We start from the raw sequence: 111,707 nt of genomic DNA on the forward strand, positions 1-111,707 counted from the left end.
GCGTGATTTCAGATGAATGAAAAGTAGGAGCAGCTCCTCCAAGGGCCCGTCTTCCGCAGCTGTTTCCTCCCAGCCCTGGAAGAAAGAAGATGCCCGGGGCTTGCAGGCTTCCCAGAGGGGAAGTGGCTCCTGTCCGTTCAGAGGTTGAAAACTCCTGGAGAAGCCCTCAGTTCCACTTCGCTCCCTTCCTTTCCGGCTGCTTGTCCTCAGTCTGAAGTTGCAGGCACCTGGATCCCAGAGCAGAGGAGCTGGATTCTCCCAGGGGATCGGAAGGAAAGTCCTTGGATCTTGTTTCACTCAACAGATAGCGCTGGGACAACCCAGAGCCCCCAAATCCCAGCCCAGGCTCTCTTGTTCAGCTGCCATGACTGGACCACAGGAGGTCCAATCCGGCAAGAGAGAGGACAATCTGGGCAGCCTTCAGTTTAATGAGCTGTGGAACACACACACACACACACACACACACAGGTGTTATTTGGGGGAAACTCCCAGCTCAGGGGCAGCAAAGTGGAAGGCTTCTCCCCGGTTCCTTCTAGCTACACTCACCCAGCCGAGGGGGGTGATCTACTCTCAGGGAGGGGGGAATGTCTTCCTGCTGCCAGCATAAACTTGTAGCAAATTGATCAAAAGTAATGAAAACACAGCCAACAGAAAGAAGTATGAAGTATCTAGAAGGATTGTAGGGAAAACAGTAACAGAGTTGGAAGGGACCTTGGAGGTCATCTAGTCCAACCCCCTGCTCACACAGGAGTCCTGTACTAGCGATTTGAACCGCCAAACTGCCGACTTTCCTGATCGACAAGCTCAGTGTCTTAGACACTGAGCCACCTCAACAGGCCAATTCAATAGCAAAAGGAATGTTAATACAATAGCAGAGTTGGAGGGAACCTTGGGGGTCTTCTAGTCCAACCCCCTGCCTAGGCAGAAAACCCCCGTGTGCCCCCCTGCTTTTGGCACACGGTCCAAAAAAGGTTAGCCATCACTGTCCTAAAGGCTCTCGTTCAATTCTAGGATTCTGTTAACTCTGTTCATTGCTAGATGCTCCCAGGACCTTGAGCTGACCAGTTTTGGACGCCTCCTGGCACGTTCCGCTGGGAGTGAGCCAGTCCTGTGGGTGGCCTGAGCATGGCATTCATCAAGGACTCCCCTGCCCCCCTCCCCCACAGGAGGATCAGCTTCTGCTCCTGCTGCTGGGGAGGCTGCCAGAAATAGCAGCCAATCACTGGCAGCCTGAAAGAGATCACAGAAGACCTGCGAGGAAGCTGTGCAAAATTATTCCAGCAGCCTTTGAACTGCTAAACTACTTTTTGGGAGTGTCGGCACTTGGACTGACAAGGTGATAATTTATGCCAAGGAGGCTGTTCTGCCTGCTCTGTTCCAAGTGAATAACTGAGTTACGACCACAACTGAGCCCAAGCTTTCTATGGCAAAGTCAACCATGCCTCACTTTGTGTCCTTTTTGCCATGGTTGTTAAGTGAGTTATGTGGTTGTTAAGCGAATCCAGCTTTCCTCATTGACTTGCTTGTTGGAAGCCAGCTGGGAAGGTCCCAACTGGTGATCACATGACCCTGGGAGGCTGCAGCCGTCATACATACATGCCAGTTGCCAAGCATCCAAATGTGGAGCACATAAGTGTGAAAAACAGTCCTAAGTCACTTTTTTCAATACCGTTGTAAGTTCAAACGGTCACTAAACAAATATTGTAAATCAAAGACCACCTGTATAAATTGTGGAGCTGGAAGGGCCAAGAGCATCTAGACCAATATTCTGATTGTACAAAAAACACATTAAACTATCTTCAAGCACTGCCTATCCAACCTCTTCTTAGAAATCTCCAGCGCATGACCTCCGGAGGTCAAGAGCTCCATGGTTCTCACCGTTGGGAAGTTTTTCTTGATGTTCAATTGATATTAAGGGAGCGGCAATTTTTCCTCACAGGACCTGCCTCAAGTCCCTATCATTGTCTTTGCACCCTTCTCCAAACTCTCTCCAACGTGTCAGTCACCTTCTGGAAATGGGGCACCCAGAATTACACAGGTGTATATTCTCACCAGCGTGGCGTAAAAGGATAGCCAGGAGTTCGCCCACCTTGCATACGCCATCAGAAGGTGGACAGAGTCCACTCTGCCTTTGGCTTTCAGAGAAACGAGACCCAATTCCACCCAGCCCCCCATGAAAAAGAGGTTCGTATGACTCGCCCCATCCTCTGCTCCATTGGAAGGCAGCAGCGATTGAAAAATCCTCCTTGTGCCAGGCTTGGCTTTTTCGCCTTTGCCTTCCTGATTTCTTTCCTGCATTTCTAGGCTGAAATTTGTATTTTTTTAAAAAAATATATATTTTTAATAGTAATTTAATAGTGTAACAATTACAATGAGAACAACAACAAAGACCCATTGGTGGTTATAGAGTGAGAGAAGAGTATACATAGTGTGGTGGTGCTGCTTATTAAAATTGACCAAAAATAATGAAAACAAAAGGGGAAAACTAGTTAACAAAAAGAAAATGTTCCTTATTCTCTTTGTGTCGTAGCAATGTAGAATTAATTCTTTTTAATAAGCTTTTTATTCAATCCGGACCATATGGAAGCTTTTATTGCTTCCCCTTCTCGTTTTTAGAATAGAAAGATGTTTTGTAACAGACTCGGCTGCTCCTGATTGCCTCTGTTTCCCTTCTGGCGCCTTCCCTGACTGCTCCGCTCACCGCAGCTCTTTCACTGGGCCTGAGTTTTCTTCCTGGGTGGAAACTCTATAACGTTTTCAAGGAGGCCCAGCCGATTCGAGGTCTTTGCTATTTCTTTTAGCTATTTAAAATTGGCCTTTCACTTTATGAAGATATTTGATTGATCTTGCTTGTTTTTAATCAAGAGTTTTGTTAAAATTATAAGAATTTATGTTCTCTTGCACCAAAGTTTTCACTTTTTTAATATGGATGGACCTTGACAGACTTGAACCCTGGGACCTTTCTAACAAAATGAAATTCTATGTAGAGAAAAGTAAAGTTCTGCACTTACTTAGACAAGAAAAACCAAAAGGACACATATATAGACTGGGTGAAACCAGGCTTCATAGCAGTGACTGAGAGAGGGATCTTGGAGTCTTAGTGGACAACCAGCTAAATATGATCTAGCAGTGTGTGGCGGCAGCCAAAAAAGCCAACATTGCCTTTAAAAAGCCAACATTGCATTAAGAGAGGGATACAATCAAGATCAAGTGTGATAATAATACCATTCTTTAAAGCCTTAGTAAGACCACTCCTAGAGTTCTGCATCCAGTTTTGGTCACCACACTCTAAGGAAGATGTTGAGACTCTAGAAAGAGTGCAGAGAAGAGGAACAAATATGATGAGGGGAGTGGAGACTAAAACAAACAATGAACGGTTGCAGGAACGGGGCCTGGCTAGTCTAGGGAAGAGAAGGACCAGGGGAGACATGATAGCAGGGGTCCAATATTTGAGGGGCTGCCCCAGAGAGAAGGGGCTCAAGCTCTATTCCAAGGCACCTGAAGGCCAGACAAGGAATAATGGATGGAGACTGATCAAGGAGAGATTCAACCTGGAAATAAGGAGGAATTTTCTGACAGAGCAATAAACCTATGGAACAGAAGTTGCCTTCGGAAGTTGTGGGAGCTTCATCACTGGAGGCTTTCAAGAAGAAATTGGACTGCCAATTGTCAGAAATGGTGTAGGGTCTCCTGCTTGGGTGGTGGGTTGGATTAGATGACCTACAAGGTCCCTTCCAACTCTGTTAATTTGTAATCTAATATCTGGAATTAGTTTTCCCATTTAGTAAGGACCAGATTCAAAGTTGCAGATCCTGTGATGCCCCTATCAACCTTTTGAAAGAAACTCATAACCAGAAGTAGGTCATGCAAAAAAATTTCCACTTTCAATTTCCAAACATTAGGGGTGCTCAAACGTTGTGACATGCCTTGGGGATTGTAAAGATACTTTGGTTATTTTAATATAACTTAGATGTGCTTGGTAAGTAACTACATAAATATCATAACTTTTAAACATTTTGTTTGTTTCATACGTAGCAATTTGATATTTGGCAGGAAATATCTTTCAAGAGATGTCTGGAGGATTAAAGTCTCCCATCCTGACGACTTCGTGTTTTTGGAGACTTTGTGAATGTAACCTGCCTCTCTGGTGGTCTGTAGCCGATTCCCCAGCAATGTATCTTTGGCATTGGCTTGCCCACTTGGACTTAGATTTCCACACACCTGTTATTGTCAATCCAGGGGATCTCTGTACAGGTATCCCCATTCTTGGCATTCAACACTGCGCCACTTCTCTCCTGTATAGCCTGTTTCCCTGAAACCCATTATCCCCACTGCTGGAAGCTCCACTGCTTCTGTAGTCCCTTTTATATTACACCTGCATTTCTGCTTCCTGCCATCCACCTGCCCAGCTTTTTTTAAAAAAACAATTTTATTGGTTTTTTAAAACATTTATGGGGAAAGGGTGCAAAGGTGCATAACAAATTTTGGCAACCCCCGTGCTAGTGGTGGAAATCCGTCCAAATCTCACATTTTTTTCAATTTTGAAAACAACATTTAAAAGATAAGCATATACAGAATTCTTACATTATATCAATCATGTGTTCAATCATCTCATTCTTTGTCACTTTCTAGTATCTCAACAATTACAATAATATTTCAAATACATTTATTTTTGTGATCTGAGCCTTTTTGATATTGCTCCCTCCTCCCTGTCCCCAGATGGAGCCATGCCCCCCTCCCCCATATCTTGTACATTGCTGCATTTTTCCCCACCTCCCTTATTTTCATCCTCTAGGAGAGAAAAATGTTTTTAGTGAAGGCTTCAGCCTCTTCCACTGTGTTAATTCTAATTGTTTCCCTCCCAGAAAATCAGCATTCCCTCTGGCAATAACCATCTAAACCAAACTCCTTTATTGTATAGTTTCTTTGCTAAGGAGGAATACTTCCTCCTTCTTTCTCTAATTTTTTTCGGAATTTGCTTAAGAATGGTAATTTTTTTATCTTGATATTTTAATGGTCCCTCCCTTTGGGCCCCTAGCACCTCATCCCTTGTGGTCCTCCTAAGAAATTTCACATGTACCTCCCTTGGAACGTTATGGGTTCTAGCATATGCTGAATTAATCCTAGAGACCAGATCCATGTCCCACCACAACTGTTCTTTATTTGTCTTGATATATTCTGCTAAAAGTGTACTCATAATATCCTTAAGATTTTCATTCTCTGTTTCTGGTAGGTTCTGGAATCTGAGAAAAAAGGACATTCTTTCAAATTCTATTTTTGCCATAAGGTTATCCAGGTCTAAATTTCCCTTCCGGACTGCCTTAATCTCCTTTTCCAGCCCAGACGTCCCCTCCTCCAACACCACAATTCTCTGTTTATTTTCTGTAATATGATGTTGTACCCCTCTGAGTTCGTCTCTGAGATCTGCCACCTCCTTCTTCAGCTCGTTTTGACTCCTCATAATTTCCTGAAACATTTGGTTGACAGATAATTCTTTTGGGCTCTCTCCAGCCCCTTCTTTTTGTAACAATGAAGTAATTTTGGTCTGCTGCATGGTTGGACTGGAGATTGCAAAGACAGGGGTTGAAAATGACTTGCTCGTTGGTGGCTTTTTAGGCCCCATTTGTCTGAATTCAGAGATGATAAGTCTTTTACAAAGAAAATGGCATCAGCGGAGTGCACAGCCGATCCGATCCAAGGTGGCAGGCAAAACCGAAAGTGAGAAGTTAGTTCTCCTTCACTGTTCCAAGGCACGGAGATACCCCCAAAAGGGGAAAGTCAAATAATCAAAGTCCAGGAAGACCACGCAATAGGAGAAGCCTAGAGCGCCTTCAGGGGAGGTTTTAAGACAATACCAGAGACTTCCCCCCCCCCGAAGGTGTTTTCAAAAGGCAGACTTCATTTATAAGTATAAAAACAAAGACGGGGGGGGGAGTGTTCTGTCCTGGCAGCCAGCAACAGCCAAGCCGGCAACAGCCAAGCCGCGCCTGATTGGCTAAGACGCGGCTTGGCTGAGCGCGGGCTGTCAAGGACAGCTGATTGGTTTGCCAATAAATAGCTGTCAGGCAGGAGAAAGCGATCCCTTGCTGTACATAGTTGGTTGTTACGTTAATAAAGCTGTTCAGTTCTCCTCAGAACGCGTCCTGCCTCCTTCTTCGTCCTGACTCACAACACTGGCGACAAAGGTGGGATCCTGAGGCCACGCTGACATCGCTGACATCGCTAACAACCAGCGCTAGCTCTACCGGACGAAATTCCGCCGTTCCCTCCTCAGACCGGTGATTTTCTCCTGACGGCCATGGCGTCCATGCCGCCTTTCACTCCCTACGGGACAGCCGGCGAATCGTGGGCCGGCTTCCTCGAGCGTTTTGAGTGTTTTCTCATCGTGAATGGCAATCACAATTTGCCAATGGATGAGAAATCACTCAAAACGCTCGAGGAAGCCAGCCCACAATTCGCCGGCTGTCCCGTAGGGAGCGAAAGGCAGCATGGATGCCATGGCCATCAGGAGAAAATCGCCGGTCTGAGGCGTGGCTTGGCTGTTGCCGGCTTGGCTGTTGCTGGCTGCCAGGACAGAACAGGGAGAAGCCATCTTGACTCCTCCTTTCGCAGGGAGAAGAGGAAAAGTTTCCATTCTTTAAGAAAACAGCTCAGCAATCCCCTCTTGCAACTGTGATTTCGATCTTTCTCCCATTGTTAATTCAAATGGCAAGTCAGCCTTTGTTCTCTTTCCATTCCAATGTAGAGAGAGATAGTTTAAATGCCGCTTTGTCCGAGGGGGGGGGGAACACCCCCCTCTAATCTTCGGTTTCAAATAAGTTGAACACGAACTTACAGTTGTCTGCTGCTTATCCTTTAAGGGCTATTAAAGAGATCGGGATGGGTCCCCCTCCACCAGCATTCAGCCGCTCCTAGATTAACTCCTTCCTCCCGGGAATCCATTCGGCGAAAGAGCGGACAGCCCGAAGCTGTACCATGCCCCCCCTCTGCTCCTTGGCTCCTAGGTGAGGCTAAAAACACCCCCGTTGGCTGCTGCCGAGTCCGGGGGGGTTCAGCAAGCCACCCTTTGGCAGGAAGACCCCACCAAGGCCCCTTGTGCTCCCTACGGAGCCAACCGAGGAGACGAGCGGCGGACAACACGTCCATCCCCAGCAGGAACCGGAAGTGATCTCCACCTGCCCAGCTTATTGTCTGACCACCGACATTGATGTGCATCAGCATTGAAGATAATGGAAGGAACTCTCTGGGTTCACATCACCCTTTCCCATTATTTCATTTCTTTCTTGTTCAATAATGATTTCCATATGTGTACTTTTTCTTCTGAGAGATGAATTCCATCTCCACCAAGCACATCTTTTCCTTTCCCTTGCTCAGTGTTTGCTTCTATTGCTAAGACCTTCCGGGGGCCCAAGCCCTTCAGGCTCTTCCCCAAAGCCATAAAATACTTCTTGACATACTGAGGACACCAAGGCAATGTGAACATGGACAAAGAGAATGGATTCAGGAACTGGGGTACAGCATAGAGCCTGAGATGAATGACCTGGGCAACAAATGTGAGTTTCTGTGATCCTCAGGAGGGAGTTGCCTACAATCACAACCTTCCTTTTCTTCTTCTTAGTGATTTGGGATGTATCACTTCCACTTGGATCAATGAGAGAGCTACAAGTCTGAAGTCTTCTGTAGTTGACCCTTGTTGGTAGCATCTTCCTCAAAAGCTAGAATTGGTTGGGGGGGTGGTTTGTTTTGTGATGATTTTGTTGCTGATGGCAAGGTGTTGCCATCATCTTTATTCTCATTCTCTGGAGAAATTGTAAGGTTCACATTGCTCTGATGCCTACAGAGAATAACAGCATCCAAACTACTGTTCAAGAAGACTTCATATTAACTAATGAGATGTAGTTATGATGCTCTGGCCTCTAGTTTATCAACCTTTGACTTAAGAACTCCTCACTAAATAATAGTTTGCACAGATGTCCACTTTTTTTCTGGAAAAAGCTGATCTACAACTATGATATGTATTACAGTTGCACTTGATACCTGGGAGGCAAACCAAGCTGAGGTTAGACATTGGGAGGCAAGATATGTGAATACATCCAGCAAAAACAACCATCTAGGTGCTCAGCTCTCCCCACTGGGCCACAGACGCAAGAAGACAAGCCCTGCAGTTGAGGGAGAAAGGAAAAGAGACGTCCCCTGGGAAGACAAACTCTTGCGTGCCTGGCTTCTCTTCCCACAGTTGTCCAGTGGCAACAATACATGCCAATACATGTGGCATGTATTGTGCAGGACTGGCAATGGAACCACAGTGTAGCAAACCTCAAGGTCAGATGAGACTGAGAGGAAACATCTATCAGCAGAAGCCATTTGACAGTTTGGCAGAAGGATGGAAAGAGGGAAGACCAATCATCAGCAACCTTGCAAACGCAGATCATGCATTCAGCCAGGGGTGGAGTAATTTGATGCCCCGGGCCAGTCTATTCAGAAGTCCAAAGTAGCACCTCTCATAATCTGAAGGCAGGGACATTTCCTTCACCTGCTCCAACATTGTACTAGCAATCTGCCATCCCCTTTCTGGTCTCTCAATTTTGACCCAGAAAAGAATCATGGGCAGGAAGCTTCTGGGTGTGACACAACAGGAAGTCTCTTATTAGGGAGAAATGGAGCCTCTTCGTGCCAAGACACCTTTATGGTGCAGTCTAATGGCCTCCATAAATATGGTCTGTGCAAGGATAGAATAAGGATCTGGCTTCTACTTTGTTTGTGATTTGCATAACAGAATAGGTAACAATGGACTTCATCATCCTGACCGTTAGCCATACTTGTCAAGGAGAGACCTCTTACCTGCCCTCATTCCTAGCAAGGCTCCTTTTGAAGTATCAATGTGAGGAATGTACAGACACTATTTCCATCTCTGAATAGAAGTAATCTTCATGTTTTAGTATATAAAACAGGTCCATCAACTTGTCTTAACTGGAAAAGCTACAGAATACACAGGAACTGCACACAGGAAGTTGGTATTAGCAGCAAATCATATTGGGAGAATATTTATAGCAGTTTTGCATATGCAAGAGAAAGTCAAGCTACTCTCCTCCCAAAATCACATTATCTTGGTAAGTTTAAATATAACATCTCTAGTACAGAGCCTGCTATGCAGCACTTTTGAAAGGAAGAGCAATGAAGGAAAGGAGGCGAGAGGAAACCGCCCCTCTTTCCTATGTTGAAGTGTGCAGCAAACACATTCAAAGGATAATTAGACCGAAAGAAATGACAGCTGGAATCAAAATTGGAGCCCAGATCATTAACAATTTGCCATATGGAGACAACCCTACTTTGTTAGCAGAAATTAAAGGAGACCTGGAATCACTCATTGGAAAATGGAAAGTGGACTATTAAATACTAAAAGGCAAAGATGTTAACTGTCCTGGCCCCTGAATATACTGAGGTGGGAGGAGAAGTAAGAAGACTGGTCTTAAAGAGGAAGGCAATGACAGGCTCGATCCTGAAGAAGGTTTCAACCAGAACAATGATTAGAATAGCTTAAACCATGGTCCATCCAGTGAAAACGATGGCTCTGAAAAGTGGAGGCTGAGAGGAAAATGGTAGAAAGAAGACAGAATTATGAGCTTTGCAGAAGGTTATCCTGAGTGCAGCACAACCCAATACTGTAAATCATTCCTGGACCAAACTGAGGTTGATCAGTGCTTCCTTGATTAACAAGCAGAAGATCAACTGCTTTAGGCATGTGATGGAAGAGAAGGACAGTGATGTTTGGCAAGAGTGCAGAGAGTTCAATAGAAGGGGAAGACAACAAGTATCTGAATGGACATATCAGGGATTATGGTCCTTGGCCAATTGAGACGGTTTTTGGCCGTATAATCACCATCCAGGAGCCAAGCCCAATTTGTTAACATTAATTAACTAACTAAACACAAAGACAAAAGTCACACAATGGAGAAACCTCTGGCACAGCCACATTTTCCAGTCAGAAAAATGTTCAACTTCTGGAAATCCTTTCTATGCTATGTTCAGGCAACTCCGTATAAAGCAGATTGGCAGCAGTACCAGACCTTTCTGATCTCATGATATGAGCAAGATTCAGGAGCTGTCAGCTTATTTCTGGTCCCATGATTTGAAACTGGGGCAATGCCTGTATGGGAACTCTGGCCTCATGGCCACGATGAGACAAATGTGGCTCCTAAAACAAGATTGCTAGTGCTGCAATTCATTTTACTTTGCCTCTGTACAAATTGGAAATGCGAAAATTGCCTTGGATCTGCAGTAGCTGGGGGTTGGACACTGATTGGATGACATTTTCTAGCACTCCTATTGGTCAACTGGAGGGGAGAATTGATTGGCTCATGGTGTTCCTGGGCATCCTCCTTGTTTCTAAGTCTGTAGAAGTGAAGATGATTACAAATCAGAATAACGAATAACAGAGTTGGAAGGGGCATTGGGGGTCTTCTACTGAAGTCCAATGCCCTGCACAAGCAGGAAACCTGCACCATTCCAGACAAATAGTTGTCCATCTCTGCTTAAAGCCCACCAGTGATGGAGCATCCACAAATTCTGAAGGCAAGCCATTCCCATTTCTCCCTACAGCCTTGCGAACGGGGTCAGGCAAGGTCCTGCTTCGGTCTTCATGCGTTCCAAAGCCCCCCTTTCCCTCTGAATCCTCCTCTTGGGAATCGTCCTGAGTTGGCCTTCCAAGTCTGCCGAGAAACGAATATGCCATCAAGGGAGTGCGGCTTTTGGAGAGAGAAAAAATGTTCCAGAGACTTTGGTGCTTAAACTGGCAAATAGGGTAGCCTGAGACCTCGCACACCAAGCTCTTTCTGATGGTTTTTGCTTTAAGGCAACCTTTGCTTGATTGTAATCCAGATTGCTCAAAACACTGAAGAAAATTCCCATTTTTGTTTTGATCACATAAGTGGCTGCAAAAGTCTCACTTAAGTATTCGATCTTGTGGGAAGCAGATAACCTTCCTCCAAAACTTGAATATAGTGATTCAGATTGTAATCAGTTTTTATAATTAATATAGTTCTTCTATATAGATAGCTACACGGGGGAAGCTCCTGGGTGCCTGAACTGAGCTTCTCAAAGAATTTGACTCAGTCAGTCATAAGCCTGGGAGGTCTCAGCTGGCCCGGAAGCAACATTTGGGAGGCAACCCCATGGCTCCTTGAGCTGCTCTGGATGCCGGTGGGATTCAAGGGGCTCCTTATCTCCCCTAAAGCCAGCCAGGCTGTTGCAGGACTGCCGCTCCCGTCACTTTTGCTCTCCCCCCCCCCAGAGCTGGTGGGAGGGCATACTGGGGTCCCTTCCAGCAAACAATTTGTTGCCGTGCTTTCCCTCTGCCTGTGCCTGCCCCGTCTGTGTGGTCCTGATGCTGGCATTCTCCCGTAAGGCACCAAAGGCCTGGCTGTTCCCCTATTCAAGGCCTCAGGGGAAGCTTGCTGGCTAAATGTTGCTTTCCCAGTTTGGGACTACTGTTTTAACCTGGGATTTTGGGGGTTGGAGTATGAAATTGTTGGTTCTTCAATCCGCCCAGAGTTGCTGGTGTGGGACTGGCTGCCATAGAACAATGTTTGTGCAGTGCAGTGGCGCATGGCTGCAGAGGCAAAAGAAGCTCCTCTAATGCACAGACATTGCCTGAACACGACAATATTCTTTGGGGTTAGTGGTCTGGAGTACACCTCATTTGCTCCCCTGGCTGCCTGTTTCACATAGTTATTTCTAGGAGAGAAGGACAAGGGAGAGGGTTCTAGTCAGGTTTTTGGATTTATTCATGATATATGTACTCAAACTTTTTCTGTTTCAAGTCTTATTTATTTTTGTTTAATGAAGTAGAAAACATTAGTGATTAGCTGCTCTGACAGATATATTAAAGATTTGTTCTGTAATCATTAGCTGACATTTTTATCATATTGTTTATTCATTTGCTAATCCTATTGTTCATTCATATTTATCACTGTATACTATATACAATGCTTATTTATGTATTTTCAGGAATTTCATTTATTTATTTATGTAGCATTTTTCCAGAGTTCAATATTTTTTTACTGTTTTCTGTATCATGGTTTACTAAATATTCAATTTTAGAAAGATTATCAGGAGTTCTTCACTGTTTAACGATGAGAATTAGGAGGAAATAAATTATTTTTTAAAAAAATGTTATTTCATACTGTAGGCCTGGAATAGCAGAGTGAGAAAACCTGAAAGCATCTGATCAGTTCTGGTTCTTTTCCCTACAAGGGTGTTTGAGAGATCTGTTGGGCCCAGAGAAGTCCTTTCTTTTCCAGTCCTCCTGCTAACATGCTTCCAGTCCCAGCACCCTTCCTGGTTTCTAGACAATTCCTGGATGTTACCATGGTGATTCATGACCTAATTTAAAGTCACTGGAGTGGTACCCACATTTTCCCATCAAATTCACATCATCTCTCCAACATTCTTCCAGTCTATTTAAAGAAGTCACAATCTGGGTCAGTGGTAAGAAATGGGAGGCATTTACTACCATCGGCCTGCACACACACACACACACACACACACACACACACACATCAAATAGACCAAGGGCTAAGAGGTCACAACTTAGTTTGATATTCAGTTATCTTGCTTAGATAGTTTGCTATCAAGACATCAATATAAAGTGGAATTCCATCCCCATTTTCGATCTTGCTGCCTTACCATCCCTAAGAGTGCCCTCATGACCTCTGGGAGCTCTTTTGAGGTAATTCCTCACTGCACAGTTCCACAGTACCAAGATGCCTAAAACAGGGGTACATTGTTTGTGTAGTCTTGTTAAAACCATGTTTCATGCCTCCATGAAATCTAAACATTATATTCAATGATGCATAAGAGCTTTCTAGTCCTTGGACATTATTCTCCATGCAGAATAGAAATAAAGGATTGTGTTGGGCGTAGGATAATGTACCATAGAGATGAGCGGATCTGGCAATTTTGTTAAGATGTTTAATTTAATACCTGGAACAGTAAAGTGGATAATGGGCCAGAACAGAGACTGGCAGTTGATCGTTTGGAGAGCGCAGACTCCTGCATGACACAATCTAAGTTCTGATTGGATGCTGGGTGTAAAGGGGGAGTTTCCCTTTTTTTCCCGCCTTTTTCTTCTTCTGTGTGTGCTCTGAATGCTGTTCTGTGATTTACTTCATGATTTACCTCATGATGTAGCCATGTGCCTGACTATCTTGTCTAATGTAAATAGAAAGGTTAAATATATTTATTTATGTCAAACTAAAAGTTTGTGTTAGTGTCTCTGACTTCATCTGGGCACCTGCTGTGAAAATTTCCCTGACAAATTTTCATGTAGTCCTGCTGAGCTGATGTGCCTCTTCCATGGTGCCTAGCAGGAAAGGCTGCCTCAAGAGATGAGGGACTCTTTTTTGCTGGAGGTGTTTCAAATGAATCTAATGGCCCTTTCTCGGGGTTAACAATATTGTGGATTACTGCACTGCGTAGAGAGGTAGGACTAGATGGTCTCCAAGGTCCCATCCGATACTTACATTCTGTGTTTTATTTTCAAAAATCACCTAATCCCAGCTCTTGGATGGTCAGAAAGCATCCGTGGTGAATCCTTTTGCAATTTCATTCAACAAGTTAAATCTGTTTTCCACAGTAAAGCCCCCATTAAGAAACAAACTGCAATTGAAGCCCCCTCTGCATTAATGTTTAGGAATTGGCCAAAACATACCAGCCTTTTAATGTGTTCATGGTTTAATGGTCGATGTGCAGGTGCTAAGATTGCATATAATTTTAAAATTATGTTCTCACGATAATTGTATTTTTATAATCCAGGCAACCTATTAATGGGGTGGGAATACACCGTTCTCCTGGGGTTCTCCAGAGCAGCTGCTGTGATTATTTTCATGGTCTTTATGATGTCTGAAGAGGTTCTCACCATCTACCCAACTTGACTCTTGAATTAATCCTTCTGAAGTCTGGGACAATGCACATAAACTGGCCAGGATGAATTTCTCCAACTCCCGTAACTCCCTTTTCCCATTTGCACCCAATTTTGCCAGCATCACACAAACCAAGTTGAGCACATTGTCCAAAGTAACCACCTGGGTCTTGAAGAGATCTAGGGAAGCTGATCCTGTTGGGGGAATCTGGCTAGTGTTCTGGGTAGAGAATTTACTGCTTTCACCTCCTCTTGCCCAACTGGGCATCCCATCCGACTCAGATCCCCTTGCTGCAAGAAGGGCCAAAAGCGAAGGCAGAAGTCTTTATGATCGGAGGCGGAAGAAAGGAGTCGATTGGGGAAAGAGGCGCCTCTCTCGGGCAGGACATTCAGCGTTTCCCAGGCTCTGCCATTGGGTCCCTCCTGAGGCTGCCTGCCTTCTGCTTTGTCAATGGCGACGCTAGAAAGTGGCATGGAAACTAAAGGGGCTGCCTAAGAGGGCATGGAAACTTTCTAAAAGAGGTTGGAGGGAGCCTGCACAGTGGAGGCAGATGGGAGTCTGGGAATTTGGCTGACTAAAATGGGAGTCGGGAATGGAGTTTAGGAATGTAACTTCCTCAGAAGTGGCCTTGATGCCGGCGGGAAGGAAAGGAAAGGATGCCGCTTCTCCCGTCCTGGGAGGCTGGACTGGAATGAGCTTAGCGGCTGTTCCTGCGGATCTTGTGGTTTGACCCTTGGATAAGAGATCCGGACTCTTAGCCGCCCCGGCCCGGCTGTGGACGGCGCTTTACTCCCCGGACCCTTCCTTTGCACACCGGCTTGACGCACGGGGCGCCCGCTGGGCTGGGACGGCCCGCCGGCCACGAGATGACCCAGGGCTTCGGGGGACCCAGGCGAGGATGGCGAACTTCCCCTGCTGGGGACACCGGCATTCCCGGCAGCCGCGGCTGATCGAAAAGTCCCGCCCCGCAAAAGGCGCGGGGAAGGGCAGGGTCCTCCCGACCGGCTCCTTGGCGTTGGGAGGCGCCAGAGGGAAGCTAAAAATAAACCTCGGCTCAGGCGCGCCGCCGCGGTTGCCAGGACGGGCTTCGTGCGCCGGCCCCGGTGGGGAGAGCGCCGGTCTGCTGGGCTGCCACCGCCCCGCCCGGCCCGGGACCCCCGAGCCCCTCTGGCGGCGGCGCAGGCCGGGAGTCAGGAGGGCAGCGGCGGCGCTCCTTCTCCCTCGGGCTGGCCGGCGGGGCGCGCGCAGCCTCCCAGCGCCGCCAGGCTGCCGCAGTTTGCCGCTGTCCGCGGTGCTGAGAGCTGGTCGGAGCGCGGCGGCGGCGCTGTCCGCAGTGCTGGCCGTCCAACCTGCCGCTCAGGTGCCCGCGCTGAGCCAGGCGGCGGCGGGAATGCGAGAGGCGGGCCGACGGCGCGAGGGGCTCCGGCCTGCTGGGGCTCCGCTGAGCCGAACGACGTTGCGGTTGCTGCGGCTGTGAGCTCCCCTGTGCCCACACTATGCAGAAGGCACTGCGCCTGAACGACGGGCACGCCGTCTACCTGGGGCTGCTGGCCAAGAAGGAAGGGGCCCGACGGGGCTACCTCAGCAAGAGGAGCTCTGACAACACCAAATGGCACCCCAAGTGGTTCGCCCTCCTCCAGAACATGCTTTTCTACTTCGAGAACGACTCCAGTTCGCGGCCGGCTGGCCTCTACCTGTTGGAAGGGTGCCTGTGCGACAGAGCACCTTCACCCAAGCCCAAGGATGCACTGGAGAAGCAGGTGGGACGGGAGCATCTTGGGGGGGAGGGGGAGGGGGCACACGGATGGAGAAGCAGAGAGAGGCTGGGGAACTCTGAGCCCAGCCAGCCGCTTTGGGGTCTCCTCTGCATAGGGGAGATTATGTTGGAGAGTCTCTCAGCAGCTGCCAGGTGCATTTGCCCCTCCCCCACCCCCCTCTGCCTAATAAGCAGCATCAGAAGCTGGTCCTCCCCCCTTCAGCACCGCAGACTCAAAGGGCGAGAGCTTCCCCTTCCATCCAGAAAATAAGTTACTGTGAATGGAACTGCATGTTCCTTTATAAAATTAAGTATTAACCTATCCAGTTAATTAGTCAGCATACTAAAATACAAGGCTCCAAGTGGAGGGTGTTGCAGGAGGAGAGCTCAGTTAGTCTTTGTGACATAAAAATTAATGAAAGAAAGAGTCTAGTAACATCTTTTCAGATTAAAAGCATCAATAAAAGCTTATGACTTTTAATAAAATTGGTTTACTGGAAAAAGTGCCACCAAACTCCTCTTGATTTTCTGGACGGAGGAAAGGGGGAAACTGTGCTCATCTGCAGCCATTCACACTCCCCTTCCTTCACATCGTTTCTGGCCCAAGTGGCCAGCTGCCAGAACACGGGGCAGGAGACGTCTAGGCCAGTGAGGTCCTCAAGAAAGCTCACTGCTTTCTTGGCACCTTCTTCCTCAGGGGTGCTTTGAGCAAACCAACTCAACTGTGAAGTCCTAGATCATCCTTTGCTGCAGATGATTACAATGGACTATCTGTTACTCGGGATTTCTATGGACACAATAGTGTTCCACATCTTGGTTATTTAAAGCACTTTTCCTGTCTCAGTTCAACACCAAAACAACTGCATTAAATTACAATTAAAGGGCTGCCTGCAACTGATTTACGGCTACAGGATTATTCCAATCAGCCTTATTTCTGTTCCATGTATATGCACATGTTTCTGGGGGACCATTTCTGAGTTTTCATGATGGGTCGTCATCTCAGTTCTGCTTAAGTGTAAGTCATGAGTAGGAAAGCATTGCTTTTTAAAAAAGAATGGACGTTTTAAAGAAAATATTGGACAACCCTTTTTCTGAAATGGTATAGGGTCTCCTGGCTTGAGAGGTAGGTTGGACTAGAAGACCTCTGAGGTCCCTTCCAACTCTGTTATTCTGTTAAAAGTCAAAGAGCTCCCGCTAGCTGAATAGGCAGGAAGGACTCAGCAACCTCTGGCCCTCCGTTTTCTTGCTGCAGAGGTGAACCAGATGCAGAGAGAAACACACCAGGTGACTTCTAATTTCCTGAAAATGCGTTACAGTTTCTTCCTATCTCTTATTCTTCAAAAAGCCTCCCTCTCACCTCATTTTGGCCCTTCTGATGTGGGTACCCTATCCATACAGGCAGCCAAGCATTTGTGTTCGTGTCTCTGCCAATCCATTAGGCGGTAGCACCAGAGGGAGGGGCTGGGGGGCTGGGAGGGAGCTCTGCTCAATTGCCAAACACCCTGAGCTGTCTAGTCGTGCACCAAGAAGAAGGTTGGGAAGTTTGAAATGGCCTCATGGCTTGTCCAGTCTACATGATGGACTCATGAGGCATTCCTGGAGTCGGAGCTTTGTTTTCCACTGTTTTCATTCCAGAAGCAGGAACACATTTAGATAGTTCATTGTATTTATTTTGTACAATACAATAAAGGCTATATATAGCACACATTTTGCCTCACAGTAGCCACCAACCAAATGGGGTTTTTCTGCAGCACCACAAATTCAATCATTTCATTTCCACTCCCAGTTTGAAAGCAAAACCTCCAAACAGAAAAAGGGGCTTTGCTTTCTCTTGGTGGGAAGAATTGCAGGCTTTCAAAGGATCAGCAACACCAGGCAATCCACCGGCTGCTCAGAGCAGGGATTCCGCCTGAAGCCTCCTGGATGATGGGTCATGCCTGCCACTTTCAAATGTCTTCGAGGGGATTGTGGCTAACATCTCTTGGGATTTGCTTTAAATCCCAGACCCTGGAACAGGAGTGGGTAGGCTTTGGGCTACCTGACCTCCTCAGGTGCTTCTGGCCCTGTGGCTCCACTTAGTTTCCAGCTCCATTCCACTTTGCTGCCCTCCCCTTTCTCTGCCTGCCAGCTATTTGCCCCTCTCCTCCTCCTCGGAGGGGGCCCCTCTGAAATCCATCCAATCAAGTGGGGGGGTGTTCACCTGTCTATAGTGGTCTTTTTATTTGCAGAAGATTGGAAATTATATTTTTGTTGATGCAGATTAACATTTTATTTTTGCCAGCCATGTCACTGTGATCAGTATAATTACATCTTTTTTACGTGAACAATATTTGTCTATCCTATTCCTGCACCTTTGATCTCTGTCTTCATCCATCAAGCTATTTGCAAATTTCCCAGTAGACATTCTACAGGTAGTCTACAACTTATAATCATTCATTTGTTGACCATTTAAAATTACAACATCAATGAAAAAATGACTTCCCATTTTTTTACATTTATGACTGTTGCAGCATCCGCACGATCATATGATCAAAAGTTGGATGCTTGGCAACTTGTATGTATTCTCTAAAATTCTGGATCTTTCTGCTGTACTTGTGATTGTTTCTCCACAACATGTCCTCTTCTATTCTGCTCCTTTGGCTGCCTTCCCTTTGTTCTCATCTGGAGAGTCTGTGCTCTTAGCATCTCCTTTTTAAATGATTTCTGTCCACCTTGTGCTCATCTTCTCATTTACATCTCATTGTTCCATGTGGATTAAAACCCACTTTCTGGTAGATATACTTTCAAGATGAGTTTGATTTCCTTGGTTCCACACCCCACTATTACTGCTGCATCCATTGGGCTTAGTAGGATTTCCTGATTGATCCATTAAACAAGGGAAGTTGAAGTTCTTCTACCTTCTGAAAGAGAAAAGTGCCAGAAAAATAGTAAGTTGGTGATTTCCTCAAAGGGCCATACTTGGCAGAGTTTGCCTGCTAACATACAGCATGTCAGGGCAGTTAAAGCCTCCCATCATTACCACTACATGTCTGGAAAGATCTTTGCTTTTTGTAATCACTTTCATACTTTTTTCCATAGTTGAATTACATAGCAAGATATAACATTTATAAGCACTGATTTTATTCACCATTCTGCATACTTTAAACAATGTACTCTCAACAGCACCAGCAAGTGCTTTTCCTTGAATTGTGCTGTAGATTTTATAGCTCAACTCCTCCTCCTCTCTTTCTTTTTTTTTTTATTAAAAGAGTTTTGTACAAACAGATTTTCCCCCTTTTCACCCCCCCGCCATACAATGTAAATCTCATACAAATGCTATACCCCCCCAACCCCCCCGCAAAAATTCACATTCAAATATTATACCAAATACTTTGCCCCCTCCCCTCCCCCCGTCTTAAAGTAAATTACTCGTAACCCCTCTCCTCCCAACAAACACAATATAAATTTCTCTTAGATTAATAATAACACGTTGATCCCATTTTCTAAGCTAATTTAACATCTATAACTCTTAATATAAATTTCTCCTAGAATAACAATGTTTCGTTAATCCCATCTTCTAATTTATTCATACATATATATTGCCCCGCCCTCCACCCTAACCCTCCCCCACCTCCCACACAAACCCACCCCCCTGACTTCCGCTGTATACCACTCTAACAATTCCAAACATCCCATATATTATATCTCCTCTCTTTCTAAAACTTCTTTTGGAGTTTCATTTCTTCCTTCTCAGTCATGAGAGCCATCCTACCAGCTCTCCAAATATGATCTCATTTGATCATATTTCCCATATTGTGTTGGATAATGCCATGAGTTGAGCGAATATTCTTGATTTTCATTGTGTAATACGAAGATATAGTTATATAATTATTCTGTCTCCTTTATTTCTGCAGGATACAAATCCTTATTTCAAATTCTTCTAGAGTTTTATCTCCAATCTTAATAGGACGACCTTGGAAGTTTTGGATACTCCATCACTGGAAGTTTTCAAAAAGAGGTCGGACAGCCATTTGTCCAGAATGACATATAGGGTCTCCTGCTTGAGTAGGGGGTTGTTCTAGGAGATGCCCAAGGTCCCTCCCAGACGTATGTTCTAGGATTCAGTATAAAAGCTTCTCTATTGCCATGCTTCGGTGGAAAAGCTTCTTTGCTCCCTTACCTCCCTGCTCATCCTTTCTCCCCAGCCCTCCACTCCTCCTCTTCTTCCTCCTCCTCTTTCTACAGCCCATAAGTATTTATCCAAGGTTTTTAGTTGGAGTTGTCAATTTCATCTTGAAAGTTATCCTGATTAGGATAATCATACTTCACCACACATTTTTAACTACTCTTTGTGCCACGCAGGCTCCTGAAAACCAACCTCTCCCAGTCCATAGCATTTGTCTAAGTGGTCGGTTTAACTGGCAGTTTCCCTTGTCCTTTCCAGGCCTTGATGAATGGATGAGAAACCACCTGAAACTCCAGAATATTGATTTCCTTCCAGAATCCACCATGGATTCTGCACAATGATGCAGTTATAGCTCTTATTGCAGTATCATCTGTCCCCATACAGAATAGCAGAAAGAGAAAATTGACAGTTTGATCAATCTTGGAAATTGTTCTGTCACAATGCTAATCTGGGCTCCTGAGAGACAAACTTGTTTCATGAGATGTTGGATTTATTGTCATCTCTCATTTTTATTCCACATTGAAGGGAATCAGCGACTTCCAAGTCTGACTTTTTGCAGGATGAAGCTGGACTCCCTCTGCCCTTCAGAGGCCCACCCACCTGACTCCCTTTCTGGGGTCTCTGAAGACTGAGAGCCTCTTTTTTTTGTGAGAGTTGGAATTTGATTCTGAATTCCAAGGTACAAAATACTTTCTCCCTTTCTCATTTCTGGCTGTCCTTCTTGTCTCTTTTTTACAGGCACTCACACACACACACATCCCAGACACAGAGACACAGACAAACAGGAATATCAGTTCCTGTTATTATACCTCTTTTCGTTCATCCAGCATGCCTTTGCTCTCTATTATGACCTGACAGATGGTCACTCACTGTTCCCAGCTGTCTTCTCCTTCAGACATCAGAGCCTGCATTTGCTGCAAAGGTCTCCTTAGTTGTGCTTAGCAGTTGGATATGCACACCCTCAGTCTTGCATGGAGAGTGTCCTCCCTCTATTTTCTCTTGGGCTGAAGAAATAAAGGTTTTCTCAAGGCATAGGCTATTCCTTCTCTAGGAATGCAAGAGGAACACCATTTCCTCCCTCTGGCTCTAGCTCATGCTTCCCACAGCCCCCTCCCCAAAGAATCTATGCAGTATCCTGCATAAGCTATAAGCTAACCCTAATGTATCCTCCAGTACAGGCATGACTGCTGGTCTGAAGTTTTACCAAGTAGGTTAAGGTGCTAGTCCTGTGGATCCTTGCTTGGGAAGTGGTCCCCTATGCAAGCATGGAGATATTTGGAAGTGAGCAGAAACATGCAGTCCTTTGTTCACATTCCATCATTTTGGAAATCAGTTCTGATTTAAGATCAGAAAGAACGGCAGATCTTTTGCAGGATAAGGCCCTGTACACATTGGCATAGATGCATGCTGTGATTTGCTTCCCTTCACATACTCAGCAGTACCAGGGAGAAGAGCTATATTTAGATGAGAAAACCCTCATTTGCTTGGCCTCATCCGCAATGTTTCCAGGGTGCTGCTGAAACTGTATCCAGCAGGATGCCCTTGAAGAAGGCAAGACAGGTTGCAGGGGGGGGGGGATAGAGGGGATTAGAGACTCCCCAGTGCAAAAGCCTGGCCAGAATCAGGCTGGCTGATCAGCATCATGAGAGCCATTGCCATGACTTGGCACACTTTCAGATAGCTCTGCCATCCTTTGGCATAGCTCTACCCCTTGGTTACCCCCAAACTGCTCAGTGCTGTGTGTCTGATAGCAGGCGGGGTCAGTGAGAACAGGCCACCTAAAGCTCTGGCCTCCCTTGGGTTGATCTAGGCAGCACTTCTAGGCTCAGCAAAGGGAGCCCCGACCTGCTCTTCCCTTTCTCTCGTGCACCTCCTTCCTCAGCACAGAACACAAAGACCTGGGAGGGAAAAGCAGAGACATATCAGGACCTGTAGGGGATCCAAGCATTATGGAAAAGGAAAGTGGCCCCAAGCCATTAATCAGGCAGAGCAAAGCCCAGGTACATTGGGTGGAAATCCCGCTCTGGGACCCCTCTGTGATGTCGGCAAGGCAAGAGCTGTGGGCTGTGCTCAGTTAGAACCATCATCCTTCCAAGCAGCCTCTTGACCTCTTTTGGCAAAGACGCCAAACCCCTATTCTGCGTATTTAAGAGCTCAGGAACATGGAGTGAGCAGTGCCAGGTGAGCATTTGCCCAGAGCAGCCACAGCATGGCAAGAGAGGCCCTTGTGCTCAACACCCAGCAGCCCTGACCACCATGGGAGTCCGGGGTCAATCTCTGCCTGTCAAGATCTCTTCCAAGGTTGCATTTTGGGGTCTCCTCTGATTAGAGCAGTGGGAGCAGAAGGGGGCAGCTAAGTGCTTCCTTACTTACTTGTTTCCCCACTTAATCGATTGGATCTGTGGCCATGCAGAATATTCCGTTTCCTAGGAGACTGCAGAAAGGAGAACAAATGAACTGCAAGAACTCTTTTGCTGGGCTAGAAGCTTCCCTGATGAAAATTAACACAACAAGAATAAATGCCAAAGAAAGCTAAAAATAGCCTGTCCTGAGTCTGCTCAGCTCTTCAACACGGCAGCCTGAAACAAACCGGGGCCTCCCCCTCCGTTTGGCTGAGACCGAACACTGGGGCTTATTCAACAGGCTGACACGTCCATGAAGTCTAGAATTAAAACAGTAATTAATATCCAATCAAAGCTATTTATTCAAAACTATCAAAGGCTCAGAGCATGCAGTGGAGTCGTGGGATCATTTGGTATTCAGTGGCAGGACAGGGCAATAGCTCTTCGACTAATGCATCTTAATGGCACTGGGCATTACCCAGTCATACACGGAAGGCTAAAAGGCATCCCGGAGATCCAAAGCAGCCACCACTAAGTTCCCTTCCAGACCTTCCATTCTGTGTTCCCTGATGCCCAGGCAGGAGCCCTCCCTGCGCCGCAGAGACTCCACACCTCTCAGGGCAGCCTCTTCTGTGGCGCAAAAGCTCTTTAGGATATTCTGGCTCTGGGCCACCATAATCGCTTTCCTTATATTTTCTGGTCCTCCCACTGGGAACAGCCTTGTGCTCCATCTGGGGTCCTTTGCATGAGACCCCTTCAGGTATGTCTCTGCCCGAAGTCCTCCACCCTGCAGGCGAGCCCTTCAACCATTCCGCATAGGTCGCGCCTTCCAAGTCCCTGCTCATCTTGGTTGCTTTAATTCAACCTGTGTCAATTTTTCAGTGACAATTCTCCATGACCAATGTAGCCTGTGGAGAAAAATCATGGCTTTCTCCGGATTGGCTTGCCCTGCTTTTGTTGATGCAGCTCAGGATTGCTTTTGGCGGTTGGTTGAGCGGTTTACCCAACTACATCAAACTGTTAGCTCATATTCAGCTTAGGATTCAGCAAAGCACGAGATCTTTTCTTTATATATTGTCGCCTCCTGTGGTTTCCCCTAACCTATCCCCAGAGCCCCACTTTTTTTCCCATTTCCTGATGAGGGCTCTGAGCTAAAGGTGGGGATACGATTAGGAAGGCCTAGAAAACCACAAAAGCCGCCTGGCACCTCAGGGGTGAGCCAGAGGCTGAAAGCCTTCTGGATCCAAGGGATGGTATTGGAGGCTGCTTTGGGTTCAGGATGCCTGACAGAGTGGCAAACGCTCCCAGCGCCCTCCTCGGGCGCCCCTCTCTGCCTCAGAGCCAGGCAAAGGGCCTGTTGCTGCTGGAAGAAACCCAGTCAGACTTTCTACCCTTTAGACTTCCAGGTGTTCCCTGCCAGGCCTGGGCCCCAAAATGAGATCCAATGAAGCCTGATCCTTTCTTCGCTTACACCTAATGGACAGATCCTTCCACATCATCAAAGCTATAACCCTCTGTCCTGGTGGAAATATCCTGAGAGATTCCAAGGGATGGTTCCCTGAGCCTCCTTCTCCTCCCTACCCCATCTAGCTCGGGACTGTGGAGTCTCTTTCTTTGGGCCGTCTGGGAAGCTGCAACCTCTCTTTTCCCAGGGGCAGATGGCATCGCCTTCAGTGGTGATTGTTTTCTCCCCTCAAAGGGCCACCCGACTCCTCCTCAAGAGGAAAAGCTATTTGGTAGAAGCCATCCTAATTTCAGAAGAGGCCTGGCTTCCTTTACCCCCAGAGCCAGGACAGGGCCTGGCTAGTCTAGGGAAGAGAAGGACCAGGGGAGGCAGGATAGCAGGGTTCCTAGATTTGAGGGGCTGCTGCAGAGAGGAGGGGCTCAAGCTATTCTCCAAAGCTCCCAAAGGTGTTTTTCCAGCTTTATCCATTAATCTTAAAATAAAAAAAATCTAGCCTCAATTGAATTTTTATTTTTAAAATCCTCTGTATCAAAATATGTATTTGAATTCAAATCTTTTTAGCTTTTCTACATGACATGATAAAATGTCCCTTCATGTTTGCATTCCCAACCTACATTTGAAGCACCTTTATACATTCTACATCATTTCCTTGGCATCATGTACTTACGATACACTATTCTATTAAAAAATAAATTTAAATCCTTTTATTACATATTTTCCTATTGATCCGGCTGTATCTTTCAGATAATAATAAATGGGGATATCACTGCCCACAGCTCCCTTGGCAGACCAGAGGTGACCTCGGGATGCCTGGGGGCTCCAGTTGAGGGAGCTGGTGGGCCTGAGGCTCAAGGCTCTCCTTGTTGTGCCAGTCTTGTATATTCCCGTGAAACATTTTGAGTGTGTTGATTTTAATGTTATGTTCTATACGTTTTATTAGTTTAAGCCACCTTGAGTTTTTATGAAGAAAAAGATGGGGCAGTATAAATAATAGAGCTGCAGTGGCGCAGTGGTTAGGATGCAGTACGGGAGGCTACCTCTGCTGACTGATGGCTGCCAGTGGTTTGGCAGCTCAATTCTCACCAGCTCAAGCTTGACTCAGCCTTTCGTATTTCTGAGGTCGGTAAAATGAGGACCCAGATTGTTGGGTGCAATATGCTGACTCTGTATACTGCCTAGAGAGGGCTGTAAAAAGCACTGTGAAGTGGTATATAAGCCTAAGTGCTATTGCTATTGCTAATAAATAAATAAGAATAAGGCCGTTTCTCTTTATTTTTATAGCATTATTTTACGGTTAACTTCAATCATGAGAACCAGAAAACTCTGGAGCTGAGAACCGAGGATGCCAAGGATTGTGACGAATGGGTAGCTGCTATCAGTCATGCCAGGTAAGGACCTCTGTAAGAAATGCCCCCCCCCCCCAGGACGGCTCCTGGCAGGTTGAGCCGGAGGGAGGGAGGGAGGGAGAGTATCTGGAGGGAAGGGCTGCCTTGCTGTTTGCCGTTATCTGAGGGCTCCTGAATGGTCAGCAGCTCAGTACCAGGCCTCGGCCCGGGTTTGGGTACCCCTGAGTGTCTTTCTTGAGTTTTGGAGAAGGCCAGGCAGGCTTCCCTTGGGAAGGGGAAGCAGGAGCTACAATTGCCTTCTTCAGGTACTGGAGTGACCCAGGCACCATTGGGAGCTCTCCTCCAACTTCTCAAAGGGCAGACCTCTGAATGGTGGGCAGCTTATTGGCAAGGAGAAGCTGAATACAAATGCTTTAATCTTTTGTCAGGACGAGGCGGTTGCTCTGGGATCCTGTGGGGAGCCTCTGCCTGCCCATTGTGCCTGTGCGCTTCCACTTCAAAAATGCCCAACAAAAGTGCAGAAGGTTATTTTCAGAGACTTCCAGCATTTGTTCCTGTTTTCAAAAGTCATATTGATGGCTATAAATGCAATTTTTAAATTTTCTTCCTCCATTGCTTCTTTGTATTCCCTTTCAGCTGATGAAGAATTGGGAAACTTAAAAGCTTTGTGGCATGTATCTCACTTGATGTAAATGAGAGTCCTGGAAGTTGAAAAGAGACAGTCAAAACAATTTAGAAACAATTTGAAGAATTCAGGAAGGAAAATTCCATTTCTATACAAAGATTTCCCCCTTAACCATCAGAAATAAAAACAACAACATAAAAACATTGGTGCATTTTTCTTTGTCACAGGGGCTGTTGGCTGCCTGGAATTGGTGCAGGATGTGGAGCAATGGTGGGAGTCAGCCAGTTCTCACCACTTCGGCAGAACTGGTTGTTAACTTTCTGAGCAGTTTGGTGAACTGGTTGTTGGGAGAATCATTAGGGCAGAGAAGCGGTTGTTAAATTATTTGAATCCCACCAATGATGTGGAGTTATTTTTTGTAACTAATTCCCAGAAGTTTAAAAAAAAATGGGGGGGGGGGTTGGACTGCTGTTTGTTCCTGATTGGAACGGATGTTTCCCCTCTGACCTTGTATTGTGACCTTGGGCAGCTGTGAGTTGCTGCAATCAAAGATAAAATCTCATCTTTGACATTTGCGTATTGATTTTATTGTCTTCCCTTAAATATGCTGTTTGTTTTCCTAGACTTTTAATTAACAATTAAAATAAAGAGAGAATAGTACCACTTCTGTCTTACAAAGAAAGCTTGATGCTGTGGAATCTTTGACTATTACAATGAACAACTTGTCTCCTTCGACAAATATCCTGAAAATTCCTTTGACCTCAGATTAAAGCTGATCCCGCCCATGAAAAGTATATTCTGTCTTAATCTCTTCTAAAATGTAAGAAAAAATAATGTTCCTCCTAAAGTTCACCTTTTCCTGGAAAATTGTAATTATAAAAAGCAGCATCAAGGAGCAGGACTGAAGCCTGATAAAAATATTGTCTGGGAATAACTATTTACTTTAAATTTGGGGGCCAGTTAAATAGCTCCCCAGAGTGCAGCTGAAGGAGCCATCTGACGGTTTGGCTGAACACGTTTTCTTTGAAAAATCCTGGAGAGCTGAGGAGGAGCCAGGCAAGTGAAGGAGGCTTCGAAAGGGGGAAACAAGAGGAACCAGGGAGTACAAATTGGGAAGGCTGCCCAGCTCACCATTTATGGATCTGAACAGCATAGAGCAATAAAAAGCAAAAACATTCCAAATCAAGGAAAAATAATAAGGCAATATTTGGCCTCCTCAGGCAGTCCAGGCTATTAATAGTCCCTATTTTGGCCATAGATTACCTCTGGCACCAGATGGTGTGTAAATGCCATGCTCCCACCGGAAACTGGCTGTCCAGGGGGGGAGCAGAGTGAGGCGGCACCTGGATGGACCAGCCGTCAGATCAACCCTCGAGGTTCAGTTTCTTAGTTCGCTGTAATGCAGCTTTAATCACTTCACTTAGTAGTGAGCTTGTGGATTGTGCTATGCTGTGGTTTCCTTGGTTATGGTTAACTGAATAAGCCACATCCTGGCTGAATGCACACAACCACACTAAGTCAAGCTTAGTGTTCCATCTGCCTGGGACCTTGGCCTTGGCTTGACCTGTACTGGCTTTCCGTGATGCATAAACAGCCTTATTTGTGTCATATTAGCTGAGACAATCACCTCTGGGGCACATGCCTACTACCCCACAACAGTCATGTGCTTTGCTGAATTCTCAGTGGCAGGAATTCAGTGCCAAAATATCAAATAAAATTAATGTGACTGAATATTTAAATCAGTAACAAGCATAATTAACATCCAGTTTGAAAATGCTGAACTACGGGTACACCAAAGGGGGAATCTCTAGGCCAGAATCTCTTCTGCCTCCCCTTCTGTGGTGCCACTGCACAGTAGCCACGGAGGCTGAAGAAAAGAAGAAGAAGGCATCACGCAATGCAGCTCTGCCTGCAGGAGGGCCAAGGTCCCAGGCAGATGGAACCAAAGCGAAAAGTCTGATCAAGTAGATCAACCTCGGTGAAAGAAGAACTTGCCTTTGCCTTCTGGACCTCCTCCCAGTCTTTGTTTCTTGAGGTTTCACAGAACTTCCTGTTTGTTTTGTTCACCAGAAGGTTGAGCCTTGACATCAAAACCGCCAAAGAAGAGAGAAAATGGGAGAGAACCACAGCAAGATCCCCTGCAAGGCAACTAACCAGTTCCTCCATCTTGAAGCCAGATCAATGATTTATTTCAATCATACTAGACCTGGGAAAGCCCTTGGAGGGCCTCTAGTCCAACCCCCTGCTCATGCAGGAGACCTTACCACTTCAGATAGGTGGCTGTCCAGTCTTTTCTTAAAAACCTCCAGTGATGAAACATCTACAATTTCTGCTGTTCCACTGGTTAATTGTCCTCACTGTTAGGAAGTTTCTCCTTAATTCCAGGTGGCTTCTCTCTTTGGTTAATTTCCATCCATTGCTTATTGTCTTGCCTTCTGATGCTCTGGAAAATAAATTGCTCCCCTCTTCTTTGTGGCAGCCCCTCAGATACCCTGGAATACTGCTATCATGTCACCCCTCATCATTCTTCTCTCTAGACTGGCCGTACCCAATTCTTTTTTTTTTTTTTGTAATAAAATTTTATTGGTTTTTCAAGATTTATAGGGAAAAGGGTAAATGGACAGGTATACAAATTTTGGCAGTTGCAAAATGTGAGAGGTGCCCCTCCCTCCATACCCATAGTATACATTTATATATAATGCATTAGTATATAATTGATTACAATCAGCATATTAGTTCTATTATTAAATTCAATCAAATTAAACAATTCAATATAAAATCCAAATATAATTCCATTTTCACTTTCGGTCAATTTATAATAATGTGATTTTCTTGTTTATTTTTGTGATCTGAGTCTTCTTGCTATTGCCCCATCTCCCTCCACTGGCAGAGCTCTGGCCCCTCCCGTGTCCTGCGTGTCCGTTGTGGTGTCTGGTGTTTTCTCTAGGAGTGTTTTATTTTTTTCCATAAAGGCCTGCGCCTCTATGGGTGAATTGATTCTGATTCTTGTCTCCTCCCAGAATATCAGCATACCTTCAGGCATCAACCATCTAAACCACACCCCCTTCTGGTATAATTTATTTGCTAATTGCGAATAATTTTTCCTTTTTTCCCTAATTTTCTTAGGGATCTGCTTCAGAATGGTTATCTCCATATCATGATATGTCAATGCTTGCCCCCTTTGTACACCCAGAATCTCATCTCTTGTGCTTTTTCTAAGGAATTTAATGTGAACCTCCCTGGGTACATTGTGTGTTCTAGCGTAAGCTGAGTTCACTCTATAAACCAGGTCTATATCCCACCCCATCTGTTGTTTTTCTTTGTGTGTGTAGTCAGCCAGAATGTTTGTCATGATGTCCCTTATATTTTCCCCATCTTCTTCTATAACATTTTGAAATCTAAGATAATAGGACATTCTCTCAAATTCTAATTTCATCTGTTGGATGTCAAGATCTTTGTTCCCTTTCTGCACAGCTTCCACCCCCCCCTCACCTCCTCCACCCCCCCTTCCACAAGATCCAGTCTCTGTGAGTTCTTATAAATTTGGGCTTGATTTTCTTTAATTTCATCTTTCATTTCCCTTAGCTGTTTCTTGATTTCCTCCTGGCCCTGTAAAATTTGTTGAAGCATTTGTTGAAAGTCCATCTCTATAGTCTTAGGTTGCATCAGTTCTGTTATCTTTGACTGTGTGGCTGGACTGGATGTTACAGATGTTGGAGCAGACGTGGCAAAGCCAGGTTTCCCAGGAGGTGGTCTTTTGGATGCCATCCTTTATAACATTAGAAGTTCAGTCCATATATAAGATAAACAGTTAGAAAAGAAGGGTAGCCAGGTGAGGTCCGGGAGCAGAAGAACCAGGCAGAAGAGAATCTCTCTAATAAGTCTGGCAATAGATGAAAGGTTTCCCCTAGAAAGTTCAAAAAATACCAATCCACAAGAGTTTCCTCTGGGAGACACGGAGACAAAGACCGGAAGCCTGAATTTTAAAGGTGGAGTCAGGTTTCACAATTCATAAAGACAACGGAAGTGTGCCATCTTGCCCTGCCAGTTTTGGGCACAGAGGCATAACAAAGTTTTTAAAAAAGTTCCAAAAGTCCACAAATCACAGTAGTAAGTAAAATTAAGTTGAAAAGAAAATCATCTCAGCCTGGGTGAGGCTTCATTCGTTGGCTCTCCCCCCTCCTCCTTCCCCGGGGGCTGAGAGCAAAATTATTCCTAGCCGCTTGTCCAAGGGGGGGGGAAGACCCCCCTCCCTCCAGCCGCGCCTCCAGAATACTCCGAAAGTTATTTTAAAGTTATTTTATAACTAATTCTTCGTACAAAATAGGGCATGAAGAGAGAAGCAACCTCACCGCACCGCAGCTGCTTCCTTCAATTGCTTCATTCTCCAGACGGCTTTAGCGAGGCGCGAGGCGCAGAAACGCGAGGCGCCCTCCGAGCTAGCTCCCCGGTGCCTTGGGCGCGCGAGAGACCTCCCGCCGGCCGCCGCCGCTGCAGGAGCTCCCCGCGATGCCGCCCCTCCGGCAGGACCCCTCTGTGGGGTGTCCTGTGCCCCCCAAGGAGTGGGGAAGCCCACCGGAGAGCCGGAGCGGGCAAAGAGATGCCCGTCGCCGCTGCCGCCGGAACCGGAACTGCCGTACCCAATTCTTACAACTGTTCTTCATATGCTTTTGTCTCTTCATTATTTTAGTTGCTCTTCTTTGCACTTTTCCCAAAGTCTCAACATCTTTTTTGTAAAGTGGTGATGAAATCTGGATGCAGTATTCCAGGTATGGTCTTATTAAGGCTTTATAAAGCGGTACTTGTTCTGACCGAGGCTTCCTAAGAGCATGAAGCAAATTCCTGGTCCCGGCAAAAAACCCTTTTATTAATTGACTGTGAATTCTGCTCATTCACATACAGCAAAGTCTTTCAAGGGAGGATTTACAGTCACAGACCTTATCTGGCGTAGAGAGCTGCCAGGCCGATAACTGCAAAACTAGGCAAGGATTCTTGCAGAGTCATAGGCCAATTGTCTCCTGCAAACTCCCCTCCCCTGTCGCTCCTCTTTTATTTCCTCTGGGAGGGGCCATTCATAATCCACCTCTGGCCTTACTCCCAAGTCGAGCCCTGTTCTTTAGCTCTTCCCTTTGTTTGGCAAATCTGCGCATGCGCACCCTGGGAACAGGCTCCAGCTGTTCATCTGCCTCACTGACGTCTGACTCTCAAAGCAGCTGATAACTGTCTTTCTGCCTCCGACACAGAGCCTTCATCAGAGCCTTTCCCAGACTCCAGGACTGGCCCATCTTCCTCCCCAAACTCCTCACTGTCCGAATCTGCTGCCAGCTCTACTGGCTGCTGACAGCCACAAGAATACTAATGCTTCACATGCTTTTGATTCTATGCCTCTATTTATACAAGCCAGGATTGTATGAGCTTTTTGGGCTGGCAACTCATGTTTAAGTGATCATCCACCGGAACTCAAAGGTCCCTTTCACAGTGACAGTTTTTGAGCCAGGTTTCGCCTAATCTGTACTTGAACCTTTGGTTTTTCTGCCCAGGTGTAAAACCTTGACTTTCTCCACATTAAATTTCATGTTGTTGGATAGGGCCCATTGTTTAAGTCTGTCAAGACTTTTTTGGATCGTGAGCTTGTCTTCTGGGGTGTTGGCTATTCCTGCCATTTGATGAGTTCCCCTTCTAGTCCCTCATCCAAATGATTTATGAAGAGTACTGGGCCTAAGACAGAACCTGGTGGTACCCTACTGCTTACTTCCCCCCATGTAGTTGTAGTACCATTAAGGATACTCATTGAGTACGGTGTGTCAGCCAACTACAAATCCATCTGGTGGTAATGCTGTCTATCCCACATTTTTCTAGCTTACCAAGAAGTAGGTTATGGTCTACTTTGTCGAATGCTTTGTGCAAGTCTAAGTATACTATGTCCACAGCATTTTGTTAAGTCACTGTCAAAAAATGAAATAAGATTGGTTTGGCATGATCTGTTTTTAACAAACCTATGCTGGCTATTAGTTATAACTTTATTTGTTTCTAGATGTTTATAGATCTGTTTTTTTAATGGGTTTTTCCAGTATCTTCCCAGGTATTGATGTCAGACTGATTTGTCTGTAGTTTCCTGGGTCCGTTCCCCCCCCCCTTTTTTTTTTTTTTTGAAGATGGGAATCACATCAGCTCTTTTCCAATGCTCTGGTAGTCCCCACTACTGCAGGATTTTTGAAAGATTTGGTACAGTGGTTCTGGGATAACATTTGCTAGCTCCTTCAAAACTCTGGAATGTCCCAGTGTCCCAGTGATTTATATTCATCAAGATCAGACAGGCATTCTCTTACCATTCTCTTGCTGATTTTAATTTTTATTTCTAGTTATTTGGTATGTTGGGCTATAATTTCTTTTTGCCTAAAGACTGATGCGAAAAATGAGTTAAGCCGCTCTTCTTTCTCTCTTCTGCCTGTTACCTACCTTGCCATCCTTTCTCTTTAGTGGACTTACTGTTTCCTTGACTTTTTTTCTTGTTATTTACATGCTAAAATAAACATTATTATTATTTTTGACTTTTGTTGTAAGTCTTTCTTCATTCAGAGCCTTTGCTTTCCTGACTTCATCTTTGCAGATTCAAGCTATCTGTTGATATTCTGCCTTAGTTACGTGCCCCTCTTTCCATTTTTTGTACTTATCCTTTCTGTCTTTGAGTTTATCAGAGAGATGTTTGTGCATGGAACCATGCTTCTTTCTTCTTGGGTTTCTTGTTTTCATTTTTAAGTGGTATTGTGCTGGGCTGGGCTTTTATTATCATATTATTCAGATTTTCCCATGCTACTAGAGTTCTTTTCTCTTTTGGGATTTTTATCCTAAATGTTGGTCTCAGAGAATCACAAAAATGCAGGAGCTGCAAAGGGCCACTGAGCCCAAGCAATCCCTGGCCAACCTCTGCTTGAATAATCCAATGGAGTGCTGTCCATCACTGGGTGGGTGGGGGGGCACATTCTGCTGAACTGTGCCTCTCATCTACCCTTCGTCCCATGCAGAGTTGTTAGGATCCCTGCATTTCCTTCTTCCCTGAAGTTGTGCAGCCAAATACAGCTCCCACTTTTCCCTGGAAAGGAATGTGAAAATAGATTCATTTTCCTGGAAAGGGAGGATCTTTGTTTTCTATTTGCATGTAGTACAAAGCGGGTTTATTCCTCTGCATGTCCATGACTGTACATCTATATGGGGGAGGTGTGTGTGTGTGCGTGCGCATGCGCATGCGCAGTGCAGGCTGCACAAACTACACTTTATGGTGTCTCTGCAAACGCTTGGAAGTTGCCTTGAGTCAGACTGTGAATATAACCTGGTGAGGGTTAGAGTGAGGCATGCTGAATTCTACAGCTTAAAGGTTCTTTGAAGCATGAAGTTTAAGCCCCTGTTAAGTAGTAGGATCCAAATTAAGCAGAAAATGGTCCAGTTTCTTTTTAGATAACTTCAGGAAAAGATGAGCCCACCTCTTCTTGGCTCATTGATTCCACTAAGTTAAGAGATTGTTGGAAACATCCCATTGGAAGCCACTCTATGCAATATAAATACATTTTTCTGTGTTGAAGAGTCTGAGTCAATGAAGAACTGGAGTTAACCTTCTGACCAGGGACATCTTTTGGATATTGGAGAGTATTATCATAAGCCCATTTGGGCTTTTATATGGACCCAGCTCCTTCAGGTTTTCTTCTGAAGATTTCATTTTTATAGCCCTGATTATCACCATTGCCTTTCATGGAAGAAATTTCGGTGAATCCTTCTCAAAGTGTGGCGCCCTAATTGGGGTTTGTCCCAAAAAAAAATGATTTAGAAACTGCACCTCCTCTGGCAATGTACATTTGCCTTTTTAGCGGTCTCATCCCATTGCTGCTTCCTTCTCTTTTCCAACCACTATGATTCAAGAGTGTTTTTCACAAGAGCTGCTATTAAGCCACGGCTGCTTCTTATCCTTCTTCATCTGAGTTTTGCTTCACAGATGAAGAATTTTGAACTTGTCTCTGTTACATTTCATTTTGTTGTTTCCATCCAATTCTCCAACTCCTCAAGGTCAGTTTGAATTTTATTTGTTTTCCAAAATATTTGCACCCAATTTTCTGTTACCTTCACGACTTCATCCCAGTGCTTAATAAAAATACTTGATACCTCTTCTGTTTAATGAAGAAATGTTAATCATATTTCCATAAATTATAAGTTTATCCAGACCCATTTAATAATTTGTTGATCAAAATATTGTGGATTAGCAGTAGACATAATAACATATGATAGTCTACTAATTAATCCTTTGACATTCTGTTCTCAGATGTCGGATCTAGTTCTCCAGGAGTCCTTTTTGAAGTTATGGCTGGCGTTTGTTCACTTCCAGTTGTCTGGCACCTCAACCATTTCCCAGAATTTCTCAAAGATTCAGTCAAACACTAATTCCCAGGAATTTCTTAGGAAGAAATTTATTTCCTCCTCCTAAACAAATATATTACATTCAAAAGAAGTAGTATTTCCACCAACTTGTTATCAGTCTCATGCTTCATCTTGCTTTTCACAGTTACAGTTTACAGACAAATCCTTTCCTGTTAGGAAGTTTACATCAAAATAGCAGTTCAGGAAAAGATAAAGGTTTCCCCATTTCAGACTCTATGGGGTGGTGCTCATTTCTGTTTCTTAGCCAGGGGAGCCAGCATTGTCTGAAGACCCTTCTGTGGTCATGTGGCTAGCATGTGGTTGGGACCCACAGAATGCTGTTACCATCCCACAGAAGTGGTACCTATTTATCTACTTGCATTTGCATGCTTTTGAACTGCTAGGTGGGCAGGAGTTGGGACAAAGAACAGGAGCTCACATCATCTCACAGTACTCGGGTCTCGAACCCTGGCTGTCAGTTAACAAGCTCAGCTTCGTTAATCGCTGAGCCATCACACCTTGGATAGGAGTAAAGTATTTATCCTTTTCCCCTTACCTGCTATCATTTTTCTATCATATAGTTCTTTATTCTGATTATATCTTAAAAAGATCTTTTCCCATCATTTCATTCTGAGCTTTCACGATCTCTCCCGTTTTCGACTGTCTGCATTTTCTGTTCCTTGGCAATTTCTGGAAAGCCTGATATGCTAATAGATTTGGTCTGCATCTGTTTGTCTCTATTCCAAGTTGTAGCAATGGCTCAGCAAGCATCAGGCTCTTGTCTCCTGGCAGGGCAAAGCTGCTTCCCTTCTGTCCTTCAGGGATCCATTCTTTGCTCTCTTGCTTAGCAGTTCAATGCCTATTTCCTCCATTCTTTCACCTGATAAATCTTCTGCTCTGAGCTTAAGGATGGTCGCCCATTGCTCCAATCTCCCATTTTTCTTCAACTGCTGCCATCAGCAAGGCTCACAAATCAGATGCCTCAAAGGAGCAGAGCTTGTGGCCAATAGCACAACAGTGTGCACAATGGTACAACAATTTTTGTCAGCCTGGCCAGAATGATAAGTTATTGTACACACTATCGATACTGCTACAATTTTATACATGCTTCAAAATATGCCAGAATATGCCTAGATTAGCCAAGAATATATTGTCACTTGAAAGTGGTGGATCAGGGGTCTATCCTGGAAACCTGCCAGTTAATTGCATGGGTCCCTCAGTTTTCCTCGGTTTCTGCTTGCTGCATTATCGTGGTTTGCAGCGGCATCTGCTTATTTACTGGGCCATTCTGCTCTTAGGACACATTTTGCAAACAGCAGCTACTTTGGAATGACTTGTTCACCTCATCTAGCTGAGCAATGGCTCAAAATATTCAGCTTTTCTGGTTGTTCCTCTCTTCCTCCTCCTGTTGCTCTCCCCATCAGAGCTTTCTGACTGTAAGACCATCTGTAAGCAGCCCACAGGCAGATTGTCTTGGACAACTGGAATGTAGCTGGACCACAGCCTGGGCTCCCCCTCTAGGTGTTATGAAAGTGGCATTTGCAGGAGAAATGGAGTAGAGCACAAAGGGCCACCTGCACCTTCAGATCCCTGTGGGGCTTCAATAATGACTGCAATTCTTTTTATTATTATTATTAAAGGTTTTAACAAATTTTACAAATATTACCCCTTCCCCTTCCCACCCTCCGACCCTCTCTCCCCTCAACTTCCCAGAGCAAAATACAGGGTATAAACATTTAACAATCATACGCTAGCATAATCTAACTGATTTTAACATCCTACCTCCTCTTTTGCTTTAATTCCCCTTTTGTTAAGCTAACTTTAGGTAAATTGTAGCATTCCTTGTGCTTTCACTCATAAGCTAATTGAAATTTTTTAGTCCGATATTTATTTTGAATATAGTCAATCCATCTTCTCCATTCCAGCTTATATTTCTCATCCGAATGGTCCTTCAAATATGCTGTAATTTTAGCCATCTCTGCTAGATTTACTACTTTTAGCATCCATTCTTGAATAGCAGGCAACTCTTCCCTCTTCCAGTACTGCGCCACCAACAATCTTGCTGGCGTCGTTAAGTTCAAAATCAAATTAGTCTCTATAACTGTACAGTCTGTAATTATATCTAACAAAAACAACTGGGGGGTGAACTTTATCCTCTTTTTAAGTATATTTTGAATAACCCACCATATTTTTATCCAAAATGCTTTGACTTTTTTGCAAGTCCACTATGTATGATAATACGTAGCATCAGCACAATCACATCTCCAACACTTAGGTTGTAAATTCGGATACATACAAGATAACTTTTTGGGATCTAAATGCCATCTATACAACATCTTATAAAAATTATCTCTCAAATTCTGAGCTTGCGTAAATTTTACATTTCTTACCCAAATCTTTTCCCATGTTTCCATCATTATTGGCTCTTCGAAATTTTGTGCCCATTTTATCATACAGTCTTTAACTAACTCTGTTTTAGAATCTATTTCTATCAGTATATTATACAACCTTTTTATATGCATTTGACTCTGGTCCCTAATTTGTTTTACCAAACTATCCTCATTTTGCGTGATACCAATTGTCTGATCTTTTTTCCATCTAGCTTGTAACTGTCCATACTGGAACCAGGTTTGAATTTCCCTTTCCTCTCTTAATACGTTCAAAGGCTTTAACTATAGTACACTTCTCTCTATATTAAGAAGTTCTCTATATGTAATTACATCCTGTTTTTGTTCTATACTTATATTCTCTATCACGTGTCTGGGTACTACCCACATAGGTATCTTATCATTTAACCTATATTGGTATTTTTTCCAGACACGCAACAGGGCATTCCTTAATATATGGCTTTTAAAAATCTTATCCACCTTGTTATCATATATTAAATAAGCATGCCAACCATATACCAAATCATATCCCTCAATATTCAGTATTCTATCCTCTGTTAGATTAATCCATCACTAATTGTTGATAAAACTACTGCTTCATAATATAATTTTAAATTGGGCATTTTCAAACCTCCTCTTTCCCGTATATCTTGCATTATTTTAAGTTTTACTCTTGGTTTCTTCCCCGCCGAGAGAAAGTTATTAATACCTTTCTGCCATTCTTCCAAATTTGCATCTTTTTAAAGTATTGGTATCATTTGAAAGAGAAAGAGAAACTTAGACAAAACATTCATTTTTACTGCTGCTATCCTTCCCAACAATGACAATTGTAGTTTTTTTCATTTATTCATCTCTAACTGTATTTTATGCCATAATGGTTCATAATTATTCTTATATAATTTCCCATTTGAGGTTGTAATGTAAACTCCTAAATATTTAACCTTTTCTACTATCTCGCATCCTGTTACTCTTTCTAGTTCTTCTTTTTGATTTGTGGTCATATTTTTAACTATCATCTTTGTTTTTCCTAGATTTATTTTGAACCCAGATACTTGACCATATTGATTAATTATTTTCATTAAACCGATAGCTAATTTCCCCGGTTGGGTTAAAGTTACAACCAAGTCATCCGCAAATGCTCGTACTCTATATTCATAATGCCTAATCTTAATTCCCTGTAGGTCATCTGACCCACGTATTCTATTCAACAATAACGCCAAGGTTAAGATAAACAATAATGGAGACAGGGGACACCCCTGTCTTGTTCCTTTTTCAATTTTGAAGGATTCTGTTAAACTACCATTAACTATAATTTGTGTTGTCTGTTTCTGGTATATTGCCTTGATAGATTGTGTGAAATTCTCTCCAAAATGCATCTTTTGTATTATTTTTATTAGAAATTGCCAATTCACTCGGTCAAATGCTTTCTTCGCGTCTAAGAATAAAAGTGCTGCGGGGACTTGGTTGTTCTTCCCCAGATATTCCAATATATTAACAATTTGTCTTACATTACTTTTCATTTGTCTCCCCTGTATAAAACCGGATTGATCATTATGAATCGTTTGTTGTATAATTGACATCAACTTATTTGCTAATATTTTAGCAAAAAATTATAATCTGTATTAAGTAATGAAATAGGTCTATAGTTTTTTGGCTGGGTGTGGTCCTGATCTTTTGGAATCAGGGAAATAAAGGCTGTTCTCCAAGATGGCGGTACTCTTCCTTCCATTTGAATTTTATTAAATAATTCCTTAAGAGGACCTACCATTTCTGATTGTAACTTTTTATAATAAACCGTTGTCAATCCATCTGTACCTGGGGCCTTCCCAATTTTTAATTGCTTAATTACCAGGAGAATTTCCTCTGTGGTTACAAGTTGATTCAATCTTTCCCTTTGCTCATCTGTAACTATAGATATTTTCTCTTTCTCCAAATATCTATCTATATCTAAACCTTGTATCTTATCACCACCGTACAATCTAGTATAGTATTCTGAGAAAGCCTTTTTAATCATATCCTGTTGATAAACTTCTTTACCTTTGTATTCTACTTTCTCTTAGTATGAGACTTTTGTTTTTTCCTTAACATGTAAGCTAGCCATCTACCTGGTTTATTTGCATTACAAAAAGTATTATGTTTAGCATATATCAGATTTGTAGCTACTTGGTCTGACATCAACATATTGAACTGCCCTCGCAGTAAAATAATTGCTTCTCTTGTCTTCTTATTGTCTGGATTAGATATTAACGCCTGCTCTTTCTTTTTTATTTCTTCTTCTAATTCCCTTCGTTTTTCCCCCTGTTTACGCCTATATAAATTATTCAAATTTATTAAGACACCTCTCATGTAAGCTTTGCTTGCATCCCAAACCATTTCCATCGATGTCCCCTTATGCATATTAAAAGCAAAATATTCTTTCAATAATTTTTTACATTCTGTAACATTTCTCTCATGTCTAAATAAATTTTCATTTAACCTCCAAGATCTCCTAGATCCCTCTCTATATTCCAATTCCATCCAAACCGGGTTATGATCTGTTAGAGTTCTCGGGCATATCTTCGTCTTCTTCACCCTAGAAAGTAAATCATTTGGTATAATTTATTCGCCAATTGCGAATAATTTTTCCTTTTCTCCCTAATTTTTGGGGGGATCTGCTTCAAGATGGTTATCTCCCTGTCGTGATATGTCAATGCTTGCCCCCTTTGTACACCCAGAATTTCGTCTCTTGTGTTTTTCCTAAGAAATTTAATATGGACCTCCCTGGGTACATTGTATGTTCTGGCATATGCTGAATTCACTCTATAGACCAGATCTATCTCCCATTCCATCTGTTGTTTATCTTTATGTATGTATTCAGCTAAAATATTAGTCATAATGTCCCTTATATTTTCCCCATCCGCTTCTATAACATTTTGAAATCTAAGATAAAAGGACATTCTCTCAAACTCTGTTTTCATTTGTTGGATATCAAGTTCTTTGTTTCCCTTCTGCAATGCTTCTACCCCCCCCCCTCGCCTCTGCCACCCCACCTTCCACAAGGTCCAGTCTCTGTGAATTCTTATAAATTTGGACTTGATTCTCTTTAATTTCTTCCTTCATTTCCTTTAATTGTTTCTTAATTTCTTCCTGGCCCTGTATAAGTTGCTGGAGCATTTGTTGCAAATCCATCTCTGTACTCTTAGGTTGCATCAGTTCTGTAATCTTTGAGTGTGTGGCAGGACTGGATGTTGCAGATGTCGGTGCAGAAGTAGCAAAGCCAGGTTTTCCAGGGGGTGGTCTTTTTGGAGACATAGTTTATAAAGTAGAGAAGTCAGTCAGTATAGAGAATGGACAGCTGGAGAAGTAGAGCAGACAGATGAGTCCAGGAGGCAGAAGATCCAAGCAGATGGGAGTTCCTTTAGTCAGTCTAGCAATAGAGAGGGATTTTCCCCCCAGGAAGTTCAAGAAATAACAGTCCACAAGAGAGTCTTTTGGGTGACACGGAGACAAAGACCGGAAGCCTGAATTTTAAAGATGGAGTCAGGTTTCACAGTTCATAAAGACAACGGAAGTGTGCCATCTTGCCCTGCCAGCTTTGGGCTCAGAGGCATAGTAAAGTTTTAAAATTATACCAGAAGGGGGTGTGGTTTAGATGGTTGATGCCTGAAGGTATGCTGATATTCTGGGAGGAGACAAGAATTAGAATCAACACACCCATAGAGGCACAGGCCTTTATGGAAAAAAACAAAGCGAACCTAGAAAAAACAGAAGACTCTACAACGGTCACGCAGGACACGGGAGGGGCCGGAGCTCTGCCAGCGGGGGGAGAAGGGGCAATACCAAGAAAGCTCAGATCACAAAAATGAATAAGAAAAACACATTGGTATAAACAGACCGAAAGTAATAATGACTATTTTGCAGTAGTCTCTTCTTGTCTTTGATGGTGTCCAGTACTCCGTTCCAGTCACCCAATAGTATACACGATCTATAATCCCATTGTCTTAATTTAGTATGAAGAGACTTGTAAAAAATTTCTTGTCGTTAGTTGGGAGCATGTACTCCTGTTAAGAGTATTTTCTTTCCTTCTATTAATAATTCAATTGCAATATATCTTCCTTGAGGATCTGCTTCGATTAATTCAGCCTTTAAATCTTTTCTTAAGTATATGACTATACCATTTTTCTTCTCTGGAGCAGATGCCACAAAGTATGATCCCAATCTTGCGTTCATCAAGTATTTCTGATCCTGTATTCTAATATGTGTTTTTTGCAAACAAATTACATCATTTTAAAATTGTTTCAAATAGTGAATTCCCCCCCCCCTTTTTTTTTGTGGTGAATTTAAACCATTAACATTCCAGGTTAGAAATTTAATTGTCATCTTCAGCTCCCTGAAGCTTTCTAAGAGCTGCCTGGAAATCTTGCTGGGATTTCACCTTCGGTCTTGCTCCCTCCACAGCTTCTGTGTTCGTATTTGTAATTTCTTGGATTATTGTCTGGGCTTGCTGTATCTTTAATTCTTGCTCTTTGCGTTTAGTGGCCGCTTGAGTTTGTCTTTGTTCCATAATTTCTTCGGTCTCCTCAGGTAAGTCCAGAGCTTGAGCAGCTCCTGCTTGTACCTGAATATCTTGCTGTCTGCTCTCACCTGTTTCTTTTCTTCCTCTAACTCCTGGGGATGGGGGGGTATCCAGCCTTTAATACATTGCTGTAGAAATCTCTTGCTTTCCAAACTGAGTTAAGACGATATCTTTCACCTTGATAATTCACCACCAATCCGGCTGGGGCCTCCCATCTAAATTGAATCTGGTGACTTTTAAGTTCATGCATTAAAAATGCATAATCCTTTCTGGATCTCAACATTTTTGAGTGGATTTCCTTCAATACTACCACATCTTGTCCTGCCACTTGTAACTTATTTTTGTAAATTGCTTGCACTATTTCATTCCTGGTTTACCTGGTGACAAAATAAATTACAATATCTCTTGGTCTCTGTCTGGCAATCCATGAATTGACACGGTAAATTTTATCGATCTGCCAGGCACACTCTACCTTTGGTTCGCCAGTTAATTGAGCGAAAGCTTCAGCAAAAAATATCTCTCAGATCTTCTTGGTTATGTTCTTTCAAACCTCTTATTCTTAAGGCAAATTCCATTGTTCTGTATTGTATCATTGTAACTTCTGATTTATCGATTTTGCTTTGTGCTTCTTCAACTTTATTCTCCAACTTGATATTAGACAGATTAATTTCTTCCACCTTCTCATCCAGAGATGTTACATAACCAAGTAGACCTTTAAATGCATCTACAATGTCCTCCCTAATCTGTTGATTACGGGTTTGGATTAAATCCTTAATTCCAGACATTTCCTCACACACGTCTTTAAAAGCATTTGAAATCTTTTCCTCCAAAACAACGGCTTGGTCTTTTAATGCATTTTGGAGAGCCTCAAGTGTCAGAGTTTGTGTTTCTACTGGGGGTAATAAAGATTGCAATTTCTGTGTCTGGGCTGGGGAACTTCCAGCACTCTTGGAAACGCTTAGTTTTGTTTGTTTTGAAGCCATTTCCAGATATTCAAACAAACTTTTCAACAGCCAGTTTATTGAGTCCAAAAAGTCCACCTATTCCCCCGGTTTTGTTAATAGTGACTGCAATTCTTGAATGCTAATTAACATACAAAGCTGCCTTATACTGAGGCTCACCACTATCTTCCCCCCTCCCTCTCTTTCCCTGATCTCTGAGATCCTTTTAACAAGGCTTTTCCCTTTCTTGTGATGAAGTTGAAAAAAATAGTTGTGGGGCATATTGGATGAGAAATTCCAGAGGAACACTGGCTGGTGGCAGCAAGTTCTCGGCCACAGCAGGAGCCCCTCCTGATGTGTACCCCAGGTGGTCCAGACCAGCTGGGCTCCCTTAGCCCAATGGCCTTTGAAATGAAACACCAGAAATGTCATTATTCCAGACCAGCCCTTCTCTTCTGAGCCCTTCTAGACAGACTTGCAGGAGAAAAATGGGACCCCAGCAGGGGACTTTCACGCTGGGGGTGGTTGATGGATCAGTAGTGGACTCCATACAAATGTATTGCTTTGACGCTTGTAAGATGCCCCGACTAACTTTCTGGTGAGATGGGCAGCAATGAAATGTAATAAATTAATATACATAAATAAACAAATAAATAAATGAATTATGTTCCTGCTTGATAGTTACCTCTAAGAATCACATATCAAAGACTGTGCCAAAGAACGGCTAAAGAGCCATTCAGCAGAGTTACTTTTATTTGGATTCCTGCAGAAAACAGGGGGCTGCATCCGATGGTCTCAAAAGCTGCTTTCAATCCAATTGTCCCAACATTCTATGATTCCATAAAACTTCTTAGCAGCAGCAGTTCATCAGTAAAGATGCTGGAAGTGAACTAGCACATTGAAAATAATTTGCTTTACAGGAACAAGCTGACCCCGGGAGCCCACTGTTGCTGTGCAGTGAGGCTGGGGGCATCACGAATGCCAGGCCTGAAGAGGTTTCAGAGCTGGCAGGAAGGAGAGCAACTTTTAACAGTTCCTCTATCTCTGCTGTCTCTGTCACAGTTATGGGACTCTCGCCACAGAGCACGAAGGCTTAATGCAGAAGTACCTCCATTTACTTCAGATTGTGGAGACCGAAAAAACAGTTGCCAAGCAACTCAGGCAACAAATTGAAGATGGAGAAATAGAGACAGAGCGCCTGAAATCAGAGGTATGGAGCCCAGCCTCAAAATGTGCTGCCAGCTGCTTGAAGTGCCAGGGAATTGGGTACTTTGCTATTTTGGGCGCCATTCCGTCATCCCTCCTGCTTCACGTGCAGGGGCCTTGGCCAAACTCCTGCCATCACGTGGGTTCCTGTTGCAGATGATGTAAATGGAGAGCAGATTCTGAACAGGCGCCTCGGGAGGCATTTAGAGGATCACTAGACTCCATGACGTGGGCACGCAGGTCAGGGGACTTCCTGGGTTTAAAGTCATTGTGACCCAATTGGCTTTGATTAAAAAGACCCTCTCGCTGGAGCTCCTGAGTGGTACTGTGGATAGTAAAAACACTGCAGTATTTGTCTAGAAGAGGTTAAACTCTGGCAGAAGGACAAAAAATGTGCATCAAGGGATTTTGGAAAAATCTGGCTCCATAATATCTGGAAATGTCCTGTGCCTTTATTCTGACAGCTTTGATTGTAAAGCCACTTTAAACCCAGAAGTCCATAGTAGGAGACTCTAGGAAAGTGTGACAGTTATTTAAAAAGGCCAAGCAATGATTATGGAGCTTCTGCATTCAAATGTTTGTTGAGCTTCCCTTTGTGCTCTTTGAAGAACAGATCAAATGGCCCTTTGTATGCATATGCAAATACCGATGATTGCATTGATTGCATAAGGAGTTGGGCTGTTTTGTTCCCAAGACGATTTGTTAAGACAGCTCTAAATAGACTGCCCTGTGTGCTCCCTAAAAGGCCCCTCTTGCTCTTTCCTGAGGCTGAGCAGAAGACCAGGGGAGGGGGCATTCCAGGGGCCAAGCTGGGAAGCTCTGGGCAAGGTTGGCCTGGGCAGTCTGTCTCATCCCTGGGATGGCGGCATTGCGGGCAATCAGAGGCACCCAAGACAAAATGGAGGCGACTTCTGCAGGTTTAGCTGTTTAACCTCTCTGTCTCTGTCTCCCTCTCTATCTCTGTGTCTGTGTCTCTGTCTCTGTGTGTGTGTGTGTGTGTGTGTGTGTGTGTGTGTGTGTGTGTAAACAAGGGAGTGAGCCCATATCCCAACTGGAACACCAGGCCATGGAGAGGTTTATGGAAGCTATTCTGTGCACTTGGGCTTCTCCTTCTTCAGCAGCAGATCTGAGCATTTGCTGCTGAGCAGAAGAAGCAGGGAAGTCAAAGCGCAGAATTGCCTCAGTGTCACAAGCAGCTCCTGAGGGTCGGTGGCAGCGCTAGATCAACTTCCTTACCCCATTACTTCCTGCTACTGATTTTATTCAGTTTGTTTGAGTGCTGTGCTGCTTTCACGTTTTCAGATTTTATGTCTAGGTTTACTTTTTACATTTAACTTTCTGAGTAGCCTTCCAGGAGAACCAGAACTGTTAACAATAAATAAATTATTTGCGGATGCTCTCTTTCCTTTCCCTGCCCAGTCCAGGCTACAAGAGCAATAAGGAGCCTCTTCCCGTCATGAAAGTCCCTTAGCTCAACTTGTGCAACTTCATGCTGCACCCTAGGCGAAGCCACGGTTTCTTGCAACCTTCCCCGGGCTGGTTTTTCGGTCTGGCCACTGACTGCCCAGTGAAGACCGGGATTGGGAATCTAAAGTGGTTGGGATGCAGTAAAGCAGGCTAATTCTGCTGACTGGCAGGAGATTGAATCTCACCTGCTCAAGGTTGACTCAGCCTTCCATCCTTCCGAGGTGGGTAAAACGAGGACTCCAATTGTTGGGGGCAAGAGGCTGACTCTGTAAACCGCTTAGGGAGGGCTGCAAAACACTGTGAAGCAATATATAAGTCTAAGGCAGTGTTTCTCAACCTTGTCAACTTGAAGATATCTGGACTTCAACTCCCAGAATTCCCCAGCCAGAGCAGACAAGTTGACAAGGTTGAGAAACACTGGTCTAAGGGCTACTGCTAATTACCCCTCCCCTTTTCTGGTTTTGGGCTCACAATTTCTCATGTACTGTATCATTAAATCACCCCCACCCCTATGCTACTAATACCTCTTTTAGTAGGTGATTGGAGGGAAAGCATTCTTTCAAAACTATTTTATAAATTAAAATATAAAGCCTGTTTCTGCTTTTCTCTGTCCTACCAGATTGCTGCCTTACTTAAGGACCACGAGCGCATCCAGTCCAACCAGGCCAACTTGCCAAATGATGATGACATTGACATCAAGAAGATCAAGAAGGTGAGTAGCCACCACAAAATGATGAGGGTGGTGGTGGAGGAAAAGCCCATGTTCAGACCTGTGAGAAGAAATCTCCTTGCCCATTCCAGAAGGCCTCTTTCCTCCTCAGGATTGGAGGGGACCCCCAGCAAATTACTAGAAGATTCGAGTGCTCATTGAGTAAGACATGAGCCCCTCCCCCACCAGCCTCTCCTGGTCAATCACACTATTTTACAAGTCACATCTTCAGTCCAGGGACTGAGCTACCAGGCACACAGCCCGCAAATGAACCTCAGGAGCATTTGTTGGCTTCAGCGGTTCACCTTGTTCTGTATCCATTCAGTGGCAGCCCACCTTTAGCCATCTTCTCTACTAGAATCTAAATCTTTGAGGAACATTTTTCCCCAGCCCTTTCGGGACATGGTTCTCCGGTACAACTCTTGATTGGACTGGCCTGCTTCAGACAGTTATCCCTCTCGTTAGCGGAACCTTGTGAGCTGTGGCCATCAGCATTTCCCCTGGGTGAGCACCAGATTTGCTGTGCCACCTGTCTTGATTTTCTACTTAAGGCCTTTCCATTAAGAAACCAATAAACAGAAACTGGCCTGCTGTGCTGGCCTCTGATATTATTTTGAGTTGCAAAAATGTTTCATATCATATCAACCAAACAGGTTATTTTCCAGAGAAGAATGTAAGAGGAACATTAAGGACAGCAGCAGGTTTGTAATTAATACAGCAAATTATTAATTAATATTAATTAATATTACATAGTAATTATAGCAAGTAATAGTACTACTACTACTAACAACAACAACAACAACAACAACAACAACAACAACAACAACAACAACAACAATAAAGACAGCACAAATTTTCTTGGATAAAGAAAAAGCTTTTGATAACCTGCAGTGGCCCTTTTTACTTGTCGTATCCAAGAAAAGAAATCCTGGGCAGTTCATAGCCTCGATTGAAAGTCTGTCTCAATGGCAAATGGTTTTTCTGGTGAGCAACAGAATCTTTTCCACAGACTTTCCAATAAGGAAAGGTGCCAGGCAAGGGGTCCCACTCTCTCTCTTATTATTGATCATTGCCTTAGAAATATTGGCAGAAAAAATTGGAGGCAAAAAATTCCATGGAGAGGAATACAGGTAATCCTTGACTTACCACCACAATTAAGCTCAAAAATTCTGTTGCTACGTGAGATCTTTGTTAGCTGTGTTTTGCCCCATTTTACAATTTTTGTTGCCACAGTTGTTAAGTGAGTCCCTGCAGTTGTTAAATTAGTAACAAGGTTGTTCAGTGAATCTGGCTTCCCCATTGACTTATCAGAAGATTGTAAAAGGGGATCACGTGAGTGTCATAAATATGAGCTAGTTGCCACGTATCTGAATTTTGATCATGTGACTGTGGGGATGCGGCAGTGATTGTAAGTGTGAAAAACAATCATAAATCACTTTTTTCAGTGCCCTTGTCCTCTTGAATGATCACTAAATGAATTGTTGAGGACTCCCTGTATAAGCTTAATTGTGCTTCAGATGATGGAGCATTAACCATCACAGAAACATAAACTGCATTAAGACAGTTGATGAAAATAATGCAAGGCTTGGGAGAATCAATGTCCAAAAGCCAAAAATAATTTCAAGACACTGAACACATGAAGATTTTCCTGTGGAAGGATCTGTCTGCCACACAATAGATTCAGGGAAGGATCCGGGATTGCACTTGACAGGCAATAACCTGGACTCCCCTCTCTGGAAACAGGTCCAGAGTTTTCTCCGGGGATGGCTGTGCAGAAGGAAGTGGAAGACCATCATCCAGGATTACATCCGCTCCCCTCACGCTGACAGCATGCGGAAGAGGAACCAGGTGGTCTTCAGCATGTTGGAAGCCGAAGCTGAGTACGTGCAGCAGCTGCACATCCTCGTCAACAACTTCCTGCGCCCACTGAGGATGGCGGCCAGTTCTAAAAAGCCCCCCATCACCCATGATGACGTCAGCAGCATCTTCCTGAACAGGTGAGTCAGAAGGAATCTGGCTAAAGAAAGCCACCACTTTCACTGTGGCTTATAAAAGTCACCAGACCATTGGGTGCCTGCCTTCCGGTCATGCCCTGCATGTGCCAATCTTTCAAGGCATGTAAGGGAACCTGGGGAGTGGGAAGGCTTGACCAGATATGAACCACTCCTGTGCAGCTGCGGTCAGGGATTAAGGGAGACAGTGTGTCTTTCTCAGGAATCTGGGAGCAGGGAATCAAGAATGAGCAGAAAAGGGGTGGAATCCAACTGGTGTCTTCCAAGTTCCTTTAGAGACCACAGCAGAGCTTTTGGGGGAGACAAAGAGGGAGGGAGGGAGGGAGGGAGGGAGGGAGGGAGAAGTAGCCACACAATTCTCTTCTGAGGATCTCCAAGGAGTTCTCTCTTAAGAAGGTCTGGGTTTCTATTCTCTCATTCCCAAGGTGACAGGATGTGAAATCATGGATTTGGGTTCAGGAAAGGTAGGTTCCAGTTGTGCTTCCTAAACAAACAAGCAGTTTGATAGTGGAATCCATGATGTAGGGGGTGTACTTAAGGCGAGCATTGGCTGCTTCTGAAACTGATCATTAATCTGGATTCCTGCACAACGTTGGACCAATGGCTTTGATTGTTCCTTCCAAGACTACAATTCTGTGATCCTATGGGGGATTGTAAGTGGGGTGGAAAAGAATCTGCTAACTCTCCAAAATCACACGTGGGAGGTGCTCCCCGGTGATTGGCTGCCCTCCCAGACTTTCAGATTTGGGAATCATTTTCCTTTGATTCAGGAGACAAGGCAGAGAGCCGAGTGAGGAAAAACTCAACACACATCTTATCCTCTTCTGCTATGCATAGCAGCCTGGGGGAAGTAAGATTTTCTTCCCAGCAAAATGAGTTTTCATAGGTGATAAGCCAAACGCCCCTCCTCCTCCCTCCAGTGCCAGGTTTTTAGTTCCTAACTTCTGGCCCACATTTCTTTCTTTTTTTAGTGAAACCATCATGTTTTTACACCAGATCTTTTACCAGGGCTTAAAAGCACGCATCTCTAGCTGGCCAACCTTGGTGCTTGGTGAGTGTAAAGAAATTTGCTTTTTACCCTGTTCGAGATTAAACCAAATGCGTAGGACCTTTAGCAAAGTGCAAGGGGCTTGGTTTCCAGGCATCCGGAGGGGAGGGTGGGATTCACCATTCCATTTTGTCTCCCTACCTCATGGCCAGGCTGCCAATCCAGGCAAACTGAGTATTCTAAGTATCCTCTGATTTGGGAAGGGAGATACTTCTGCAGCCAAGATCTGCTGTACTTTTCAGATCTTGGGTTTCCCCCCCAAACGTGGGGCTTTCTGCCCCTGTCATGAAGATGGTGCCACTTGGGCTATAAGAATCTACACACACACAACCGTTTTCCACTGCCGAGTTGAGTCCACCCACCCTCGACTCAGCCAGGAGAAAATCATCTGGCATATTCGCTGCTCTTCTGGCTGAGCTCCAAGGCTCTGCCTGGACTGTGCCTGAGCCGGCCCCTGCCAAACGCCACATCCAGATTTTGAATACGTTGCATGTGATAAGCAAAGTGGCTGCCCCCTCCTCACAATTTTCCTGCCCATCCCACTATTTCAGCAGGAGTGTATGTGTGTGGGGGGGGGGTAGGGGAGCCCAGGGGGAGCGCCACAAGGCTCCTTTGCAGGTCTCACCCCCACCCGCACCTGCTGCAAGAGGGCTCGAAAAAGGCTTCAGAGAGAGATGGGATTGGTGTTCCCCTTTCTCTTTCAGACTTCTCTCCCTCCCTTTCCATCCTTCGCCGCTTCCAAATTCAGCGTGGCTGGCTGGGAAAGGAGCATCATTCAGGGGTCCATTATTGGTGCCAAAATAGGAAGGGGCACCGTGGTTGCCCCAAGAAAGAGGGAGCTGGATTGGGAGATGTCTGGAGTGGAGCTTCACTTCCTCCACCCAAACTCTGATCCCAGGGAGGACCAGCCCAGAGGGCAGCTGGGAGGGGATGAGACCTTTGATTGACACCCCCACCCCACAGTTAAAATATGTGAAAGGACACAAATGGGATGTGGCATCACCCTGCAATCTCAGTCAAAGTCTGCCCCCACCCCGTCCCGAAATGTAAACTCTGCCTTGCCAATGAGTTTCCCCCAGGAGGGAGAGGCTCTTCCCCATCCCCCCCACAGCCGCTCACTGCCTGCCTGCCTGCCTTTGCCCGCAGCCGACCTCTTCGACATCCTCCTGCCGATGCTCAACATCTACCAGGAGTTTGTTCGGAACCATCAGTACAGCCTGCAGATCTTGGCCCACTGCAAGCAGAACCGGGATTTCGATAAGCTCTTGAAGCATTACGAGGCCAAGCCTGACTGTGAGGAGCGGACGCTGGAGACTTTCCTGACCTACCCCATGTTTCAGGTGAGGCTGTGGGGCACCAGGTGAGCTTGGGCACTGACATGATGCAACCCCGGAGAAAGCCCCAATCGGGGTCCTTGAAATGCCACCCTGAAGGCAGGACACAGATGCCTCAGCAGAGTCCGCTGAAGCCTGGGGGGGGGGGTGTCTTCCCTGGGAAAGCCAAAGCACCAGCTCAGCCCCTGGTTCTCTTCTCTCTTGTGCCTTCCCCAGATCCCCAGGTACATCCTGACCCTGCACGAGCTACTGGCCCACACGCCCCATGAGCATGTCGAGAGGAACAGCCTGGACTATGCCAAGTCCAAGTTGGAGGAACTCTCCAGGTCAGAGGGGCTGAGGGCTGCCTTGCGGGGAGGGGATGTGGGCAGCAGACCCCCTTGCACCCAGGCCCCCCTTGGGACCCACCACCGAGGGCCCTTTGCAGAGAAAGTGCTCTCACCCATTCCATCGGCCTCCCTCTTGAGGAAGCAGCCTCTCAGTGAGGCTTTTACGGCATGAAGATCCATTTGGGTTTCCAGTCGGGGTTCTGAGTCCTGCCCTCCGACTCTGAAACAGTTCACCCTGCCCAGAGTTTGGGTGCTGATCTTCATGAGGGAGTTGTGTGTTTTATGCACACCAATGCAACAACAATCGCTCGAGAGCCGTCTCCTGATGGATTGGACTACAGTGCCCATCATTGACAGGCATTGGTCTTCCGGCAGCAAAGGGTCAGTGTAGCTGGGGTGGGGGCACAAGGCTGGTGAAGCTGACCCAAGAAATGGTCTCCTCACAATGCAAAGATCTCCATCACCTTTAAAGAATTCTGAATTTCTCACATTTTTGTATAATTATCACTTTGGAAAAAATAAGCAGCCATCTGCACTTAAGCAGAAACACGGAGTACAGGATGTGTGAAGCAGATAATGACAAGGCAACATATGTTATTTCAGAAATGCAGAGACGTTTCTTCCAAAATGCCTTTCAGGAAGAAAAAATGCTCTCTGGAGAACTTGGGAGGTGCTTCTTTTTATCAAGCCCCCATCCTCAAAGCGGAAGCTGAAGCTCAGCTCCCTGCTTGCCTTTTATCCCCGGTGCCCCCAGAGCAGGCCCTGCGGCTCCCCGGTTTCCCTTTGAGGGGAGGGCCCAGGTGAGCTTTGCCCCGAGGAAGCCTGGGCCGGGGGCACCTCTGGTCCTCCTCCTCCTTCCAGTCCTTCAGCTGTGCTCTCTCAGCCCTCGGCTCTCTCAGCTAGGGATCATTACATTTTATTAAATATTTATTAAAGATGAATCATTTGTATTAAATATTTTATTAAATATTTTGGTCACTAAAAACAATACAGTTTTAAAGAAAAAAGCAAAGTCAAAAATGAAAAGTAAATAGGAAAAAAAGAAAGGAAAAAAGATTCAAAGAGGTTTCTGATCTTCTTTACAGCAATTACAAATACATTTATATTTTGTCCTCTCACTCTAAAATTATCCCTTCTTTCCATTTTCTCCCCAAATCGCAGGTTCATTCTTTCTGCTTTCAGCAAAAGGCCTTCCATAAAAGCTTTCCAACCTTTGGCAAATGTCATTGTTGTCTTTTTCCCAGATCAAACAAGCCAATTCTGCCATCTTTGCCAACCTCCCTCCCTTAGGGGCATTTCAGAGTCTTTAATCATCTCGCTGCAGCTGCCATGTAGGAAGCCACCTTTTCGAGCTGACCGTCCAGTAAGGAACATCCTTGTTTCAGGCTGAGTGATCTCTTCCCATGCAGGATAATGCACGATGAAGTCAGTGAGACAGAAAACATTCGGAAGAACTTGGCGATCGAGCGGATGATTACGGAAGGCTGTGAAATCCTCCTGGACACCAGCCAGACCTTCGTGAGACAAGGTAGGCCACGAGTCTTCTGGCCACCAGAGCTCCGGAAAGAGCTGGAGATGCCCAAAGGGAGCCCTGAGGGGCCTCGGCAGTTCCTCTTCCTCAAATAGCCCAGCGGCTTCTCCGGAGAAGTTCAAGGCTGGGAGCCTCAGGACAAGAGTTAGTTAAGCAAAAAAGCTGCCTCCATAGGAAGGCCTGGCGGTCCAAGTCCTTTCATGCGCTGCCTGTAACCATGCCCATGGATGAATCCACTGGGAAACAGCTCCCCAAGGCTATCTTAGGGGTTCCATAGCTTTCCTCTGAGGGAAGCCAGCCTGCTGCTGGTCCTGCTGCGTGTCAGTGGCTGGGAAGGTCAGCACACTTGCACCCTTGACTGGTGAGACCATTACAGGAAGTTTACAGTCCCGTTCTTCTCAGGCTCCTCCTCCGTCCACCCAGACCTGCTCTGAAATCCCTGGGCAAAGGTTTGGGCTGCACAGGGTCCCCACCGTGGACTGCCACCTGGCCTGCTGTAGGTGCTGCTGGAGAGGAGCCAGTGCCCCCGGGGCCAAGGGCTGTGACGGCAGGGCCTCTTCTCCCGCAGGGTCCCTCATCCAAGTGCCGATGTCTGAGAAGGGGAAGGTGACGCGTGGACGACTAGGCTCCCTGTCCCTGAGGAAGGAGGGGGAGAGGCAGTGCTTCCTCTTCTCCAAGCACCTCATCATTTGCACCCGGGGCTCCGGAGGGAAGCTGCACTTGACGAAGGTGAGGGAGCAGAGTATCACGCAGCAGGTTTCTCTAGGACATATGGGGGGGGGCATTGATCTCCACCCTCCCCTACTGAAGGCCACACAATCCTTACAGAAGCTACTGCACAGTGAGGGAGACCCTCCCCCTCCCCACTGTCATGACTGGAGCTGCACATGGCAGCGGGAGGCCAAGTGTGCCTTACAGAGAGTGACTGGGCATTTCTCGTGGCATGGAGGAGACCTAGCAGGAGGGTCAGGGAGCAGTGGGGATACCAGAGGCTCTCACGTAAGGCCTCCCCTGTGCTTTCTCCAGAATGGCGGTGTGATTTCACTCATTGACTGCACGCTGGTGGAAGATACGGAAAGCACGGATGAGGACCGTATGTATCCTGGAGCAAGCCCACTCTCCCACCCGCTCTTCCGCCCAGCCCACCTTGCATTTGACCTTAATCCCCCCTTAATCCCCTCCTTCAACTCTTTCCTGGTTCCTTGCTGTCCTCTGCAGCCTCAGCAGCACTGGGGCTCCCTGTCCCCCCATAAGCCCTATGTACTTACACAGCCTCTCCTCCTCCGTTGATGCTTGAGATGAGCATACCTGGGAGTCCTGAGAGAGCCTGCCTCAGGAGAGGGCTGCCTGGCCACCACTCCCCCCTGTCTATCAAGCAGGAAGCCAGGGCAAGGGCAGCAGGCAGCTCTGGGAGAAGATCAACAGCCTTCACTGGCGTTTCCCGCTGCTAAATGAAGGCTTTTAATGGGGTTTCTCACTTCAAAGAATGCCTCAGTTCATGACACTGGGAGCTGATCTCACAAGCACAGCACAAGCCTGGGGCTGCTGTGCGGAGGACGGGATCGTTTCTCCCCTGCTCCCTTCCTCCAAGATCCCCTCCGTTACTGCTATCACACTCTTGCGCTCTTGCACCAGCAGTGAAAGGGTGGCTGCTGCGCATTGCAGGAGATGCCCTTTCAGTCCCTAAGCAGGTGAAAAGGCTTTTGCACCAAAATGAACGTCCTGCCACTCAAGCTGGAAACTAAGGGCTCAGCCCAGCTTATTCCCTTCCATTCACTTAGCCCATTAATGCTCTCTCTTCCCATGATCATCTTAAATGGTTTCTCTCCTTCCTCAAATAAAAATGAAAAGGATCTGGGCAAGATACGGAGCACCTTGACTTCAAGATTGTGGTGGAACCTAAAGACACTGCACCTTACACCATTATCCTGGTGGCCTCCTCCAGGCAAGAAAAGGCTGCATGGACCAGCGACATCAGCCAGGTGAGGAAAGAACCGTTACGCCATGGAGAACCAAGACTTTATCTCCAGGCAGAGTTAGGGTTGTTAGGACCTGGGGCTGTAGAGAAATCCTTAACTGTTTTTCAATATGCAAGGCATCCTCTGGACTAAATCAAAGATGGAAGAATCACTTTTGAAGGAGGAAGTAGTTGCCAAATGAACCAACACCGGCAAGAGACACACACGTCTCCCAAAGATCCATTGGGAAAACCAGCAGAACACAACTGCTTCCCATCCCATCCTTACTGCTTCCTGAAATCTCTTTTCTCTGTTTCAGTGTGTAGACAACATCCGATGTAACGGCCTCATGATGAATGCCTTTGAAGAAAACTCAAAAGTTTCTGTTCCGCAGATGATCAAGTAAGGAATGCAGTTGTGTTTGTCTAGAATCGTTGGGGGTGGTTTTGGTGCAACTCCTAATTTATAAAGGCTTCCTGCCAACAAAGCCATCGATAACACAGGGAGTTGGTACCACAACTTCTTCTGGCTTAATTGCTCTGTTTTGAAGAGCAGGGTGTGGACTGTGCTCCAGAACTATGTGAGGACAGGGCCAAAACTGTGGCCCGTGTGTTCTTTCAGACAACAGAGATGCTCACCAGTGTTTCACTGGCCTGAACCTCAGGGAGAGAAAACCAGATGGGATGTTTTGCCTGGAGCCCAAAGTCTTTTAGAAAAACAGAACAGCAGAGCTGGAAGTTACTTAAAATTATATCAATTTCACTAGCAAGTAAATGCAATTTAAAAGCAAGAAATGAATTAACTCTACCTGGATGGTTGTCTGTTATTTAATAATAACAGATTTTCTGTCATAAGTAGCATGGACTCATTTCAAAACGGTGGTTCTGCACCTCAGACTGTGAGCCCCAGCATCCAGGCCAGCTTCTTCTCCAACCCTTGGAGGTTCAGGCCAGTGAGCATCTCACGGGAAAGCTACAGTCACCACAGGTGAGGCTGATTGGCTGTGCTTCCTCTCTCCATCCCTCTCTGTTCTCCAGGTCAGACACCAGCCTGTACTGTGACGATGTTGACATTCGATTCAGCAAGACCATGAACTCCTGCAAAGTCCTCCAGATCCGCTATGCTAGTGTGGGTCGGCTCCTGGAAAGACTGACAGACCTGAGATTCCTCAGCATTGACTTTCTCAACACGTTCCTGCACTCCTACCGGGTCTTCACCACAGCTATGACTGTGTTGGACAAGCTGATCACCATCTACAAGAAACCGATCAGTGCAATTCCAGCCAGGTGAGTCTTTGGGTGAAGCTCAAGATAGGCAAATGAGGCTGAGAGGAAAAGGAGAGTGGGGGCAGGGGGGGGGGGGAGAAAGAGAAGGAGAGGGGAGGAGGGAGGGAGGGAGAGATTGAAAGATTGAGATCAGCTTTGTTCTGGTCTGAGGGACCTTTAATAGGATATCTGGGGCATCTTGCTTTAGTGAGATGAGAGCTACCAAGGAGCCTCCTGCCTACTTGTGATCCTTGAAATGTATCAAGCTGGGGCATGGCCATCTGAAATGCTGGGCAAGATAATTTCCGAAAGAAAGGCAGGTCAAATCCCATATGAAATAGACCAACAGGATCCCAAAAGTGATGAAAAGCAGCTCACATTAGTTGGAGAAATGGATGCGGCGATGCTTGATTTCCTCCCCTTGAGGATTGGGGCTGCTGTGACACAGCTGCAATCGAAAGGGCCACATCAGTCGTCCCCCCCCCACTTCAGATGGGGCACAGATACAGAGGGGAGCCTCACCTTGCCCATCCTTTGGAAGCTCTCTTTCCTTCCAAGCCCAGGAGTTCTCCAAAAACTTTGCCCAAACCTCCTGTGGGCAGAAATACAGCTGGGGCCACCCAGGCCTTTTCAGACGCTTCTTCCTTGTACTGATTTGGTTGTGTTTACAACACCTTGCGTGCTTAATAGAAAGACAGAAGGAATAAGTAAGACAATATTCAGAAATCAAGAGACAACCTTCGGCAGACAAATTCCTCCCAAACCTGAGAGCAGCAGCCCAGGCCCTAAGCCCCCAACTCAGTTTGGCAGGAGAGTTAGAGTTCAACCTGGGAGCTTCTTCGTGGACCAATCCCACTTTTTGAATAGTGTCCAGCATTACAGCCCCCATTTGCTTGCGAAGCTTTTCATTGCGTGGCTGGCAGTTGACTGCTCCCTCTGCCTTGGGGAAACATGGAAGCTGCCTGCCTCATAAAAGCTACAAGTAGTTCTCCATTTACAACCGGACTGGAATTTCTATCACCAAGCAATGCAGTCATAAAGCCGGACATTGTCTAGTGGGGGCAATCCTGGGACCTCCTGGTTTGTGTTGTTAACCGAATTCTACCTGTTCTTGGACCCCCCTTGGCATCCTGGCCTTGGTCCTCCCCAGACTGAGCTTCCGGAAGGCAGGGGCTTCCTCAGCTTTCTCCAGCCGCAAGGCCTGGTTGGTCAGCAGCAGGAGCACCAAGATGGCAAAGGTCAACTGGACCAGCAGGGATTGTGGTGTGCGGGGGACTGAAAGGGCATAGATGGGGGAGAGGCTGAAGCCCCGTAAATTGTGGGTGGGCTGACAACTGCCTGAATTTTGATCATGTAACCACAGAGGATGCTTGCAGCAGCCATAACTTTGGGGACTGGTTGTGAATCCCTCCATTCAGTTCCTCTGTAACTTTGACTGGTCACTGAACAAATGGACCACCTGCACTTGGCTGATGAATCCTCCAAGGGTCAGTGCTGCATCCAGTTGCAGATCTCTGGAGGGTCTTGGCCTGATTGAGTCTCACCATCTGGAGGCGGGCGGGTGTGTGTGTGTGTGAACCGTTGCCCCTCAGCTCCTGATCTTCTCCAGCCATTCTGTTGATTCACCTGCGTCAAGGGTAAAAGGAGAGGCCTGGGGGAAGGGGGCCCTTGACCTCACCTTTTTGAACTAACTCCTACTAGTTGAATTTTCTTCTAATGGGATTTGGAGCTGATGTTCTTCTCTTGGGAGATGATGTAAAGCCATGCGGTGTTTGAGGAATTCAGGCAGTTGTGTCATTAAGGGATGATGCAACGTAGAGGAGGAAGGAGACGCCCTGGTGAAAGCTTTGTCCCTGGATGTCTTCCGCCAGGTCCCTGGAGCTTTTGTTTGCCAGCAGCCAGAACACCAAACTCCTCTACGGGGAGCCGCCCAAGTCTCCACGTGCCAACCGGAAGTTCTCCTCACCTCCCCCTCTGTCCATCACCAAGTCATCCTCACCAAGTCGGAGGAGGAAGCTGTCCTTGAACATTCCCATCATCACAGGAGGGAAGGCCCTGGAGCTGGCTGCCCTGAGCTGCTCTTCCAACGGTTATGCAAGCATGTATTCCTCGGCCATGTCGCCCTTCAGCAAAACCACCCTGGACATCAACAAGCTTTACGTCTCCGGCAGCTACTCCAATAAGATCTCCGACGAGGGAGAAGGGAGCACCGAAAAGGCAGAGGAAGCGCTTCTGAGCAAGACAGGTGAGCCCTTCTGGGAGGTCAGGAGGAGCCCCAAAGGGACGGTCTCAGCTTCTGCCCTCTGGCTGTCCAGGAGCCCGAGAGCAACTCCAGGGATGGAACTCTCCCTTTTCTCACGCCTCAGGCTTAGTGGAGAGGTGCCAGGTGGGTGGGTAGATGTGGCAGTGAGAATTCACCCCCCACCAAATCTCAGGAGACAGGTGAGCCTGGGAAGAGGTTTGGGTCCACCTTCTCCAGGGCAGGTCAGAGCACCACAGGGCTTTGGATTCCTGGTGCTGCTTCCTGCATTGGGTTAATTTCGGATGAAGAGATCGGATAGATCCAAGCGAATGGCTTCTATCCCAAATCCCTGGGTGAATCTGCTGAAAGCAGAGAGGGGCTGACAAGTATGGAACCTTCAGCCACCTTGCCTTCAAAGTTGTCTCCTGCTCCTCTTCTTTCTTCCCCCTCCTCCTCCTCCTCCTCCTCCTCCTCCTCCTCCTCCTCCTCCTCCTCCTCCTCCTCCTCCCACAACTGGCCCATCAGGAACGTTTGGGAGAAATGTCTAAAGCTGTTGCTGCTTCTTCTGCCAGGCTCCGAAGAGTCGTCCCGAGAAGATTCTGCCTTTGAGGCAGCCCCGAGTGAGGACGCAGACCCTGAGGTATCCCCCACCAAGTCTCCAACAACCCCTAAACTGGTCAGAGGCAAGAACTCTTCAGGTAAGCTGGCTGTGGGGGAGGGGGCCCAGAGAAGCCATCTTCACCCCTGGTAGGAGGCCACTCTGGGCTGTTCTAACAGGGAGCCTCTGTGGTTGAGGCTGATCCTGCCCCTCATGGAGGTGCAAAGGGTTAGGGTCATCTCTTGGGGGCTTCTGGTCCTCTCCGCCCACTGGAGAGACTTGCCAGATGGGATCTGAATTGCCTCCCCCCCCCCACCATCCCGTGCAGAGTTCCCTTTGTTCTCCTATAACAATGGGGTGGTGATGACTTCTTGCCGAGAGTTGGAGAACAGCCGCAGCAGCGCTCTCTCAGCCGCCTCCGCGTTCGCCATTGCCACTGCCGGAGCCAACGAGGGGACCCCAACCAAAGAGAAGTACCGCAGAATGTCGTTGGCCAGCGCAGGTGGGAGAAGAGGAAGGGTCCTCTGGGCCGGGTGGTTCCTCCCTTTCTTGGGCCCCACAAACCTTCCAGGAAGTCTTGCTGCCTGCGGGAGGAGGCCAGGCAGTGGCTGCAGCCATCATCCAGGGCAGGGTCAGGGCAGGCCACCAAGTCTCCTGCAGGCCGCTTGCTGATACTGCCTGGGCCCCATAGAGCTGGACTCCTAGGTGGGTTTCCAGGCTGACTCTCTCTCGCCCTGCAGGCTTCCCTCCCGACCAAAGGAACAGCGACAAAGAGTTTGTGATCAGGAGGGCAGCAACCAACCGGGTGCTCAACGTCCTGAGGCACTGGGTCTCCAAGCATGCCCAGGTATGGCCCGGCCTCCCTTTGTGATTGGAGCCCCCGGGCTGAAGAGGGCTGGGCATGCCTGACCGGCTGGGCTTCACTGGGGCTTGTGGCAAATATCCCTTTGACAGGACTTTGAAACCAAGGAGGAACTGAAGTATAAAGTGATCAGCTTTCTGGAGGAAGTGATGCACGACCCGGAACTCCTGACTCAAGAGAGAAAAGCCGCCGGCAACATCATAAGGCAGGTCATGCGGGTCACAAAAGGCAGAGTTGCCATCTCACTCTTGCCACAGATGGGGGTCCTAATGCAAGGTGGGGAGGGGACTGTGTGGGACCCAGCCTGGCCCATGAGTGCCGATGGCCCCAAATGCTGCACTTCATTGGACCATCGGCCCAGGCCGAGCAGCTGCTCACGTGGCCGGACTTTCTGATGGAAGGGAGAGGTTTTTTCACCCGGCTTCATCTTCCTTTGCTTTGAGGGAGCAGACTCCCGCGATCTCCGTCCCGGAGGCTCCGGATGGAGAAGCTCCGAGCCAGAGAAACCCTCGGCTTCCACACAGGCCCTCCCTAGAAAAAGCTGAAGCCTCCCAGTTTCTGTCACAGGAGACTCACTGCTGCAATTCTCCATTTTTGCTTGCCTGCCAGGACCCTGACCCAGGATGACCCCGGAGACAACCAGATCACCCTGGAAGAGATTCTCCAAATGGTAATGGCTTCTGGGGTCCCCAAGTGGGTCACAAGGGAGCCTGTGCTGGTTTGGTTCTTTTCCTAAACTAGGAGCCTGTTGCGTTTTGGAGCCAACAGTGGGCTCGATAGTCCACAAAGCGAGTCCAGTATTACCCGTGTAACAACGGAGTTGTGAAGATTGGCATTAAGGTGATGAGTTATGGATGGTTGGGGTGTTGTTGTCTTCTAGTCGCCTCAAAAGGGAAGGAAGGATGTGAGGCCAAGGTGAAGCCAGAATGTCAGCAACAGGGGCCTTGGTATGGCCTGAGGCTGGTTCGCCCGAACCGTTAGTAAAAAAATGCTTTAAAAAGTAAAGAACATTCCCCACGATCAGCTGTGCCCTGGGATCTTGGAACTTTTGTAAAACTTTTGTAAAACATTTTTTTTACTACCATCAGCTGTGCATAAATCACAGCCTGATTGTCTGTGAGGTTCCTGCTTGTTGCAGGTACCATTTTGTGTGAAGTCCAGCTGTTTTTACATTGTGTGTGTCTTTTTGTGCAGCCCACCGGGTAGTCACATGACCACCAGGCCATGCCCACCCGGTCACATGACCACCATGCCCCGCCCATCAAGCCATGCCCACAGAATCGTTAGAGAAAAATTTTGAATTTCACCTCTGGGTTAGACCAATCGGCAACCTCTTAAGCTTCAGCTCCTGGCTCTTCGTGATAGCAATCAAGGAAGCAGATTTGAGCAGAAGCACATCTGAGTGGGAATTTGAACTCAACCCAGTGTAAACTGGGCAGCACTTCCTGGCTCCTGTTTGTAATCCTAACTTCAGACGACGGCTATTTATTTATTTATTTTGTTTGTCTATTTGTTTGTTTGTTTATGTCCTGCCTTTATTATTTTTGCAAGTTACTCGAGGCACATCCACTGCATCAGGGGTGTCAAACTCATGTTGTCATGGTGGTATCACATGACATATTGGGACTTTTTCCCCCCTTCACTAAACTGGGCATGGGCACGGGCACGGGCACGGGCAGCATGTGATGCCTCTGGCCCACAGGCCTGCGCTACACCTTCATCCTGCTTGTTGTTGTGTGGAACATGTTGTTCCACACAACAACAACCCTGTGAGGTGGGTTGGGCTGAGAGAGAATGATTGGCTTAGGGTCACCCTGCTGGCTTGTATGCCTAAATCAGGATTAGAACTCATGATCTCCGGCTTTTTAGCCTGGCGACTAGACTGGTGACCTGCATTGGCCCCAGCATGAGAGGGACAGAGGTGATTTGGGGAAGCATCTCAGGGCCAACTTGATGGGGCACCTATTTCGATCCATTCCTATGGAAAGATGGAGTTGAGAAGATTAAGGAGCATAATGGGTGCTTTAAGGCTTCCTTGCATGGCCCTCAAATGAAGCTACGTCAGCCTATGTTGGAGATGTTCTTAAGGAGAGAGCCAGCTTCTTCATGCCTGCCTGTGAGCCAGGATAAGAAGCAGAGACTCATTGCCATGCATGTGCTCTTCTTGCCCACCCTATGGATCCCGTCTGCCAAGTGCTGGAAGAAGAGCGCCGGAGAGCCTGGCATCTCTCCTGGGCTGAGCAGCATTTGCCTCTTTGGAGTAACCTCCTCTCCCTCCAAAGAATGCCCATGGGGCAATATCTCTGTGTCGATGGGTTGAGTTAACGGGAGCAAGAATCCATCCAGGCTCAGGAGGGTTTTAAACCTTTCTGACTTCCTGGATTTGTCCTGTGTAGGACGGCCAGGTTCCATCATGGAAAGCAGGAATCTCAAGCAAGGTGTGTCTCTTTCCTGGAGCTCAGTGGTTCTGTTGATCTCCTGGCCTTCTTCAGAAGACGAGGAACTGGAAGTGACTTTGTCCTGCCTTGCTTGGGCCTGATGGAGCAGGAGGAGGGTTCGCAGACTAAGGCCTTGCTCTGAATCAGCAGCTTCTGGGACTCAAATACAAGGGAAAGGCCTGGATTCCCTCTTCCACTTCGCCAAGCCCAGCCAAAACTCACTGCCAGGCCCTTGGTGTGGCCTCGCTCCAAGGTTCCCTGAGTGGGCCTGGGTCTCAGTGGTCAGGGAGAAGATCAAGGGACGGTCAGATGGCACTCCCCTCCCCCTCCTTCCTGCCCCAATATGTCCCTGCTAGTCTGCCAGGTTCTTGGCTGCTGGGGAGGGGTCTTTCTCCTGGCCACAGCATTGCCCCCATCTTTGCCTCCATTGTCTATTTGGTGCTGCTTCCTTCATATGTGGCCTGCGCCGTTCTGGGAGATGCTGCCTGTGGACTGGAGTGTCCTACCACAAAGTCCCAGCCCTTTGGGGTTCCTGGCCTAGTCATGACCCCCCTCCCTCCCCAAGAACAGGAAGAAGCTGAGTCCATCAGGATCCAGCTCACTTTGGTATTTGAGCAGGTTCTTTTGCTTCTCCTTCATTTGGGGACCCCATCCAAGCAGCCCCTTCTTTTCCCATTTCAGGCTATGGGGGTCAAAGCAGAACCCTTTGAAAATCACTCGGCTTTAGAAATAGCCGAGCAGCTCACCTTATTGGATCACCTGGTCTTCAAGACGATACCCTACGAGTGAGTACTGAGCTCTTTGGCATGCATTTGGGAGTGCAGCCAAGATGAAGGATGCAAAATTGCATTCAGCTGGGGTGGGTGAGTGTCCTGTGGGTGATTTTGCAAATACAGGTCCAAATAAAGATGAAGATGAATGTGTCATAGACATCTGTCACCCAAATCACATCCATGGGGATTGTGGGAGTAAGTCTGCCTCCCCCCCTCCTCCAGCCACTTGCAAAGACCTTAGGAGGAGACACATTTCCTCAAGAACGTCCTGTGCAGGACAAGGTGGGTCAGGCAGGAGAGAAATTCTGGAGAGGGTTCAGCTCATCCCGAGACCTCTTGTTTGCAGAGAATTCTTTGGACAAGGATGGATGAAGGTGGAAAAGAACGAGCGAACACCCTATATCCTGATGAACACCAAGCACTTCAACGATGTGAGTGCCACTGCTGTGGGTCCAAGTCTCCGTGGGGTTTTGCAGGGGCAGCTCAGAATTCAGGTCCCAGACTTTGCCCGTTTGCAGCATATGCGGCAACAGGGACTCTTCTTCCTCTTGCTTGTCCAGATCCACCTTCTCCTAATGGGTAGCATTGTGCTCCTTTTCCAGGGGGAAATATTCCAGCCTGCTTGAGTGAGAGTTGAAAGGATTCCCATGTTGAACTGCCCAGCAGATCCGCCCGGGGTTTTTAAAAGTTCCTCTTGTTCAGCCTTGTTTCTTTCTCCTTTCCTGGCCAGAGAATTCTTGCTTCCTTTGGCGAGGATAGTGCTGCAGAAAGCAACTTTTCCTTTGGGGGGAGGGGGAGATCCTCAAAAGGCCCCAATGAGTTTAGAAACATTGCAGTTCAGGAGCTCTTTTGAATAACTGCCTGTGACTATGCTGGGTGACAGTTGGGAGAGTTGCCATTGACTGAAGCAACACCGTGTCTGTGCTTCATTTTAAGGCATTTACTGCTATTTCCAGCTTAAGCTAGTTGGTCACTCTGGCCCACGTTTTCCAAGTGACCAAACTTTCCTCATTCCCAGGTGAAAAAACCACAAAGCTCTCTTTGCTAGAGGCCTCTGAAGAGAGTTCAGAAGTTTCAGAAGACAGAATAACGGAAAGGAGCTAGGAAGTCTTGTAATCCAATCCCCTGCTCAAGCAGGAGACTCTGGCCTATACCATCCTGGACAAATAGGTCTCCAGCCTCTTCTTGAAAACCTCCAGTGCCCCCACGATCTTTAGATCCCTCTCGCTATTGCTGCTCTTGAGCCAGGTACCACCTATTCTGTCCACTCTTGTTGTTTTCCCATGCTGCAGGATCTTTGAAAGATACAGTTCAGTGCTTCTGTGATCATATCTGCCAGCTCCCTCGGAATCCTGGGATGTAATCCATCTGGTCCTGGTGATTTAAGCTGCTTTAGAGTGGATAGATTGTCTTACCATTTCTTGCCTATTTTGACTTGTCCTCTTAATCTGCCTTTTAGGTACCATTTTTGTTAGGTTGGACTATTTTTTTCCATTATGTGTAAGGACAGATGCAAAGAATGAATTAAGCAGTTCTGCCTTCTCCCTGATGTCTGTTATTGACTTGCCATCTTCTCCCATTAGTGAACTGACTAATTCCTTGACTTTTGTCTTGATTTTTGCATGTTGAAAGAAACTTTTTTTTTTTTTTTGATATTTGTTGCAAGTCTTAATTCATTCTGAGCCTTAGCTTTTCTGACTTCATCTTTCTGGATTTGGCTATTTGTTGGCATTCTGCTTTAGTTGTGTACCTAGAATTCCACTTTTTATACTTTTCCTTTTTGTCTTTTAAATTATCAGAGAGTTCTTTATGCAACCATGATGGTTTCTTCTGGCTTCTCTTTCTTAAACTTTTCAGTGATATTGTACTAGACTGGGCTTTTATAATCTCATTGTTCAGAGTTTTTCAAGTTCTTGAGTGTTTTTCCCTTTACGATTTTCACCCCTGGAATCCTTCCCAAGCTCTCTTTAAGTTTGTTGAAATCAGCTCTCTTAGACTTTATGGCATTCGTTTGATTTTGTTCTATTGCTTATGCCTGCGTTATATTGAATTCCAATATGACAGGGTCAGTCTCTATCATTTCATCTCTCTCAGCAAGGATTAAGTCCAGTACAGCTGTCCCTCTAGTTTCCCCCTCAACCTTTTGGCTGACAAAACTGTCTACTAGGGTTCTCAGGAACCTGTTTGATCTTCCACTTGGTGCAGAGTTTGTTTCCCACTTGATGTCAGGGTAGTTAAAGTCCCCCTACTTACTATTGTAGTGTGCTTCCTGCACACTTTAGCTAACTAATTGGCAAAGCCTTTGTCTATTTCCATTGTTTGGTTGGGTGGTCTGTATGATCACCACTGTTGTTGAGGAGGAGGTTTCTTTCGGGTGCTGGCTAGGGCTGGGGCATGGATCCTGAAAGACCCCTCAGAATCAGAGATGGGTTCCTACTGATTCGGATGGCTTGGCCAAGTAGGTAGCAACTTGGCCTGCCATGCCCCTGAACCGGTTCTCTCCGTGGCACTGCAGGCGCTGCCATCTTGTTTTTTGCTTCTGCGCACGCAAAAGTGGGCTTCTTTAGTGCTGCACACGCATGCGTCAAGCGTGCGCGCAGGGCGTCCCTGAGCGAATCGGCAGTAGCAGCAGCCGGAGCCCAGCCCTGCTCAGAATGTGCTGCAGACCCAGGAGAAGCCTGGCGTGTCCCTCTTTGCTGGAGCCTTGGAGGACCAGGAGTGGCATCTTCTCAGTGTCCCAGACTCTTTTCTCCAGGAAAGTGGTGTGCTCCTGGGCATGACATTCAGGGAGTTGGGACTTGCAACATCGTCAAGAATAGCAATATTTAGCTGCCATTTCTAAAAAAAAAATCTGATATTGAAATTTTAATTATATGTTTGTGTATTTGAAGTCTTTTAAGCCCCTTTTGTAAGGCAAGTCAAACACAGTTTACATAACTCCTCCTGGAATGCAAGTTCAGGAAATGTTGCTCAGACTCTTTGTATCCCCCCCCGCCGCGCCAAAACCAACCTGCCCCTACAGATGTGCTCCTCTTCAAGGCCGCTGCTCCCTGTGAGTCAGAAGCTGCCTTTGACCAGATGGATTGCTGGCCCTTCCCTGCTGCTCCCCTCCCCTCTGCCCTGGCTCTGCAGCCCCCCCTCCCCATCCAGAGGAACTTCCTTCCTTCTCTAACTGGAGGTTGCTGCATGTAAAAAGTATACATAAATTGGATCAAATCTAAATGCCATTCGCCCAGTATCGGGCCATGTCAAGAGCACTTTCTCTCGTCAGCATGACGTCTTCCTCTGTCTGCGTTGAACGATCTCGTCTGGGCAACAGTTTGTGTGGGATGAACTGCTCTTCTCCGCATTCAGACACAGGGCCTTCTCTAGGGAAGCCCCATTTCCTTCCATCTTCCTAGCCCGGTGCATTCTCTATTCAGCCATTTCCATGCAGGCCAAGTGGCAGGCAGCTGCATGCTTGTGCCCAGAAATGGTGTCTTCCTTCTGCTGTGGGTAGGGACGATGAGGGGCAGCCTTGCCCACCAGCGCGTGTTTGAGCTTCCGTCCGCCTCAGCCTCCCTCTTTCTCTTTGGAGGCAAGGGCCTTTTCGGGGCTGCACACAAACCCTTCCAGGGGCTGTGATGTCCACCCACCCCTCCCTGATGACCCCTGCAGATCAGCAACCTGATCGCCTCCGAGATCCTCCGCAATGAGGACATGGCTGCCCGGGTGAGCACGATCGAGAAGTGGGTGGCCGTGGCTGACATTTGCCGGTGCCTGCACAACTACAATGCCGTTCTGGAGATCACCTCGGCCTTCAACCGCAGTTCCATCTTCCGCCTGAAGAAGACTTGGATGAAGGTGTCAAAGCCGGTGAGTGCCCCAGGAGCCCCACCTCCAAAGCTGTGCAATTGGGACGGGGGTGTTGGGAAGGGGTTTGCGCCACAGAGGCCTTTCTGTGCACACTCGTTCTCCTGTTTTTCTGGAAATGAGATCCTAATCTTCAGAAAGCCGAGCTGGCTGGATTCTGAGACCCTTTGCAGCTTGGGGTTATTGTGTCCTTCTTGACAGAGCAGCACGCATGGGTCGGAGGGCGGGCGGGAGGCCCTTGCCCAGCCTGGGCATTTACATTTACCCCACTGGATATGTTTTTAAGGGTGCTGTTTACCAGCCAGGGTGACTTCCTGACTTCAAAATTGTGATCCCAAAGAGAGAGGTTGCAAGCAGGAAGCAATTGTGTACACAGGGATGGCTTTACTTCTTCAGCTATCCAGAAAAATATGCCAAGGTCCATCTTCCTCAGCCTGCCTTCAATTGCCCTGTCCCAGGGAGGCTCATGCCAGCAGCATCTGTGTGGCTCAATGGCTTCTCCAGCTCTTGCCAGGGTTCCCACCCTTTTGGCTGGTGCAAAGTGCCTGATGGTCCTTGGGTGGTGCGATTCTTATGGGGACCATTGGGGGCCTGTGAGTGTTTCTCTGTCTCTTCCTTGCCCCGTCTGGGCTGCCCTCTCCCCCCCCCCTTCCAGGACTGGCCATGAGAGCTTCCCCCCTCCCCCGGAAGCAGAATCCACCAGAATCCACCAGTCACCTGCAAAGCCTCTTCTTGCCAAGCTGCCAGGAGAAGCCCCCACCCACAGGGCCCTTGGCAGCTTTCTGCCCACAAAGCCCATACTGTTCCTTTGACCTCGAATGAATCTCGTAGCCACTGCATTTCCCCCCTTAATTCCTCCACTGCCTGAACTTATTATTTGGTTGTGGGTCCTTGGTGCTGTCTGAGCTGGGTTGGCTGCTTGCAGGCGTTTCCTTACCTGACTAGGTAACCTCACCAGTGCACATCAATGCTAGGTTGCCTCTGATGTTGTTTGATCATCAGGCCCCCTGGGCTCAAAGGTGTAGCCCCCCCCCCAGTGAGTCATCGGCATGTCCATCCAGCAGTTCTGAGTCCTTCTGGGAAAGCCCCTTTGGCCCAGGCTCCCTTCCCCCTTTTTTGCACTCTTTCCTTGCTTCCCAGACCAAAGCTGTGATCGATAAGCTGCAACGGCTGGTGTCTTCAGAAGGACGGTTTAAAAACTTGAGGGAAGCTCTAAAAAAGTAAGTTCCCTCTGCTGCTCACACGCGTGGGTCAGAGGGCGGGCGGGAGGCCCTTGCCCAGCCTGGGCAGCTGGTGCCTGCCAGAACTGCCAGGCAGACTCCGGGAGAGGAGAGCAAAGGGGCAGGCTGCCCTCAGCCCTCCCCACGTAGATGGTGCCTTGGCAGGGAGGGGAGTTGGCGGGTTGTCAGGCCGTGGGATGCCTCTGGCCGAGCAGGGGCCGGTCCTGCTGTGGCTGAGGCAGAGCAGGCCACGTGGGGTGGCCCAGCTCCATCCCAAACAGCAGAGGAAGGAAAGAGATTGGGGGGGGGGGGGATTTCTCATAGCTTTGGGTGGGAGCCAAAGTTCATTTGCCTCATTTCCAGAGGGAGTTTGGGAAAAGCTTGTGAAAAGGGTTTTAAACAACAGAGTTTCCGATTTCAAAAGGTGGGGGAGCCCTACATGCCTCTGGCTTTTTGCAGCAATGCTTGGAGAGGCTTTGGGGGGATGGCCAGGGATGTGGGGGTTGCTGGAGGGGCGGCATGGACCTCATCACTGTGCTGAAGGCGATAGCAGCAGCAGCAGCAGTGAGTGACAGCCGCCTGGAGATTCCAGAACTCCTAAAGATCATTTCAGTCTCAGTGACTAAAGCAAAATTCTGCAGACAAGCAAATCCTGTGACTTGATTTGCAGCTTAGATGTGGCCAAAATGATGAGGTAAGGCAAAGGCCTCTTCCTGGGCCAATTCTCCTGACTCAGAGCAAATGGGAAAGTGTAATAGCAGGTAAAAGGGACCAAAGAGAGCATTTTCCAGGGAGGCCGTTGATCGTTGGGAAGCAGCCCCGATGCCTTGGTCTTGCCAGCTGAGCTTCTCCTTTCTGCCTCTCTCAGTTGTGACCCGCCCTGCGTCCCTTACCTGGGCATGTACCTCACGGATCTGGCGTTCATTGAAGAGGGCACTCCCAACTACACTGAGGACGGCCTGGTGAACTTCTCTAAAATGAGGATGGTAAGCTCCCTGGCAGGGGCCCTGAGCCGCCCTCCCCCCTCAGCCAGATGCCTGCCTGGCTTTGCCATAACAGCCCCGCCACGTTGCCCATGCTCCCCCGGCCCGGCCCTTCTCCCTGGGACCATCGCCTGCTTTTTGGCAACCTTTGGGCACAGCGGCCTCTTTCCTCCCTCCCTCCCTGCAGATCTCCCACATCATCCGAGAGATCCGGCAGTTTCAGCAGACGGCCTATAAGATCGAGCATCAGGCCAAGGTAGGAACCTGCGGCTGCTCAGCTCTCTGCCCAAGGAGAGGCTCTGGGTGGGGGAGACAGAACCGCCGTTTGGGGGGAACCACTTGGCCACGGGGAAGAGGCAGGCCTTGGTGTTACTGGGCCACAGCCTCTCCCTAAACTCTCGGGGGGAGCATGCCCTGGAAGAGAAAACTCGGGGGTGGGAGGGCAGAGTCCTGCACTTGGTTCCTTCAGTGACCTACAACAGACAAGCCCCCAGCCAGCTGCCAGCGGAGTCTCAACTTCCTTCCTTCAGTCTCTTTCCTGAAAAGAGTGGGGTGAACGATGTTGCCTCCCCAGTTGGGCTACTTCTCCCCTCCCAACATGCCCAAGGGACCCTTTCTCAGGCCTCTGTTTCCTGCCGCTCAGCTCCCGAAGAGCTGCTGTCAACTGGCACCTCGGACAGATGCTGTGGGAGAGACCCTCTTGGCCCAGCCTTGTTCTCTGCCCCCACCAACTGGCACTGGGGCAGATGCTCCCTGGAGCCCCCGGCCTCTTCTGCCCCTGCTCTTCTCTCTCTTCCAGGTCACCCAGTACCTCCTGGACCAGTCCTTTGTGATGGATGAAGAGGGTCTCTATGATGCCTCTCTGAAGATAGAGCCAAAGCTCCCCACCTAAGAACAGAGCAGCTGCCCCCACCAGCCCAGGGCACAGGGACTTGTCCTGCCTCTCCTCTCTGTTCCTTGACTTCCTCCCACGGCCTTTCCTCCCTCTCCCCCTACTCAATCCTTGCGCTGTCAACAGCCAGGTTTGGTTTTGATCCAAGCCTCTCTTCTCCTTTGTTGACTCTTGGCAGCAACTGGGCTGCAGGGATTCAGGACTGGGGCACTTGCCCTGGAGCCCCAGTTTTCTTGGCTTCTGGCCCCTCCTGTAGTGGGGAAAACTCGCCCCCCAACTGAGCTACTCTGGACGTTCTCCAGCTTTTCCAGAGCAGCTTTGGTGGCATCCATGTTGCCGGGATTGTTGGGTTCCCTTCACCACCCAAGGCAGGCAGGGAGGCCAGCCGGCCCAGCAGAAGGCACCCGTGGTTGGCTTGGAAGGAGCAGCTGATCCACACCTCCCACCCATATTGGGAAGACAGAGCCCCTCCAAAGTTCCTGGAGCTGGTTGGCTTGTGCAAAGAGAGCGTGGGGCATCCCCATGGGGCTCTGGGGCTCATATGGCAGGCCTGGGATGTGGCGGGGGAGGGGGGGTCAAGGCCATTTGGACTTCCTGCCTGAGGCCCTGGAAGGGAGAGGCCCTCGGTCCCTTGGAGCAATTCTGCTGCATCCCCCTCTGTGGCGCTTCTGTCTGTGTGCTTCGTTGTAGACATAGTGACATGTCTTAGTAACATGATGTACAATTAGAGGGGGAAATGGCCAGGTGTTTTTATTACCTATACTGTAATCCTGTCTAACCACTTGCTAGCAGGAATATAGTAATGTAGTGCTTATTCTGTGAATATTATCATGTATTTTTTACAGTGTACAGTGTATAAACCCGAGTGAATTTTTGACTAGCAGGCATGCTCTATGGGAACTGAATTCAGAAACCTTTTGCTGTAAGCAATACCCTCTGGTATGAGAATTGTCTTTCAAGACCTGAAATATTTCAACCTGCAGCTTATTTGGAAAAGAAAATTTCCATTTTTTGTAAAAATATATGTTTCCTGATTACCTCTTGCTAATAAATTTATTCTATCTCAGGGTGAACTATGGCTTTGGACATATGTACAGACCAGCCAGCAGGGCTACAGAGGCAAGTTTAAAAGGAAAACAGGAAGTGGGTGGGAGGTTTTTGCATACCTAACGCAGCTCATTTCAATTGGGAGCCTGGAGGAGAGTTCCGGGTTACCGATAAAGAGGTGGACACCTCACCATCTGGATGGGAAGCTCCCGGAGAGCCACAGAAGAGCAAACAGAGCCGTAGTTTTCAGAAAGGGGGAAATCGTCTCTTTCTGGGAAACTGCAGATACTTAGCTTAAGACCTACTCTGGCCGGTTTGTGGGATCACAGGACCCTCACCGGGTTTTCAAGTGCAGCCTCCACTTCCACCCCCACTCCCAGCCACAGCGATTCCTCCAAATGGAATGTCTTTGACTCTCCAGGAGGACAGAGCAAATTGGCAGCTGATCCACCAGCATGGTAGCCTGTTGGGCGGCTCTTCTCACAACCAAGAGAAAAACATTCCAATATAGTCTAAGATTGGACCAAAAATCCCCTATTCTGCAGCCATAACACTTCAAAGCCCTCTCAAACCAGGTTCCATAAAGATGAAAATATGGTAGAATCAATCAATCAGAAGACCCTGAAGGTCTTCTAGTCCATCCCCTGGTTGAAGCAGGAGACCCTGTGCCATTTCACAGAAGTGACTGTCCAATGGCAGTCTCTTCTTCAAAACCTCCAGCGATGAAGCACCCACGGCTTCTGAAGGCAAACTCTTGCACTGGTTAATTGTCCTCAATGTTAGGAAGCTTCTCCTTAATTCTAGGTTGCTTCTCTCCTGGATTAGTTTCCATCCACTGTTTCTTGTCTTGCCCTCTGGTGCTTTGGGGAATAGTTTCTTTGTGGCAGCCTCTCAAATGCTGGAAGACAGCTGTCATCTCCCTCCTAGCCCTTCTAGCCAAATCCTGCAACCAGTCTTCAGATATTTTAGTCTCCAAGCTTTTAATCATCTTCGTTGCTCTTCTTTGCACTTTTTCCAAAGTCTTAACATTTTTGTAATGTGGTGACCAGAACTAGATGCCATATTCCAGGTGTGGCCTTACAAAGGCTTTATAAAGTGGGACTAATGCTTCAGGTAATTTTGATTCTATGCCTCTGTCTATACAAGCCAGGATTGTGTGAGCTTTTTTGACACTGCCGCACACTGTTGACTCACATTCAAGTGATCGTCCACTAGGACTCCAAGGTCCCTCTCACAGTGACTGTTTTTGAACCAGGTTTCGCCTAATCTGTACTTGCACATATGGTTTTTCCTGCCCAGGTGTAACACCTTGCTTTTCTCCACATTAAATTTCATGTTGTTGGATAGAGCCCATTGTTTACATCTGTCAAGACCTCTTTGGATCCCCATCTTGTCTTCTGGGGTGTTGGCTATTCCTGCCAGCTTAGTGTCATCTGCAAATTTGATGCATTCCCCTTCTATCCCCTCATCTAAGTCATTTGTGAAGATATTGAAGAGTCCTGGGCCTAAGATGGAACCTTGTGGTACCCCACTGCTTCCTTCCCTCCATGTAGATGTGGGGCTACCATTAGGGGCTGCCCTCTGAGTACAGTTTGTCAAATCCCTCTGGCGGTGATGCTGTCTACCTCACGTTTTTTCTAGCTTTTTCAACCTACCAGAAGTAGGTTGTGGTCTATTTTGTTGAATGCCTTGCTGAAGTCTAAATATACTATATCCACAGCATTTCACTGGTTTACTAATTTAATCACTATATCAAAAAAATGAAATAAATTGGTTTGGCATGATCTGTTTTTAACATGCTGGCTACTACTTATAACTTTATTTATTTCTGTTTTTTGATGGTATTTTCCAGGTATTGATGTTAGGCCGATTGGTCTGTAGTTTCCTGGGTTTGTTTTTTCTCCTTTTTTTGAAGATGGAAAGCACATCAGCTCTTTTCTAACCCTCAGGTAATTCCCTGTTATTCCAGGATTTTTGAAAGATATGCTACAATGGTTTGAGATAACATCTGTCAGTTGTGTATAGGCATTCGAGTTCTTTATAGGTCTTGAGTATATTTCTTATTTCTCCTACTTTGTAACTGGGATTTCCATCCTCTCCATCACTCTCTACTTCATTATGTTTTCCTTTTTATTTCTTTTTTCTCTTTCCTCCTTTCCTCCTTATGTGATCTAGTGGTTTTTGCTTGGAATTAGGTTGTAAAGATCATGAAGATTGCCTCTCCCTCCCCATGTGTAGGAGAAGAAAGAGCTAGTAATCTGTAGGGTTGATTATTTTAATAAGATTCTCAATAATATCTTTGATTTTTGCTCCAGGGAAACAACATACCTCCCTAGATTGACTGTTCAGTCTGCAAACTATAGTTTCTGTTCCACAAAGAGTTGAATCTCCTCTCACCAATATTCATCTTTTTTTCTTAGGAAAGTCTGGAATACTTTTCTTCCTGTCAGAGGAATGCTGGGTTATACCACTTTAGAAACTATTGATGCATGCTCTTTTGTAAATGTCTGTATATTTTCTTCCGGGGGAGGCTATGAACGTGATTGTTCAGTTCAATTGGAATGGGCTTAATCCTCCGGAGGGCTTAGGGTAGATAGTGGGGGCTTTACTGTTTTCTTCTAAAAGTGACATGTTTCCATCAGCCTTTCTCTTTAGGTTCATACATAGGGGTCAATTTTTCCCCAGGAGCTGTTTGTTCCCTATTGTGTTCAATTTGGATGTATTCGTTTTATTTTATTTGTTTAGTTTACTTTATTGCCATTGCACCTCATACAATGAAATGAAATGCCATCTCCAGTATACATTATAACTATAAAAATAAAAATAAAGCACACATCCTTCACATTCTAGACAATTGAAATGAAACCCCTGATACAGCATTAATATTGCACTATACAGTAGAATTTAATATAGTTACTGCCCCGGGTTAGAAGCAGTTCTCAGCCTATTTGTCCTTGTTTTTATTGTCCTGTACTGTCTGACAGATGGTAAAAGTTGAAAAAAAGGGTACCCAGGATGAGATGGATCTTTAAGGATGTTTTGAACTTTCTTAGGGCAGCCGGAGCTATAAAGCTCTTCCAAAGAGGGGAGAGGGCATCCCTTGATCCTCTGGGCAATGACGTTGACCCTCTGGAGCTCTGTCCTATCTGCCACTGTGCAATTGGCAAACCAGACACAGGTAAAGTAAGTTAAAATATTCTCTATGGTGCAGCGGTAGAAGGTCACCAGCAGTTTTCCATTCAGTTGTTGTTTCCTGAGAAGTCTCAGATAGTATCATCTTTGCTGGGCCCTTTTGACCAGTGCTGCAATGTGAGTGCCGCAGGTCAGGTCCTCTTTTAAGATAACACCCAGAAACTTAAAACTGGCCACTTGCTCCACTCGGTCTCCCTTGATAAGCAAAGGCTGGATGTCTGATCTATTCCTTCTATAGTCCACTATAAGCTCCTGGGTCTTATTGGTGTTAAGGACCAAGTTATTGTCTCTACACAACGAAATCAACCAGCCTACCTCATCTCGATAGGCAGACTCATTCCCCCCCCCCCAGACAGTCCCTGTTGTATCATCTGCAAATTTAGTAATAGCATTACCATGTTTCCCCAAAAATAAGACAGGGTCTTATTTTCTTTGACCCCCAAAATAAGCACTTGGCCTTATTTTTGGGGAGGTCTTATTATTTTTGAGGTGCAGGAGGCGGCAAGCGTGGTCACCTCATGGCTGCTGCTGTGTTGCAAATAAGCCCTTTTGGGGAGGGCTTATTTTTGGGAAAGAGCTTGTTTTAGCACATGCACTTAAAAGTCCGATTGGGCTTATTATCCGGGGAGATCTTATTTTTGGGGAAACAGTAGGATACCATGGTCGATGGTATCGAAAGCCGCTGAGAGGTCTAATAGGACCAGGACAGAGGAGCAGCCCCTGTCCCGGGCCCGCCAGAGATCATCGACCAACGCGACCAATGCCGTCTCTGTGCTGTACCCGGGCCTGAAGCCCGACTGAAACGGATCCAGGTAGACAGCTTCATCCAGGTACTGGGGAAGCTGACGTGCTACCACACTCTCAACAACTGAAGGTTGGAGACTGGACGATAGTTGGCTAAAGAAGCTGGGTCCAGGAAAGGCTTCTTAAGGACGGGCCTCACCACCGCCTCCTTCAAGGCGGTGGGAAAGAACCCCTCTCTCAATGAAGCGTTGGTAATTGCCTGGAGTCAGCCTCGTGTCACCTCCCGGGAAGCCGAAACTAACCAAGAGGGACACGGGTCCAGCACACAAGTGGCCGCACTGAGTCTCCCCATAATCCTGTTCATGCCTTCGGGGGTCACAGGGTCAAACTCATCCCAGATTGTCTCCTCAAGATTCATCCCCGTCGGCTCGCCCGAATCTACCCAATTAGAGTCCAAGCCTGTCCGGATCTGAGCGATTTTATCCTGCAGATACTGAACAAATTCTTCAGCCCTACCCTGCAAAGGGTCTTCCCCAGTTCCCTGGTTAAGTAAGGAGCGGGTCACCCTAATGCGATAAGAGCGGAAAAATGTTGCTGTTTTGCCGCTTCTATCGCCACTAAGTAGGATTTAATATGAATTCTTACTAGTGTTCGATCAGATTCGGACCGGGTGGCCCTCCAGCCACTCTCTAGGCATCTTTTTTTTTTTTAAACAAAGTTTTATTGTTTTTTTTTTTAATTTTACAGGGAAAAAGGTAGTGGATAAGTACAAATTTTGACGGTTGCAATGTGCGGTAGGTGTCCCCTCCCTCCATACTCAAAGTATACATTTACAAAAAATTCCATTACTAAATAGTTACATATAGTCAGCATATAAATTCAATTAATAAATTCGGTCAACTTATGTCAAGCAAGTTTTCTTATTCATTTTTGTGATCTGAGTTTTCTCGGTGTCGCCCCATCTCCCCCCGCTGGCAGAACTCCGGCCCCTCCCGTGTCCTGTGTATCTGGTGCAGGGTCATCTGGTTTTTCTAAGAGAGCTTTGTTTTTTTCCATAAAGGCCTGTGCCTCTATGGGTGTATTAATTCTAACTCTTGTGTCCTCCCAGAATACTAGCATACCTTCAGGCATCAGGCATCTGAACCACACCCCCTTCTGGTATAGTTTCTTCGCTAACTGCGAATAACTTTTTCTTTTTTCCCTCACTTTCTTGGGGATCTGTTTCAGAATGGTTATATGCCTGTCCTGGTATTTCAATTCTTGCCCCCTTTGTGCACTCAGAATTTCATCTCTTGTACTTTTTCTGAGAAATTTAATGTGTACCTCCCTGGGTACGTTATGTGTTCTAGCATACGCTGAGTTCACTCTATAAACCAAGTCTATTCCCCACCCCATCTCTTGTTTCTCTCTCTGGATATATTCAGCCAAAATACTTGTCATAATGTCCCTTATATCTTCATAATCTGCTTCCACCACATTTTGAAATCTAAGATAGAAGGACATTCTCTCAAATTCTATTTTCATCTGTTGGGTATCAAGTTCTTTGTTCCCCTTCTGCACCCCTTCCATCCCCTCCCTCATCTCAGCCGTCCCACCCTCCAAAAGGTCCAGTCTCTGTGAGTTTTTATTAATTTGAGCTTGGTTCTCTTTGATTTCTTCTTTCATCTCCTTTAGTTGTTTTTTTATTTCCTCTTGTCCCTGTAGAAGTTGCTGAAACATTTGTTGAAACTCAGTCTCTGTAGTTTTAGGTTGCATCAAAGCTGTTATCGTTGATTGTGTACTAGGACTGGACGTTGCAGATGTCGGGGCAGAGGCAGCAAAGCCAGGTTTTCCAGGAGGTGGTTTTTTAGGAGACATTGTTTGTGGAATAAGGAGATCAGTCAGTACAGAGAGTGATCAGTCAGAGAGGTGAAACAGCCAGGAGACTCCAGGAGACAGAAGGTCCAGGCAGAAGAGGATTTTTCTAATCACCCTGGCAATAGAGTAAAGTTTTTCACTCCAGGGAGTTCAAAAGGTAGCAATCAACAAGAGATTTGTCTGGGTAGCACGGAGACAAAGACCGGAAGCCTGAAGTTTTAAAGGTGGAGTCAGGTTTCAGAGCTCATAAAGACAGCGGAAGTGTGCCATCTTGCCCTGCCAGCTTCGGGTTTGGAGGCATATCAAAGTTTTCAAAGTTCCCAAAACTTTCCAGATCATCCTTCCATTGTAGTTTTAAATTCAGAAATTCGCCATTAATAGGAGTGTGACATCCTTAGTTGGCTCTCCCCCCTCCTCCTTCCCTTGGGGCTGAGAGCGAAATTGTTTCAAGCCGCCTGTCCGAGGGGGGGGGAAATCCCCCTCCCTCCAGTCGCGCTTCTCCAGCCAAGCCGAGAGTAAAGTTTAAACTGCTGGCAATTGTTCTAAATTGATGAAGGGGATGAGAGGGAGTTGTCGCCTCACTGCACCGCAGCCGCGTCCTTCAGCTCGTCTTTTTCTTCCGTTAGCCTCGCAGCGAAGACGCCGGAGCGTCCCCCATCATGCTCCCCGATGCCTAGAGTGAAGCGGGGGCCCGTCCCGGCCGCTGCTGATCCAGGGGATCCACCGCGGTGCTGGTCCTCCGGCAGGAGCCTCTCCGGGGCGTCCTGTGCCCCCCAAGGAGTGGGGAGCCCACCGGGAAAGCGCGGGGCGAGCAAAGCTTGCCCGTCGCCGTCAGCCGCCGGAACCGGAAGACACTCTCTAGGCATCTTTTCCGGCGTTTCATCTCCTGGAGCTCCTCGGTAAACCAGGGAGCCACCCGGGATCGACACCGGGTCAGAGGCCGCAAAGGCACAACACGATCCAAGGCCCCAGCGGCCGCCCTATCCCACACTTCCACCAGGGCTTCGGTCGATCTGTGAGCAAGGGATTCAGGAAAAGTCCCAAACTCCATCAGGAACCTTTCGGGGTCCATCAGGTGCCTGGGGTGGAACCATCTAGTCGGTTTTGCCTCCCTGCGGTGAGGGGTAGCGGTATGGAAGTCAAGCCTGATGAGGAAATGATCAGACCAAGGGTTGAATAAAAATATCCCCTAAATCTAGATCATTCATCCACTGCCCAGAGACAAAAATCAGGTCAAGCGTGTGTCCCCCATTATGGGTGGGGTCTTGAATTAACTGAGTTAGGTCCATAGCTGTCATGGAAGCCATGAACTCCCGAGCTGACTCGGATGTCTCGCCAATGGAAGGCAGATTGAAATCCCCCAGGACCATAAGCCTGGGGAAATCAACCACCAATCCAGCTAATATATGTAGCAGCTCCGGCAGGGCCGATGAAACATAGCAGTGAGACAGGTACGTAACAAAAAGGCTCACCTGAGCTCCAAGGCCCCACTTCACAAAGAGGGACTCACACCTGCCTATCTGAGGCACAGTGACCTTCTGAGATCTGAGACTTTCCCTAATAACCACTGTCCCCCCCCCCCCCGGCCCTGCTCTGGGCTCTTGGCTGGTGAAATGCCCGGAAGCCTGGTGGGCATAGTTCGCTAAGGGGCACACCCACCTCATGGCCCAACCAGGTCTCCGTAATGCACGCCAGGTCCGCTCTACCCTCTTGTATGAGGTCGTAAATGAGGGGAGCCTTATGTACCACGGACCTGGCGTTAAGCGGCACCAGCCGGAGACCAGGGTCCTGTAATCCCGGGCACCCGGGCGTGCGAGAAGGGCGATGAGGGTCGGAACGCGCGATCGCTCTTAAACAGCAAACCCACATCCTCCAAACATCATTTGGCCCTCGGCCCCCACCATATCTGCCTCTCCCACAAACAATAGAGATGGTGAACCCCCCCCCCCAATGGAATGGCTTAGTGTATCCCCCGGAATCCCAACCCTTCCCAGCCCTCCCAACCCGCGCCCATTAGTTAGCTCTGGCCTCTGCCCTGGCAGACTCCCCGTGGTGTTCTCCAAACAATCCTGAAGATGTTGGGAAGCCTCTTATGGCCAAGATTTCACTGTCTTTATTATAGGCAGAGCCTGTCTCCTAAGAGGGATGTATGCTGGTGCTAAAATCAGTGACATATGGTCTGATTGTCTCAAATGTGGTAATTGTACAACCTTATAGCCATGTTTAATGTTGGTATATACTTTATCCAAAGTTTGCTCCTCTAGTAGCACACTAAACATGCTGATAGAATTTAGGGAGCACTGCTTTTAAATCAGCCTGATTAAAGCCCCCCACGATCAGCACAGCGTCAGGATACTTATTCTGATTACAAGAATCCAAAGCTATGGTAGTATTGGCATCAGGTGGAATATAGACTACGGTAATCAAAACCATGCTGAACTTCCATGGAAGATACAGTATATGGACCTACATTTAAGAGTCATATACTCCAGATCCATGGAGCAGCGGCTGTCTACAGTCTTTATATTGCTATACCGGCTTTTGTTCCCATATGGATCATATATGGGCTCATTTTTTAGAAGCTGCTTATTCCCTACTAGCTGTACCCGGCCACGGGTTGCTGTGGCCAAGTCTGGTTAAATGGAAAAGAAAGAAAAGAGAAAGCTCAAGTCCCCCGGCAGAGGTGGCCCCTGCATGGAAGTGAGCCACAGTGGCCCCTGCAAGAGCCGCCACAGAGGATGCTTCCACAGGCCCCGGCCTGGCCGAGCTGAGGAGGAGAGGAGGAGGAGGCAGCCGCCGCCCCTGACCCGTCTTCCCTCAGCAGGGGTGGTGAAAGGAGGCAGCTGGCATCCCCTGAGGAGCAGGAGGAGGAGGAGGAGGAGGAAGGAGCCGCCCCTGGTGACTCAGACGCGAGGCAGCCCCCATTGGCCGCGGCCCCATCCAGAGACGCCGTCGCCGCTGCAGTCGCCATCTCACTGGGCACCCAGCGGCCGCCCCAGTCCCGCTGCACTTCAAGCTGACACCACCGCCGCCCCGTCGGAGCTGCCTTGGCGAGGCCGTAGCTGGGTCCCTGTGAGGGGGGTGGAGACCGCGCACAGACGGCCAGGCTGAGGAAACACTCTGCTTCCACCTCCTCTGGAGCTCCACTGGGCTGGGCGGGGCCGAGGCCGGCTTAAGGGTGGGAGGAGACGGCCGAGGGATGGGGCAGGCGCCACCCTGCTGCAGACAGCAAAGGCCTGGCAGGAGGGGAGGAGAGAGAGGGGAGGGGGAGCCAAAAGGCTTCAGTTCCCCTTGGTGGAAATGGCGAAGCTCGTCAGAGGAGGGGCAGAAAGTGCAGCCGCAGCCCAGCCACATATATAAAGGGACCATCGGGATGAAGCTGGAGAGAGGCCGAACTGTTCCGAATATACTATACTCAAGAAATGAACGCTATGTTAAACGACACAGCTGAATTCCAACAGAATGTCACACGAAATAATTAAATCAAAATGAAAAAAATCAAAATTTATGAACATTCAATATAACAATGCAATCGGAAACATTGAAATGGAATCGTGAAATATTTTTTATGGGTTTCTAAAAATATTTAATTTTTGTATATTGTTTTTACTGTGGTCTGTACACCGCCCGGAGTCCCTTTGGGGAGAGGGGGCGGTCTATAAATTTAATAAAATAAAATAAAATAAATTATGTCCAGCAGATGGCGCTGGTTTTCAAAAAAGCATGTTTTTACAAAAAAGCATGTTTTTACCTGTCACGGATATGACATCTATATAATATATGCATATAAAAACATGCGCATAGTTTTAATGTTTTTTTATTTTTATTTTTCAAGACAAACACAACATATCCTCCTTTACATACTGTAGAAAGTGTATCAGTTGGTTACAAAAAAGCTTCCGTGCATCTCTTCCACAGTCAACAAACATAATTCATATAACTCAAGTATTTTAACTCAGATATTTATACATGTTACCATCATCATACCTCCATTTTCATTTGACTACAATTGTTTAAGTTTCCTTCATTATAGAATATACCAAGATTTAATACATAACCACATACTGGCATTTCATTTATTACTTCTAAAATCCTCCAATAACACTGAATCCTTATGTCCTATTCTAGCTAAATATCCATAATATTCAATAACAAAATTTTCTAATCCTTCTTTTCAAATCATTATTTGCAATTTACATCCAATTTCCTTATGTTGTACCCATACCCATTTATACGTTATTATCATTATCCCTCCTTTATTTAACTATATCCTGTATCATAAGATTCTCCCCCTAATATTCAAAACTTAACTATATCTAACAGTTTTTTTATTAGCCTTTATATATAATCCAAAAGAATTTCTAATCTTCCTTTCATGGGTACTATTCAAAATGCATATCCCATTATTGCTTATCATGACACTACACATTGTATACATTATTATCATTATCAATTATTTGTTTAATTTTATCTATTATCACTAAATTTCACTGTTTAACTAGTTTTAAATTATATTCTTCCATCTATCAACCTGCATCTTTCCAGTAGCAAAACAGTCTCATATCTTCTGCTATTTATGGTATCAGTTCTCTAATCATCTCTTTAATCAACTTTGTATGGAATCCTCTTAGCAACTCTTTGCTTACAAAATCTCTCATGTGATTTCAATGCCCTTCTTCTGTTTCCTTAATCAGCTTATCTTTGATTGTCAGTGGTGTTATCAAAATTATTGCTAATAAGATTTATCTCTTTAAATCCATAAATTATTTTATTTTTTCTTCTTCTGTATCTTGTCATCTGGGGTAGGTTTCCCCTCCATTTAATTCCTCTTTCAGTATTCCACTCTTTCCATTTTCAGAGACAAACCAATCACCATAAATATCAGCAATTTTAATTTCTTTATATTCATTTCCTTCTTCAATTTTTTTGGATTTTTCAAGTTTTTTCATTTTAACCACCACTTTATCCATTTGATGAACATCTTCAACTTCTCCGTCATATTTTGCTGTTAAATGCACTAAGTCATCCAACTTCTTCTCTATCCTCTCACGTGAATTTGATAATTTCTTTATTTCTGAGAATATCTTTTGCAGACTTAAAACTTCTTTCTCCTGTTGAAATTGCGCCATTATCTTCAGCTAGTAAACATTGCTATTCTAGCTTAGAAGGTTTTAACAAAGATTAAGCATCGATTCACAATAATCATTTCATTTTCACCTTTCTCTGGTTAGAAATATTTCAAAGGAACATCTGTGTGCTTTTCTTCTTATCACTCTCTATAAACAAGCAGTAAGACCTTGAAATGCCAAGCCAAGATAATCAGTGAAAGAAAATAAAGTATTTCATTTCCAATACACAAAGCTCTAGCCTCCGAAGTAGCAGTGTTATTGTTACAATGTTGCTATTTTTTTAAAAAATATCTTTTTTGTATTTCAAGTTGAAAAGAAAGTCCAATTCTTAAATGAGTTAGAAAAACACTGTAATGACACCGTTACAAAGAGTAATGAAAAAAAAAAGACAAATAGAAGAAGAATGCTTAATCCATACGTTTTAAAAGTCTTACATAAATTCCATCCATGAAGATAGCATTTTTTACAAAAGATAACCCACTGTCCAAAACCATTCCAAATTTAATTCCGCCCCTTATTTCTTCTGTTCTCCAATTTGAATTTATTTTAAGTTTTTTATAGGCAGTCTCTTTTAAACAATAAAAATTCCTCACCAGCTGGAAACACTTTCTCTTTCCGTATCCTTCCGTTTTGGAGCCGCCCCAATTTAATCAGCCTAATGGCTGGATTTTTTGTCACCGGCTTGAAGAACTTCTCTTGGATCAATCAGGGACTTTGTGATTTCCCTGAGATCAGCAAGACGTATTCTTCCTGTTCACCATCTCTACGGGACGGTTTACATCCATTTGGACCACCCAGTGGCAAAAGTGTCGACTGCGATCTCAGAGCATTGAGCTCGCACGTCGTGTCGTTGCGACTTCGGCTCCTCCTCTGTAGCTTGGGTCTTCTGTATGCATAAGCACAAATATATTTTGTAAGTCACTATAATGGCAGTCTCTATTTCCATGATTTTTTGTTAAAAAATTAAAACATTCTAAAAATTTATTTTCCCTGTTGCGAAGTGTCAGTTTACAATAGTTTATAAAAATTCTTGAACCTTTGTTCTTGAAAAATTCATCACTATTTTTCCTGTTTAAGTAACTGTTCTTTTTGTGATTTTTCCCCTTAGACCTTTAAGAATTTAAAATTTCTAAAGACTTATTGAAATGTCTACTTATTGAAATAAGTAAACAATTTTGATTATTAGTTGAAAAAAGAAAATTTAAAATTTAAAAAAAATTAATTGAAAAAGAATTTTAAATTGAAACAGATTTAAAAATTAAAATGGAATTTAAAATTAAAAATGAATTTAAAAGTTGAAAAAAGATTAAAAATTGAAGAGACATAAAAATTTGAAAAAATAATTTTCTTTTTAAAAAAACCAGAAATTTTAAAAATTGTGAATTTACAAAAGTTCTTGGCCCTTTTATGAAGTGTTTTACGTTTCTTTTTGTTTGAAAATTCAGGATTTTTTTCTAACCCACTACTCCCTCCCTTGAAAGTTTATCCCTTTGCTCAAGTGTTACATCCTTATCCTTTTGTGCCCTGCTTTCCTGCCCTTCGGTTGAGGGTTCCCCTCCCAAAAGCTTGGACAATCAGCCTCTTTCCCCCGTGTTCATTATATCTTTTTGATGCAGAGCTTAGGAAAATGTCCAGGACTGAAAAACAGCTGCTGGTGCAGGCACATCCCATCTGTTGGCTTTGCACCCTAGAATGATTAGGTCCAAGGCACCTAATCATTTCCCAAGAGGAGACAAAGGCTCAGGCAGTCATTGGCTCTGTCAGACCTGCCCAAGTCTGGACCCTTAGAGGAAGAAAAACCCTCGACTCCTTTTGGTTGAAATGAAAGGCACTTCATTAAGAGATACTGGTTGCAGTAAAGTCAGGTGGAATCTGGATTTCCCTGCTCAACAACACAAAACTATTTCCTTGGGTTCCATCCCTCCCCCCATGACCAGTCTAGCTCCATCCAATGCGATGCCGTAAAGATGTTTGGGGAATGCTGAGGTGTTTGGGATGGTAGAATTCCACACTCAGGGTAAACGACCTTGAATGCCTGGCATGAACCAGTTCCATTTTGACCTGCTTTACTTTAGCTGTCATTACTCCCTCCCTATTTCCCACATGAAATGCATAGAAATTAATTACCCATTTGTCGTCCCTCCCATTCCTCCCCCCCCCAGTCCTTTGATGGTAGGACATCAGCGAGGCACAAGTTGAAGATGAAACATCTGACATGCCAGTCCCCCCCCCCCTCAACAGGGAGATGCAGAGAAGAGAAAAGGAGAGAGGAAATCAAGACAACATACAATTGGAGTGTCAGTTTGCTTAGTTAGGTTATTGATTATGGAAATGTTTTATGAGCTTGGCCGCTTTAATGTGTTTGGTGTCCACCCATTTGGTTTTAGGGGAATCTTTCCATGACAACACTAAGTACTGGAGTATTCCCCAATGACAATGACTTTTAGAATGACTTTGACTTCAAAGTGCTGTTCCCCCTGGATCACGAGAGGTTCAGGTAGTGGTGCTGGGAGGGGGGGAGGGGGGGATTTCAGGCCTAAGGAGGTTGCAGTGAAAGATTGGGTAAATCTTTTTTTTTTTTTTTTAGCGCTTATAGACCGCCCCCTCTCCCGAAAGGGACTCGGGGCGGTGTACAGTCCATGTCAAAATACATCATTAAAACAATTAAAATTACTAAATGGACAGTATGTACATATAAATATAAATAGATAGATAAGAGGAGGATAAAAGATGTGCAGGACTGTATTGCTAATAAATAATTAAAATATACAGACATTAAAACCCCATTGAAGAGCTTTAGCAGTCTGAGTCCAACAGTTACTTTGGATTCATGATTCTTTTAATAGGGAAAGGACCAATGTATTCTAGGCACAATTTTTACAGGATTGTCTGGATTGCAGGTATTTGGTTGACAAGTAAACCCAGTTTCCTATTTTAAAATATTTTGCTTTTGTGCATATTTTTATCTGCTTGTTTTTTATATGGTTCTCTTGCTTCCTCTAACGTTTTCCTCTCCACTGGCCAAGGGTTCCATAGCTGAGCAATCCATTTTTTCATGGATAGTATAGGATGTGTAGCCAAAGGCAGTTCAGGCACGAAAGCAAAGTCATGTCGAAGGAGAGCTGGGGCAGCAGCACTTTGGCCTTCACTGATTATGGTGATTTTTTAAAAAAAGGTTGGAGTTTTGCTGGCCTGTCGGAAGAGACAAAACTGCAGAGTTGCCTGATCTGAGAGGCGTCATTTGTCTGTGTGTTCAAGGGATCTGGTGTCCTCCCCCCAATGGCACCCCCTTCCTCCTCTTCCTCCCAATGGAGGGTTGTTGTGCAGTTTTGGAGGGATCAGGTGGGGGGCAGAATTGCTCTCCCCAGCCGGACCCACCATCATGTATGTAAATTTCTCGGAATGTCTGGCAAACGAAGGCAAGGAAGGAGCCTCTTCTAGCTGGGAGAACCGCAGAGTCAATGACTAAGGCGAGTCAGGCTTCAAAGAGCTAACAGGCTTATTTCTAACAAGGTTGCCAAAAGCGGCAGCTCACAACGCACGTCTCTCAGTAACGGCCACAGCTGAGACTCTGTTTGCAAGCTCTTTATATATATATACCGGCTGTCAAACAGGTTCCCAATCAGAGGAGAACATAGCGCCCCCTAGTCAAACCGACCAGAGGGAGAACTTCATACTTAACAGTCCTTCTCACCTAGAGAGCGCATGCATAGTCTGCTAAGTAGGCTGGGCGGCGCTGAACCCGCTCAGATCTCCTCAGTGTGCCTCTGGCTGGCAAAGAGGAAGGATGGGTCTCCGTGGCTCTTGGATTTAATGGGAACTTTGTCACTACCACTGTTGGATGGACCATCGCTGGAACCCGGTCAGAATCTGCAGGCAAGTCATCAGCTTGCTCATCATTGTCCTCGTCATCGGTTGGAGGCTCTGTATTTGGCTTGGCCATTGGCGTTGAGTTTGTGTGGCTCCTGCCTTGGGCCCACTCTGGCGCTTGCAAATCTAAAGTGTTTTTCTGCCCCTGTTAATTAGTTAATATGCCTTCTCCATACTTTGCCGTCCTCTAATTCTGCTTTGTATGAGCAAGGACCCGTTATTCTCAATATTGTCCCAGGTAACCACAAGGGACTGCCCGCATACTTTCTGGCAAAGACCGAGGCCCCTACTATGAACCCTCTGAGCTCCCGGGTTGATTCTATGGGCTTCTCTGGTGCTCTGGTGTTCAGGGTGCAACCGGTCTAGGGTGGTTTTTAACCTCCGGCCCATCAATAGTTCGGCCGGGCTCATCTTAGTCAACGGGCATGGTGTGGCATGCTGCACCAGGAGGTACTCATCAATCTTCGACTGTCAATCTCCCAGGCCTATTTCCCCCAGTGATTCTTTTGTGGGGCGGACCATCCTTTCTGCCAGGCCATTCCCTGCCGGGTGAAAAGGCAGATTCCAAGGCCTGCTAGGAATGCTGCAAAAGGGGTTGCTGTCAGTTGGGGCCCGTTATCTGATACTAGAGGGTCTGGCAACAGGTGGGTTGCAAATAGCCATCGAAGAGCCCTAATTACTGCTTCAGAGGTTGTCGAGGACATCAGTATAACTTCCACCTACTTGGAGAAGGCATCCACAGCTATTAAGATAGTCTGTCCCTTGAATAGGCCAGCGAAATTGATGTGGATTCTCGACCATGGTGCCCTTGGTGTTTCCCAATTTTGAACTGAGGCATTTGGTGGCAGAGGCCTCGACTTCTGGCATTGCTGGCATCTGGGTACCCAGTGGGTGACATCCAGATCCATATTGAGCCACAGCGACCCAACGCCTTCATCCACACTATGCCAGGGTGGCCTTCATGCAATGTGGACAACACTGGCTTTCGGAGTGGGGCCAGAATGACTACTCTGTTACCCCAAAGGAGGCAACCCTGCTGCGTGGACAGCTCCTGTCGCCAAATTTTGTAGGGACAGTATTCTGGTTCCATTGTTCCCTGGGGCCAACCCCCCCTAACCCAGTCCAATACTTTAGTGCAGCAGTTCTCAACCTATGGGTCACGACTCCTTTGGGGGCCGAATGACCTTTTCACAGGGGTCGCTAAGACCATTGGAACTCTAAACTTTAGACTCCCCCTCGCGTTCCTCGAAATCCCCCGCGGATGGGCTCCGGAGTCATTGCTGGCCGTGCAGAGAGTCGCCACGGCTCCACACCGTGGAAAACATAGGGGCACACGCACACCCCATACAATTACAGCTTCGGAGACTTTGTAATGGCGGGAACTTGTTCTCACTTGCCTGGGCTTCTGCAGAAGCTGTCCTCCGAAGCTCTCCAAAGCTCTCCAAAGCCCTCTGAGGGTACTGCCAGGGACTTTTAAGAGTGAGTGATTAAGTGAGTGAGTAAGTGAGACAGATAGATCAGGGGTGGGTTGCTCCCTCTTCTCTGGTTTGAATGCGAGCGGGAGGTTTAGTGACCCGCCTTCTTTGCTAGTTCGGGCAGGTGGAGAAAGGCATGCAATTGTCGAGGGCGAAGGGGCTCCCATTCGCCCTTGGTGGCAGGGGTTCCTTTTCACAAGCCTCCCTTCTTTCTCTGCCTGCCCGAATGAGTGAAGGAGGTGCTGGCTCAAACTGCCCACTCGCCCGCATTCAAACCAGCTTGCCCCCTCCTGTCTTTCAGCATGGGCGCTCTGGAGGGGGAGGAGGTTCTTTCCAAAGACTGGCTTCTTTCCTTCCCTCCTGTGGCTGGAAAACAGACATTTTCACAGCGGCAGCAGAAACACAATCCCGGGCAGTCAGTTCTGGCTCTCCCTTCCCCAAGCATGTCCTATTGCTCCTGGAGCCGCTTTTGCTGAATCTTGCACAGCGGCGATAGCAAGAAGCAACTGCCAGCAAAGGTCTCAGCAATAGAAGAGTCCCGCCGCCGCACCCAGGTCAGCAAAAGTGGCTCCAGCAACAACGGGACCAATAGGGGTGGGAAATCCATGCAGAGGGAGTAAAATGCATGCATTCCCCACTCCCTCCATTGGAAACAAGGCAACTGTCAAGAGAGAAGAGGGCAGTGCACGCCACATGGGCTTGTGCAGCAGCCGAAGAACAGGAGGTGAGGTGACCACAATGTGTGTGTGTGTAAGAGAGAGAGACAGACAGAGAGAGAGAGGTGCAGAAAGAGAGGAATGGAGGGGAGAGACAGAGACACACAGAGAGGCAGAGATGGGGGAGGGAGGAGAGAGAGACAGAGATACAGAGAGAGAATTACAGAGAGATAGAGAGAGAGGAAGGGAGGGGAGAGACAGAGACACATACAGAGAGACAGAGATGGGGGAGGGAGGAGAGAGACAAAGAGCCACACACACAGAGACAGACAGACAGACAGAGACAGAGAGAGAGAGAAAGAGAAAGAGAAAGAAAGGAAGAATTGGTGGCTGTTTTGTTTTTTCTTTCCTTTTTTAATTTTTAAAAGAAAGGCACTCTTTCCACTTAGAGCCGGGAGCCTGCTCTTAAACTTCCCAGACAAAATTTCATCTATTTGTAATTAGAAATAAATATTTCACAATATATAATTACATATTGTTTTTGTGATTAATCACTATGCTTTAATTTTGTTCAATTTATAACAATAAAAATACATCCTGCATATCAGATATTTACATTACGATTCATAACAGTAGCTAAATTATAGTTATAGAGTAGCAACGAAAATAATTTTATGGTTAGGGGTCACCACAACATGAGGAACTGTATTAAAGGGTCACGGCATTAGGAAGGTTGAGAACCACTGCTCTAGTGAGTACCTTGTGTCATTTAGTGTATTTGGCTGCAGTGATGGGAAGTTGGAGGGCGTCGATGAGTAGGATGGTGGATGCTGGGGCTGGGTCCTCCATCGCTATTGGTAGTGGACAGTGGCTTAGAGCATTTGCGTGGCAGAGATTCCTCCCTGGTCTGTGGGAGAGCGTGTAGTTATATGCGGCAAGGAACACCGTCCACCTGGTTAGCCAGAGCGATAGGTTTAGTGGTGTTTGTCTATCTCCAGCAAGGATTCCTAAAAGGCTTGTGATCTGTTATGAGGTGAAAATGGCGCTCATAGAAGTACTCATGGAACCATTTAATGCCAGCCACGATGCCAGGGCCTCTTTATCTAGCGAGCTATAATTGCGTTCCACAGAAAACAGAGTCCTCGAGAAAAATGTGATCGGCGCTTCAAGGCCAGTAGGTAGCTGATGACTCAGTACATACCCAACCCCATATGGTGAGGCATCTCACTATACTGCATGAATACGTTGTCAGATGTTAACAAACTTTTCACAGCTTTGAATGCCATTGCTTCCGGCTTTCTCCAGGCCCATTTTGCTGATCTATCTATCTAACAGGTGGTGTAGGTGTAGGTATAGGTGTAGGTGTTCAGTTTGTTTGTTTGTTTGTTTGTTGGATTTATATGCTGCCCTTCTCCCAAAGGACTCAGGCGTACAACATTAAAAAAAACACATATTACAAAAGTTAAAAAAGAAATTAGATAGAGTATCCAAAAACAAACCCAATTAATATGAAGAATAACATTTTAAAAATTAGATTAAAATTAACAATTACATCAATCATTTATTTTATTTTCTTCAGGCCAGGCCGGCTTGCTGGAAAAGCCAACGTTTTAGGGCATGTCGGAAGGATCAGAGGTCGGGGATTATGCGAAGCTCCGAGGGTAGCTCATTCCAGAGGGAAGGCACACCCACAGAGAAGGCTCTCCCCCTGGGGGTCGCTAGCTGACACTGGTGATGCCTTGTGGGGTAGAAAAATGTTGTAAAAATTCAGCAACCCCAGGAAAGCTTGCAGCTCAACCTTGTTTGTTGGCGTTGGGGCTTGCTGGATTGCTGGAACCTTGGCAGCTGTGGGGTTCAGGCTGACCGCATCTACAAGATAGCCCAGGAATTCCACCCTTGGCACCACTATATGGCATTTGGCCTTTTTCAGCTTCAGACCGACACTTTGAAATTTGCAAAGACGGTGCAAAGGCGGCTAAGCAGGTCAGCATTTAAAAGCCCCTCTGTGGGTGACTATGGTTGGGCTTCTGCCGTAGCCTAGTCTATGGGTAACTGCTGATAAGCCTGAGCCAAGTCAAGCAGGAGGTGCTGCACGACAGGGACAGGGTAGGCGCTTTGTTGTAGCGCACAGTTGAGGGTGCACTTATAATCAGCACATACGGGCACTGAGCCATTGGCTTTTATTGGGGTGACTATGTGGGGGTGTCTCCCAACGAGATTGGTCTATTAGTTCAAGGATGCCTTGTGCTATCAACTTGTCAAGCTCCATATCAACTTTTGGTCAGAGTGCAAAGGACACTCTCCGAGGTTTGGGGCACCTAGGAACTTCTTTGGGGTCCAAATGAAATGTTATGGGTGTCCCAGTGTAGTTGCCTAGGCCTCATAAAACACATCTGGGAACTCATTGGTCAGCGTGTCCATTTCCAGACTGCTGCTAATGTGGTTTATTCCGCTAATCTGCAACCCCAAAGGACTTGAACCAATCCAGTCTTAATAGACTTGGGCGAGAGCAATTTACTATAATTAACAATAGCTTCCCTTTAAATTGCTTAAAAGCTACCCAGAATGTATACCTCCCTAACACGAGAATGGCATTTCCCTGGAAATCCCTGAGCCTTAATGAACAGAGCCTTAACCAGTTTTTTTCCTATCTTGGGAACTAGCCTTTTAATGGAACTCCAAGAGAGAATGGATACGGACAACCCAGTGTCGACCTCCATGGTGCAGGGAGTCCCTCTAAACTGACAGTTAGAAATATTCTACCTTTTGCCCTGTGGGCAATTTGGTCCATTACTATTTCTGTTTGATCTTGTAGCACCGAAAAACAGTCATTGACTTGCCTTGGGGAGTATCGGGTCTGCTTTTGGGGTAAAAGTTGTCTTTCTCTGGGCCTGTGGCAGATTGGGCCATCCTACATACCCTTGCTAGGTGGCCTTTCTTTCCACACCTTAAACAGATAGTGGTTTTAAATCTGCAATCTGCTCGGGAGTGTTTCCCACTACAACCAGGGTAAGTCCAAATTTTTTTGTGAAAATTTGGACTTACCCTGTGGACCTTTGCCTTGCCCGGCCTTCAGGCGGTGGACTGTGTCATCCGCTGCTGTGTCGTCTGGGCTAACCTCTTCATAGTGGATTTCAAACAGTTTATATTTATTATATACCATATATGAGACCCAACTTGTATCATACAATAGTGTATAAACTCATCCATTGATAAGCTGATCCTTAAATTTTTAACCAAAGTAAATTTACATTCAAAGTAAATTTAACCAAAATTTACAACCTGCAGAAAAGCTGGCCCATGAAATGTTTGTGCGTTACTGTTCATTAATGTTTAAGGGCTAATCAAACTCTTATTCTGTTAAAGGATAATCCACAAATTATTTGTTTTTGTGGTTTTTGGTTTAAAGGTCAGCTTATTTATGGATGGGTTTTTATGAAGTACATGGATATATTGATACTTTTTAGAAGTGTTACCGCATACACCCAGGAAAAATCCCATCTGCAGATGAGGGAAATCCTATTTGGGGGATGAATTTTGGCATTTAAAATGCTTGCCTTATTCCCAGGTATATACAGATATATACAACTGTGTTAAAATGAACTTAAAATATTTCCTTGATCACATTATTTTGCACCACTGGATTTCTCCCATCACCTTTTACATTAACCCTTTTTGTGACACTTTACATTTTACAATTTGGGGTATGTCCAGCAGATATCCACAATATAAGCTGTTATAAAATGTCACCAAGTCTATTTGCCAATGACTTTTATGTACGTTCAATCATTGACCTGCTTTCAACATGGGGGCAGACATTGCTTTGTCAAAGTGCAGGTGCCAACAATATTGTTTGTTGGAGGTGCTTGAACCAATGCTGGGAAACCCTATTATGTATAAAACATGACAGAGGAACCTCCCACCAAGCAGGTGATGAATGAACTCAGGAAGGCCAGTGAGGTTTGGCCAGAGGGGCACTGCAGATGACCAAAGGGAGTCAGAATTGATTGAATGGATAACATCATTATCAGGTTTGAGTTTTGTCAGAATTGCTAAATTGTACAAACTTAGGAGAGCGAGTGTGCAGACAAGTGTAATGAGAGTGGTATGGAAGAACACGCACAAAGCAGCATACAGGGACACCGAATAGTATAAAATATAGTAGTTTACTATGTGGAAATATAGAGGTATTCAGAGTTCAATTTACAGTCCAAGTCATACACGGTTCAGTCCGTCAGTTATCAAAGTTCTCAGTTAAGGAATAATCCTTCGAACACAGTCCAGTATCAAATAATCAATTTAGCACACAAAGCAGCTAACAGTAGCAAAAAACACAGTAACTCACAATACATCCGATTAGCATCTAACAAACAGAGAGCTAACAGTCATTCTGGCTCCCTCTTATGGCTGCTTGAGGTAACAGCAACCAATCACATTACAGCAGTACTTAAAGCTACAGTACTATTTCTTAATTTCACCAAGGTGTTTTATTTTAAACCAGGTTTTTAATAGTGTAATAATCTCAATAGCCTTTTGCTCTGTTTTTGTAATTAATGCTATATCATCCCTAAACAATAGCAATAATGAAATCATACCATCACTTTCTTGTTTAAATAAACAAGGATCAGCCATTCCAGCTTTAAAACCTATTTTCCCTAAACTTCTGGATAGACTAAGTCGAACTGTAACCGGGTTAACTATCTTCACCAGATGCTTTCACCCTCCAACCATTTGCCAAAGATACATGTTGCTTGCTGGCAGACATTTTTACAAAACAATTCTTATTTCTAGTAATGCACTGTGATGCTCCACTATCAACAACCCATGAATCATGGCTTATTGGTGCATTTCTAGAGATAGCAAAGTAGACATACCTAAATAGCCATTAGCATTTTTCTTAGCTTTTCTAGTATTCTGGTGTTTTGCATGTTTACAGAATCTAGCTATATGCCCCTTAGCCCCACAAGAAAAACATTTTCTAACAGTATAGGCAGTTGAAGGTGACTCTTCATGTTGTGGTGGTTTCTCTCTCAGTTGCTCTCTTTCCAACCTCCATCTCGACTCTTCCAACAGTCGTGCAGTTATGTCAGTCAATGTTAGTTCATTTCGGGTTAGGACCTCAAGGGAAGATACAAAATCATCATAACTCTCATCCAGTGATGACAGAACGATGCAGATTTGATGTAACTCTGAGAAAATAAGTTCCTTTTCATGTAGCCCTTGGAAAACTCCTTTCATAAAGTTTAAATGAGCTAACATATCTCCACCCTTCAGAAGACGTGCCCTAAATAGTTTGCAGGTAAGATGTATATGTGCACCTACAGTGTCACGCACATAAATCTTCTTCAAATTCTCCCAACATCTTGCTGCAGAATTCACCCCACGAATATGAACTAATTGTTGGTCAGTCAGTGTTAGACCAATTATACACAATGCTCGTTCGTTGCAACATTGAAACTCTGCTATCTTCTTGGCATCATCCTCGACATTTGGATCCCAAGAAGTTATGTCCGGTGGAGTCTGTACAGCATTCCATAATCCCTCAGTACGCAGGAGTAGACTGCACTTCATAGACCAGGAAACATAGTTTGTTCCATCCAACCAGGTTATTAGTGATAGACTTGCTGATGGTGTGTGTGCCATCTTCTTCATAATAGTAACACTTACAAACTAAACAGCTGTCCGTATATGGTATTGCGCATCGACCCCAACTCTCTTTTAGCTACGTCTGGTACACACTGGGCCCATAATCAGTGTTAAGTAAGTAAGCTCCCCATTAGGAGTGCGAGTCTGCAGAGAAGCGTAATGAGAGTGGTATGGAAGAACATGCACAAAGCAGTATACAGGGACACCGAATAGTATAAAATATAGTAATTTACTATGTGGAAATATAGAGGTATTCAGAGTTCAATTTACAGTCCAAGTCATACACAGTCCAGTCAGTCAGTTATCAATGTTCTTAGTTAAGGAATAATCCTTCGAACACAGCCCAGTATCAAATAATCAGTTTAGCACACAAAGCAGCTAATAGTAGCAAAAGCACAGTAACTCACGATACACCCGATCAGCATCTAACAGAGAGCTAATAGTCATTCTGGCTCCCTCTTATGGCTGCTTGAGGTAACAGCAACCAATCACATTACAGCAGTACTTAAAGCTACAGTACTACCATCCTGGTTTATATATTGCTAATCCAACTGTTAGCTTACATTCCTAACAGACACCCATAACCACCAGCACCAATCACCATGACCCTCAGCCACCCTCAGCCATCACCACTCCACTCAGTGTCATCATTGCCTTCTTCCTGATCAGCTGCACTTGAGCAGAACAGTTACGTCAGAGTAGGCTCTGAAGTGCAGCTGTTGTCCAGGAGGTGCACCTGCAAAGCAGTGAGGGAAGCCATGCAGAGCGGCATGCAGCTACAGGCTCCACCAATATCAGAGACAGGAGGGGAGGGGCTTTGGCGGTGGCCCCAGAGGCCTTAGCGGCACCGTTGGCATTGGCGGCATATAAGCATGGCCGAGCGGGTGTGGCATTGGTGGCGGACGGGCTCCCCCCTGAATGGCAGACCACATGAGGGGGGGGAAGACCAGGAGAGGGCCTAGTGATGAAAGAGGCTATCTGTTTCAGACCACCCAAGGCCTTCCCCCGACCTACTGACATACCTCATGCTCCCTCCCCTGGGATTCCCACAATTGCTCCCCCCATCCTGTCATGCTGGGTCGCTTATGCTGGTGAAGATACAGCAAGCAGTCTTGGCGCAAAAAGCTTTTGCAAGCCAAGACTTTGGGGCAGCAAAGTTGCATTGCTTCAAGCCTCCCATCATTTTGCAAATACTTTTCTTGCCGAGACTGGAAGCTTCTGGGGGCCGTGATCTCATATAACCTGGTGCAGGCCTGAGAACAGAGGCCTAACATACTGTAGTGCAAGATCGTGCAAAATCAGTAGCATGAGAACTCGCACTACTAATGTCCCATGATCTTGCATTAGTTTAGACCTGTTTTCTCCACCAATGCACTGAAGCAGGCAAAGGAACCAATGGCTCGCTAGATCATCGCAAGGTGAGTCTGTCATAAGTACTTTGGAGGGTTATGTCATAATTTCAAACAGTCGCTAAGTGAACTGTTGTAACTCAAGGATTACCTGTATTTTGCAAAAATTATGGCGTCCACTACATTTTCTAAGCCTTTGGACCTGAAAACAATTGGATTTATAATCCCCACTTAGCTGGAACGCTTTTAAATCTTATCACATTTATTGCATGCACATTTGTCTTCACACTAGGCAGCTTACAAGCTAAAGCTATGTTATCTTGCACTCATCATCTCAGGCCGGCACTACTGAGCCTGGGCTCATCATTCTATGCGTGCTTTAGCTGACCCTGATGACTGCCCACCATCTCACCCACACTAATTTGTTTGTGCTGTGCAGTGCAGTTCAAGAAGGAGCCATGTATATATAGACTCCAAAGCACCATCGGTCTTGCCTTGTGCTACATTTTGTGCAGTTCCTTGAGGGGCCACAAGTTACCAGGTCTGCCTCAGAGCTTCCTTGGGGGAGTCCAGGGATTAAGAGATGGTGGTGATCTGAAACTGTTTTCATTTGTAATATTTATGCAGAAGTTTTGGTTCTCTTTCTTGTTTCCTCTAACAATTCTGACATTCTTTGTGAAGTTACTTCCTGAGATTGTTTTATTACTTGGCATCGGACTCTTTTTTCCTCTTGGCAATTTCCACCATTTGTCCTGACATCCAGTTTGTTTTCCTCTGTTTCTTCATCTTTCAACTCTCAACCTTTAAAAATGCTTTGATTTCATTCTCACAGCCTCTGGTTCTCTGTGAGTAAGCTTCAGGACTTTAAGACAATTCCTAAGGTTCTCCTTGAAAACATTATAGACACATGCTCTTCACCTGGCCCCCTCGCTTCATTCTATCTGCTCTCTTACCCCGGGCCTTCTTTTAGGGTTTATAGGTTTTATGGTTAATTCCTTGACTGCATTGTCAGGCAGCCCACAAGTTTAACAAACCACTAGTTATTACCATCACATTGTGGAACTAATTGGCTTTCTTCTGCAGCTTTAGCTTGATATTGGAACTTGTACATGAGCAGCTTGTGATGTGTTTCAGTCAGCACCTGGCTGGGCCTCTGCTGTTACACCTGAGCTCTTCTTCCTTTGGGCCAATAATATAATCAATTTGATTTTTGTGTTCACTGTGTGGTGTCAGCAGGGCTTGACGTGCAATGATAGGTTCAACAAACATGCAGTGGCGTATTTGGTGGTATATCTGACTAATGGAGCTTCTGTTCAGGTTAACTTTCCCAAGTCATCAAGCCAGATCAATTCCTATCTTTGTTTCCTGTGCTGCCGTCTGGTCCTTTGGAAAATAGGTTGACCCCCCTCGTCTTGGGGCAGCCCCATGGGTCCAATGGGACAGGTTCTGAGCCGGGGCTTGGACTAGAACAGCGTAGACCACTGGTGGTCCGTGAGAAAATTTTGGTGATCCGCAGAAAAAATATTTGCATTTTTATATTGCACTAAATACTATTTATCACTTTAAAAAATCATATTAGTGATCCACGGATTTAAAATTACAAATTTAGTGGTCCCTGAAGTACAAAAGGTTGACGATCTCTGGACTAGATGATCTCCAAGGTCCCTTCTGTCTATATTCACAAGTGCCTTTTAATAAAATGTGTCAAGTTTTCAAAAGACTTTCTTGCTTTTCCCCCACTCTGAGTAGTTTGACAGAAAGCAACCACCCATCTCATTTCCCTGATGCTTATTATGGCAATTTTCAGTAGTTTCATTTCATCTTTCTGTGGGTTGAGCTTCCCCATGTTCCTGCTTCTTATGTTTCATTGTAATTCTGTCTTTGCAATTTCAGATCTTTTTCTCTAAGGCATCATCAGCACCTAGTCACCCCAAAGGCTTTCACTGAGCCATGTTGCAAACACCCTTAGCACCCTGAAAAATCCTGGACATCTGGAAGGCCATATCACCTGAGAAGCCCTCAATTGTTTTATATTTTCCATCTGGTTTCCTTGATCAAGATCCAGGAGTGGTTTACCGTGGCCTTCTCCCATGCAATATGGACAGGCACTTTGCCACAAAAGGGACCTTCTGCCCCCACCATCTGCTTCTATCACTCCTTAGTTCAACTGTACCCCTTTGAAGATAGGCTCCAGATCCAGATGGATCTTGACAGACTTGAACACTGGGCCCTATCTAACAAAATGAAATTCAATGTAGTGAAAAGTAAAGTCTTACACTTAGTCAAGAAAAACCAAAAGGACACATAGAGACTGGGTGAAACCATGCTTCATAGCAGTGACTGTGAGAGGGATCTTGCAGTCTTAATGGACAACCAATTAAATAGGAGCTAACAGTGCCAACAATGCCAATGCAATCCTAAACTGCATTAATGAATCAAGATCAAGGGAGGTACTAATACCACTCTATAAAGCCTTAGTAAGACCACACGTAGAATACTGCATCTAGTTTTAAAAAGAGTGCAGAGACTCTAGAAAGAGTGCAGAGAAGAGCAATCAGGATGATTTGGGGATTGGAGGCTAAAACATACGATGAACGGTTGCAGGAACTGGGCCTGGCTAGTCTAGGGAAGAGAAGGACCAGGGGAGACAGGATAGCAGGGTTCCAATATTTGAGGGGTTGCCCAAAGAGAGTGATCAAGAAGAGATTCAACCTGGAAATGAGGAATAATTTTCTGGCAGTGAGAGCAATCAACCAACGGAACAGAAGTCGCCTTCGGAAATTGTGGGAGCTTCATCCCTGGAGGCTTTCAGGAAGAGACTGGACTCCCATCTGTCAGAAATGGTGTAGGGTCTCCTGCTTGGGCTGGGGATTGGACTAGGTGACCTACAAGGTCCCTTCCCACTCTGTTAATCTGTAAAAAGGCAGCTGGGCTCTTGGTTTTTTTCTTTGAAAACCTTTTGCTTCTCATCCCAGAAGCTTCTTCAGTTCAAGACAGCCTAGCTGCTTTTTGGAAAAGCACCTTTGGGGCCACCACAGCGGAGACTCCAGAGTTCTTTCTGAGAACCGGTACATCCTTTTGCCAGGAGTTCCGGAGACTCCTGCCCGGATTCTGCTGTTGGGTGGGGCTGTCCCACGCGGCCCTGCGGCCCTCCAGCCTCCTTGGGGGCAACACGCTCCCTTCGTCGGGTCCCCCCCAGCCCCGCGGGGCTTCCGCTCTCCGGCCAGGAGCCCCGGCAAAGGCGACCCAGCGCAGCTCCCCGGCTCCACTGCCTCCCCCCTGCCGGTACCGCTCCAGGCCGGTGAGAGAGCAGCCTCCGAGGCAGGAAGGGGCGGAGGCAGCGGCCGGCCTCGGTTGCCCAAGTAGCCACCCAGCCCCTCCGCCACTTCCGAGGAGCGCCGCTCCAAAGCTCAGCACTCCACTCGCAGCCGTCCCGCCAGCCCGTCCCGCGCCCAGCATGGCCCCACGGGCGCTGCCGCTCTTGGTGCTCTGCTCCGGGTTGGCACTCGGCCTCTGCGCCGCCAACGACTCCGCCTCAGGTGCGCGGGTTGGCGGGAGCAGCTGGCCCGCTCGGCCCCTCCGGCAGGGCAGGCCAGGGGCTCGGGGAGGCAGCGCTTTCCCAGAAGGGGCGGCGGGGGAGGCGCACGCCCGGCCCGCTCCCGACCTGCGTTTTTCCTCCCGCAGGCGAGCAGATCTTCAAGGCGTGGGCCTCGCAGGTAAAGCGCCTCTGCCAGGAGCCCCGGCGGGACCGGCCGCCGCCCAGCGCAACAGCCCCGCAGCAGCGCCCCAGGGCCCCTCCAGGCGGGCGAGCGGGGCGGACGGGGGGGAGGGAGGCGAGCCTGGCAAGAGGCCGGGAGGGCCGCCTTTCCAGCCGGGCGTAAGCACGGGGGGCGGCCGGGGGAATTCCAGGCTGGAGGCGCGTCCGGGAACTCCCTCCCTGCTCGCGGCCGCCGAAGCCTCGCCTCGCTTTCTCTTTGGCGCTGCAGCACCGGCGGGAGTACCGCTCCCAGGAGGAGTTCCGGCACCGGCTGCGGATCTTCCTGGACAACAAGCAGAAGATCGACAAGCACAATGCAGGCAACTCCAGCTTCCGAAGTAGGGGCGCTGCTCCCCCCCCCTTTCCTTCTGGCGGCTGAGAAAAGTGGGAGTGGGAGCCCCTCCTGACCCCCCCCCCGTTTCTCTCCTCAGTGGGCTTGAACCAGTTCTCAGATATGACCTTCACTGAATTCAGGAAGCAGTATCTCTGGCACTACCCTCAGGTAAAGCCACCTGGGCGTCTAAGATCAGGAGGGGCATAAAACTCCGCTTGCAAGCCAGTCCCCCCCCCCCCCCCCTGCTAGAGGGGAGACTCTCAACCTTGGAAACCTTTAAGACACACAGGCTTCAACTCCCAGAATTCCCCTGCCAGTATGCTTAGCAGCTGCATTCTGGGACCTGGAGTCCAGGGTTGAGGAAGGAGGGGCAGGAGGTCAGCATCTCACCATCCCCAAAGCTACAATTGCCATAAGCATTAAAAGGGAGGGGGGGGGGCAAAGCACTTGAATGTCAGAGCAACAAGGGAAGGCTTCTCACCAGAATCGGAGCCCTGCCAGCCCCTTTCAGTGCCCTTCCTCTCTCTCAAATGCAGCTCCTGCACCAGGGAAGCCACAGCCCTTAGCTTCTCTCCTTCAGATAGAGATGTGCCTCACAAAACACCAAAGCCTCGGCTGGCCCACATCGCCGGGGTGGTGGTGGTGATTACAGTACGGAGGGCTGCTGTGAGGGAATGAGCCCCCAACCCTTTCTTTGGCCCCACCCATGAGAAGCAGGCTGGCTGTGGTGGCCAGGGACACCTCCAGAGCTTCCCCAGAGTGTGCCCCCCCTCATGGTCTGTTCAGGCACAGGGAGAGCAAGATGGGCTGGGCTGTAACCGCTTCCCACTTGCCTCCAGAACTGCTCTGCTACCGTGGGCAACTTCCCCAGGAGCTCTGGGCCCTACCCGAGGGCCATCGACTGGCGGAAGAAAGGAAAGTTTGTCAGCCCTGTCAAGGACCAGGTAATTCGGTCACCCCTACACAATGCGCACAGGACTCTGGGCAGCCGGCAGGGCTTCACGAAGGGAGGGAGCTTCCCTCTGCCCTTCGGGAGCCTTGCCCAAAAGCTGGGCAAGGGGGGTCTTCTCACGTCTCTCCTCTCCTCCTGTTCCCCCCTCCCCACCAGGGCCCCTGTGGCAGCTGCTGGACCTTTTCCACCACCGGCTGCTTGGAGTCTGCCATTGCCATAAAAACAGGGAAGCTGCTGAATTTGGTGAGGCTTGTTTGCACTCCATCTTTTTTTAAAGATCTTGGCGAAGGATAACTGAGGGCCTTTTGGTATGAGGCCTGCTCTGTTGGAGAAAGCCAGGACCACCCTCGTCAGCACAAGCAGAGGGGATTCCATGGCCGAAACCCACAGCCCCCCCTTGCAAGTCCTCCTGGGGTCCTTCCAGTCTCACCTGCAGCTCAGCAGGACGCACTTCTTACTACTCTCTTGGCGATGATGCTCCTGAGCCAATCTCCTCAGCGTCTCCCTTCTTCTGGACAGGTGGTGGCTTGTACAGGGGCAGCTAATGGGGGCCCAAAGCCCTGACTGGGAAGCCCCAGCCTTCTCCTGCCAAGGGGGAGGGGCTTTCATGCTGGACATTTGTGGCAGAGAGAGCAAGCAGCCCCGCCTGAGCCCCAGCCCAGCAGGGGTTTGTTCATATGCCACCTTCATTACGTTTACAGACAACTCAAGGCAACAGGCCTTCCTCCCCTTATTTTCCCCTCAGCCACCCATTGACGCTTGATGGGCTGGGAGAGTGACCGGTCCAAAGCAACATAGCCACCATTCATGGTTATAGTGGGACTAGAACTCTGTCCCCCTGTCTAGCCTGGTGCCTTCACCGCTTGACTTCCACCTGCGAGAGCCTCCACCCAGTGGGTCTGCTGAGGAGCAAGGGGGACGCAGCCTGGCCCCAGGTGTCCGCCGTATCTGGGGGACGCTTGGGGCCAGGCTGCGTCCCCGTTATTCTGGGCTTCACTTTGGTCAGGGTGGGCACAGGACATTCTCTGGCTCCTCTGCCCAGGCTCCTGTGGGAAACCTCAGCCCCTACAGGGCAAGCTTGCTCGCTGCCAAGCACAGTGGCAGAGCTGGGAGCAGCCCTCGGCTGCAAAGACCCCCAGCCTCCAGGAAAGAAACTGGCACCAGGTAAGGCAGGAAGGCTGTCTGGGCTTGACACGGGTCCTCAGTGCCTGCTTTCCCAGGCTGGCAATTCAACCTGTCTCCTCTCCCAGGCGGAGCAGCAGCTGATTGACTGTGCTCAAAACTTCAACAACTTTGGCTGCAGTGGGTAAGAGAGGCCCCCAGGGAGCCCCCCCCCATCACCCCAGTTCCTCTCTCCCCACCCCAGGCAGCTTTGCCCTCCGAGGTCTCCTATAAAGGGCCCGCATGGTGAGGCTGTTCCTTCCCTCCACAGGGGGCTCCCCAGCCAGGCTTTTGAATACATCCTGTACAACAAGGGACTCATGGATGAAGAGGGGTACCCTTATCAGGCTCAGGTATTTGGGGAGGGGGGCTCTGATCCAAGGTGAGGGAGGCAAGTTGCCTCTTATGCGAAACCCTGTCTGAAAAGGCTCCTTTGGTGATGATGTGCAGAACGGCACCTGCAAGTTCCAGCCTCAGAAGGCCGTGGCGTTCATCAAAGACGTGGTCAACATTTCACTGGTGAGCGACCGGCAGAGCCCTTTGCTCCTTGGGGGACCCACTTCCACCTCCTGCCCCACAAAGCAGCCCTTCCTGGAGTGCCCTTTTGAAAGAGATTAAGAGGCTTGAAAATGGGCTCCTCCTCACTTGGGTCTGCTCTGGCAGTCCCCTTTCTGCACATGCTCAGAGGCCCTTGCCCAGTAACGCCGGGCCTCTTTCTTTCCAGTACGATGAGCAAGGCCTGGTGCAAGCAGTGGGTACGTACAACCCAGTGAGCATTGCCTTTGAAGTGAAGGAGGACTTTGTACACTATCAGGAGGGGGTTTACACCAGGTGAGTCCCTGTTGGCGCACCCCGCTTTGCTTCATGCCAAGAGGATGGCTGCTCAAAGGCCCCAGAATCACCCTTTTCCCAGCAACGGCCCTCTGGCAACCCCTTGCAAGAACAGCCCTCCTTCCGTGGCCCCTCAGGTCCCCAGCAGAACTCCAAGGCACCCAGTTCAGTTCAACAGTCCCATGCTGAATTGGGAGGTGGCAAGCAAATTGGCCAGCTGGGCAGGGGCATTAGAAATAGGTCCACATGAAAGGGAAGGGCCCCTTTCAGGCTCCACGCTTACTTCTTTGAGGCATTGGGCAGCCCTCCTTGCTCAAAGGAACCACTTCCAGGATTACTCTCTTTGTCCTGTTGTTTCACTTTCTTTGATCAGCCTGTAACTTCTCAGTCACATGCAAATGAGCTGATCCTCTCAAGCCCTTTAGCTGGAAGAGCCCTGCTGAGTGCCTCTGACCTGTGGCCACCTGGCCTTCCACCCAGCCAGCGCTGCCAAAGGCCCTCCTGGTTCTTTTTCCTTCGCACCTCCCACTCACCCACAATCTGCCCTGTGATGCAATTGCCCTTTGGGACAAGAGGAACAAGGCTTGCCATCTCCAGATCCTTGGAAATGATATTCCCCCCTCCCATCGCTTCTTTTTCAAACTCGCCCTGTATACTTCCATTTTTTCCTCATAATTTTTGTTCCCAGGCTCCTACGCAACTCGCTGTCCTGTAAACTGTTCCCTAAAAATGTGGTACCCCACCTGGGCATAACACTGACTTAAGTTCCTGTGCAGAAACCCCCAATTCCTTCCTATGATCTAGAAATTAAATAGGTTGCTTCATCTTAAAACTCTATTTGCCCTTTTTGCATGCATATCGCATTTAGATACTGTTTCCCTTTCTGCCTTTGCATCTAATAAGCGATCCAGGTAAGCAGCGAAAGGAGAACGAGGGCCTCTCTCGCTTCTGCTTCAAGACTCCCTTGAGGGCTTCTGGATCGGATCCTTCGTGATCACCCCGGCGCTTCTCTCTGAAGAGCCCGAGGGGCCGCTGGGGTCCTTTCCCGCTTTGACTCGGCCTGACGCGCTCTCCAACCGCTGCTCCGTCTCTCTCCCCACAGCACGGAGTGCGACCGAACCCCGGACAAAGTGAACCACGCCGTCCTGGCCGTGGGCTACGGGGAAGCGGACGGCGAGCCCTTCTGGATCGTGAAAAACTCCTGGGGGCCCCGGTGGGGCATGGACGGGTAATGCAGGCAGCGCCCCCCGGGGACCCCCCGCACCAGCCCCGGCTCTCGACAGCGGGCGGGGCGCTCCGGGGGGCTCACGAGGCTCTTCTTTGCCCCGGCAGGTACTTCAACATCGAGCGCGGGAAGAACATGTGCGGCCTGGCCGACTGCGCCTCCTTCCCGCTCCCCCTGCTGTGAGGCGAGGCTGAGCCCCGGACGAGTGCGACGGCTAGGCATCGGCGCAGGCGCACTGCGCGCGCGGCGGTTAATAAAGGCTTCAAACCCAGAATACGCGTGTGGGCGTGGTCTCCGGAAGGCGCTCGGCGTCACTTCCGCGGGCGGGGCAGGGCGGGCGGGCTCCAATCGGGCGCCTCCGGGCCGGGAAGGCGCGACGTCCGAAGCCTCCGCCGCGATGGCGGACCGTCCGCGCAACAACCTGCAGGAGCAGCTGCAGCGCCACTGGGCCAGGAGCGCCCTCAGGCCGCCCGCCGCGCCCAGGCCCGCGTGAGTCGAGGGGGCGCTCGCCAAGGAGGAGGGACGGGGGAAGAAGGGAGGCGGCTGAGAGCACGTCGCTCCGGGCGAGGCGGTTGCCGCTTGCGAGGGAGGCCGGCGGCGCCTTGCAAGCCGCGCAGTGGCCTCCTCAGCCAGCCTGCCCTGCGGTTGCTGGCCTCCCGTGGAGCCTTTGGTGGAGGCCGCCGGGGAAACGGGGGTCCGGCGGGACAGGGGCTCTCCGGTTCCGTGGCGGGAGGGGTGGGAGAAGCGCGGGGAGGGGGCTGGTCCCTCAGGGGCCTCGGCCCTTCCGCAGGGCGCCCAGGACGGCCGGGGCTGCTGCTCTCCAGGCGGCCACAGCAGCTTTCAGGCCTTCCCGTAGAGCACCGTGACCCCCTCGGGAGGCTGACGGTGGGCAGCGCCTCCCAGTCCAGGAAGAGAAGAGCCTCCCGCCCAAACGGAGCTGCCTGCGCTGCGCCCGATTCCTTTCTCTGGGAAAGTCCCGTTGGGCCCAAAAGGTGGGAACCCTGGTGGGACCCCCAAGCCCAGAACCCCTCAGTCTTGCGAGGGTTAAGCTGAAGCCTCTTCTTCCCCATCTGGACCTTCACAGACGCCCAGGCCGTATCTCCTCCTCCTCCTGGCTGCTCCAGGTCAGAGAGGTAAAAGGGAGGGTCACCAGCTCCAGGTAGATAGATGGGGGAGGGGGAGGAGGGAGGAGAGCATCCCACCCTGAGATGCCCCCAGAAAACAGGCTACAGCCAGATCCTTCCGTCCCCCTTCACACCCCCTGGGCCCCCATTCCTAAACCCTGGAACCAGGCTAGAAAGATACACTGAGAGGTTAAAGCATTCGTCCTTTGAAGTCTGGACAAGCAGCTCAGCCCCATATCTTTATTGTAAGGTTTCCGCAAAGACCTTTTCTTTCATTCCCCCCAAAAGGGACCCAGTGGCTTCCTTCTAGGATGCTTCCCACACTCCTTTTCCTTTGGTGATCTAAGAAATCATTGACCTGCCAGTTGTCTGGTCTGCAGCTCTGCCTTCTGCCTCCCATTACCACTCATAAGTGGTACATAAGGAGGTACAGGACGGACACTCCCTCCATCAGAGTCACCCACAAATGCAATTGATCGCATTTCAGTCATCTGAAACCTGACAGAAAAGGATCCAGACTATCCATTTCTATCAGCACAGCCAGGAATAGTTGGAGATCCAGTAAAAGTTATTCAAAATGGTCAGATCTAGCCATGGTTTTTGAGGAAAGTGAACAAACAGCAGCAGGCCCATCATCCCGGCTTAAGGATGAATCCCCTCCCTTGATCCAGAAAGCATAGGCAGCTGGGCTAACAATTCCAGGTACCCTGCCTGTTTCCTTAATGGTACCATCTGTGCTGAGATGTGGAGCAAGGAGGAAAAGGGAAGCAGTGAAAGAGAGGCACAGCAGGGAGCAGACATAACTGGCCAAGCTGACTGATTAGTTCAAGACATTGTGAGTTTAGCTACATTAAATGGTATGAAATCTGCCGAGTTTCAACTTGGCTTTTTAAGACTTGGAATCCTTTTTCTCAGGGATTGCTACCATGAGGTCAGTGATGGAGTAGCTGGCGGGGGGGGGGGGGGGAGCATTCTGTCAGTAGTTTGAGTCTGTTGCCACCTTTACATCAGAAATGTGTTTCTTTTGTATAGAGACTGACTGGCTTGCCTAATGTAAAACATAACAGGGCATTGCTCTCAGCCTTGCCAGGTAGATCAGCCAGGAAAGATGATCAGATAAATCAATACTTCTACTTGATTGTAAAGCTACATTAACAGAACCTTGCAAATCTGAAAATACATTTGTCCCACTGACAGTCTATAGATTGTCTCACCGTCACCTTTTACAGCCTGACCTGGGGTAGGTTGGTCCCTTCTGAGCCATTTGTTCTGCCCGCTATGCAGCTGTGGGCTACGCTGTCCCTCATCTGACAGTTCCCTAGGCAGCATCTCCCCCCACCCCCACAAGTACCATTACAACTCCTTACAACTTGCTATATTGGAGGATTAGCGTTGAGAGGGAACTGCAAAGGACAAGTGACATTCTGTTGTTGTTTTTTCCTCTTCCACATCTATCTTGTACCTCATTCCTTTGAACTCGCGTGCTTTGGTTGAAAGGTTTTCAATTGGGGGATAGTTTTATTGTAATTTTTAAAAATGCCTACTTTAAATCTATAGTGTGTATCTGTTCAGAGTTATGACAGCCCTGAAAAAAATGGGCATTTGACAAGTCCTCAAGGTTCCAGCCATCACAGCAACCCTGTGGTCATGTGATCAGGCACTCTGTAACCGATCACAATCTGATACCATTTGTGAACATCCTTGCCGGCTTTCCATAGGCTAAATCAATGGGGAAGACAGCAGAGAAAGTCATCAGTAGTTGCCACTTTTCCCTGCCCGCAGCACCCCTCACCTATGCTCTGCCCTCACGGTTCCTCCTGCAATTCATGCCTGGCCTATGCAAGGCCTCACCCTGGCACACACCCCAGTTATCCTGGAAGTCCTGCCTCTTCCCGTTTAACAACTTGGGCCTCTCGGGCTTATGACGGCAACTGGGACTGCCAGGATTGCCATTAAGTGATGTGATCGTGTATCATCATGCTTTATGACGCATCACTTAGTGATGGCAACTCCAACCCCAATTTCTTTGTAACCTGAGAACTACCTGTTCATCCTTTTGAAATATCTGTTTATGACATGTATAGTGTGTCACAATTCATCACAACACTGGAAGCTTACAAAATAACATGCTACATAGATTAGACAGTGGACCTAATCAGGGCCTGTCTTTTTTGGGGGGGGGGGGGGAGGTTGTAGGACATTTAAAGGATTGCAGGACATTAAAGAACAGAATGAGTACCTGCAATGCCCTAACAACAAAACGTTTAAACACTTCAGATGTCTGACATAGGAGTTGGTTCCTTGCGGGGGCCCCTTCTCCCAAGAACATCTGCTCACCCCACGTGCTGTCCAGGGAGGAGATGCCCCAGCTCCTTCTGCTTAGCCTTGTCATCTTTTGGGACCCAGGAACTGTGCTGATAAGGGGCCAGTTAATTGGAGCCCCCCCAGTGGTGGTTTTGTTGTCATTTTATCATTTGTTTTTATATATTTGCGTTTAGATGGGTTATTCTTCTTTTTGATTTATTATGTATTTGTGTTATACATACACTACCTACACTATTTGAAGTGGTTGCCCTTAAAAAAATTTTTTTTAAATAAATATCCATTTTTATCATGATGGCATCCAGATAGGGCACAAAGGCAAAATGTATTCCATGAACGTACAAGAGTTATTTAATCATAGTTTAGGTGCAGGATGTTAGTGGAGTGTTGAAGCCCCCTTAGAATTCTTCCAGACTTTATTGACCATGAATCCAGGTCAATAAATGTCTTTTATTTAATAATAAATATATTTAATAATAAACATTTAAAACCATAAATATGCTGCCAATGAATCTAGAGAAGAGGTTTCTGAACACTAGAGAGGGTGTTCTGATTTTTGCCATAAAATGCTGGCATATGGTAATAGCAATTGAATAACATCAGGTATTGTACATTTTTCTCAGAGTTAAAGTAGCTGCGGAATAAGTACATAATAGCATAGCTTCTTACAATATTCAAACACATGTCTGTAATCACACCAAAATAGTGGCAAAAGGGGCACCTTGTTGGAGTCCGTACCTTGTGCTGGATCTGACCGGCTTCTAAGGGTTCTATCATTTATGACTGGCTAGAGTCTAAACTTACCCATTTTTGCAGGGAATTTATATTCAGAAAGATGAATTGCCTTGATGACTGCGCATCAGGATATCTGGGTGGAAGAAAACCTTTGGCCTTGAAGAACAAGAATATCAATTCTTCTTTGGAAAAACAAAGTGGTATTAAAAATAAGCAGACCAAAATTAATGTGCTGTTTGAAACAACACTGAAAGTTCAAGAAGGAAAACGAGACCATTCAAATGATCAAGAGGTCAAGAATTTAGATGGTTTCATCTCTTCCGTGAAAGAAAGTGATGGGGACTGCAAGGTGGGGAGATCTGAGATCCCCACCCAAGACCATAATTGTTCAAACAACTCATTTATTGACCTTACTGATATTTGGGAAGACATGGAGGACTTTGAAACAACTGGACCACAGAAAATATGTCCACGACAGTCTGTATCATTTCGAGATAAGCTGTCTGTAAACGACAGAAAGACTGCAAAAAGCCCCTCTACCAGCAAGCCAAAGATGCCTAACACAGGAAGAGAGAATGAAAAATGTAATGATGTGTATATTTATACAAATAGGAAAATACAAATGCTTCATAAGGAACAAGAGGGAGGCAGCCTGCCTGTTCCCTGTCTTGACCCTTTTAATTCCAGTCAAATAGATAGTTTCAAATGGAGAATGTGAAGAGGAGAAGTCATTGGAAAGTCATTTTCCAACTTCCAGGTCTAACCTACAACCTTGAAATTCCTCATCAGGTCCCAAACTAAGAGCTAAGCAGCCCCATTGCTGCTTATTTTCCAGGGCTAGTCAAGGTGATGGTGTTTGTGCAGGTCTTCTGCCATGGTGCTCCTTCCCAAGAGAGTCACCTCAAATGCCATATGGCTTCACATCAGCTGCATTAGGGAAACCAATCAAACCCACCCACCCCTTTCAGCCTGAGGTCATACCAAGTAACTTGTAGCTCTGTTGCTGTTCGGATCTGGTTCTCCCTAGTCCACGTCTGACCTTGTTCCCTATCACATAACTTGACTATGTTAAAAAGAGTTGGGTATGTGTCCCCACTAATCAGCACATCTAATCACAGAATATCATTAGATGTACTTAATGCTTTTCCTTATTTGATTAGCAACAGCAATAGCACTTAAACTTAGATACTGCTTCACTGGGCTTTACAGCCCTCTCTAAGCATTTACAGAGTCAGCCTCTTGCCCCCAACCATCTGGGTCCTCATTTTACCAACCTAGGAAGGACGGAAGTTGACCTTTAGCCATCCAGAATCAAATTCCTGGAGTAAGCAGTGAGTTAGCCTGCAATACTGCATTCTAACCACTTACTGTTGTAATTTAACTTTATATTTTTAATGATTAAATGTGTTCATTATTTTCCAGTGGTCTTTTGTTTAATATATGCTCTTTTTTAGTTAAAGAGCAAAATGATTCTGGCTTCCCCTTAAGTGGGAATGAAGAACCTGATGATGGAAGAAGTGAGTCTGAAGACTATGCGGACTTCATCCCCCCATCCCCAGAAGAGGAGATGCTACCTGCTTCGTTCGGGCTGAAGACCATTAGGTACACTAGAATTTGTCTTAAGGGTTAGTATGAATAAGCAAAGAGCATTTTTCTGGAATGGCCCCTTGGGAAAATAGCTGGTATGTATATATCTGAATGCTCTGAATGAGCAGAAGTCTCCCTAAAGATAAAACAATGAAGGTAAAAACAACCAAATTGTTCTAAAAGGGCAGGTGGTGGTTTTAGGTGGGTGAGCTTGGACTCTCAACATCCCCAGAGGAAAGGGAGATGTTTACCAGTAGCTGCCAGCATAGGATCAAGCTCTTCTGTGGTTTGTTTCCACCCCCCTCCCCAAAATTACATGGGGGCAGGTAGGGGTTGGATTCCCCACTCGACAGGTAGTCTTCACCACCACAATTGTCCCCAAATTTCTGCTGTTAAGCAAGCAATAGCACTTATATACTGCTTCCCAGTGCTCTTACAGCCCTCTCTAAGCGGTTTACAGAGTCAGCCTCTTGCCCCCAACACTCTGGGTCCTCATTTTATCCATCTCGGAAGGACGGAAGGCTGAGTCAACCTTGAGCCTGGTGAGATTTGAACTGCCAAATTATGGGCAGTCGGCAGTCAGCAGAAGTAGCCTGCAGTACTGCACTCTAACCACTGCGCAATACATTTATTGAGTTTTGCTCCATTTTATGACATTTCTTGCCATAGTTAAGTGAATTACTGCAGTTCAGTTAATATATCAGGGTTCCAAATAGCCTCCAAAATTAAATCAGAGTCCGAGGCAAAGGATTCCTCAAAGTTCCAATTTATTAAAAGAACCATGTTGGTACATTTGGGAAAACCCAAATCTGAAAGCTTCCAGATTTCCCCACCCAGTTGAAAGTTCAAGATCCTGCCCCCACACCCACAAGTCCATCCCATGGTCCAATCTCCCACTGCCACAAAGACAGATTCCTCCCATCCAGTTCCAGCCAGGTGCAGAGGCAAAGATGACCTTGGCTTTCTAAGAAGAATGTTGTTATGGCTACATCTCACCCAACTCCATATAATCCCACCTCCCATTTTCCCACAATAGAAAATAGACAGTAGAAAGTGTGGCAGGCTTGAAGTCTAAAAGAAAAGATGGCTCGCAGGCATGACATAATAAAGTGGAGAAGTGAATCAGGCTTCCCCATTGACTTTGCTTGCCAGAAGGGTGCAAAAGGGAATCGGTTGACCGCGGGACACCGCAAGCGTCATAAATATGAGCCAGTTGCCAGGCAGCCAACTTTTGATCACATGACCATGGGGATGCTGCAACGGTCGTAAGTGTAAAAATTGATCATAAGTCATGCTTTTCAATGCTGTTGTAACTTCGAATGGTCACTAAATGAATGGTTGTAAGTTAAGGTCTACCTGTAGCTCCAGCAGTGCTCTGATATGCTTTCCTGGGACCCCTCAGCTGTCTTTGCAGTGACCGGCCTTCCTGTGAACCAACCTGACTGCCTTCGTTAGTCTTTGTGGGGATGAACGCTTCCCCAGGGAGTGGCAGATCATGGAAATACAGCCATTAAGAGCTGACTTTGCAAATACTTCCCCGGTCTTTCTGGGTTGGGGGCTGGGAAGGTTCCCTTCCAGCTGGCTCAAAGGATACCTTGTTCAGTGCTGAGAGATCACGGAGAGCCAGGATCACTCTCTGCTCAATGCTATAGTCAGGCCTGAAACCGATAATCTGCAATAATGGGGAAAAATCTCAACAATGTGTGGTTATTAATTCTACCGAAGTTTTATTATTTGTATTTATAAAGATTTGTTAACTGACTTAACCCAATAAATCAATACATGTGACAGGTGCATTATTGCAAAAACTGGAAAAATCAAATAATTTCTCTGGCTGGTGGTATTTAAGCAAAAGAGAAGAAGCACTCATTGAAAAATGAACACCTTCAAACTTCAGTACAGTTGTTTTACTCAAATTTAATTTCCATTACTTCCATACTTTCCTAATCGTCATTGACTATAGAAATACATACAATTTTTGTTGACAGGAATACTGTGGATGTGTGCATAAAATCACTGTCTCGTTAAAATTCTATTTGGTATAAAGTGTATCTACTTCATGCTATATGTCTGCATTTCTTAATAATTCTTAACATTGTTAGGCATTTTCCCCAAAGAACAGCTGATGAGACAACACTGAATCCTGAACTCTCAGTGAAACAACTTCCGGAGTTTGGAGGAACGACCAAAAGGAGGGAAGGAAGGAAGGAAGGTAAAACATTGTGACGTATTCCACAATCTTTGGATGATAGTCAGCCAGTTCTGCACTGCTGCTGCCATGCAAAATATGTGACTGAACCCTGTTACATTTCAGGCCAGTCCCTCCAATGTGTAATGGAAGAGATCTGTCAACTGGTGGACGCCGTTCCAGAAAGAGAACTGAAGTCTCTGCTAGGTGGCCCAGAGCTGCTTCGGCTTAGAGATTGCAGGTCTGTTGGGAGTTTGGAATGCGATGAGGGTCTTTGCTTCTTTACCTGAAGAAATGAAGATGGGATAGGTTTGTCCAAGTTGGTTCAGTCCCCTGAGATTCTCTTAATGCAGGCCGGGGTTTTTTTATGTCTGCAAGATGACTTCTAGAGAGTTCTTTGTCACAGGGTATTGCTGCATGGAATCCTGCCCATATTTATTTCAGAAGCAGAATTATGCAAATAATTTCCCTTTTTTCATTGGGATTTAGTATCTTATAATTTCAGGACTATTCAATTCAGGGCTGTAAAACCTCCACAGAAGTCCAACCTTGGAAAATACACCTAGTCCATAAGGGGGGGGAATTGTTTCTTACTAATCTTAGAGAAACAGGAATGATGTAGAACAAGAGAGTTCTTAATGATCAGATAATACCACAGTATCATAGTTCTGCAGGAAACTCATGGGTGAATAATAATTAAACATACTTTTTAAATGGGGAAACATTTTATTATCCATGGCCGTTGAGGGTCAGGAGTATTGATTGAATTGTTGAAATTATTCAATTTCAGTATTGACTGAAAATGTTTCTGTCAGTTAGGAAAGATTCCATAGGACAATACATTGCTATTAAGGATAGATATATTGTATGTACTGTATATGTATATTTATACACTCAAACAGATGTTTTAATGTCAATTATGTTTTATAGGCAGGGATCTAAATTGGGTTGTGAGTTGTAAGTAAGGTAAAAGATTAAGAAGAGGTGTTTCTGAGAAGGAAACAGCAAATTTATTTGGGAATTTTTAAAACAATGTTATATTTTTTTGTATACAGAAGAAAACTGTTGAGCATTTCCAGAAATGGAAACAGAACCGGTACTGACAAATTTTTAGATATGAACTACAAATGTAATTTTGACTATGATGACTCCCACGATGGAAGGTACTCTTCTCAGCTGGGAAAAACGTCTTCCCCGCTTCCTCAAGGGGCCGACTCTACTTCTGGACCATTTTCTGGCAAGCGGCTTGGTGACGTTCCCCGCCTGTCTGGCCTTCATCCGCCACCCTCTCAAGGATGGGCCAGTGCCAATCCATCTGTTTTCATGAAAGATTCTACCTGGGACACCTCCTCTTCTGCCATGGAAAGTTCAGGCGTATCTTGTCCCAAGAGGGAAGCCGGTGGAATAACGGGACTCCAAAATCCAGACATGGAAGCTGAGACACGCTGGTGGCCTTCAACACTGAATGGAGCAAGTTCAGAGAACCGAAGGAAAAGTGATCCCCTTATAAGCAATGTGGGAAGTGAGAGTCCTTTGGCAACTGGAGGGCAGAAGTTTCATGAGAATGATTTTGAGATTGATGACCTGGATGACTTGGACGATGCAATAAGTGCTTCAATAGCCGAAGGCACTTTCCAGAGCCCGGCCCAGCCGGCTGCAGACGCCTCCCCTGCAGCAAATCTATTTTGGGGGGAAAACTCAGTCACGTCCAAGGCAGGCGCTGATCATCTGCCTAGCGATTTTTCTTCCACAGACCGTTCTGTGAGGGGTGAGAGTTTCCCTGGTAAGTTTCCCTGTTTCTTCTTTTAGTGCATTCTGGAAATAAGCTGCAGTAAGAAATTACGGTGAGGAGTACAGTTAACTCATTTTACAAGCAATCTTGCATCAGAGACTCTTCTCC

At 46.7% G+C, this 111,707-nt stretch overlaps 3 protein-coding genes across 3 annotated transcripts in view; all 3 read left to right on the top strand.

The window, feature by feature from the left end:
- Positions 1 to 15,035: 15,035 nt before the first annotated feature.
- RASGRF1 (Ras protein specific guanine nucleotide releasing factor 1) lies at positions 15,036 to 69,722 on the top strand. Its single transcript, XM_081965181.1, has 27 exons — positions 15,036 to 15,679; positions 24,929 to 25,035; positions 42,970 to 43,117; positions 45,200 to 45,292; positions 47,033 to 47,286; positions 48,273 to 48,352; positions 49,496 to 49,689; positions 49,900 to 50,009; positions 51,422 to 51,540; positions 52,112 to 52,272; positions 52,570 to 52,636; positions 53,395 to 53,525; positions 53,821 to 53,903; positions 54,539 to 54,787; positions 56,638 to 57,011; positions 57,581 to 57,706; positions 57,935 to 58,108; positions 58,347 to 58,453; positions 58,561 to 58,673; positions 59,078 to 59,138; positions 61,588 to 61,691; positions 62,026 to 62,110; positions 65,337 to 65,534; positions 66,672 to 66,751; positions 67,620 to 67,737; positions 67,922 to 67,990; positions 68,534 to 69,722. The coding sequence occupies exons 1-27, from the start codon at positions 15,416 to 15,418 to the stop codon at positions 68,624 to 68,626; spliced, it is 3,762 nt and encodes a 1,253-aa protein (XP_081821307.1). The 5' UTR covers positions 15,036 to 15,415; the 3' UTR covers positions 68,627 to 69,722.
- Positions 69,723 to 96,949: 27,227 nt separating this feature from the next.
- CTSH (cathepsin H) lies at positions 96,950 to 102,125 on the top strand. Its single transcript, XM_081964460.1, has 12 exons — positions 96,950 to 97,130; positions 97,276 to 97,307; positions 97,578 to 97,686; positions 97,780 to 97,850; positions 98,522 to 98,626; positions 98,791 to 98,877; positions 99,885 to 99,940; positions 100,067 to 100,148; positions 100,246 to 100,314; positions 100,520 to 100,626; positions 101,729 to 101,854; positions 101,959 to 102,125. The coding sequence occupies exons 1-12, from the start codon at positions 97,049 to 97,051 to the stop codon at positions 102,032 to 102,034; spliced, it is 1,002 nt and encodes a 333-aa protein (XP_081820586.1). The 5' UTR covers positions 96,950 to 97,048; the 3' UTR covers positions 102,035 to 102,125.
- Positions 102,126 to 102,141: 16 nt separating this feature from the next.
- The window catches only part of LOC309398018 (uncharacterized protein), an 11,671-nt gene continuing 2,105 nt past the window's right edge, over positions 102,142 to 111,707 (top strand). The window contains exons 1-6 of the mRNA XM_081964501.1: positions 102,142 to 102,340; positions 106,114 to 106,616; positions 107,487 to 107,634; positions 109,722 to 109,831; positions 109,934 to 110,048; positions 110,863 to 111,590. Coding sequence (XP_081820627.1) covers positions 102,249 to 102,340; positions 106,114 to 106,616; positions 107,487 to 107,634; positions 109,722 to 109,831; positions 109,934 to 110,048; positions 110,863 to 111,590 — 1,696 coding nt within the window. The 5' untranslated portion in view covers positions 102,142 to 102,248. The remainder of the gene's footprint in view (positions 102,341 to 106,113; positions 106,617 to 107,486; positions 107,635 to 109,721; positions 109,832 to 109,933; positions 110,049 to 110,862; positions 111,591 to 111,707) is intronic.

The sequence above is a fragment of the Natrix helvetica genome (genome assembly GCF_964273705.1).
Source record: "Natrix helvetica genome assembly, chromosome: 12".
Taxonomy (NCBI): Eukaryota; Metazoa; Chordata; class Lepidosauria; order Squamata; family Natricidae; genus Natrix; species Natrix helvetica.

Coding starts and splice junctions, on each gene's coding strand:
- RASGRF1 (XM_081965181.1), top strand. CDS start 15,416: ATGCAGAAGGCACTGCGCCTGAACGACGGGCACGCCGTCTACCTGGGG. Junction 57,707..57,934: donor CAGAGGCAAGAACTCTTCAG/GTAAGCTGGCTG, acceptor CATCCCGTGCAG/AGTTCCCTTTGTTCTCCTAT. Junction 58,454..58,560: donor GGGTCTCCAAGCATGCCCAG/GTATGGCCCGGC, acceptor TCCCTTTGACAG/GACTTTGAAACCAAGGAGGA.
- CTSH (XM_081964460.1), top strand. CDS start 97,049: ATGGCCCCACGGGCGCTGCCGCTCTTGGTGCTCTGCTCCGGGTTGGCA. Junction 98,627..98,790: donor TCAGCCCTGTCAAGGACCAG/GTAATTCGGTCA, acceptor CCTCCCCACCAG/GGCCCCTGTGGCAGCTGCTG. Junction 99,941..100,066: donor AACAACTTTGGCTGCAGTGG/GTAAGAGAGGCC, acceptor TTCCCTCCACAG/GGGGCTCCCCAGCCAGGCTT.